Source organism: Anas acuta, chromosome 18 (genome assembly GCF_963932015.1).
Source record: "Anas acuta chromosome 18, bAnaAcu1.1, whole genome shotgun sequence".
NCBI lineage: Eukaryota > Metazoa > Chordata > Aves > Anseriformes > Anatidae > Anas > Anas acuta.
Genome location: NC_088996.1, coordinates 5891213 through 6033499, shown reverse-complemented (window position 1 = coordinate 6033499; position 142287 = coordinate 5891213). Strand labels below are relative to the sequence as shown.

At 46.0% G+C, this 142287-nt stretch overlaps 3 protein-coding genes across 9 annotated transcripts in view; 2 read left to right on the top strand and 1 right to left on the bottom strand.

The window, feature by feature from the left end:
• Nucleotides 1-58619: 58619 nt before the first annotated feature.
• UTS2R (urotensin 2 receptor) lies at nucleotides 58620-60171 on the bottom strand. Its single transcript, XM_068654758.1, has one exon. The coding sequence runs from the start codon at nucleotides 60169-60171 to the stop codon at nucleotides 59023-59025; it is 1149 nt and encodes a 382-aa protein (XP_068510859.1). The 3' UTR covers nucleotides 58620-59022.
• A 13130-nt stretch (nucleotides 60172-73301) lies between these two features.
• On the top strand, nucleotides 73302-133147 carry LOC137841644 (uncharacterized). Of its 7 annotated transcripts, XM_068654756.1 has the most exons (9): nucleotides 73302-73438; nucleotides 92353-92581; nucleotides 126414-126564; nucleotides 127325-127636; nucleotides 128421-128570; nucleotides 129046-129165; nucleotides 129941-129973; nucleotides 130509-130538; nucleotides 131112-133147. In XM_068654756.1, the coding sequence occupies exons 3-9, from the start codon at nucleotides 126501-126503 to the stop codon at nucleotides 131228-131230; spliced, it is 828 nt and encodes a 275-aa protein (XP_068510857.1). In that variant the 5' UTR covers nucleotides 73302-73438; nucleotides 92353-92581; nucleotides 126414-126500; the 3' UTR covers nucleotides 131231-133147. The 7 variants fall into 7 exon arrangements, with proteins under 7 accessions (XP_068510857.1, XP_068510858.1, XP_068510852.1 ...); XM_068654757.1 differs by lacking the exon at nucleotides 92353-92581 and having other exon boundaries at nucleotides 73322-73438; XM_068654751.1 differs by lacking the exons at nucleotides 73302-73438; nucleotides 92353-92581 and adding an exon at nucleotides 107234-107498.
• Nucleotides 133148-139722: 6575 nt separating this feature from the next.
• The window catches only part of LOC137841650 (uncharacterized), an 8635-nt gene continuing 6070 nt past the window's right edge, over nucleotides 139723-142287 (top strand). The window contains exon 1 of the mRNA XM_068654765.1: nucleotides 139723-139858. The gene's annotated coding sequence lies outside the window, so the exon portion shown is untranslated. The remainder of the gene's footprint in view (nucleotides 139859-142287) is intronic.

Below are 142287 nucleotides of genomic sequence, written 5' to 3'. Positions count from 1 at the left end.
TCTCTGGCAGGAAGGGTTGTCTTATTCTAAAAACCACTATGAGAAACCACAGCTCATAAAGTCAGTACAGGCATCTTTGTGGGGAAAAAAAATAAAAAATTAACCTGGATTCAAATCCAACTTCCTAGCAAAAGGCAGTTTTGCTCAAATATGTGAGCAGCTTTGCTCTCATTGAGATAGATAAAGTTGCCTATATTGAGCCTGTGTCTAACTGGGCAGGACTCACTGTTTTTGAATTAAGTTGTGATTAAATAAGGCCAGTGGCATTTGGACTGTGTAATGCTCCTTGCTCTGACTGTAAGCTTTTCAGGGTGTAGCTCTATCATTGACTGGCATCTTCTGCTTTTTTTTCTTTCAGATAAAGAATTATTTTTTTTCCCTATGAAACCATGAGAAGGCAAATGCTGCTTCTCAGCACTCATGTGGATATCTAAACCTCACTATAAACAAAACACAGAATTAGGATTTTTGTCTTGTTTTGCTGCTTCTCATCCTGGCTCCTATTTCTAACTTGCAAATTCTCGACTTGCCCCAGTGGCCAGTCCACATATCCCTTGGTAGAATGTGCTGTGTCTTTCTTTTTTGAAGTTCCTATAATTAGGTTGGCTGAGACCAACCTCTTTAAGTCCTTTCTTGAGACATAGTGCATTTTGGGAAAACATGGAATAATTTCAGCTTGCAAAGCATACAGTATCGTTCTTTACTGACAGGTTGTGATGGAGGGACAAAATCTTTCTTCAGGCTCGTGGTTTCAATAGGAGGGGAAGTAATTGAAGTGCAGCAGAAATGACAATTAATGGCTGTTTAATAACTGAAAGGTAGGGCTTGATTTATGCCTTTGTGTTATGAGAAGTAATGAGGAATATATCAGCATGAAGGTTGCCTGAGGCATGGAAGGCTTTGCTCCTGGGTGGGCAATGGGAGCATTCAGCTGTGTACAATTGCTGTTGGGAAAATCCACAGGACAAATGCAACAATTTCACGTGCCATTTCCCAATTTTTATGCTTTTCTTGTTTTTGACTTATTAAGGTTTTCTACAGAATGTGAAAATTGCTGTTTATTTTTTTCCAGTTGCAGCTGGCAAATCACTTGTTTGAAGCTGGACTGTGTTGCAAAGTGTTTGCTTACTTAAGTGGTTTATTATTTTTTTAATGAATTTCTATGATCCTTATATTTCAGTCACCCTGGCTTGGTGCTGTGTCCATGTTGTTCTAGGACATCCCTGCTTGTCCCTGCAACTGCTTTTCAGGTTTGATCTTGAAAGTTCTTGTGACCTTCAAGGTATTGCTCAAGAGATCGGTCCTGAAACTTTGAGGGATTTGGACTCCTTTTGATTTATGGCATCTGCTCTTATGGGCCAGGATGACTCTTTACCAAAAGACTTAGAAAGGAAAAAGAGAGGAGTCTAACAATACCCAGTTTTCAGCTTAATAGATGTACAGGCTCTTTAGATGTCTGCAGTCTCATTCTGAAGTTTCAGAGGCACTAACACTGATTGGATCAGGCAGGGTGGAAGCACAATATTCAGATGTTTCTGGGATTTGCACATGGAGAGCTTTGTGCCTGAAGCATCCTTGGCCACCAGCAGCATAGGCTATTGCAATCTTTTTCCCATCCCACCGTGAAACTCAAGACTAGAGGACTGCTATGAAGAAGCGTGTCTTGCTTTGTGCACTGGGAGGTCACATGCCTTCATTTTTGTGGCAATTTCCCAGCTCCCAGTGGGCACCATGAGAGCAGACAGGAGGGGTGGCATTTCCCAAGCGCATCCTTGCTTGTGGCAACTGCTGCTCCCCACTCGTGGTTGGTTAGGACTGTTTGTCCTTCCTTCTTTTCCTGCAATCCAGAAAGATATCAGTGCAAGTCAGCTCCTCTTTGATGGTACTTTCAGTGCCATAAACTCTTTTGAAGGCCGCAAAATTGTGGTTGTTCCCCAGAGTCTTTCTCAAATGATCTGAAGTCTGGAAGTGATGCCACTGTGCCGCCGTGGTGTCAGATGGCCTCAGCTGTTCTATCTTAAATATCTGCTTTACCACACCTTCCAGGAATGCATTTGGTTCACTGCATCTTTCAGATAAATGTTTCTTATTGCATCTCTTGTCTCCATTTCTAAGTGATAAGGAGACCTATTTTTTAACTTATGAGATCATGTAACATGAATTTGTTGGAGGGTAATTTCACTAATTCTCGTTGTGTACACTGACAGCACAATTATCATCTCACTTGACAGCTGTTCCCTTGAATTTTAAACATCCAAAACACATCCCAAGTTCACTGGAGGAAACCAGCGGTGTTACAGTCTGTGGTAGAGAAGCAGTTAGATTTTAGAGAGGAGAAAGTGTATTTCTGCAGTCCCAGAGAAGGCATATAAAGTGCATAAATGCCAGATATCTGATGAGACAAGATTTGGGAAATATCAGTTTTAAGAATGATAATTTAAACCAGGGAATTTCCTGAGGCAGAAGTTATGATCAAACACAAGGAGATAAAATAGAAAAATAAGGAATGTTAATTTAGTAAAACTTTGGCAGCCTTTGACCAAATTTTCTATAGAATGAATGGGGAAGAGGCAGCTTCCTGTGATGTTTCCTTTGACATTCTCTTGCAGTGTGAGCCAATTCTGCTGTGTGTTGTTCACTTCAAGTGTTGTGTGGGAAAAGGAGCTAAGGCATAATCAGGTGCTACTGGGGATCGTGGTGATGTTTCCAGTGACACTGATACACACTGGACTTGGTCTCCTAGAGTAAATCTTTCAAAAACAGCAATGAGAATGCGAACCCCAATTTTGATGGCCCAAACTCAAATGTGGTGTCTTGAAGGTATCAGAATTAGGCTGTGTCTATTTGTTGGTTGGGGCTGAAACTCTGATACAAGGCAGATGACAAAGGGTGAGACTTCAGTGTTTCCAGAATTATTTCTGTCATCCATCACTTCTTTTCTCCTCTTTCTTGCTAGGATTCTGCTTATTTTCTTCAACTGAGAAGGGGAGGGGTTGGGGGGAACAGTCAAAACTTCCAGAAGGAGCCAGATGTACAAATCTCATAAAGTATTACTTATTAGGGGTTGGATAGTATGCATACAGAAGCAGAAGTCTGAATCTCTGATAGGTATTGTGAGTCAAGCTGTTTAAACAGACGGTTTGAGTATTTGATGTATAAAAAATACTGAGAATTGGTAAATAGGTATGGAAATCTCGGCTACTTATGATGAATTGCATTTCACTTTAACTTTTTCTTTCTGAGGGCTGGGTTGCCCACAGGGTGTTGCATCAGGGTTTTGGAGGAGAAAAGCTTGGGACCTCTTCACTGCTTGATGTATTCCCCCAACCACAATGGACCAGACGATCTTCTGGTGCCTGTAGCGTGTTCTGTATTAACTGGTGAAATGGTAAACCGGGAATGAACTTTAAGATAATTTCATTTAACACAGTGCTGAGTTCCTCTTCTGTAAACTGAAGAAGTTAAAAACCCAGTTGCCTTGGAGACAACGCAGCTATTACCTGGCAGGGAAATGAAGGGGCCATATAGGATTTGTGTGAAAAGCACACTTGAGTTTGTTCTGCACCTTTTCAGGGAGCTCATCTAGCTTCTGCTATAGTTCTGTTCTAGGAACAGTGGTTCTCTGTGTCCTTTTTGCATCAGAAATAGGGAAATATTTGTCAATAGATGGATTTCCTTTTCTATTTATATTTGACTAGAAACTGAGATTAGAAAACTTGGTTTTATGGTACTGTTTTAGTAGAAGAGATGGTCTAAGATGGTCAAGCATGATGCCTTTTTAATAGCACCAGTTACGGATGGGTGCTTAGGACAGAGTTTGCCTTGATGCAGAGCACCTGTACTTCAAACTTCAGTGACCATGAACAGAGTGGGTGGGATCCTGCAGTCCTCTCCTGGAGGTGTTCAGCAGCTGCAGTAATTAATGTCTGTATAGCAGAGATCCTGGTTATCCTCTGTGTCACTGCATGGATCATTCTGTAGTATTACATACTTGGCCTTTTTGTGCATTCTGTTGAGCACTTCTGTAGCAAGTGCTGCTGGACAGCTCAAGTATTCAAGAACAAGGCAGGATTAATTCACTTAATCTTGCTAACCAGCGTTCAACAAATTTGGCAAGTTTCCTCTCATTATGTGAAATTAATCTAATTTGTTCTTTACTCCTATTGCCAAGAAATGAGGTTTTGTCCTGATCAGCCCTTTTGATGGCCAGTTGCTTACTGGATTTTCCCCCTTTCTGCTCTTAAATCTTTGCCCTGGCTTCACCTTTTGTTCCCCAGTACCTCTGCAAAAGTTTCCCAAGTCTTCTCTGGTGGATGTCTGTCTTCATCTCCATTTCCCATCTGCTCTGATTCCTCCTAGCAGTATCTGTTGCTCCAAGTGTGGTGCTGCTTCCACAGCATTAGACAAGAGTAGTTTACTGATGAATGCACACTGACTGATACCTTTCCCTTTAGAACACATTTTTTTTTTTTGTAATATTATTAACTACGGTGATTGTTCAGGCTTGTTTGCCATTGTGTATGTTGTACTTACTGTGCTTTCAGTCTGTGCAATCAGCAGGACATGGAGGGGATGCTTTGGCACCTTCGCTTAGTGATTAGTATTTGTATAGCACTTTGAAAGCTTAAAATGCTATAAGAGGGATAAGTAATATTACTAATAACAACATGCTCTGCTACACAGAATGGAGCTCCTGTGTATTCACGGTGATAATCCACAATCTCCTCTTTTCTAAATGCTGTTGTCTGTGTGATCTGCCTCTAGCTTATCTTCCTCACACCTGTCAGAGTGCTTTTCAAACAGCTTTTCGTCCTCCTCTGATTAAAGGCACAGAGTGGGTGGGTGGGGGGGAAGATTCTGCTCAACACAATTCAGTCCTCTGGTTTCAGTGGCCATGTCCAGATGTGGTCATTAGACCATGTCAGGGGACTTTTGTCTAATGAGTTTTTCACTAATCTGTCTGATTATGTATTGTTGGCTGAAGACCTGCCATTTATTAAAGCCCATTTGGTTTTCCTCAGCATGTGAGGTTTCATATTACTGGAGGAGTGCTCTCCTGAATCCAGGTAATGTTTCATCTTAGTTCTTTTTGAATTCATTTATTCTTGTCACTCCTTGGAAGATGAGCTTTGTGGTAGAGGGAGAGATCAACACAGGCACAGAGAACATCAGCCATTAAGAAAACAAAAGCCTCTGAAGATGAAATGCAAAGCTTCCTCCCTCCTTTTTCCAGTTCAGAAAGCGGGGTGAATTTTGTGTTTGCTCCTCAGCGCATTACTGCTGGGTCTTAGTGTAGGTAGGGTTGTAAAATTCCCATAGGAACTTGTGTGCTTGGGATTGCCTGGGCTGACTTGGTCAGACCTTTCTGGCCAGGATGCTCCACGTTTTAGCTTGTTATTTTTGTCCTGGTAAAGCTTTTCTGGTAGTTTCTAATGCCTGAGCCCCAAGCCCTGGAGCTTCAGCGCTGAGGACATCTTTCTGCCAAGCACCCTGAGCTGCCTCAGGGTTGCAAGAGCTCTTAAACCTTCTGCATGTGCTTGGGGGATCTAATTTTGTGGGTGCTGTGCCACAGACACCTGCAGGGTGAGGTGGGAGGTTATTTTCAGAAGACGACAAGACCCATGTTTGGCACTGCTTTTAATCTCCTCATAAGGTGGTGACACCAGCTTTATTGCGCTCTTCTCCAAATTTCATTATAACTGCTTTTGAAACCGTTGATTTGGGTGACAGCAGCGAGGCTGTGGCAATTCCACTTCTTCCAGGTTAAGTAATATACTGCACAGTGTGACCCCCTTTTGCACTCAGATGCTTGAATTTTGAGGGGGTTAAGGCAGGATATCCAGAAGAGAGAAGTCCTGATGGAATCAGTGGAATCGTGCACTTGTTAAATGACTGTTCTCCTTTGGCAGGACCCCTTCCAGTGCACAAATAGATGTGTGCTCAGTAGCACACTGGCATTGTCAGACTTCAAAAAGCATGCTTTAAAACTAAGCAGAGCAAGTGGCTTTGTTCATTGCGGGCTGATTGATCTTGGATGTTTTCGCAGGACCTGCTCAGGTTTCCAATGCCGGTAGCAAAATTTTGGTGTACTGGTAACCTTTGCTGCTTTACCAGGAGACGAAAAAGATGATAGTATCTTTTATTTTTTTTAAAGGGAGACATAAAGCCAATAATCTAGATAATGTGATGTATTTATGGAGCTTTTGACCATGAATTAGAAGAAGGGCTAATTCAGGGACAGCTGTGCTTCTGAGGAGCTGTTGAAGGGAAGTTTTCTTGCTGAGCTTTTAAGTGTGCTCTCTGGGGATAACAGGAGCAGAGGAGCTGAAGATGGAAAACAGTGAGCAGTGGCTGAATCCCTGGAGAAAATGTAAGTGCTCTCAAGCAATGCTTTGGAAGCTGGTCCCACTCCCCTGTGTGACCAGAACAGGATTAGAAGTTGGGACGCAAGACTTGAAAGTGTACTTCAGTTTTGTGGGCTTTTAAAAATGATAGCTGGGGCATTTGAACTGTGGAGGTGTCTATCACAACAAGTTTGACGGTGTTGTCAGCTCGTGTTGTGGGAGGACTGGCACCACAGTATTTAATGTGCCCATCAGCAAGAAGGTGCAGAAGAGCTGGACTGGGCTGCATTTTTTCTTCTGCCTGGAAGAGCTTGTGAGTTACTACAGCCTTGGAGTTCTTCAGGTGGGTTTGTGGGACTGTGCAAGTGAACTGCCCAGTTCTGTGCCCCTCATTTTGATGTGCTGGGGTGCAATCCCCTTGCTGAGGTACCTGCTGTGAACAGTCTGAAATGCAGAAAGCCAGCCTGAAATACATGGGTCTTTTTAGAATACTGTCCCCATTTTGACTCAATTCTTTAAGAACTTCCAAGTATCAGTATAGTAGAGAAATCTCACAGAAATGTGGAAGAAGGTACGTGGAGTGTGATGAAGGGGAGAATCAGGCTTTCTGAGGAAACTCATTATCTATTTTTAGAACATGCGATAACCAAAATCAAATTATTGAACCCTTACCAATAAAAAAATCAACAATATTGGGCAGAGGCTTCTCTTTCAATTACCTGCAGCATGTTCAGAGACTTGAGTGTAAATAGCAATTCAAAGCTGCCTACTGCATAGAGGCTTTAATTAACTCTAATGATAATTGCAGAGCATGCGTTGCCATTTTGGGCAACAATTACCCAGCTTATGTGGGAAATCTTGTGTGGGTGGAAAGTGGTGGGGGGATGGGACTTGAATATTTTTTCTCATTGCTAACTGGGACTTTTAGATAGAGGAATATGCTTTCAGCCCTGAGAACTGAAAAATGCCTGACCCTTGCTGCATGTGTTCTTCTGGCCTTGCAAACTCAGGAGAAATGGAGCCTGGTTTAGTAATCATTTTTATTGTGAAAAAGCAGGACTGGTCTCTTCATTTACCTTTCAACATTTCAAGGATCCTTCTGAATGGGAACAGAAAGACAGCTTTTCTCTGCTAAAAGAATAATTGCTTTGAAAATCCAGAGGGTGAGGATGGGTATGTGCTGCTGTAGGAAACCCAGGTCTTTGCAAATGAGCTCATCTTGATAAGGGTGGCACCTGTGGGATTGGGCTCCAGGCTTTCTTCAGCTGTCTTGGAAATCCTGCCCTAAATGTAGCTGTTTCTGAGAGCACAGCCTCCTTCTGTGGATAGTGTTGTACAGACCTGTCTGTAAATCTTGGAAGTTTTCTTGCATGTAAGTGAGGATGTGTCTTTAGTGAACAAACATAATTCAGCTATAAACAAAAACTCAATTTTAGTAGCTTTTCTTAAATGTACCTTTCTTCTAATACTCCATCAGAATTAAAATTAATGAAGACTTGGGGCTCCAGTTCTAGGGCAAGAAGAACATACCACAACTCCTTGGGGTTCCTGTTATTGCCCATTGTTGTAGGAAAGCTGTTTCAAGTTGTCTTCTTGGAAGCATTACTTTTTTAAAAGTGAACAACTTATTTTTATTTCAAGAAGCTAAACCTAGTGGAAAAACTTGCTCAATGTTCATTTTTTTGGTCACTGTTTGATGGACTTCAAGAATGCTCTTATTTCTGTAATACAAGGACTGAAAGGATCTCTAAATGTTGCATTTCACATCTATGTTGTTACCTAAGCATAAAAAAGTGGATGAAAAGCTGTTTTTTTTTTTTATTTTTGACTAGAAGAGTTTGAAAAAGAACCGGTGCTGCAAAGGCACAAAAGAAGCTCCCCTACAAAGACTGGTGTGAATGGGAAACTGTGTATATCAACACTTTGAAAACTCAAGTAATAGCCTTATTTCAGAAGTCAAAATGGCACTATGAAGATGACTTTTTTTTTTCTGCTTCCTGATCTTAAAGCATATCAGATGGGCAAGCTTCCTTCTAGAGTATAAAAATACAATTAATGCTTTGCTCCAAAGTTTGTATTAATTGCACATTGACCCTAAGCTGTAGTTATTGCTTGGAAAGGATGAAAAAGAAATAAAGATAATCTTTACAGAATGTATTAGAGGTACCATGCCTGGTGTTTGCTAAAAACCTGCTTAACCTGAAAAGACCATGAAGTGATTTAATAAAGCTTTCTATATCTAAGCTCTGCTCTGGTCTTAGGTGAAATAAGCTTGACGCAAACTGAGGGTAAGATTACTTGTTTAATTCATACCTCCCTTATTAGCTTAGATTTATTTCCTTGGCCTCACCTCTCTTGCAGAGGTGACTTCTAGTTCAGCTGGCAGTATCTACCACTTGCTTTGATGCCTTTTTAGGACTTCCTGATGGGTCATGGCTAATAACTTTGGTGTGAGGTGGGGCAGAACCAATAGAGAGAACTCTGAACCAATTACTATGCTACTGTAGTAATAGTCATGTTTGATGTTTTGAGTTCAAAGGGAGATAAAGGACCATTTCGGATGCAGATTACAGTTGCTGGGTGTCATTGCAAATATATTTCTTGGTGACTATTTCATGCTGAGGCTCCCTGGAGCGTTTGAGCTGATAAAAGGTTGCCAAGCTCTGTTTTGCATCAACTCTAATCGTGCACTGATTCTACAATAAAAGGGCTGGAAATGATTCTGAAATCATTATACTACCACAGGAGATATGCTTGCTGAGGATGTGCGTGTGCTTGTGTTCATTGCCTGATTGAGGGGGTGGGACAAACACACAACCATTTAAACCTACGCTTTATACATGCCCATTTATGAATTCCTCAGCCGTGCTCATTTTCCTGGAATTTTATAAACTGTTCTTGACTCTTACCGTGACTTAAAACCATATCTAGTCACAAAGAAGGTCAAACCTAGAAGTTGAAAGTGGCTTTAAGTTCTGCTAGCAATGCTGATGGAGAGCAGTGTTTTAAATTGTGTGCCTCAAAGTAACACGGCAATGCAGGCGTTTCCCAAGGTTATAATATATGTGGGAACTTTGCAATTATTCTTAGCTATTGTGTGGTAATCATGACTGTGACACTGCTGTGCTACAGCTATTTTTTCCTCTTTTCTGTTCTGCTAGGAAAAGACCATTAATTAAAGCTTCAACACTACAGCAACCCGCCACTCTGGTCTCAAAAGTTGTGCTTTCTTTTCTTTTGTTCATCTCCTGGAACTTATTTATTTTCAAGACTGGAGCTAATCAAAGGTGAAAAATATACAGACTCCAGCAACAGCGTGAAGCTTGTAAATCCCCAAAGAATAGTTTTTCAAGAAAAATACCTGTTCATGTGTCCCATTGACTTTTAGAGGTAAAACATTTTAACTACAGTACTTTTTGCACCATAAAATGACTGGGTGAGAGTGGGTAGTCTTGTGTGTGTCAGTGGAACTGTTACAGTAATTGTTTTTGTCATGTGGAGCCTGGGAAATGATGCATCCAAAATGATCTTTGGAATCACCTTGCAATGGGAAGGATATGACTTCTTAGGACATAAGAAAACAAAGGAAAGATTTAGGTCACAGGAAAACAAAGAACCTAGGTTTTTCCTGGTTTGCAGGTCTGAGGTGCTGGTCTTGACAGAAAATATGTCAAAATGATGTGTTGAGTTAAGCAGCAAATAATAAAGGGAAAAATAGAACAGTTGTATTTCTGGTCTTAAAGCAGTTGATTCTTTTTTTCTCTGCTGTGTGATAATCTCACTATCTCTATTGCTTATCAGAACAGAATTTCATAATGTAACATGCAGAGAATGTGGTTTCCATCATAGTGCTGCAGGTGTTTTCTATTTTATCTGTTTAGCAGTTTTATCTGCTCTTGCAAACAAACAGGTTCAGAGCTGATCACTGAGCGTGGGTAACCTTAGGGCACTGCAGAACTATCTAGTGCTACACTGGTTGCTTGTGCTACGAGCAGCCCTAAGTTTAACCTCGGATCCTGATCTCAAGTCTATCTTCAGGTATGTATTAGCAGTGCTCTCACCTGGTCCTAGTGTGAGGCTGATCACCATCAGACTAGAAAACCTTGAAGTGTTTTCCAGTCACCTGTTCTCCTGTTAGGGCTGTAATCAAGCTGAGATTCAAGCCCATTTCTCTTAGTTTCTGTCCAGATCTGCATATGTTTAATAACACTTTAATAACACTTCTTTGGGTCTAACAGATTCTGCCATCACTTTTTTTAAACCTTCTCTGCTAAGACTCTGCCTGAAGGATTTCAGGGTTGCTACTATTGCAGTCCATATCCCAGTTCCTTCTGTGTTTTTTTTTTTTTTTTTTCCCCTCGTCTCTGAGTGGAGAAGCTTTTGCATCCTTGTTTGACTTCTCTGGTTTCATGTCCTTCCCCAGATCTGAATCACCACAGTCTTGTGCATGTGCTTCAGTATCATCTGTATCCACTAGTATGCAGGAGTCTCATGCAGAGACAATTTCTTTGCCATGCCTGGTGAGTAGGCATTTGACTTGGAGGTATAATAGTGGTGGCAGGAGGATTTTCTCTGCTAGTCCAATTTTCTGACTAGGCTTGTGCAACCACTGCTCTCCAATGATCCTCATGATGATGTGGCAGTTTTCCTTAATAATAGTGATCCTATTCTGAAAGGTGACTTAAAACGTATATTTCATTTCCTGCTGCTCAGCACTTTTTGTGCATGTAGTAATTCCTCTTTGGTTGATGAGAACCTGTCTTTACAATTTACAAGATGTCATAGTTAATTTGCCTCTTTGCCCTTGTACTAGGAAAAGCAGTTGGGTAGCAGAGCGATAAAGGTTCCTGAACAGGATCCCATGCTTGTCATAGAAAAATATATATACTGAAATGAATGAAGGGTAACAGACTGGATGGGAGTTGATCTGAGTGCCTTTACTGGTAGCTGTTAATGAGCACAGGGGAGGATGTTGTCAGATCTCTATATAAATAACTCGTCCTGTCACTTCTTTTGCTGATCAAGAAGTATGGGGACAAAGCTGGAGGTGACTTTGGTACTTCAGACGATTTTATTAAGATATGTGGAAAGAGGAACCTGAAGTCTGCAGTGAGCTGAGCAAGGCTGGATTATGGGCTGTCCTGCTGCTCTGAATCTGCTAGACAGCCCTTGCTCACAGCTCTGCTGTGCAGCATTTCCCAACCTGTTCTTGCTCGCAGGTCTTTCATGGTGTTAACCTGGTGCTTCTGTTAGAGCCTGGTAAGCAGCTTAGCCAAATCATATAACTCAGACTGGCTGTTGACTTTGCTTGCCTAAACTGCTTGTGGTGCACAACAGACTTCCAAGTGTAACCTATTGATTGCATTCACAATATGTGGCTTCTGAGAAGTCTTACATCACTGCTCTGCAAGAAGGCTGTATGCTGCTAATTATTCTGACTTAAGGGTAAAGTGAACTTTTAAGTTTGTAATTGCTTTGTAGCTAGAACTTTTATTGGTTTCTCACAGGTCATTTTGTTGCTGGCAACTTCTCTGATCAGGAACCAAATCACAAGATTTAATAGCATCCAATTTTAAAGATACAGGGGCATTGTCAAAAACACTGGAGCAAATGCTGCAGCCATCGGTAAGAGAAATAAGTCATGCAAACTCCAAATATGTACAGGTACAGTATCCTGTAACAGCTGTAATGAATACAATTTTGGGGTCTGCAAATAAACAGATAAGACCTAGAAATGAGGAAGAATGTCTTTTTTGGCACTTGGAAAGAGAAGGCAAAACCTTCCCAGCTCTGTTGTGAAGAGAGACTCATCCTCATTTAGAGACTCCATCTGCAGATGTTCCAGATATGCAAAACATGTTCCTCTTTGATAGTTGTCTGCTTGAAGCTTGGACCAATGGAGCTGAAATGTTCCTGTACTGCAACATACAGATGTCTCAATAACTTCATCGATGTATGGGAGCAATTCAGCAGCGTGTTACCATTGCAAAATGCAATTGCACAGTTGTGCTGCCATTGACCTCCAGCCAAGTTCTTGGGAATTTTAAATAAGATGCAGCTGAGCTACCCAGCATACACTGATACAGAAATAACAGTAGTACAGAGCTTCTGGTTCAGAGGGAGAAATACAGAATTTTGTTTCCCTTTAAAGACTGCAGCTGCACTTATTTGTAAGACATTACCAGTGCTTGTTGAAGCACTCATGTTTTGCACAGCTCTGCAGCTCCTTGGCCGATGACTTATGGGGCTCGAGAAACCAAAAAGATGCCCTTTCCTGCTGAATACTGTCTGATGTAATTTCTAAAAGAACTACACTTTCATACGAAAAGCACTTTCATACCATTTTAACTAGCATTAATTTTATGATTATATGTGTGAAAGCCACATCTCCAGTCCCTAATTAGGATTTAGATTCCCATTAGTCAGACTGATCTAATGACAATGAGGCATCTGATAATGACATGAGACATTGGAAAGGCAGCATTTCTTATCAAATAGCTCATTTGTTTTCCAAATGGTCAGCAAGCACTAATGAGCAAGTCCTCCCCAGGCTTCCTTTTAGGAAAATAACTCTGGGTAAAGAGCTGGGTGTTATTAGGCCATTTGTTTCCATCAGCAGCAGAACTACCAGGCTGGCATTACACCTGCAGTTGTATGTGGTGCTCAACACCTGAGACTTCTGGAGTGGTAGCTGGAGAGAAGCTTTACGTGGAAATCTTTGACATTAAAAGCATAAAGAAGCAAGAAGCCCATCACTGTTAACAGCTTATATGTCCTGGAGACAGCGTCCTTAAAGAAAGAAAGTGTTTGGGCTTTTGGATAAGGACTTGGTGGAGCTGCAGAAGGTGAGGTGCTGAGCTGAGGCTCTTCAGTGAGGGGAGGAGAGCACGCACTGAGGCATTTACTTCTCATTGCCTTAGTCAGAAAGTGCCCAGTCCTACAGGGAAGCATTGGGGAAATGTATTTGTGAGGAATGAAGTGCGTTGCTAGCCTCTGTCAAGTGTAATCTGTAGCAGGCAATTAACAGTGAGCTTGCTCACTCAGTGCCAGAAGAGGATGGGTATGGGTGAGGGCTGCCAATTCTCGTGCTTGTTATTCTCCCAGGGAAAGAGGGTGAGCTGAGCCTGGTTCCAATGTCCACACTGGTCACACCTCTTTCTGGCAGGGTAATTTTATTTTTCCCTTTTGCTGTGAATATTCTTAAGTAATACTATGCAGATGGAGGGGGGAGAGCTTGTTTTCCCAGGGAGCTGCTGATGTCCTTCTGCCAAACATCTGTTGCGGTGCCTTCATAAGCTGCTGCATCTTCTTGCACCTGCCAAATCTGAGCTGGTGTCTGAAGACCACTTCATTGCAACTGGGGGGATGAATGGCAGCCCTGGCAAGGTGAGAAATCAGGTCAGTGCTGCCCCTGGAGACAAGGCAGGCAGAGCCAGAGCAGGTGCTAGAGAGCAGCGAAAGAGAAATTGGGTACTTTTTGTCCAGGACTGAGCAACTGTGTGGCAATCCATGAAAACAGCAATCCCAACAAAAGGGTACAATTGCCCCAAGGGTCTGGAGGCCATGAACTCTAAGCTGTGGATAAAATTTAATCTCTCCTGAGATGTAGGAAATTGAGAATTGGCTTCAGCATTCCTTCACTGGAGGAATAGTTCAGAGCTATTCAAGAGCTTTGAAAACTCATACAGAACTAGACTGAACTCTGAAAGATATCAGTTTGAGCACATTTTGGTTAGAAAACCAGCAAACCACAAAAGATGATGCAAGCTCCCTTTAGTAGCAATGGTAATAATGTGCTGTAGTGTCCTATGGCCCCTTTTGAAACAGGGCCAGCCTGAGTCCTGGCTCATCCCATTCTTGTTTTGAATCCTGCAGGTTAGTCCTTTGCCCTTTAAACTAAAATCTTGTTCTACAATGAATGCATCATTTACCTGAGTAAATGCTGGCAATTGCATTTTTCTTCATCGCCGTCAATAGACATGTCTTTTCAAACAAACAGAAGCAAATTTCTTTTCTTTCTCTAATGATTCTCCAGAGGAAGTGAGCATGTAATATACATGCAAATGGACTTTATTCAGATTACTCAGTTTTAAGAGTTGTTTTTTCACCTCTTACTACTTGGTTGAGCAGCATAAACTTCATCTGCTTCCCAAGTCCTGACTCTGCTGTAGTGAGTCTCTCTGTGTGAAGTTACAGCAGGAGCACAGGGCCCTTCCAGGCATTGGAAAGCTGAGCAAATAGACTGGTTAGAAGCAGTCAGCAAGCGTCTGAGCAAAGTTCAACCCTGTGCCCCGGTTGCCTGAGGATTCCAGCTATAAAAAGTCCTGCTGTCAGCTCTAACTTCAGGAAGAGGCATATCTGCTCCCAGTGAGGTCCCTGACCTGCTTTCAGCTATATCACTCGCACCTTGCAGGCGTCCCTGACATATAAGGTGGCAGCAAATTACATGGGGACTTGGGGCATCCTTTCTTATGGAAAGTAGGTCTAGCTTTCAGGTGACTTATGATCTTTCAAAAATCAAAACATATTTCATGAAGAGTCTAGAGTTTGTTCTTTCTATGAATAATAAGGTATTGGAGGCAGTGGGAAAGAGCAATGAAGAGCACACGCTGCAAGCTGATTCTAAGACCATTGCTTAAACCTGAATGTCCATCAGTGGTCACTCAAGTGAACCGTGAAGGCCTTCATGTGAGGAGCTTTGGGTTGTTGTTAGGTGTTCACTGTCACCACCTAATGTAAAGTTCACGCACTTGCTGTTCAAAATTCAGGCTGGACAATAAACCAATGGGTATTGCTTGATGTTTGCAACAACAGGCATCAGAGAAATACTTTTGTCTTGGTGAAACTGATGCAAGTCCAGAGCAAATGCACTCACTGCAGCTGCTCCACCCATTGTATGTATTCTCCAATAATAAAAAAAAAAAAGTCTAGAATAGTGACATTTTAAAAGTAAGTTTCTTGTGGTTTATGATAAAATTACTTTTGTCTAGGAAATTGCAATCATTTGCTATGCACTTAAATCAGTCCTCTATGACTATATGTGCTCCTAGTAGACACTAATTAGATGTTAGGACACAAAATTACAAGCCAGAAATACCAGCCATGTTTTTGTCTTGCAGTGGTTACTAAACACTTAAAGAACTACGGTATGTCTGAGGCTGTATGGTATTTGTTGCACTTAGTGCACACTGGTACTTGTTAGCCACACTGAAGAGCAAAATCAGTGGGAATAAGTGGTGTTTGCCTACGGGACAGTGATTCAAATCCACCTCCAGTAAGAACTTGAGCAACTGAGATCTGGATTTGATGTCGGCCTCTGTCCCTTCCTGTGTTTTGAAAAGCTGCATCCTCAAACGTGGCCATTCACAAATACATTTCAGCCTGTTAGAATCCAGGCATTAATCACTTATTGTAGGAGTGTGCTATTTTTTTCATCTGTTTGATGGAAATGCTTTATTTCACAGCTCTCATTTATGCCTTTAATGAGGTACTATTTTTTTAATAATAGGTACTAACAGGCCCTTGATAATACAAATTAAGATCTTTAAGGTCCAATATATATAATTGTCAAATCATTTTGTTCTTGACAGTACCAGGGGGTGTGGAACAGGAACAGTATGCGCTATTTCAGTACCAAAATATTCCTCCAGAGGGAGAGAGCAGAGGCCTGGGAACACTTGTGGTCTCTGCCCTGAGCCACTGAAAGGTTTGAAATGATCTCATATCTGCCTTGGCTTTGAAATGGAGGAAGCAGAAGCCCAGCTGTGGATAGTCCTGTGCTATAGAAGATACCAATCTATAGCTAGGATGTGTGCTTTGACTAATCTTTCTGTAATGTAGCAACACCTTCTGGCTCCATGTGTCTTGTCATTCCTCTGGCAAGTTCACCCTCTTTCACACAGACAACGTGACAATAACTTCATTTAGTTACGGGTTAAAGAATCACTTTTCATTGTAGAAATTTTTTTTTTTTTTTTTTTTTTTTCCATTTGAAAGCTTACGTATAACGGAGTTGTCACCGATGGCCTGCTACTTTGTTAGCTCAGTATGAATCATTCCAGCAGTGCCTTCCCCATGCCATATGGTCCTAATGCCCTGGCTTTGATAACGTGCCTGCAAACAGCAGGTACCACTGGTTGTAAACTGAGAGATCTGTGAATCTTTCCTTCCCCCAGCTGGACACATGCTGATTTGATTCATTAAATGGCTTTTGCAGAGTGTTTTTTGAACTGCAGAACGGCTCAAATGGGAGTTGTGGGTACCATCTGTGGTAAGAGATGACCATTTTTTTGTCTTTTTTTTTTTTTTTTTCATTTGAGTTAGAGCTCCTCCTAATTCTTTGCTTAGAAATAATGGGGGATTGCAGTAGCCATTCAGGCTATACAGAAACGTAATTTTTCTGGGTTGCCAGATGGAAGTGGTCACTCACTGGGGGACTGCCACCACTTCAGCGAGCAGTTATTTCAGAAAAAAATTGTCTCATTTATCTGCTGTAGCAGTTGAGAGTTATGAAGTGCTTCAGACAGGCTCCTACACTTCTGCTTTCTAACCTAGATTTGGTCTAGTTTTTACACAATCATCAAGGCTATCCCCCTGAGAGATGAAGATTGTATGCTACTCAGGGAACCAGCTGAACTGTAAGACTTCAAAATGCTGGAGGTTATGAGGGAAGGGAAAACATTCAACAATTGTTAATTACACTTGGCTGCTCAAAATTGCCCAAAGGTGTGCATGGAGAAAGGAAATTGATGCTGCAGATAGGCATGTAACTTTGGTATTAGAAGGGAAGTAAGTTAGAATAGAATCACTGAGGCTGGAAAAGTCTTTCAAGATCATCAAGCCCAACCATCAACCTGGAACTCTATTGAGTTCCATTGCTAAACCATGTCCCTTAGTGCCGTATTCATGTTTCTCTTAAATACCTTTAGGGATGGAGACTTCCACTTTCCTGGGCAGCCCATTACAATGTTTGACCACCCTCTCAATGAAGAAACTCTTCCTAATATCCAATGTAAACCTCCCTTGATGCAACTTGAGACTGTAAGATATGGTAGAATTCAATCAGTTGCTAAAATATGGTGAATTTCTGGCATGTATCTAGAGCCAGTGCACAGTGATTAGCGCATCAGACTGAGACAAATGTGCATTGGAAGGTGACCTCATGTTGAGAATGGAGTTTTACTGGTCTCTTTCTTCTTTAAAGAAAGAACATAGCGATGCCAGGCTGTATGTAAGCTACTGTTAGTTAGCCAAGTAAAGTGTAGGTGTTAACATCATTTAGTGTCCTTTCTATCCAAACATCAGAGGACTGCTTTTGCCTTATAATGGCTGTGGCTGAGCTACAGCACTTTGTTTCCTTCTTAGTCATTTATGGTGCTCATCCATTAAACTTACTACAGTGAAATTAAAGAACTGTGTCTATAAGTCTTTTAATTAAAAAAGAAGTCAGGAAGTGCATTAATGAGCTTATCATAATGGTTGCTTTTATAATGCAGACAAAACACTGTTTAATATTAATCAGAGAGGAAAGAAATTGAAGGCCAAATGTCAACAGCTTCGATTGAGCAAATAAGAAATTTTTTAAGAAAGCCCATGTGAGCTCCAGAACCCACAAGCCTGCAGGGGAAGGCTGGAAAGGATATGTTTTGTCACAGGGTGGCACCTTGTAAAGTGATTTGCCTCCGTGTCTACAGATAAGGAAGAAAATCCATGAAATTTACTGTTTCTTTGGCTTACGTGGGGAAAATCACTGCTCACAGAGGAAGTCTGGCTTCTGGGTTTCAAGGGGTGCCTGAAGTCAGTATTTAAAAGTAGATGGATGTGTAGGCTAGGCTTTCATCGTACTTTTTTTTTTTTTGTTTGTTTGTTTGACTAAAGCAGGAAGAAAAGGTAGACTTTTCTTTCTGGTCACTCAAATACTTTCTAGTTTTTTTAAGGGTCATGAGATTAGAAAGGCATTTGATAATGTTGCTGACAACTTTTATGCCTCATTGAAATGTGGAGTGTGATATAGGAAATGACAGTTGTGCGTGACATTGCTTTCTCCTGTGTGGAAAAACTGCAGCTAGTTGTCAGTGATGCTGCTAGAAATTCCTTCCTCATGGAAGGAATTGTCTGTTAGGAAGGGACCCAGATAGCTGGAAGAGGAGGCAGATCTGGGAGCTATTAGAAAAAGCATCCTTAGTTGGGCAGAAATCTTGAATCTTAAAGAGATTGTAATATGCAATTGAAATTGTAAGCAAACAGAAAACAGATCTCTTCTGTGCCCCTCTACCCCCTCTGATTCTGAGAAATTCCTCCCTTTTGGCATTGCATCCTCAGTTATCCAAATAAGCACTGCTGTCTAGGTTTGGGATACCAGAGAAGCATTAACTATGTGAGCTAGACAGGATTATTGCACCTCATTGGAACTTAAGAAGGAACTTAAGAAATCACTGGCAACTGCTGCAGGAAACCTGAGCTTGCCAGGTACATGGTGTAACCACTGGTGATCTCAGTGGTTTTGATAACCTGCCTATTCCTCTTGCCTCCCTGTGCCTAAGGAGCCCAGATAATTGAGTCCTGTAAAATCTTCCACATAAGACTTAATTTTCATGGTCACATTGGTGTTCGCATATATATATATATGTAAATATAAAAGCAAATCTCTCTCTACCTGCCTTTTAGTTTTCTGTTGTTTGAACTGGTTTTGCTCTGTCGTGTTAAAGGGGTGTAGCTGATTAACTGTTACGGGCCCGGTTGGATTCAGAGTACTGAACCAGTCGGACATTCACCAAAACTGGGGGTCCGTTCGGACATTCACCAAAAACGTAATAACCACCTGGGGGTCCGCTCAGACATTCACCAAAAACGTATTAACCACCTGGGGGTCCGCTCAGACATTCACCAAAAACGTATTAACCACCTGGGGGTCCGCTCAGACATTCACCAAAAACGTATTAACCACCTGGGGGTCCGTTCAGACATTCACCAACAATGCATTAACCGTCTGGGGGTCTGGTTAGATTCAGAACACTGAACTATCACGGATAACCACCCTCACCCTAGTTGCATTAATGAGAGCTATCACAATGCAATCAAGTATGGTTTATTACAGCAACAGATAATCAGGTTCTTTTGGATTGCCGGTGATAGTGACTATCTGCAAAAGCAAGCTAGTATGCATGAAATACACAGGTGTTACAGGTGTTCTAGGTGTGGGTTCTAGGTGTGGGTTCTAGGTGTGGGTTCTAGGTGTGGGTTCTAGGTGTGGGTTCTAGGTGTGGGTTCTAGGTGTTCTAGGTGCGCAGCCTAGAAATAAACGCGTTAAAAGGATCAAAGACTCTATAGAGATTTATAAGCAAATATTCAGATCTCACCCAAAGGCGTCCCAATGGGGGGGGAAGAGAGGCTCAGCCCGTCGACTGATCCCAGGAGTCAGGAGGTCCTAAGGATGTTGTATGTCCTTGGGATGGTATCTCCCCTGACGATGGTATCTTCCCTAACATCCCCTCTCTCTTGGGCCAATTTATATTATTTTCTATCTTTTAGGTGGAGCTTGAGTGGCTCTAGTCAAGCATATCTTAGTTATGATTGGTGTAAAGTTTTCCCGTTTCCGTTTAAAGTAATAGGCTCCGAGAAATTCAGGGCGCATGCTCAGTGAGGGGTGGTCGCACCTTGGAGGCAGGTAGCTTTTGGGATGGAGGTGTGTTTTGGTATTATAATGATATTATAATGAGCAAAAAGAACACTAGGGTACAGCATTTGTCAAAACATGACAGGTCTTTGGCTTAGGGTGGCAAAAAGTGCAGCTTTGTGCACAAGAACAATCGAGGCCCCACCTGATTACAGAGCCTAGCCGTGGTGTCTCCACTCCACTCCGCGCTCCGTGGTGTTCCTTAGAGCTAGCACACCAAGTTTCCCCAGCGCGATAGCATCTAAGGTTGGGAGCCTAGGGAATGCTCAGATAATGCAGTTATGCCCTACCCTGAAAGCCTCTTCAATGCTGTACCTTTTCCTTAAAAGTGTGAATGTTAGTTTTATTTTCCTAGTTACTTCAGGCATTTACACCACATGCTCATCACCTGTTTATTACATACATAGCAGTTCAGTGCATTTATGACAATGTATAGTGCTATCTTATTTTGTGTGATACTGCTAATACATAACTGGGAGAAGTCACATAATAAGACCTTGGACTTGAACAGCAAGTGGGTGTTGCAGGAGTTTGGTCTGCACCAAAAAGCAGGGATGTGTTTTCTGTGGTGCTTAGAGCCTACAGTGCCCAGGTGTGTTAAGTTAAATTCTTGACTATTTTTACAGTTTTCTTTAAGAAAGCTTAGGCAGGACAGCCTGTGTCCAGAGGGTTGACAGGGCAGCAGCAGCATGAGTGCTGTAATTCTTCTGTATGGGCAGTGTAGGCAGAGCCCAGCCTTCTGTACAGCCTCCCGTACATTAAAGCCATGAATCAACTTCAACAGAATTAATGGAAGAAAGGGAGCTTGTTGCTGGGTTTTGGATTGGGCCTATTTCCAGAAAAGACCATTTGCATCAGACATTTCATTTGAGAGCTGGAGGTTACTGGTCTGTGACGAGCTTGATATCTCACTTCTGCCCTTTAACTCAGTTTTTATCTCCATCCTCTGCTGTGGACTCATGCCAGGTCATAACTAGTTATGTCAAAATTCAGTAAACTATTCTAAGCTGAACTGGCATTGTGTCCTGCATGCGTAGAGCTTGGCCAGTTTGGTTGAACTGACATATGCCATCTCTTTTTGTGTATACAGAACAGCACGTGAGTCCCCATGTCACGTGTGCGTGGGCTCTGCTGGCCTCTCTGGTGGAATGTGATGTTTAGCCCAGCTCCCAGCCCCTTCTCAAAATTCAGGCATCTTTAGACTTCTTTTTCTGCAGTCCTTGACTGTCATCAGCTCAATTGTCTGTCTCCAGCTTTCTTATTGTCCTTTGCATTATTTTTTTTTTCTAATTTGCTTGGTTATCTCTAAGGATGTAATAAATGAGAAGGATGAAGGTGACTTGGCATAATTATCATCTGGTAGGTTAATGGGGCCCTTCAACACACACAGTGATTATAAACATTAAGTCCAATTAGGAACATGGATAACAGTTCTGGAGAGAGCTGCATTTCTATATTTTCTGAACTGTGATGGATTTCCGCCTTTGCAGGGCTCAGTGTGTTTAGCTTCTCTGTATTTATGTATCTCCTAGGAGCAGGAAAAATACCCATAAATACTGGGCAACGTCCCCAGTACTGTAGCAAAAAGAGTACATTTTAACATCTTTGACCACTAGCCCTGGGGATTGCAATAGGATACTCCAGGAGGAGGAGGAATATATCAGACTAGCAAAGTGAAATGAAGAAAAGGGGGGGAAAAAAAAAAGAAAGTAGAGAAAATTGCAAGGCCAAAAAAAAAGCAAGGATAATAATAATGAAGGGCTCAGGAGAGGATGTGTAACAAGCAGCTAATTCATGAGTACAGGAGGATGAAACTTGCTTAGAAATCCTTTATCGGGCAGCCAAGGTCAGGTGTAGAAGGTCGGGGGGAGGTTTTAGAGAAGGCACAGTATGTGAAGAAGAAGGGTTCAGAACTGTCTCAAATACTGATGAAATGTTAGTTTATTAGTCACCTAGATTGCAGGAATTGTGTGGCATCTGAGCTGTACCAGTCTATATAGACTTACTGGGGAGGTATAAAGCAAGGAGACAGAGGAGCCACCTTGGAAGGCCACACAGTGCATGGAGGTGATGGCAGAAAGTGGTTCCAGCTGTGTGCCAGTGGTAGCAAATCAGAGTGCTTTGCTTTTGTAGTCTAGCTATTGTAACATTTAGCATCAAATATCTTAATGCAGCGTGCAGAAAATGAATTCTCAGACTGTGGAAGTCTGCAAGTAACTACTTTTTGTTTTTAGTGACTCCAGCCATAAAATCACACTGACTGCTTTGTATTGCTGGCTTACAAAGTGCTTGGATATCTATGGGTAAAAAAACAACTCATAGGAATAGATTGAAAAATCTCCTCTGGACTTTATGTGCAGCGCTTATCAAGAAATGGGCTATGAATGTAGTTACGTGCTTCAGATGGTGTAGGTCTATGGAGTCCGTCCTTTATGCAAAGGATGTACTGTGAGACCTGAAGTATAGCAGAAAGTATAAATCCAAATACCGTGTGAGCCTTTAATAGGAATGAGAAGAAGTGGGCAGGAATGTGAAATACACAGGGTCATATTCTGCTAGTTTTACACAAAGCAGATGCTGCTGACAGTAAGTGAGGTAAGGCAGAGCTGTAAGATGGCAAGTGATTTGTCTGCCAGGCATTTGTGACCAAGGAAAGTACTCTTTGCTCTGCCAGGCTGCCCATGCAGAGAACTGTGGCTCCAGTTACGTGGTTAAATACTCCCCTGCATAGCTGGCTCATATAGCTTGTGCAGCAAGGAGTGATAAAGTACTGGGAGCCATGACGAGTCTGTTTAAGGTCACGACCATAAAATTTGCTAAGCAAACTGTTAAACTTAACAGCATGTGTGAAGAGGGGTCTCAAGCTGGGCTTTAGGAGGTGAACCAACAGGCCAATGGGGCAGGGAAGATACCAAGCTGTTAAACAGTCTGCTAGAAATACACCTGCAGGGCAAGTCCTCTTGGAAAATTAAGCTTGGGCTCCCAAGAAAATGGCTGTGGGGTGGTGCCTGTGGCAGGGGCTGAGGCTGAGCCTGGCATACCTGCAGGGTTGGACCTGAGGGGAGGTGGAGGCCTCATGCCAAGGCTGCCTCTGGATTTCTTTGGGAGAGTTGACTCAATGACTTGGTGAAATGAATGAGCTTAATCCTGCATAGCAGAGGGCCTGCAGGTGTGGACAGGCTGTTGTGTTGTCTGTGACCTCCACGGAAGGTGAGCTGCCAAATGCAGCTCCATGGCAGATCAACAGTGTGAGGCTGTGCTCGTCTTGGACCACCCCAGCAGAAATACTCTGCGATATAGTTTTAAAGGTCAGAGACATACAGAGATAGAAGATCTCCCCAAGGTACAAGCTCTTAGCTTGTGTGCTAAGAAATAAATGGCACTGAAAGGCTCTGTGGCCAGTGCTCCTCTTTCTTGGAGAAGTGATTTAGGGAGCAGTCTCAAGGCAGAAACAACACAGTTAAAGCTTAGCTACAAATCAACCAAACCGACACCTGAAAAGTCACTTCAGGACAAAGGAAGAACAAGGCAAAGAGCAGAAAGCAGGAAGGGTAGAAAGCAACAGGTAGGTAAAAGGTGGGAATTCAAGAAAAATGCTAGAGAAAGATTTCTTGTAAGGCTCTGTCCCTGTGTGGGACTTCAGCTTAGCTTGCTGACTGAAACCTTGCAGCTTCAGTGCAAATGAATTTGTCTTCATCAGTCCCTCCTGTAATTAAACAATTTGAAAGAATCCTCCCCAAATCCCCAACCCTGCCTGTTGTACTGCATCTCACCCCAGTCTGCTTTCCTCCTGGACTGGTAGCTTGTCAGAAGGGTTTTGGAGTTGGCTGGCTTTGCCCTGAGCTGTCTCTGATTCATATTTAATCAGATACTGGACAAGATACTGGGTCTGAGCCCAAACCACTAATGCTCAATCAAAGGTTATGGTTCAGAGATCTCTGCTTAACTACAGCTTGCATATAGGTGGATATATTTTTCACCAGTCTCTGGACTAATTATCTTCTGTTAGTTGTCTTTGCTCTCAGTGCCCTGTACCTAACTTGTACTCCAGGAATGCAAATATGGTTTAGCTTGGCTTGAGTTCCCCTATCTCTCTGAAATGTTGTGGGTTTTGCTTTCCTTTGCATTCAGAGCATTGCTTTGCTCCTCTAATGCTGTGATTGATGCCATACTGCTGTGTCCATCTCGGCCAGGAATGGCACAAGTAGGCTAAAACTTCTCTGTAAGTTCTGGCTGTGGAGATGGAGAGCATCCTGCAACAGAGGGAAGCTCTGGGTCTGCTCAGCCTCTGCACTGCTGCAAGTGCCTGGACTATTTTTACTGGGGACAGTTATTTAAGTCAATGTCCCTGTGGGCTTCTACAAGCTAATAGTCTGAAATGAAGAGCTCTGAATGTGTCCTATTTTTGGATCCTTGTGTAGCACAGGAAAGGGATGAGACTTTTATTCCCTGGGGAAAACCTATTAAGTAATTTCAGATGTAATTCATTTTCAACCATGATAAATATTCTATGGGATTCGTGCTGTAATCACAGAGCTGAAAAGATCCTTGGGATCTAGTCCAACATTGCATTTTATCTTTGTGTACCATCTCCACATCATCTTGGAACTCTAGCTCCAGGAGCTATTTTGAGAGAGATTGTAGCTGCCAGGGCTGCGCAGCTCTGTGCCCAGCCGCTGCCCTCCTGGCACCACCAGCTCATGTCACACTGTGCTTAGTTTAACTGGAAAAGTCTAACTGGAGCTTGTGGTAAGCTGATGCTGTCCAGTCTGGAGTTTTGGTTGTGTCATGTATTATGACGGCTTTCTTTTCCCTCTCTTCGAAGTGCTGCCAGAGTAATTTTTCTTTTCTAATCCTTCATCTGGTGAATGTTAAACTTTTTTTTTTTTTTTTTCCTAGTGTGCATGACCTCCCAGGCTAGTTTGATTCCTTGGATCTCGGTGAATGTTGCATCAGGGCATGGAATAGCAACTGTGTTCACAGTAACCAAAATAAAAGTGTCACAGACTGTTAATCAAGAGAAGTCAGCTGGGGTCAGAGGAGCATTCCCAGCCACTTTGCATAAATGAGATATGAGTTTGAAATCTTGCTGCTCAACAAGATTAAATGTGCCTGTGGCCTTTTCCACCATAGGAATTCTGACATCCCTGCGTGAAAATGCCAAATGTTTTTTCTCTCGCTGTAACCTTGTGAAGCGTGGCAACCAATGTTATCGGCCAGAAAGCACTACATTTGCTTTATCCAGGCCCCAAATTCCCATGGCAGGCTGAACTTATCCCATGTAGTTTTAAGCATGCGAAACGCCTGCTTCATGTCTATCTAGTCAAGGAAGTGAGATTGGCCAAAGGACAGCCAGACAGATGGCATAGGGAAAACACTGTGGGCAATGAAACTTCTTAAGTCTGTCTTCGGGAGTCACAGTGGAAGAGCACCGCTTTGGGTGGAAGAGTGCTGATTTTTGTCAGAGGTATGTCGGTCTTGCCCAAAAGTGCTGTGTTTTCTCCTGGCAGGGAATTTCACAGCATGGTATTTAAACCATTGAACTGGGCCACGTTAGAGGTGCATTGGATGTGTCTGTAGCTCTATCCAGTGCTACTGAAGCATTGCAGATCATCACATGGTTCTGAGCAAGGCCTGTTTAAATCTTCCTTTCCCTCCTGCTCCCATTTGTCCTCCACTTTCTCAGTGTTTCCCTTGGCACTTTGACTGATTAAGCTATATCTTGTTTGACCAAGTTGTTCCTTGTCTGCTTTCTTTAGCTCCCTTCTCTTAGCCAAGTCATAAATCTGGATTTATAACTCTTATTGTTTCCAGGGAACCAGACTGCAAAACTGCAGACAAAAGGTTATGACTTCCCTAAGGGATGTGTTTGAGAGGAAGAATTGGCCTATCAAGTGGAATAGATGCAAAGTAGTAGTTGAAAATAATGGATGAATGATTTGGAAGGAAATCATCCCTGTTTTAAGTAGTCTTCAAAGGAAAGCCCTTTAACCTACACATTTTCCCTTTCAAGATCTCTGGCTGTTCTGGGATCTGATTCACGTCAGCTGTTTCATCATTTGCATAGCGTTATTTTTTGAGAGACTTCTCCTCTGCCCCTGGGTCATTTACGAACCTGAGCTACAACAAAGTGATTCCCCAGGGATTGTCCCCATGTGGGAGTGAAGTGGCCATGGAAGTGGGTCAGACTGCTGTGATCTCAAAGCTCTCAGTGTAAAGGTTTGCTAAAAGCAAAGACACAGCATGACTTTCTCGCGCGCTGTCTAACTTTTGGCTTGGTTGGGATTGGGGCTGCTAATCAGCTCCTGTTTGTGGTGTTGGTGAGGAGTGAACTTTTAGGGGGTTAGTGGGGTAGCACTGTTATTTCCAGCTGCTGTAACCTGCTCAGTGGTTATTACCCCTGTCTCACTCTGAGTTTTTCTTTCAGATGAAGGGAGTTCTGAAAGGGAAATACAGGAACCCAGCTGCATTCATAGGATATCTGCATGCTTTTTAACAAATAGCGAAGAAATCTTCCAATGTAGCTTATTGCAAGGTAATTGTGCAATGCATCTGGCTTTTCACCCGTGTGAATGCATTATTTGATAGCAAGGGTTCTGTGGACATGGAGTGTATCCTGGCTGGTCATTATGATGGAGCATGGGAGAGCATCATCTCTCCACCATGAATGCCAGTGAGTCTCAGTGCTGCAGCTCCCACCTGGGCATGCACTGGCTGCTTTCCTCCTCCTCTCTGATTGAGCATCCTTCTAGGGCAGCTGCTGTCATCATTTCAGTGTAATTGAGCAGTGCCTGAACACAATGGTGCCTCACGACTCCATTGTTATACAAATGCCGATAATAAAGGCTTTTATGCACGTTATTGGACTTGGTATCATCTGTTTGGGACAGATAAACTGTAGATCAGTGAGGCTGTCTTAGCTGAGACCATATATTGGTGAGCATGCAGTAAATCTATGATTAGCAGTGGCTGGTTCTGCTGTGGAGCTCTGTGCAGAGGCCGTTGTATCTTCCTCTGCAGGAATAGAATAGTTGGAGGAGGAGAGTGGTTAAATCTGCTTGGTGAACCCTTCAAAATCCTTGAATTTGATGCTACTTACTAAGAGGATCTCTGCTTATTGCAACCATAAAAATGTTTTTGTGCTGTCAGCAGCCGAGTGGCAGTCCTGGCAGCAATGCTAGACTGCTTAGCATTTAGGATTGCAGGGAACAATCATTGCAAACAGCCTCTGAACTAGGGTCCCAAAGGAGCAGAGAGGAGTCCCAGACCCCTCTTCTCTGGGTTTGGCCTTGAATGTTCTCCTCTGCACATGGTGGATGCGGGCTAAAGAAATCTGTCTTGCAGCTTGATGGAGATGGACTTATGTTTAGATCAAATTTCATACAATTTCACACAATTTCATAGATTCATAGAATGGCTTGAGTTGGAAGGGACCTTAGAGATCTTCTAGTCCCAACCCCTTTGCCATAGGCAGGGATGCCTCTCACTAGATCATGTTGCTGAGGGCAACCTGGCCTTGAACACCTTCAGGGATGGGGCATCCACAGCTTCTCTGGGCAATCTGGTCCAGTGAAGCATTTCCTTGAACTCCATTATTACTGGGTGATGTCTTTGTCACTTTTTCTTCAAATAAATGGGAATCACAGCCCTGAGACAGCAAGCTGGGCTCTGCTATCACTGCAGAGATCTTTCATTGCCCCTCTGCAGGAGCTGGCAGCCTGCTACCCAGAAAACTTCAAAAAGCAAAGCCCTGCAAACCCTGTTTCCATAAAACACTAGAGCTTCCGAAGTGCCGGAGACAGGAAATTGTTGTGCTTCAGTGGCGAAGCTGAAGGAGTCTCTGGGTATATGCAAAAAGCAATCAATGCAAATTTGGAAATCTAAGTTGGCATACTCTTATGGAGTTGCAAATCAAACCCATTACTGGAAGGCTGTTTATTAGCTATTGTGTTTTGGTAATTGTTATCGTCATGCATTAAAGCCTTCAGTTAATTCCACCTTTTTCCCCCTGACAAATTAAGACTACTTTGCTCCTTAAGGTCTGGTCTAGTGGCAAGCAACAGCAGCACAGAATATAGATGGAAAATGTTTTGATGTTAGGTGCAGCACTTGCATAGCTCAGAAGCTCCAGGGAGAGAGCAGTTTGTTAACTCTTCATGCCCTGCAATGGGAATGAGCACCAAGCCTGGCTCTCAGCAACTGTGTGCTGAGACCAGCTGCTCATTTCACCTCACTTTTGAGAAGGAAAAGCTTTTCTGGTATGAACTAGCAGTTTCGAATCTGTGTGGGCTGTCTCATCCTAGAGAGGAGGCTGCAAATCGGCTTGGTGCTTGCTGCATGTGGTGATCTGTGACAAGCTCTGAGGGTAGCTCTCAGGTTAAGTGTTTAGGAAATCATTGCTCTGTGTTTATAAATCATTGTGCTCTCTGTTTATGTAAGGTTTCTGGTAATGTACAACCAGTGCAATACTGTGGCTGAGGCTGGTACTAATTCAGAGTGCAAATTTGCCCCATATCCAGTAGTTTAGTGACTTTATATTTGCACATCCATGGAAACAATCACTTTTGCCTGTAAATTGACTTGCTTTTCTTCAATGTCGTGAGTCATGAGTCATTCACAAGCAGTTTACAATCTGTCAATACCTGTATGAAGTATTTCACAAAGTAACTTCTGGTTTGTAAACTGAGGCAAGCAGTGCAGCAGCTCATAAGCAATGCTGGAATTTGGATCCCTGTTGGTTGGTACAGGTTGGCAAAGCAGAGCTGCAGCCTGCTCTTTGTGCAGTTTGGAGTGCAACCAGTTCAAACTTCTCACAGCAAAAAGTTTTCTAGAGTAGATTCCAAATGACTGTCAAAAGATCCTTAGCTGATGTGAATGAAAACAAAAAGCCCATCTCTCTCCCCACCAAAAATTTTTCAATAGTTTTTTTTTTTTTTTCCTAGTGAAGAAATAAAACGTTTTGCTGCTTAGAGCAGTCACATCTCCAAAAATTGCATGTGTTTTTTGGCAAGTGCTATCTGAATCTGATAATCCTGGCAATCTGTTGCATTGAGATTCTCTGTTTCAGAGGATGGCATTTTCAGAATTGCTGTTGAGATCCCAGCTGAAGGAAGTAGCAGCCTCATCATTTTGCTGCCCAATAAAACATCAATGAAAGGAGGAAAACAGCTGGCAGACTGAGCTGAAATCTACTTACAGCCAGGCTCCTGAGCCCATCCTCCTTGAAGCATCCCTCCCTAAGAAGTGTTTTGAAATAGGAGTGATTTTGAAGGGTTTTAGCTGTGAACTAGAAGCATGATCTTTGGATCTAACTAGTGAACTCTTTCATGGTGACTTTGCCCTAATTGAAATCAACACCTGTGTGAAGACCGGCTGTGCCAGCTGCAGAGTTTTAACTGGAGCTGTAGGACCAGAACATCAGCTGAGTTTGCATGCTCAGCAGCCTTTGCTACAAAAAGCTTTCACTGTCTTCTCTGTAGCATGAAGATCATTCAGGTCCAGGGCAGGAGAATGGGACAGTGTCTCAATGCAGAAAGCTGGTGTGTGTTTATTTCTGGCTGGTGAGCCATTTATCTGTGTGGCTCTTCTCTTCACAGCCATGTGCTAACAACAGTGTCTGCTCTGCTGAGAGCTGGGGTGAGATTCATCCCATCTAATCCAGCAATGTAAAGCTACATTCTTATGGGAATGGACAGCTGGGGCCCCTGTGGAACCAGCAAGGACAGGTTGAGCTGGATGCTCATTTTGAGGTGGCAGAAACGATGCTACCAATGATAGCTTAAAGATGAGTTCATTGTGATGGAGCTGCTGGATGTATTAGTTGCCAAGACCACTAGGCATCAGCACTGAGACCTCTGCTCTGCCATGCCCAGTGAATACTGCTCTAGTGACCAAGTGATGTGCATGTGCTTGCTGTTTTCACTCTTGATTTCACTGCAGACCGTGCAGAGGGTTGAGGCCCTGGGTTCGTATTTGGGATGAGTGCTGGACCCAGTGCTGAACAGCAGTGTCAGGCTCTCCTCCAAAGGCTCTCCCCTGCTCTCACTGGTATTGCAGACTCGAGTGCTCACTGGCTTGCGGTTCACTCTCCTGGTCACTGTCCAGTGCTGTCTGCAACCCAGTAATGAAAATAAACTGCCTAAGATCCCCCATTGAATTGCATAAACATTTGTGGTGACGGAGAGCTTTTGTGGGGTAGTGTAGGTCTGTGATGGGCAAGATTTCAGCCTCCACTTACAATAATCCAAAACCTGATATTAGCTGGAGAAGAAACTATTGCTAATGCAACTCTCTAGGCAAATTCTGTGCTTACGAACCTCCTGCCTGCTGTATCCCACTGATCTGACTATGGATGCTCAAACTCAGCATCAGTAGAAATCCTGACTCTGTTCACTGTGTATGCTTGTGGCTGCTGTGTGGCTGTTTATCTCCCCGTGTCTGTTACTGAGGCTTAAGAACTTGGTTTGTTTAGTCCCAGAGTCTGCCCTTGACCGTGATGATGTCAAGGATTTTTCTGCGGCTTGTAAAATTGCCCATTCATATAAATGCAGCCGAATGGTTCCCATGGTGACAGGGCGCTCAGCTTGCTCCATGCTGGGGAAAAAAGGATTTGCATTTATGAATAAATATGATGCCCTGTTGGAGAGTCTAGGCTGGGAGAGGGGGAACCACTGCCATAGCAGATGGTGGAGGGGCCAGTGTCTGGGTGAGGAGGGGCTCCTGGAGGTTGGAAAAGATTTGGACTTTGCATGCTCTCACTGCGAGACTCACCAAGGTGTCTCAGGTCTTACCATCACCGCAGTGTTAATGGGTTATCTATTGGAAGAGGCTGGTCTCCTGTGTGGAGGACTCAGGAGCCTAGGAGCCTGAGTTGAAGCTGTTCGGTTACCTAGCCGTGCACTAGGGCACTGTGAGGTCTGCAGCTGGAGAAGGACAGGCTGTCCTAGTGTGTGTGTGGGGGGGGAGGTGGTGAGGAGCCCATGCTGTGAGTGGGAATTATTTTTGATAGTTTTTTGCTTAAGCTTTGCACTGGAGAGAATTAAAGTAGCTGTGCATCCTGTCGGGAGGGCTTCTTTGCCTGTTAGAGGATAGCCTGTGTTGGAGGTCATAGAGGCACTGAAATTCAGGTGTCTGCATCCATGCAGCAGCTCATGGTGTTGGAACTCTTCAGGTGCCCTTGCCACAAAGGCTGTGAGCAGAATTTTGTCAAATTGTTTTTGCCTGGTAACCTGAATGAATCACAAAGCAGCCACTAAAGATGAGATCATCCTTGTTTTAATTTTTACTTTTTGTCAAACTGAGCATTAGTGTGTCCCAGCGCTGGCAGACCTAGCCTAGGTAAGGCTGGCAGCTGGGAGCCGTGTTGGTGAGGAGCTCAGCAGTGGAAAGCTTAATTTACAGCTTAGCTGTGGTTTTCAGTCCCCCTAGCATTAGCTGAATCAGAGAGTTGTGAATATAAATTCCAAGGCAGTTATAAACATACAGGACTAAACCTATTCCTCTGTCTCTGGGGTGTTCAAGGAGACACATCAGGGATGGGTTTTCCTTTTCTAGCTTATTTGTGCTTTTGTAGAGGATGGACCTGAAATTGCTTGGGAGCTGTCAAATTGACAGGAATTCCTGTACCTTTTCACTGTCATTTTGTGTGCTTTCATCTCCCCAGCAGATAATGCCCTCCTGAAGTTCTCAGTTATTCCAGGACCCCCTGTCCTGTGTGCCAGAGCTGTAACCCCATCCTTCTGGGGCTATAGCTGCCGTGGGAAAATGTCTTGAGTATTGGTCACTGGCTACAGGGCCATATTTTATGGCAACTTGTTAGGTCATCTTCTTCCTCATATTAACTGCTCTCACCTTCCTTCTCCAACTCACTCCTGTTTTCTTCATTTTAACCTTTTTCGTTTTCTCTCTCAACTCAGTGCTGCTTTACCCCATGGCTCTGTTTCTGCCTCAGTGACTGCCCTGTTGCTGCTGTGTCTGGGTCTGCCTGTGTCCAGCCTGTGGTGCTCGATAGCCTCTGAGACAAATTCATTATCCCTAGTCCTTGTTCTCTCCCTGGACATACGCAGAGGGAGAGCTTTCTGGCTTTACCAATTCCAGGGCGTGCTAAGCTAGGAGAAGAGTGAAAACAGAGCTGAGGAATGCAGCACACACTGGTACACTTACCTAGTGTCTGTGCTAAAATGGGGGAGATAATTGCATGCCATTGCTGCTTGCTGCTTTTCATTAAATCTGATTTTTTTTCAAGGGAGATGCTTGCTTAGGCAGGAAAGGTGTGCAGAGGAGAGCGCTGTGGTAGGTTCAAGCAGCAGAGGTCAGCAGAGGGATCCTCTGCCTGCTGCTTCCCTCCTTTTGGGTTCTGGAGAAATTCCAGGTGTGACAGACATGAAAATGCAGTGTTGGGAGGGCTTCCATCGGCTGCTGGTGTGTCCAGGCTGCTGGAAGCAATCTGCTGATGCTTTGTCTGCCCTAACCCCCACCCCTGTGGTGCTCCGTGTGTTTGTGCTGGTTGACTTCAGCTGGCAGCTCAGGCTGGGATTGATTTACCAGGAGGAGGGAAAGGCTTTTGTGGAGCCAGAGTGACCCTATCCTTGACCCTGTTGGAGCTGGTGCAGTGCCCGCATGCCACGGATGCTGTGCAAGTATGGAGAGCGAGGATCATTTCGGGAAAATGGGGTTTTATTTTCCATCTCTGCTCAACACAGGAATTACAGTAACATGAGTCCTTCCGAGTGACAGCATAGCCCTCTGATGCGCTCATGGGCTGGGTACCAAGTTCCTGCTCTGGCACTGTGAAACGGCCGCAAATAGCGGGCGAGGGCACGAGCTGTTCCTTCGTTTCTTCCTCTGTATCACGAATTTCGTGGAGGTCAGCATGGTGGTACCAGCCCCACTCCCGCGCTCTCAGCCTCCGTCATCGCCACCGGCTGCGTGCGGTGCTGAGGCTCCCCGGAGCATCCTGGTGGTGCTGACTCACCGGCGGTGTTTGGAGCTGGATCCTGCTCTTTGCTTTTGACTCATCTTTCAGCTGAGAGCGCAGCCGTACTCCTTTCCAGTTGTTCATACGCCTTTCCGCTTATTCGTGGTTAGAGAAGGACAGGCCCTGTTGCACGCTGAGCACTGGTGGGGCAATGTTATCACAGCTGGTGATGTGTGGCTGTGCCGTGGTGTCACACACAATGGCGAAGGGTTTGCTTTGGTGTACAAGTGGTGCCTTGCAGACCAGCTGAATGTCACCGCTCTGTGATGTTCATGCTCCAGGTCTGCTTAGGTCTCCACTGCATTCCTCGGTGCCATGTGGCTGTGCCCTGACCCTAACACCACCTCGCTTGCAGGCCTTCCATGCCCTAAGATCTGTTCGGCACCAGTTTGAGCAGAGGTCTGGGCAGCAGTTAGCTATAAGCTAGCACCATGAAGCCAGCTCCCTGCTGAACATACAGCTTTACATTCACCTTCTTTGCCTTTGAGACATAACTCTGAATTTTTACATCGCTCGTATCCTTTTCAGGATGGCTATTTTGTAGAGAGTTTGGTAAAATGGCTCCACAAATCATGACCGCTATTAACTGAATGCTGTTTTCCTTTAGTGGCAGCACGTCTGTTTCAGGAATGGCACGCAAAACCTTATAATTTCACTTGAAAAGCTGTCATAAAACAGTCTGTCTCACCCTGACATCCTGAAGACCACAGACCGCTTAACATTTGATGCGTTTTGGCACCCTGACTAGTTTGTGGCCACTTCTTGGTGTGTTATTTAAGATGCATTTTGGCAACCTGACTAATGTGTGGCTGTTTTTCTGTGTTATTTGAACTTTCATGAAAATGTGTGATCTATTACCAGCAAGGCCCAGCGGCAGACCAATGGCACAATTTATTATCTTCTAGAACTAGAAAACAGCCTCTCTCTGTAAGGGTTTTATGTATCACTCACTATCTGTAACTCTTCTATCTGACAAATAGTTAAATAAAACTTTTTATTTTGTTTTAAATCTTCTGGGTTTCAGGCCCTGGAGGATGGTTTAATGGTTAAAGCTGGATAGCTGTAAGACCTACAGGTCTGTTACTCAAAAGAGGTATCTTTTAAGTTTTAGGGTATATTTCAGGATTCTCTGTAATAGAGGCACATACATTTGTCAGCAGAGAACTACTTAGCTACCTCAATTATTTTTTTTTTTTTAAGATAATAAGTATATCAGAAGGCACTTAAGATCCTGTAGGGTTAACTAAACATCCTGTTACTACACACAGAAAATAACAGTTTGCATCTACGCAGAGGCTTTGAGTCATTTTATCAATGGTTGTTGCAGCAATCTGCTCTTAGTAGCATTAAAAAAAAAAAAAAGCCACAGTGAAATTTCTTATCTGGTTTTCAAAACTGGGGGCCAGATTTCCAAAGGAAAATGCCTTTGTGCTTGCTGAACAGGGCAAAGGCAGGCGAGATGCAGCCCTGTGAGGGATGCTGCGTGGCAGGCCAGGGCGTGGGGAATGGTAGTTTTGTTCCGATTTGGCCTATTTTGCCCTGCTGTGCTGGTGAAGTGCTTTCCTGACTGTAGGAATGTTTCTGTTGAGCAATACAGAGCTGCCACTGGGATGAATAATTCATAGAGTAATCAGTCATGGCAGAAAGTTTCAACACTCAATCAGGTATCTTTGCTTTTTTCCCCTCTTAATTCAGGATATTGCTGACCTAATTTATCTAGGGGATGATCTTAGCTGATCTGGATAGACAGGGATTAATTTAACATTAGAAACTGCGGGGAATGATGTGATAATGAAATATTAAACCCTTTACCTCGATGCTGCCTCTCTCCCCAGGCGGCAGGGCGGTACCGTGTTTGGTGTCCCCACCAGCCCTATGGCCCTGGGTCGCACACGTGGCTCTGTACATCGAGTGTTGGACCGTGTTTTGGGGCTTTGGATCCTATTTCAGCTTTGCCACTGCCCTGTTGAGTGAATTTGGAAAAGTTGCTTTGCTTTCCTGTGCTGTCGTCACTGACTGTTGTAGGTTGCTTTGGCTGGTGGAAAACACAATGGCAAAGGATTGCTCCATGAGGGAGCGAGGTTGTGCTCCAGGGATGGAGATGTCTTCAGTGCTGGAAGCATAATGGGACTCTCGTTTTAGAAAATAAGGATGGTGGAATTGTTATTCTTTGTGCCACTGTTGGTGGTTTTGGGTCTTAAGGTTTCCCTTGGCAGGCCGGAACATGGCAAAGCACAGCCTGCTTTCTGAGCAGGAGCAAAGCTTAGAGCAGTGCCCATGAAGAAGGGGAACCCTGTCCCACAGCAGCCCAGGAGCCCCACTTTCTGATTACTTTCTGCATTTTCTTCAGTGTTTCTTTCACTGTGCGCTGTATGACTGACAACTTTGATATCAGTCATGTTTAATTTAACCCCTAAATTGGCTCTGAATAAAACCACCTTCCATAAGATGCCAAGGAAGAAAACACGTGTGACTTCTGATGCTCCAAACAGGCTCCTGAGGCCATGGAGGCATCTACAAGCACCAGCAGTGAGGGCAGCAAGGTGTGAGCATGGCACAGGCCCCTTGGCTTTCTGCAGCGACATCAAACTTTGCCCTTGTTTGTGGCTGGCTCTTGGCCTGGCTACTGTGTGCTGTTTACTTTAAATATTTTTTATTTTGAAGAAATTATACGAAGCGGGACTGCTGAAAATGCTTAATTTGTAATTTCATCCTAATACAACAGGGCTGGGATAAAATCTCATAGCTGCTAGCAAGATGCTAGCTAAGTATGCTGGTTATATTTTGATCTCAGATGTTAGTGCTTTTACTGGCTGAATATATTGGTTTACTCTTGGGGTTTCTCCACATGACTTTCAGCCAATATTGATACTGTCTCCAACCACCGCTGCTATATGCTCTTACTCTTTACTTTATCTGAAGGAACTGTGTGTTTTTGTGCCTACTGCAGGTCTGTCCTGGCATATCCTCTTACCTCCTGTGATGGTTCGGGACTCTGCACTGTTTGTAGGAACAGTTTCCATGCCACATCCACCCAAAGCAAAGGGATTTGTGCGTGTCCTGCAGGTCATACAGTCCTCCTCAAAGCCCACAGTGGGTAGCACTGAGTTAATCGACTGACAGTGTTTTTGCAGGCTGGCACAAGGGTTTTTTCCAGCCCTAGCAGCCACCGTGTGCTTTCCATCCACGCGTTCTCTGAGAAACACTCAGCAGTTTCCCCTTAACTCTTCATGTGTCCTGAAGTGCAAGAAAAGGCCCACAAGGGAGCAAGTTAAGATTTTATGTAGAGAGGTAAAAGCATGAAGAACTTGAGGTTTTCACTATAAATTTGGAAACAAACAAATACAGTCAATCCTAGATATTTTTTCCCAGTTACTTTTGTATGTCCTGGCATTGTGGGCTGGAAGGGGGTTTGCATGCTGCTTACCCTTTGAGTAGTGCTTGGAAATTGATTTTTTTTTTTTTTTTTTTTTTTTTTTTTTTTAGTGTGTTATCTCAGGGTAAGGAGAACAGAGTTCACCTTTCCTGCCTGTATTGTCTTTTAAATCACTTCTGCCCTGCTTTGGCTGAGATGGCTTCATAAGCATTCCTGGGCTCGTATGAGAATAACAGTAAATTTTTTGCATTATACAGCAGGGGAAAAAAAAAAAAGAGGTTAATTATAAATGCCTTCTGGGAAGCTTATGTGGTGCATTAATTACACTCCATGGAGAGTGCACAGGATTTTTGGTGCACTGTAAGCACTGCTAACAAGGTGCTCTATCTGGGTATGCCTGTAAGAGCAAACACAGCGGTCCCAAAGCTCATGCTAGGACCTCGTGTGTTACCATCTCCTGGATCAGGCTGGAACTGGGGAAAAAGCTGGGGTGGTGTGTAGTGAAGGGTTTGCCTTGGTTGGGTGCGTGAGGGTTTGAGAATGAGTGTTCTGACTGCCTCGGGGAAATTGTGAAAGGGAAGAGGAGCCCACGGTGGGCTGACAAGCCTGGTTAGCTCCCCGGCCAGCCTTGTTAGCCTGCCTTGGGCAGATGGCTGAGGGAGAGCATCTGTTGGGCTGGGGGATTTGACCTGGAGAGCAGAGATAGGAGACAGGGTTGTGAAATGCAGGGACGGGATGTTCATCCCCACAAAACTTGGGGATGGGCCTGAGCTGTGCACGTTACCAGGACTTCTTCCTGGAACTACAATCACACGTGAAGTTATTTTTACAATGGGTACAGTGTACAAAGGGTCACAGGACATTATATCCACCCTTGCCAAACCAGACTTGGTCTAATTATAGCAGTCATTGCACTCCTTCTGAAATCACCACCACCACAGAGGAATTCCTCACCCCAGCCTAACCTCAGCAGACCTTTACTTGCAAAATTAAGTGGAAAGCGAAACTTAAGTGTCAGGTGAAGCCTCTTGTCTCACCACAGTACCTACTGTACCCTTATCGAGTTACCAAGCCCCAAGAGAGTGCTGCAATGTCTGGCTGCCCTGGCAGGGCTATTTGCATGAAAGGCTCAGACAGAAGATCTCCAGTGGGGCAGGTTGGGCTGCCCTGGGTCAGCAAGGTCCTGCCTGCAGAGGGAGACTGTCCGTCTGTCTGGAGCAGTCCCCCAGCGTGGGGAGACAAGGGACAGTCCCAGCCTGTCCTGGCTGGGGGCCCTGCCCACATGGGCAGTGCTGAGGAATTATGGCCCCAAGTCCTGTTCTCCTCTATGGGGTGGGCTGTTGCACAGGGACATGGTGAGCAATGAGCTGGTGGGATAACCTCCTGAGCCACCTGTTGGTCTAGTGAATTTGTTTGAGAGTCCTTTTCCAGATAAATCCAAGAACTGATGGGAGAGGAAATTTGACTCATACCACCTCATCTTCACGTCACAGGAGGAGGATAAATAAGTGTGAGAAGATTCCTTGAGCTTTCATTTAAAGTGATTTTGACTGTTTCATTGAGCTAACATCCCACACTGATGCACTTCTACGCTATGTATCTGAGTCATGTCATGGTAGTTAATCAAAACTACCTCTATTACTACTGCTGTTCCCCTGATCAGGCTGATAAAATCTAAGAGAAGCCATATGGCTGCTTAGTTTGCAACGCAGAATGCTACTGAGCTCAGCTTTTACGACCTGTGCTTTATTTTAATGCTTCTTGCTGCTCAGTGCAACTTAGCTGGCAGTTGTACAGGTACACCCCACATCGTAAGAATTTAATGTCAATAAGCTTATGGAAAAACGGACTGGCTGGCTTCCTGATGGGGAGGGATGAAGAGTCTGCTCAACCATGAGCTGAGCAGGTTCTGTAGTCTGTCCACCCTGCATGCTTCTCCATGAGAAGCTTGTGCCTGTCCTGGGTGACAGAGCCAGATGGACTCTGGTACCTCTGCAAATTGCTGTGGGTGGCCTAGGTCCTACTTAGGTTTAAGTCGCATTGTAGATCAGCAGTCCTCACTGTCCTAAAACTTTCTGAAACTAATTGAAAACTTTCTCTCTTGGTTTCTACTGATGCTGTTACAGGCACTTCTGTTCCTACACCCTAGTCCCGTGCCCTTTTACATTGCAGTTCGCAACTGAGGGTTGTCCAAATGTAAGCGGAGTCAGGGGCAGAGAAACTTTGTGCTCAAGAACACTGCTACATTTTGTAATTCCTCCTCCTTATTTAGAAGGTTTGGGGATAGGTTCAGAGCTACAGCCACTTCAATGGTCTTGTTGCAGAAGCTGAGAGCTTCTGAAGCTCAGGTCTATCCACAACTTAATATATGACTTCAACACTCATGCAAGTATTGTAGATCAGGTTACGGAGCTGGTTTTGGTATTCTGGGACTTTGTTTTAATGTGGGCCGATAAAGGTTAATTCTAGAAGCATCCTGGTTTTGGTAGCTGCTATGTTTTGGAGCAACCATAGCCTAGACAAGATGCTGCAAAGTCCAAATGAGGGTGTCCCTGTGTGTGCCAGGCAGTTCTTGTAGGTGTTCCTCAACTTTGTGGAGGATACCTACTGTGTTAGTGGCATCCTTTATCACCAAACTTTGGCTACCAACTATACCTGTCACTGTTGATTTTATTTTGATTTTTTCGAGCTTTAGGCAACAGAGCCGTGTGAATTGAACAATCTCCTGTATCATCTGTCCTAGAAACTTCATGCATTTTCTGTTTCTTTTTATCTTTGTTATAGATCTATGTATGGATCAGGGCAATTATTTATTAAGGGATCAAGCTGCTATTGCAGTTTTCTTCAAAAAGCTGTGAGCAACATCCTGTGATCTTCTGGTCAGCCATAAACTTTCCAGCTGAAATCCCCATTTTGTTATATCATTGAGGTCCCTTTTAGTGGGTTACAAACTCCAGCTCAGCTGGAGGCAATTATTATCTGATATGTATCCTGAGTAGAACATAATTATACTTGTCACTAAGTGGCACTGTGTAAATTACTCTTTAATTGCTACACATCAAATCAGCAGCTACCCGGTCATTTTTCTGTGAAGATGGAGTTCCAGTACTAGCTTTGTCACTCTGGTGTCTGCCTTCACCCCTTCACCCAATCTCTAGTATGTTCTTTTTAGGGCCTAAGAAGTAATTTTATGTGATGAAACCTTTTAAACGTATCTGGCATTTGTCCATTAAAGCCTTTGTTGGCCTTAAATGTGTTGGTAGAAAGTTTAATGTTAAAAACATAGGGAGCATGGTAGAAGATATGTCCTTCAAGGACCGCTGTCAAGATAATTATTGCATATCATTTGGGGCCAAAACCTCTTTTCTGGCTGGTATGCTCATAAAAGAGGGGCCATTGGCAGGGGCTGAGGAGTGTAGCCATTTGTCATGATTTAGTTCGGCTATGCTAAATTTTTTGGCCTTACTACGGTGTAGATAACCGCATTTGAACACTATTGAAGTGGATGCAGTTTTAGCCCTCTTAACCCTTGCTGGGTTCAGAGTGACCAGAGGGGAGGAAAATGCTGATCTGTAGGAGTGTTTGGATCTTGGTGTGAAGCTGTTTATCTTACACAACAACATCTGGAGGCCAGGCCTCAAACCAGACCACTTCATTTGGCTGCCTTCCTGTTTGGGGCGGATCGACACGCATCCTGCTCGTTCTTGCAGCTCAGGCTGTGGTGGACGAGCCTGTGGTCCGTGCTGCCCTCCTTCAGGCCCTCTCTGTGGCAGCAGCTCTGGGCGTTTGTTACATACAATCACCCTGCAGGCTTCCTACCTTGATGCTGGTGGATTGAGAAATGAGTTCAAGTTGCTCTGTTATAGAATGTCAGGTTGAAATCCAGACATAGAGTGGAAATCTGAGGGCGGTGTGTTACAGAAGAATCGCAGGACTTTGCCTGCTTTGTCTGAGAAGGGGGCTCTGCCTGTCCCTCTTGAAGCACGAAGCAGATGGGCCTGCTCATGTGGATGGCTGCTGGAGCAAGGTCCTTGCTTTGTGCTTCTGTCCCTCTTCCTGCTGCTGACACCAGATACCCTTGGCAAAGAGGCTGCAAAGAAAAGCCAGGGCGAGCAGCCAGCCAGCCCTGCTTTTACATTCCAAGGCTGTAATTTCTAAAGCAGTTTATGCCATCAAGCGTGGACAGACTGTTCAGAATAAAAGAAGGAACATTTCCAGTTAGAGGAAACCTCAATAGTGTGCCTATGCAAAGCCTGTCCAGTCTCCCTCCTCCAGCAGGGGCAGGGAGCAAGCCCTGCAGCTGGAGCAAAGCTGCTTGTCAAGGCAAGGAGCTGCTGCTCTGGCAGAGCATGGGCATTAAATTCAAAGTGTTATTAATTCGGTGTATGCAGCTATATTTCATAATCTACATAGAAGAGTAATTGAAAGCCAATATTTCAAATTCCTTGCTATTTGTGAGCCTATTGTTGTAGGGTTTTGATTTGGGTCCTTTCTAATGGGACTTTCTCCAAGAATTTGCCACGATTCTGAGTAACCACCATGTCAGAAGGACCCAAACAGCCTTTTTAGTTTTCTTTAACTTCTTTCTCTTATCCTGCCCTTGTCTTTGTTGCGAGGCTTCCCTGAGATGTGTGTGCTGTGTTGGGGCTGAGGGTGGACAGTGAAGTCAAGTATTTGCTGTGAACTGAGGCTGTCTTGGGGCTGACTTGGGTAGCACAGGACTCTGAGAAAATAGCCTTGAGTCTCTCTTCTTTTCATGCTTATGAGCTAACCTGTACAGCCCTAGGAGCTAGGAACTTAATAGCACGTATTATATATTTAAAGAAAGATGAAATTTTCCAACAGTGAGGGGATTTCAGGAACCAGAGCATTTTAAATAAAAATAAAATCACTCTGTATCTGACACTTATATCTGCCACTTGGTAGAAGACTCTGGGAGCTGGTGACACAGTGTCTTATAGTCCTGATGGGTCAGTGAGAAGTCTGGTTTTAAAAGTCCTTGATTTACATCTCTGTGGATTCATGATTTCTGCCCTGTGTAAGCACTAAGTAACATAGATGGACTTTGACATTTATTTTCCATATATTTGATTCATTGAAAGCTCAGTTGGGGTGGTATTTATATGATAAAATTAATGTTATGCAACACTGGGGAAATTCATGGCCATGGCTAGGACTCCTGTGATTTATAGCTGCAGACCTTTTCTATAGACGCCCTTACCCCTATGTGGAACCTCAACACACTACATTTAATACGTTCAAACCATAAAAATTATTGCAGACTAACCGCACAAATGTGCACCATTAATGAGAAGTCTTGGCAAACTCGTTGCCTTCTATAACAAGTTTCTTTTATCTGCCCTCTAGAAATAAAACCCACCTGCTGGTTGCCAGCTTCAGCTGCTTTTCCTGCACCCCAGGGTGCTGGGCTGGCGGGAGCCTCTTGTGCTGTGTCCGCCTCTTTCAAGAGTGAAGTTGCTTTTTTCTAACCTGACCAAACTCTGAAGCCAGTCACTTATTTACCGCGTGGGTATAATCATCCAGCCCTCATCCAAGGAAGACATTACATTTTTCTTCTGTTCAATAATCTGCGCTGAGAGCTCCAGGACAGCGATGAACCTCCTGGAACTGTAGGAGTTATAAATCTCTATAATTATATAAAGCAGTTTTCTCAAAGTACCCTTTGAGAAGTTCCTCACTGTCAGCAGTGACAAGTATAAATCTGTGCACTCCCTCAGACTGGTGGCTTTCAAAAAATGCCACACTTCTCCTTCACACTGCTTCCAGAGGCTTACTTAACAAGTCAGTGCTTATTTAACATGGTCTTCTGTAGTCCACAGCTGCCAAAATTCATCCTTGAGCTCTGCTGGGCTTTTGCTGGCTGGTTGCATGAGTTTGATTTTATGCAAGGTCAATTGTTTCCCTAAAAGAATACAGATATTTTCCTTCCGTGCAAGCTTTCTAAATCGGACACGGATGCAAGGAGTGTAATTGTTGTGTGATGTCTGCCAGTGAGGCTGGGTGCCATTTTTTGGGTAAATATTTGTCATATTAAATTTTGCGTTTGCTTCTGCTGTTTTCTTTTTGTGTGTGTGAGATCCTCTTTGTGGTCTAATCCCCAAATACTTCAGCTAATGCATTTTCTGGTAAGAATGCCTTCAGGGAAAAGCTAATGTGAGATATCACTCGCAGGAAGCAAACGTGTCAATTAGCAAGTGTGAAAATGTTCATCAGAAATCAAGTGTGTTTCACCTGCAAGTGAAGTTTTATCCAGTTTGAGACCAATAGCAGTCTCATCTGATACTGGTTTCCAGTTTAACCGAGCACCAAACATCAGAGCTTACATGCCGAATCCTTACCATGAAGCGCCTCGTTAGGTGAGGCATACTTCAAAGAAATACATGCTTGAAGTTAATCCAGTTGTGAAAGTTATAACTGGATTTTTTGTAAGTCATGAAGGAAAAACAAGCTGGATACAGGGTGGAAATTTTGTCTCACTCTGAGATCGCTGTGACCACCTTGCACTGGCTGATTGAAGCTATGCTAGGGTCCTTCGGTGCCACAGCTCTTCTGGGCGCAGAAAAGCCGTGTCACAGGATGGGAATTGGATTCAGGATCCAGTTAATAACATCATAGCAGATATTTTCCTGGTCTTATTGTGGCAAATGAGGGCTGTTGCCACTGTGTGGTTTCTTTGAACTTGTCACTCCTAATGCACCATTCATACATCAGTTGCCCAGAGCGTGAAGGTGACTGCTGTCTCCATCGTGGTGCCAGCGAGCTCTTCCCATATCGGTCCTTTCTTCTTCCCCATACTCATTAACTGAGGGGCAAGAAGTGTTCAGGGGCAAACACGTTATGCTTATGGTTTAATGAGTTTGTGTACTTCTGTTTCATAGTGCAAATGAATCGATTTGGGGAAGATCATGAGAGGGAACGGTGTGTCTGGTGGCTTTAGTGCTTCTGCAAGAGAAGTACAGCTCCTTTCTGCTTGTCAAGTGAGCCTGACAGCCAGCTAGCTAAACATACGTTGGGGGAACACAGATGATTACACCTTACATTTTGATCGTCTCAAAAGCTGCTTTTTCCTGTGCGTTTGATCTGTTCCAACCGGGAGTATCAAAGGAAAAGCTGTTCTTTATTAAATACTTGATAAAGGAATATAGATGCCCCTGGCTGTATGTACATGCCGTAGCTTGGTGTGTGTGTGCCTGCTGCTTGTATCACAAAGTGATGCAAGATTTTTAAGAAAGCTGTGGTGTCAGATGCACTGGCCCAGGCAGTGTTGTTGCACAATAGCATCTTTCTTCCGCTCATCAGATGCTTCAGGCTGTATCTGTTGCTGCCTCAGCTTTTCCCTTATCTGCAGTTGTTAAAGCTAAGCAGTATTTGCTTTCCAAGTATTTTAAATATATGGCATGAGGCGAAGAGGGAATTACTTCAGGATGACCAGAAATCAGGATTTGACTGGGGTAGCCACAGGGCATGGGTCCCTTTCCTCATGCCAAAGGCTTCTCCAGGATACACACGCTCGTGATTTTGGACTTGGCCACAGCGTTTCCCCCAGTTGTCCTTCAGATCATGACTGCAACAATTTTCCTGCTCCCGATGCGTGGCGCCAGAGCAGGAGATGATGCCAGGCGAGTAGGAAGCCTGGCAGGAGATGTGTGCCTGTTGAGCTCCTGTGCCAGGTCCATGCCAAATGCACGCTTGGTACAGAGCCCCTTGTTCTGCTCCTGTAGGTTTAATTTGCTGCCATTTTCTTAATGGTGGGGAAGCTGAGTGGGAAAGGCTTAGGATAGGATCTGCTTCTGTACCTAGATCCACTTTAAAGTCCCTGCACTGCCTAAATGCTTGCACTTAAGCCAGTGGACAGACTTTTGTTGTCCCCTCAAGGCTTTCAGGCAGCAGGAAAGGCAGATGACTGTGAGCAAGAGGGGCACTTTGGCTTTCATTTGTTCCTGTGACAGATTTCATTACTTTCCTATAGTGTTCCCCACTGCTGCATGCAGCCAAGCAGTGCTGGGCTCTGGAGGAGATCCCATCCCACTGCTTGCTGGATGAGTAGAGAACAGTTGTGCTCGCTGGATGGGCAGAAGGGATGGGAGAAAGTGGCTTTTCCCAGCCCAGAGGCAGAAGGTTCCTTGTTGAATGTGAATGATCAGCTTCCAAGTTATTTGTGGGATTTTAAATTCACGGTAGTTTGTGCTTTTCGTTTTCAAACATGAAGGCACTGGATTTCTTAGGAGTATACCTAAGCAGTGTGATCTATTTGCTTTTTCTCTTTTAAAGTTTGATTTTATTTTGAAAGAAATGTGAAATGATAACACGTATAATGTGTGCACACAAAATTACACTATCAGAGCAGTGAAGGAGTGAACAGAGATGTAGATGGGTGGAGAAACATCCTAGATCACTGGAAGAGACATTGCTGGTAGGAAAGCTCAAGCAACTGGGAGCACGTCTCTGAACAGCTCCTGCTTTGTCACTCAGTCACATTTCTATAAATTTACCAAATCGCATAGGACTTGATTCAAAGGCTCCCACTGGCTGAGTCTCAGTCTCCCATATGAGCAGACAGTGCTTTTAGACTACCAATGTGACACTTGTTAAAAAGGTCCCTATACCGAAAGAGGTAATGGCCAAATAACAAGCCATGTTAAATAGCTGATTTAAAAAAAAAAAGAAATAATTTCAGCATCTGGATAGAGAAGTTTTTTGAATGCCAAGTCTGTCAGCCAAATAATTAGCAGTAAATTATATGATCTTCTCTTACTACTGGGTGGTGCAGAAGCAGGATATGATTCAGATGCCTTTTGCCTGCTGTCAGCACAGGTCGAGTTTCACCTGCTGAGAATAACATGGCTAATAGACCAGGACAGCTGTGGAATAACAGGGGCAGGAGAGCTCTTACTTATCCCTCAGGATGCATCCTCCCAGCATCCCCAGCCCTGTCGGTGGTCCCACTTGATGCTGAAGGCATGTTTGTTCCCTTGGAGGTGAAGGAGCTCATTAAAACTGGCTCTTGTGGTGGAGGAAGGCAGTGCCAGCCTCTGCAGCATGCTGTCCTGCTGGCATCAGAAGGTCTGGCACTGGCTCCTGCTTTTCCTCTGGCTCAGCTGCAGCGATTGCTGCGGGCTGGGGCATGGTGCTGGAGGAAGGAGCAGGACGGAACAGCCACTGTCAGGTTTTGGGTGCCCAAGAGGAGCCTGGTGCTGTCTCCTGCAGTGTATCCCCAGGTCTGCTGGGGGGTCTGACATATAGAAGGTGAGGGTACAGCATCTCTTGGTGTTGCTTGCTTGTCCCTTTTTTTTCTTTATGTTGAGGGCAGGATAGGCCCTAGGTTTACTTGCAAGGTCAGACTTGCCCACCTCCTTGCTATCAGCAGACCATGTCCCTGCATGTGCAGCAATGCAGCAGCCTGAGCATGGCTGAGCCTCAGTAGTAAGACAAGAGGATCCCACTTGGTGCTACCCTATGAAGTCCTGCCCCTCAATTTGGGTCACCTCCCATGGAGGGGAGTTTCCAGTCCTAAGCACAATCAATAAAGAAGACTTTAAATGACTGCAAAGCAGACAGACTCCAAAACCTAGGCTCCTTTGGTCCATTCTGTCCCTGCAGTTTGGGGAGAAAGGACAGGGAGAGATGCAGAACACAGAGTTTGTTCCATTTGGGCTCTCAGAGGCCAGAATTCCTGAGTGCAAATTGCACCCAAGTGCTTTGGATGGCTGCAGCTTCTGGAAGTAAATGATACTGAGCCACTAAATTCTTTCAAATTTCTCTTCAGCATGACATCAGTGCTGGCACTAGGATGTCTGTGTTTTGTTTCCTCCACTGCTATCTGCTTTTTCACTCTGCTTTTTGCAGTCCAAAACCTGCTACTATTGCTGCTGATCGGATTAAAACAAAATGCAGTCCTGCTGGAGACTTATGGTCATTTGGGGGGAGGAAATGGAATAAACTTGACTGCTCATGGGAGATGCAAGTGCAGAACCAAGAGTCCTCTCCAGCACAGGTGTGACATGGGTGCAGATTTCTCCCCCTCTCGCTGCTGTGCCAACCCTCCTCCTCCTCACACTCTGCAGGGATTTCAGTCCATCCTCCCTCTTGGATAGAAAGAGGAATTAAAAAGGCTGTTGACTCCATAAGGAAGAAAGATGTCCGTTAGGGAGAAAGTTTAATCTACCAAAGTCTTCTGAAAAGGCCTGTAGTGAATGCCAAGGTAACGTTTCCGTAAAACTTGATGTTCCAGGATGACTGCTAGCTAAAAAATTAGTGATGCTGATACTCCATTCTTTCTGGAGTTTGGGGCGGATTCAGATTCCTTTCTTGCCTGATGTGTATCAGCTTAGTTTCTGGACATCTGTCTACCTCATTTCTTCTCATCGCTGTAGTACCGCCACTAGCCAAAGTATTTGATTTCTGTCTCTAGGTGCCAAGCATTGAAATGGTCATTTGTTTCTCCTTGGGCTTCAGAAATGATGGGACCTCGATGCTTTCCTCATCCCACGGTCTTGGGGTCTGTTCCTGCTGGCAGTGGGAGATTTTATCTCTGGTACTTCCAGCCCGATGCTGTCGGTGGCTGTCTGGGCTCAACGCAGCAGCCTCAGCTCTGTAGGAAGGTTGTCCTTAAGGTTCTTTCAGTGATTTGATTAGCTGGTGACAACTCTAGAGGCTGATCTTCATGTAAATGCAGCTGCCCAAGGAAGCATGGAACAACCCATTCCTTTTTGTGGGAGCCTTGCTTGAAAAAGCTTGGGGTTGTTTCCTAGGCTGTGAGCTTAGAGGTTGGTCTGCAGTGGTTTTAAATTGCTGTGGTGTGTCTCTGGTTCTGGATGGGCTTCCACGTCTTGAGCATGTGGCAGAGCTTTTTGCTAGACTCTCGAGGCAATCTCGTGCAGTTAAATATGATGGCTTGATGAGGGTTTGATGAGAAGAGTAAGGCAACAGCATCTAGAGAAACAAGTGAATGCATGAGCCTGCAAAGCTAAGAGCACATTTCTGAGAACGCACCAGGCATTTTTGCTTGAACTCCAGCCCTGGGGACCAGGGGGGACAAGGGAGGAGCTGGGTGTATAACCAGGCAAGCAGCTCTCCTTGCTTTCAGAGTGCTTTGAGGGGGAATGAGAAGAAAACCTTCAGAGAGATGTGAGCTGCCCCCGGCATGGCTGGGGGACAAAGCACGCGCTTCTGGTGTGCCTGTGTGAGCAGAGCAGGCACCCTGCCGGTCCTGCCAGCTGGTAATGGGCCAGTATCTAAGTAGCCTCAGATCCAGCATTGTTATCTAATAAGTAATTTAGAAGTGCTTATTTTAAGTCTCTCTCAACCATACATGCCCACTGTTTCTGTATAATAGCTTTTTTAATTTATGATTTATTGAATGCCATGGGGATAGTCACAGAAACCACTAGTAGTGGAGGGAAAAAAATTATTTTCTCCCTCTGTGTGCTGTCTCTTGCCTTTCTTGTCTCCCTCTCGTTGAAAATGGGCAGAAGTCATTCCACATTTGACCGAATTGGGGCTCTGCAAGAGGTCCCTGTGTACTGCAGAACATGGGCAGGGGCTCAAGCCAGCAGGAGGCTCAGTCCTGCGGGGGCTGATCCAAAGCCTACCGAGGTCAGCAGGATGCCCTGCACTGTCTGTGGTGCCCTTTGAATTGGTCTCATACGTATTGTACTTTAAATAACAGTGTTTTGCTCTAGGGCCCCAGTGCATTGAGCTGCAGAGCTATATCAAGGTCTTTTATTGTGGCAGGGTCCAGCAAGGTGCAATTTCCTGTGTGATAACCACATACCACACCATGCCAATTATACTGATTTCCCGTTGTTGTCAGGTACTAACGGCATTCAGACTCCACTAGTTCCAGAGGGTGCACGCTGTTCCTGCTAGATTGGGTTTCAGAACTGTCCAAGTTCCTGTAACTCCTGTGCTATCTACGAAATTATGAACCAAGCTGAGGATCCCTCATGTTCGTGCCCTGATGCAGGTCTATCCCAGTGTTAATGATCTCCTCTAGGTCTAGCCCCTATGAAAAGGCAAGTCCTTCCTGGGATGGAGAGGAGGCAAGTGGTGCACCTACAACATGGTCTGTATGAGGACATAGTTGTTGAGGTCTCCTGCTTGAGGCTGGGATGGGGTCTCACCCCCATGCCTCTGGGATGTTTAACAGACTGTGCTTCTGGACAATGTCGGATATGAGCAATCTTCACACCCATTTGCATATTCCTGTAATTGCAGGTGTAGCAAAGGGCTTGCAAATGGTGCTTTCCTCCTCCTTTGCGTGCAGAGCCTGGCCCTTGTTCTCTGAGTGTTCTGTGCTGTGTCGAGCTGGGTTTGCCTGTTATAATGGCACTCCTGGCGTATTGCTGCCGTTGAGGGTTTTTCAATGTAGTGGATGTAGGAAATCATAGAAATTCACAGAAGTACAATTTAGCTTTCTGTTATAGGAATGATGAAGGACAAATTGTTCCTCCCTGCGGGGGTTTTAGGTGCTGTTGTTGTAAGGCTTTTGTATTCCCTCTGCTGTGCAAAGCTGCTTTGGCACCTTGCAGCAGGAGATGCTTTGAGGCTGCGGGGCAGTGCTAGGCAGATATGACACGCATCTCTGTGGTTGTGGAAGTCTTAGAAAATTCCTTGGATGAACGTCTGTTTGAGTGGCCTTTGATTGTCTCATTGTGACCCCGTACCCAAAGCTTATACTTGCTCCTGCCAAGACTGAAAGGCGGCTCTGTTATCTTTGCTGCTGATCTACCAGGAATGTTAACAAAGCTGCCTTGGAGCTGCCTAGGAGGAATGCAGTGCTTTTGCTCATGTGCCTGGCCATATGTGTGCGCTGAACCCCACACACTGCCTCTGTCATGTACAAAAGGATGATGCAGTAGCTCTTCCACTCTCTTTCACAGTGATAGGACCATGTGCACGTACCCTCTGATATGCATCCTCTCTCCTATGTTGTTATTCTGCTGTCTATAGATGATTTCCAGTTCCCTCATCAGTAGTCAGCATGAGTCCCTTCCACCCTGCGCCATGCAGGCGCTGCGCAGCCCCCAGGGAGAGCTACAAATTCACAAGAAGCACATAAAAAAATAAAACGGTGTCAGAGAAGCCTCCACAAGAGTACCGCCTTAGTTGGTGCCAGAACAATCCTGTTCTGCATCCCCTGCCAAACTTCGGTCCAAAGAAACATCTGCCATTTAACTCAGCTGGGGTATATTTTTCTTTCATTTAAAAGAGCGCCCTCATAAACATCACTTCAGCTTCTGGGAGGCACGCCAAGGATAACTCGGCATTGTCCTGCTCCTGGGTGAGTGGCAGCATGCTGAGCAGTCTTCACATTTCAGCTCGCCTCCCAGAAGGGCGGGTTTTTCCCGAAGCTCACCCATTCCTGCAGCAAGGAGCTGCTAAATCAAACCTCCTGGTGCTGCAGCTGTTTTGCACTATGCTGAGTAGATGGCTTTGGGGCCTTGGGCACAGCTCTCAGGTCTCCCTGCTTGTACCCCAATGTTTCTTGCTCCGTGTCCCAACCAACTTGGCAGCTCCTCTCTCTTCTTGAGAATTATTTATTTCAGAAATAAAGGAGGCACAGAACTGGGTGTTAGTTTATGCTAAAGAGAAGGTCCAAGAAGTATACAGCAAGCTGTACTGTTGTTTCATGTGTTGATCTCAAAGGACTGCAGTAAGGAAAGTAAATATAAGCTTTTCTTTATGAACAGGAATGTGGTGGTCCTTGTTCAAGGTCCAGACCTGAGATGGGACCTCAGCTACCCTGCAGGAGAGGCAGAGGGGACGTCCCCACACACTGTCCCTCCTGTTAGGAGCTGAGCAGTTTGAGATATGTTTTCTTCTGGAGGAGTTTGCTAACCCGTAGGAGATGGATATACACAGCCCTTTCACATCCCTGCCTGGCAAACTCAGATACCCAAAGCAGAAGATGTCCTTTCCTCTGTGCACACCTCATCTCACAGCTGTGCATTTAGGATTGCTGTGGGCTGATGTTTCCAGCTCCTCCCCTGGGCAAGCGCTTTTATAAAGGTTGTTGAACCATGGCACATGCGGAGAAGCCCTGTGAGTGGCAGTTTCTCAGCCTTTCAACACTGATATTCAGGTGTAGCTTGTAGGCTTGGATTGGTTGTGGGTGGCTACAGAGGGCAGCAGAGCAGCGCTGGGCAGTGCCATGGATGCTTCGTGCTCCTGAAGCTGAAAATTCAACTTGTGTCTCCTAGAAGAAACAACTGCGTTTAACTAACACCAGGGTCATCTGACAGCAGCCTGCTTTCCTTAGCCGAGATATGCAGGGTAATAGCTAATCCAGTCGGGCAGTGGTTTTACATGTCAGTGATGGATTTCCCTGACCAGCCAGAGAAGCCCTGAATATGCCCAAGCAACTCTTCTGCATGAGCAGCTATTCAGAGAGATCCATTCATTTCACAGCAGGGCAGAAAGGTTGCTTTATTATTCATCGGGAGGAAAAAAAAGTGAAAAAAGATATTTGCTGTAATGACTGCGGAGGCATCTGTATAATCTGGCTCAGGGCAGAGCTGCTTTTGAAGACATCGGTCACATTTGTTGCCACCTAAATACCTGCATGTGCTTTGCAGGAGATGCTCAGCATCCTGGGGAGTTTAGATCCTAAATAGGAAAGAGGGACAAAGGTTGAGGGAACGTAGGGAACAACAAAGGAAGGGAAACTTTGATAAGAGAATCTTACACAGAAAAAAATGAGTGACTGTTATGGGTTTGCATGAAAATTCTGTGTGTAAGACCCTTTAACTAGAATTTACTGAAGTTCAGCCAACTGTTTGCAGCGCATCCCTGTTGTTTTTCTCTGTTCTGTGGGAATGCACTGAATTTCCTGCTGTGGGAAAGGTACAGGAACCACCTCCTGTCCCTAAGAATGGTATTTTGTTTTGCTGTGGTGGTATAGACTAAGCCTTTGCACCACCAAGGCTTGGGTTTCTTTTTTTTTCCCCGATCTGAGAAAAATTCTGAAGCAGTTATTGGTGATTCTCAGCACATCCAGTATCTTCAGAAACTCCACACCCTGTTATCAAAGGCTCTGGGCTTCTCTTTTCAGTTAAGGATTTTAATAGTATATTTCCTGTAGAATAGGAGAAACAAAATTTTAGTTTTGCAGGGGCTGAATATAGCTTCTGCATATGTTAGTTAAACTTTTTCCTTTATATTACATGGAGCTGCATGGATGGGATGGGGCTGTGAAGCCCTCTCCCAGCTGGGCATACCCCTTACATGCCAGCCCAACCTCCCAGGCAAGGGCAACCACAAAAATCAAGTACACGGGGGTCATTGTGAGCACTGACTGTCCAAAATCCTGCGTTTTGTCCTGCTGCATGGTGCTTTGGTGCCTGTTGTTTTTTCTTAGAGGTTATTTAGCTCCTAAGTCCATCCATTGATCAGGGATAAATGTGTAAATGGAAGCTCGTCTCTTGCCGTGGTGCAGAAGTGTGGCAGCATTAGGGTTTGCTTCAGGGCATGTTCTGTCTTGGCTGGCCCAAGGACAGGTCATTTTCAGACATAAGTTTCAAATCAAGAATTTTCAGACAGTAGGCAGTGAATCAAGCCCCAGCAGCTTACAAAAATGTTTTCTTCTTGAATTAGCTAAATTAAAGTGTAATCAGTCCTCCAGATAGCACTGATTAATGAGGGTTTGCTAAATGGGAACTGCTCTTACTATTTTTGGTCCATCAAAAAGGGCTGGGGACATGACAATGCTTTAATGAAGCCAGATGGCCAGAGCTGCTCTACTGAAATCCAGCCATGAAGGAGAAGGCTGGAACAGCACAGGCTGCCATGAGAGAAGGGAAGTGTACCATTTTCTGATGCTCCAAGGATTGGAAATTCCACCTTTATGTTATTTTGCATTGTCTCTAATGTGACTTGTGGGTAGACCTCACATCAAATACGGCAAGTCCTAGTAAAGGAATTTGTCGTTCACAAGATCATTTGCTATTTGCTGTCTTGATTGTTATTGATGTGGACAATTGAAGTTTATGTTTAGCAGAGTCAGAATCCAAAACATTTTTTTTTAGCATAACTTTCTATAATAGCATTGGCTCCAATGGAAATCAACTTGTTTGTGTTTTTTAGAGGCTTTAGGGGTTTTTCCCCTGGTAAGCTCGGTTTACATACAATAAGAAATTCATAACAGACTTTGTACTAACTTTAAAACCTAATTCTTCCGGAGATCCCATCGTGGGCTGTGATGTATCTCTGTCAGCTCTGGGGCTCCCTGGGTGGCCTGGCCTACAACTTTCCCTTGTCCATGGCCTGCATTTTTCAGCCAACGCCATTTGGGATCCATCTGCAGCTGCTGATTCCCGTGCAAGTTGTCTGAATATTTTGGCAACGTGCAGAACAAGGATGAAATCCACGAAACTCTTTTCCTCCCTTGCCTTCAGTGAAATTGCTTCTCTCATTTTGAAGTCAGGTCTCCAAAGCAGCTTGGCTGGAGGGATCTCGTAGTGCATCTCTGGTCCCACAGAGAGATTTTCCTGGGGGCAGCTGGGGCTTGCAGCGCCTTTCTCGCCAGTCTGGTTGCCCTTGGTACTGAGCCCTGTCCCCACTCTGGGAACAGAACTGAAATTTGCCTCCAAAGATATCACGGAGTGCTAGTGAGTCACCAGCTCACATCAACGTTTTGGATGCAGCAATTCTGTTTGTGTAATGCTTGCAGTTAATGAATTAATGGTGTTATACTCTCTTTCAAGCAATGAACTATAAACTAAACAAGTAATCAGCAGGAGGTTGGCTGGGTGCGTTTCCCTTAGCATTTCAAATAAATGCAAGCACAGGAAAAGCTGGAGCTGCACCGTTGCTATCCATTTGTGCATTGGGATCAGTAACTGAAAGCGATCAAAGCTCCTTGCAAAGGAAAGCCTGGGGAAGGGGTGATTGCTGCTTTGGTTCCCAAAGCTTGTGGGTACCTGCTGCTGCTCTGCTGCGGAAGAAACCCTCTCTGCTCATTTTTCCTTTTGTGGCACAGTGATGAAGAGTTGGGAATCCTTGTAATGTTTCATCTTCAGTTTTACAGGACTCAAATGCTCTACTGATGCTGCTACTTGGCTACTGGCGCTTGCCTTTCTTTTCCATGAGGATTAATTTATTCTGAGGTTCTGTCCATCAGTGGGTGCACCGCTTGTGCTGCCTTTGGCACATCTGCAAATCCAGGTCTGGGATGGTTTGTGGCTGGAGCTGCCACTGGTGCCAGCGAGTTAACTCTCTCCCAGGAGTTAGAGACTGGCTGTGTGACACGGGTGGTGCCTGAACCAGCCAGGCTGCTTGGTAGTCAGACCTGCTGTGATAAATCCTGCCCTGTGTTAGTGGAAGTAATTTTTCTCTATCATCGTGGCAGCTTCTTTCACTGATTTGGTATATATTTGCTGTTATTGTATTATTTGATCATATTTCTAGACAGCTTTATACCAGTCACAGCAGCTACTTGATGTGTAATTAAATCTAATGGCAGTAAAAATTCTGAATGCTTGAGTGTTTTGCTCTTTGAAACTAAATTTATGAGATTTGCACTTCCTCTTGTGGCACAAACATGAGCTCTGCTGGCAGACAGATGGATTTCCAGATGATAAACATTCAGACTGGATTTAGCAGCAAGCCTTCAGCTCGCGTATAAAATGCTAACTTTTTTTTTTGCCTGCTGGATTCCCTGCTCTCTGACTGTGGTGCTGGGGTGTCTGTTCCTGGGAACAAACAGTGCACCTCCTGCATTTACCCAGCTGCTGCAGATCAGTCCCAAAGCTGCACGGAGAGACTTGCAGAAGGTTGGCTGGTGAGGCTCTCGCACACAGTGTGTCAATGTGCTTGTCCTGCAGCATTTTGTGTCAGTGGCTGCTTGAAGTACGAGCTGAAGGAGGCGAAGTAGCTTTGGTGATAGCGTGTGACAGCCTGATGGACTGCAGAACATGAGAGGTGATAAAGTGAGGGAAATATCTCAATTGTGAATGAGAAGTGGCTGGAGTGGCTGAACCATTCTTGATCTTGGTGCCTCTCTGCACAGCTGCCGTGTTTGCTTCTTGCATTGCTGCTGAGCATGCACCTGGTGACTAATTACAGCCCCAAGGTCTCTTTGCTAACGAGTAATGAGTTAGTGGAGAGTCCACTGTTGGACGTGTACAACTAAGATTACATTTCCTCCTATGCATTTCTTTGTTAATATCAGCAATGGATTTATCTGCTGCTCACCACCCACTCAACCATGTATGATTTTTTTCTGCAACATTTGCAGTTGGCTCTCAGCTCTACTATACACTGGAAATTCTAAAATCAGCAACAAATTGCATGCTTTTATTTTACCTCCCCTTCTGCAGCCTGCCTTCAAATATACCTCTCTATTCTTGCAGTATGATGTGTTCTGTGCTGTTACACTGTTTCCTCAATTATCTTGATTCCACCACATTTCTGATATGCCCAAATCAACACCCTTAGCTGCAAACCAGGTGTAGCAGAGCAGAAGGGGGACTTACAGCTCAGGTGTTGAATTTAGAGATGCAAAAGCAATCGGAATGGTTTAGAGGTGAGACTTTCTCCAGGATGTGACAGCTCATGCAGGAAGGAGGTGGCACAGCTCCAAATGCCACCCATCACAACCTGGCCACCTGCTGAATCCATGAGGTAGAGCTGGAAAGCAATTGTAACCCAGGCAGACCTTGCACATTTTGTAGTGTAAATGACCCAAAATATGGGTGACCATTTATTGCCCAGGTGCTTGGGTGCAGGAGCAGCTGTGGAGGAGGGATTGGGCCCTGCTCTGCATGTAGGAATTGGGCAGAGGGTGGGTTCTGCGGTGCTCCCGGCCATGGGCACCCACTGTGTCCCAGCAGGGTTTGGACAGATGGATGCACAGCACCGTGAGATGTCCTCTGAGCAGTGCTACTGGAGCCCTGGGATGCTTTGTAAAAATCCTGTGGTTTGAGCAAAACAGAGAGAAGGCATCCTAAAAATCAAATGTAAGCAAACAGAGGAGTAAAACTTCATTCTGAAGTGAGAAATTGTGCTGTTTTGCCTCCTAAAGGCTAAAATGAGACAATTCAGTATTTGAGGGAAAAAAAAAAAGATTCTTCAATTTCTGGGCAAATTTGCAAATAGTTTAAATAAACAGAAACGTCATCCTTTTGTGGCAAAGGCACTGCCCAGCTGAAAACCTTGCCTGGCCCCAGCTGCGCTTTGTGCCTGTTTCAGCCACCAGAGTGGGTACTGACCCTTCCCAGCCTGCAGAAGCACAGAAAGGGCTGGCCTCTGTGTCCTGGTCCTTTTGAACAGCCTGCACTGCTCTGCTTGCAACTGGACTTTTGTTGAATCTTAAGATGTTGCTAAATGCTCACTGGCTTAAACTAGCAAAAAATAAAATTAAAAATATTTATTTATTTATGCATTATTAATATTATATATATACATATATTTATTATTATTTTTTTTGCATTTTGACTTCTAGTGTCTGGAGTCAAGCTGGTGCCATCCAGCCTGTGGAGCACTGAATGCCCTGGAGATGGTGGGATTTAAGACATCAGGTTGTTGAATTCACTCCTGTTCTCACTCAGTGGAGACGAACCAAGGAGTAAATATTAGGATGCAGGTGTAGGGGCATGGTCTGGGGTCAGCAGGCACACAGCCATGCATGCACACATTCAATTTGATATTCCTGTGATCTGTTTATACAAACCCAGTGGCAAAAATTAGCTTTCAGATCTGTGACTGATAATAGTTTTCTGCAAGGAGGAATAATTGCTTTATGGCTGTAATTAACAAGGAATTCATCTGCGTCTCGGAGGAGGCAGTTCCTCCTTTGGGTTTCACAGGCTCACCCATTTACATGCAGAGGCTGTTTGGTTTCAGGAACAGGACAGCTGTCTGATGTTTGGTGTCTGCGTGGCTGATACCCCATAAGTTAGCTGGGGACACAGAGCTGAGGCACAAGCTACTTGTGAATAGCTCAGAGCCTTGCTTTTACCTGCAGACTTGGAATAATATTCCTTATTGTTGCCTGTGCTGGATATTTGGGGGGGGGGGGGAAAAAATAATGTTTTTGCATCAGAATTGGTAATGTAAGCATGGGAAGTGCAAGGCATGTTGCTTCCTGGGATTCCACGATGTATGGGGGGGAAACAAGTACTGGGCTGATAGTCAACGGAAAAAAAGCTGTTAAAAACAGTAAGAAGGTTGCAAAAGGTAAGAAAAACAAAGGGAGGAATTAAAGGTTAATAGCACTTGTATGAAATGAGTAACAGATACCTGATAGTCTGTGAACCCGTAGCACTCCGCCAGTGAGGAACCAGGGGATAAGAGTGAGAGTTAGGAAACAGGGTGTAGAGGATGTGAAAGTTGAGATGCCTGCCATTGCAATCATGAATAAAATGTTACTTCACTGGGGTCCTTGCCTGAGCCTGTTATTGGCTAGTGAGTGTTTCACAGATGTGAATGTTTGAAGGTGGGGAGAAAAAAAAAAAAGAGAGAGAGAAAATAAAAACATAAAAGCCAGCCTGGTGTGGGAATTGAAAGGCTTGAATGAAATATCTCATCTTTCAAGGAGGATCCAGTATTGACAGAAAGTCACCTGCAGTCATTCCCTGACTTGGGGGTGCCATTATTTCTCTTGCCTTTATTGTGCTGATTTGACAAACACACTGCCAGCCCCTGTGGAGAGCACAGCGCCGGCTGCAATCGAGAGCCAGGGCTGGGTAACCTCTGGGGAGGCAGGGAGCCCTGGTCTCCTCCCTGGGCATGGCAGGACCTCCAGCATGGTCCCACTCCTGCTGTTTTTAGGGTGTTTGTTGGATGTTTTTGCAGTGGCAGGCTTGTTGCAAATGTTTTCTGTGAGACGCATTGGTTGTGGTGGGCTTGGGGAAATTAACGGAGCAGTCCTGCTGGGGACAGGGGGTTTTGGCTGACCAGCTCTGGTGACAGATCCCCTCCTGTGCCTTTTGGTCATTCTTTGGCACCGTCCTCATTGCTGTGCAAAGCCTGGATGAGCTGAGATCTTTCCAAACACCCTCCCTTTTTGACTCTGATCTTAGAAAATATAGACTCTGCTTTCCAAGAGCTCAACCCACAGTGGCTTTCCTTCGTAGTGAGGGGAGCTGCTGGTGCTGAGCTTGGCTTGAGCTATTCCTGAGCAAGAAGCAGTTAAAATTGCAATCTCAAAAAGAAAGAAAAGAGGCCAAATTTTACATTGTCTTATGATAAAAACCTAACTACATAAGTGACCATGTTAACTGCCCTGAAGAGGAATAGGTGGTTAAAAACTAAATTCAATTCCTGTATAAGCAAATTCAGCTTGCTGCACGCCGGAGGATTGCACTGCGGTTCTGAATTTGCTCCTGAGCATTAGTCTGTGACCGGCTCCATGGCTTGGTTAGAGTTGTGCTGGCACTGCATCCCTGTATCCTTGCTAATGAGGTAACAGGGCTAATGCAAGCAGAGGACTCCTGCACGGATGTTGGCAGCGCCCCAGAGAAGGGACTTTTAGACTCGCTGGAGAAGCGCCAAGCATCACGGAGGGGATATTTAGCCTAATGATGCTTTATCATCAGTGAAAGCCAGGACAGGCAAAGTGTTCTCAGTGCAGGCAGGACCACATTCGCATTTTGTAGCAGTAAAGCAAAATCATCTGTGAACAGAACAAGTGATCTTGGTAATTAGGGAACTTTTGCTTTTATAATTGAGTGTATTAGAGACTTCTGCTAGCACAGCTCACTGGAGCTCACATCTCCTCACCCCCTCTTCTCCCTCTGTCCTTTCTCCCCGGACTCAGGGATGGAGGTCTGGTCCGTCTGGCTGTGTTTGATGATGGGAGCCCTGAGAACAACAGAAGTGGAGGTTCCCGATCCTTGCTTGAAGGAGAGAAGAGGGCAGATACACTGGCAAAGGAAACTAGAGCTGGAAACAAAAGCTTTCCACTGGCAAAGGAAAGGTTTGTCAAGGACAGATGATACTCCCTCTGTTAGTGCTCATGTTTTGGGGGTCAGTGCATGAGGGGATGCTGAGTGTCCCCTGAATGTGGCACTGTCATGGGAAGCCTGTTTCGTTAGCAGGAGTCACAGTATACTGCAGCAGCTGCTCAGCTACAGACATCCATGTGAGTTGAGCATTAAGCCCAGCGCATACGTGAGAGTGTACAATAAATGTGAAGGCAACCAAAACCAGGACAAACACCCCTGGACATCCCTCATCCAAGCTGTCCAATTCTACCCCAAATTCAAGCTGGATTGCATATCACAACCATCAGCTGCTTTGTCTTTATTTCACTGTTTTCAGTTCTCATACAAGTACTAATCTAGCATTACTGCTTTAAAAAGAACAAACTACAGCCATTCACGGGATAACATAATTTTAAACTCTGTGAGACAGCTGATACTATTAAAAAACATGGACCTATAATAGGTTTTCATTATTGATAGCTACTTGAGGAGACACACACTATAAAATATAAAGATGAAAAGCGAAAGGCTATTTGCGAGCTTCAAATCAGCGGCGTTGGAGGAAATGAGAACAGACAAACGGCACAGCCTCTGGACTAAATGTGTGCACATTATGGAGCTGCTAAGGCTTTGCCTTTACAATATACACTTTAAATCAAAGCAACATTGAAGTCAATATTGATTGTTCTTCGAGATGTGTTTTACCTTCAGGCACTGCTGTTTCCCAAAGGAGCATGAGCAAGAACGTATGTCTCTGTGCAGTGCTGGCTGCTTGTGGACAGGGATCTCCCTGAAATCCTCTGAAACCGATTTCTCCTTTGGAAGTACCCACTGCTGCTGCTGAGGGTCCGCTGCCTGTTCTTCAGGTACTCCCGGTAGTTTTTGGTGAGCAGGGTGTAGAGGAAGGGGTTGATGCAGCTGTTGCTGTAGGTCAGGCAGGTTGTCAGGTAATTAATGTTCTTCATCACCTTGGGAGATAGAGGGAAGGATTCGTAATACTGGAAGAGGAGCTGCCATATCCAGAAAGGCAGGAAGCAAGCCCAGAACACCAGCACGATCGTGAAGATTAAATAGAGCACCTTTTGGTTTGGCAGCCGCTTGGTCTGCTTGAAGGATGCTGTTTGTGACACCCAGTAAATCTTAGCTAGTCGGATGTAGAGGTAGCCAATGATTACCCCTGGGCCCACAATGCTGGTGCCAAAGAGGATGGTAAGATAGACTTTGTAGGACAGCTTGCTCCAGGTGGGCAGGCAGATGCTTTTGTTGTCCCTTTGCACCAGCTGTATCATGATGAGCATTGGGAGAGTGAGCAGCAGTGATACCAGCCAGATGACAACAGCAATGGCCTTACGGTAGCTCTTGGACCTCTTCACCGTGTCAAGGGGCTTCAGCACAGCAAAGTAGCGCTCTGTGCTCATGACTGTAAGGGTGAAGATGCTGGCGTGCATGGTGAGGAAGTCCAGACTGAACAGGATGCGACAGCCAACGTCCCCAAAGTACCATTTCTGGATGAAGTAGGTCCCAACGATGAAGGGGATGGTGAGAAGGTAGAGGAGGTCTGCCAGAGCGAGGTTGATGATGTAAATATACATGGAGGCAGATGACCGCAAGTAGTGGCACATCACCAGCAAGGTGTAGACATTGCCGGTCACCCCAATCACACACATCAGGGAGAGGATGGTCCCGATGGTGCAGATGGCAATCATGTCCTCCATAGAACCAGTGGCTGGCACGCTGGCCCCGGTGGCGTTGGTGGAGGCATTGGGTCTGATTCTGAACAGGCTGCTCTCACTGGTGTCTGTCACCATGTAGGGGGTTGCAGAGAAGTGGCTCTCCAGCTCGTCGGTTAGGGACATCCTCCTGGCCTTTGAATGTCAGAGGCTTTGCTCATGCCACAGGTTTTTGGAGAGCTGTTCTTCCTGTTCTGAGAAACGCGACTGCTGGGAGCTGGTGAACCATTGCTCAGTGGGGTCTCATCCAAGGAAGATCTGCATCGTCCACTAGAGGAAAGACATCAGAAACCAACAGATTAGAATCTGGCAGAGCAACACAACCTATTGGTCAGAAGTTACCTGTCCCTGAGTATGTCTTTACTGCCTGCACGTACCAAAGGTCTGCATCGAGGCTACTCATGCAAGGCTTATGCCGTCATTACGAGAGCACAGCTCTGAGGAGTGACGTTTTTTAGTGTGCATGGAAAAGAGAGGAGAGATCATGCCAGTATTTGGAACCACTTGCTGCAATCTTTAAAGTTAGTTTGGGGTTGGGGAAGAAAAATATCCTTCCTAAATTCATAGTGCAAGTGCTGATAAGCTCTTTGCTAAGCTCTTAACGTGAAGGAGTCCAAGACCCAAAAGGGAAAACAAACTTCTTATTTACCATTTGCAGCTAAAGGGAATGTATCACAGGGAATAGATGACAAAGTCCAGCATTTCTGCAGTGCTTTCCCTGAACAGCTTTCCTTGAATGAGAGGCTCCTGCTATGTCATGACCTGCAGTTTCCAGTTGTTGAGTGATGGAGAAAAAAGGCATTTTCTGTACATAGCGCAAGCTGTAGGTTGCGCTGTGAGCTTCAGGTATGTGTAAACACGGTTCTTTTCATGTGCTCTGTCAAGTGTGAGCCCACAGATGTTTGTGTGCCCATGCAGAGAGATCTATTTCAGACAGTCCTGTCTGCGAATGTGTCTTATGCAGCGGGCTGTGAGATTGCTCTGCAGCGCTTTAGGCAGGTAGTCGCTCTTTGTACACGGGAGCTTTTGGTTAGCTCAAGCCCAGTGTTGTATAAATCATGACTGTTGCTTTGAATTTGTGCTGGCTTGGGGTGTAGGCAAAGGAATATCGAACCTGCTTCAGAAAAACACATGAAAAAGTACGTAAAACACCAGGATTTTAAGGCATAACGAGAAGCCTGTACCAACGTAAAGGTCACTGCACACAGAAATGTTTGCAGTACATATTTTACGCAGCTCAGGTTGTCTATTCATTTAGAAAATGCTGTGAGAGCAGGTGCTGGACTGCCTTGTCCTTGCAGGGCTCCACAGGCAAAGACATCCCTCTGCCTGTTCCATGGGGCAGGTTGGGTTGGTTTTACTGACTCCATTGCCATCTTCATCCTGCTTGCTCCTTGGCAGGACGGCAGCACCGTGCCCTGCTCCAGCTGTCTTTGGGTCAGAGACCCTGCCAGTGACCACAGTAGCACTAGAGGACAGGCAATGTTCATCCTCTTCATGACTTGCCCTCATTTTATCTTCTTCCCATTACCAGGTGATGGAGATTTCATGCAGAAAGTCTGCAGAAAAGAGGGCAACCTAGCACAGACAGATTTCTCCTTCCTTAATGGTTGGGATAGGGGTGCAAAAAAGGCAGAAATGCTACACGAAGCCCATCTCCCTCCCATGTCCCTCAGGTACAGACATCCGAGGGGGAGAGGTGACGCATGGTCTGGCAGTGGTCAGTTCTTTGGGAGGTTGCTTCTCTTAACTGATCTCCATCAGCTTCACTCAGCTTTTCTGCACCCTGCAAACCCAAATCTGCCTTCTCCCTGCCGTGCTGTGCGATCCCTCTTGCTTGGCTTTGGGCATGTGCAGCCAGCCCATCCACGCACCGGCTGGCTCCCTCATCGTCTGCCTCATCCATGCTCCTGTACGAGCTGTGCTGGCAGCACAAGCGTCAATGCGTGGAGGAGACGCAGATGCTCAGGGGCTCTGCCTGCTCCTCTGCCACACGGTCACCAGCAGGCTTGGTTGGAAGGGAAGATCTCTGCATGGGATGCTCCAGCTAAGCCAAGCTCTGGTGACATGCAGCTCTCGGGTACGGTTGGATTTGTGCTAGCTTGTTTTCAGGAGCAAGTTTCCGTGACCCAGGTGCTGGCTCTTTGCAGCTGCCTTACTTTGTGCTCTGGGCACTTGTAGCAGGTTTGTGTCGTGCCTGTGCTCATCAGTGCAGGTCCCTGTGTGACAGCTCCTGCTAGAGAGAGCTCCCGCACCGCGGCTGCCTGCTCAGCTCCTTCACCAAACCTGCATTTTGCTTCATTCATAAAATCACTACAGCGCTAATTCAATTCAAACACTCCAGCTATCTGCAGGCAGAGCTCAGAGCTAGGCAGGTCCTCGTTCCTAGAGGGTGAAAATTGTACAGATTGGGGAAACCTTGCATCGCTTTAAAGTTATTGGCATTGCTGCACTCAAACATGCATGCATACACACAAACACATGCAGACACACACAATAAAGAGCCTGCTCTTCCAAGCAGCCATTCAAAGTGTCTTACGGTCTAAGCAATTTTCTCAGCCATTCCTGCCTTTTCTTCTATGTTATCAGCACCGAGGGGCACCGTGCACATTCCAGTAGCAACGAACATAAAGGAATTCGTTCTGTTCAAACCTTGCTTTTATATCCAGCAGGTGAAGTTTCCTACAAGAAACAGAATAAAAATGCAGCTGGTACTTCTAAAGCTGAAACTTAAAAAATAAAAAAATAAAAAAATAGAGAATCCTCTTTCATGGGAAGACAACGCCAGCTCCCCGTGCTCCGTCGCATCTGGAAAGGCAGCAGCAGAAAGGAGCGTGCTACCTCTCTAAGTATGTTTGAAATCTGTGCGCTCTTAATACTCTCATTCTCCTCCCTTCACTCACGCCTGCTATTTCTGTTACTCGGTGACGTTAGGCATAGCGTGGCTTTGACTGCAGCCGGCAAAGAGCCTTTTTAAAGCAGCAGTATTTGGATAGCTAGGGCTGGCTGAGCCCGCTCTCCCTGCCTGGCTGTGAGCCAGCTGGGGCTGCGAGGTGTTGGTGCTGTGTTCATCTCAGGGCTGGTGATAAAAGAGCTGCCCCTCCTTATGTCACAGAGAGGGGCACAAACATCTTGTGTTGCCTGAGCAAAATCACTGTGTCTGGGCACAGTGGCTGGGCCAGGGAGGGTTAAATTCCTGCGGGAGGGTCGGCTGCCCACGGAAATGGCGAGCTCCTCCATTCGGAGATCAATTCCAAAACGAAGCCAAAGTTTATTTGGGTTGGACAGTGTATTCACAAACGAATCTGTGCGGTGGTATCATGCACGACAGCATCTGAGATATTTCAGGCTGGCAATAACAAAACGCTGTCCAGGTTGTTTGGGGGTCGGCTGCTTGCCTTTCCCTGCGGTTCTCGAGGAGGTAAAGACAGAGCAAGATCACCCAAGCTCCTCGAAAACCTCATTGTGAGGAAGGGACTGGTGCTGAGAAATGCTGAAGCTAACTTGAGATTATTTTGTTAGCATCTGAGTATTGGGTTGGTGACCTGTACACCACGGGATTGCTTTTCCTAACGGTTCCCTGCTCTAGCTCTGTGCAACGGGGGAATTGCTTCTGATGTACGGGAGGTGAGGAGCATCTCCCAGGGTCGCTGCAGCTGGGCATGGGTGTGTGGGAGATACCCACTGCAGTTTCACTTGTTTTTATTCAGGTGGCTACTAAAAGGAGGTGCCAATTCCTGGCACGGGGCTCCAGGGAGGCAGCAGCTGTCCCTGGCTCTGCACTCGGTCCCTCCTGCATTGCCCTGAGAAACTAAGAGCTGTTTCCTCCTCAATCTCGTTCTCTGGGTGCATGTGTTGTGTTGTCTCTGTTCTTGGTCTTTTATACTCCGCCTTCTGGGAACTTCCAGATGCGTCTCCTCTCCAAGGTCTTGGCTTCCTGCAGCATGAGCCCAGTTTGGGAAAGCACTCACTGTCTAAATGGTGCTTGGGCTGCCTGGGGGACAGTGGTGACACCTGGGAAGGGTCTTGATGACCAACTGCAGCTGTGCCCGCATGGGGCAGCTGGTGCTCAAAGCAGAGACCTGGGCTTTTGCATCTGGGGAGGATTCAGGTTAGGAACAAATCCTCATGGGGAGGCTTGAGTTTGCAATGAAAATACATTTCATGTTAGTGGCTCTTAGAAGGGCTGGCTGAGCCCTAAAACCCCAGCCCAAGCACCTCGGTGTAAGGGTGTTTTGCTCCAAAGATTTGCTCTAACTCTGCGCTTTGTGTGTCTCTCTTGGCAAATCTTTGGCAAAGTGTGAAGGCAATTCATGTGGCACGTTCTTCTTCCCATACAAAGCAGGGACAACCTGCTGGTGTCCTGAAATCCCTTGCCAGTCTTCGTGTAACCCAAAGGATGTGTCCCCATCTGGCCAACCCATCACTTCCCTGGACCTGTTGGTCCCAACCTGCTAGTTTCTTTTAGGTGTTCAGACCTGGAAAATGTTGTACCAGTGCGTGCTGGTTTTTCAGGAAATGTTATTGCTGTCGGGGCTGCTGTCAGAGCAAGCTGAGACCCCAAATGGTCGGAAAGCGCCTGTGGGCTGCTGGAGCCATTTGAGGAGGTGTCTGGAGAGACGCTTGAGAGCGATGTTATGGTGTCAGGTTCACAGCCCTGGCTCAGAGGGTTGTTTGTGATTGTAGTTTTGCTTCTCCTGTTTCCTTTACTTTCCTCATCTGTAAAACAGAGATCATTGCACTCACTCATCTCCCGGTGCCTCAAGTTTCAGGGTTTTTCACATTTGTCAGATGCTTTTAGAGCTATAGGCAGGAGTCCCAGCCAGCAGGATTTGTAACAGGGCTGGGAACCGTGCAGTAAATATCGGATGAAGGTAGGAGCCCTCTGAGATATGGACTAGGTCTGTTTAATTATTCAGGCAGCATCTGTAGCCACGGGGTTCAAGTTCTGCACAGGAGCCTTCTGAAGGGACTGCAGTGGCAATAGCTGTTGTTATTCTTTTAAACGCAGGCAAAAAAGACCTGTTTACATCTTCAACATAACTTACGCCAGCAGTTCGTGAGTTTGATTGTGTTTGGTTACTGGTTCAAACTTCACTGAACCAGACAAACCCCTCGTGCCCCCCCGAGCTGGGCTGTGCACCCCACCAGTCCTGTACCTGCCTCCCCCTGTCTGCACAGGGCCCGTGGACACTTTTGTTCTGCTTTTGCTGGGACAGCTTTGAGACCAGCCTCACTAGCAGCCGTGGGCTCCCTTGTGCTGCAAGCTGAGGGATTCCTGCAGGACAGCTTGCCTACAAATCACATTTTCAAAATGTAAGTGCTGCTCCCCCCGTGCAGGGAAGAGCTTGTAGAAATGCAGCCAGAAATTGATAAAAGAAACAAATCTCATAAATGTGTCTGCATTCTTGGTCTGGGTCAGGTCTAGAAACATGCAAGCCTGGATAAGACGGGATTCTCATTTGCCTGACTTGGTTTACTCATTTCTGCACGCGACCTCCACTAATGCCCATAGCAGTCAGGACGCCGTGTGTGCCTTGTCTCTGCTTCAGATGTTATCGCGGTCACACAGAAATTCGCATTAGCTTCAGAGAAACTGCCTGACTTTGGGGCAGCCCAGAGGAGACCGAGCATTTGCAGCGTTGTGCGTTGATGTGGATTAAATTGAGGTCTCGGGAGGGCTTCACATGACTCGTCTTCCTCCACTAGGGTCACAGTGGGCGGTCAGGGGCAGGCTCTTCCCATGTCATACCTCGTGTGACAGCACCCAGGTGACAAGTGCTGAGCCCAGGACCACCACCATGAGCACCACGCCGACAGCTGGAAGCAGCTCCCAAGGCAGAACACTGCTGAGGTGGTGACTCCAGCAGGACACGGTGCTCCCCAGGTCACCTCTTTAAATCCCAGACTTAAATCCCTGTTCCAGCTCTTAATGGTCTTGGCACATGTAAATGCGATGTCCAAATTCCCAACTGCTTTTCTCATTCTTCCTGTTATTTGTCCCCAACAGTAAAAGAGCCACCCAAACTTAGCCAACGCATTTGGAGACCTCACTTAACTTTTTGGTATTTTTGTTTCCTTCCTTTCTTTTTTTTTTTTTTTTTTCTTCTCCTCCTCCCCCAAGAAACTTCCGTTGTCCTTTCCGAGGCAGTATTGCTTTGTTCTTGGCTAGTCTGTATGAAAGTGAGACTCTGGAGGCTGCAATAACCAGCTTGTTTTCCCTCATCCAGGATCCCTTACAGGGACACCAGGTTTACAGATGTTCTGCTCGGGGAGGGCATTCATCTCTTGCTGAGCTCTGCCAGCCCAGGATTTCTGTGCTGCTGACAGCTTTTCCGTTGCATGGAGGTGAATTGCACAGACAGTCCAAGAGGTGGTTCTGGAAGGGGACCGAGAGGTGCCATGCCAGGCTGTTAGCTACCTCATCTGTGCTGGTTTTGGCCCAAACAGTGCCACTGCCCAGGGCAGGGAAGCAAATGAGGCATTCTGTGCTGGTGTACTGGATTTTGTGTAGGGAAAGGGCTCAAGCTCTGACTCCCTGGGATTTGTAGGTAAAAGCTGCACAAACCCCATCCCTGGATCTTTGTGCAAGCTGGTCCTGCAGGGATGGGGCCAGAGCTCCTCTAGCTTTCCTCTTGGGACTGCTGCTGAATCTCTAATGAACTGTTGCTCCTCTGTCTCCTGAATTTCACCTTGCTGTTACTGGGATCTCATCAAGCTCCCAGAAACAGCATAGATTTAGGACTCCTGTGAGGTCCGAAGCTTGCTGTAGGATGCTGGAAGCTGCCCTGAATCCATTTGGGGTGTGGTGGGGTGAAATCTTCCAGGACGATGTGGTCATGGGCTGGTCCCTGCAGTGCTGGTGTTCCCCCGAGGCTCAGGTCACTGCGTTCCTGGGAGGCTGCGGCGTGTGCTGGGGGCTTGACCAAACAGCATGGCTGGGTGAAAACCTTCCTGCTAGTGGGGAGGCAGAGCAGTGGCCACGCTGCTTGGTGGTTTGCACCTAACGCTTGTGCTGTTTACAAATTTCTAAAGTACTTATGATAATACCAAAGGACCACCTTACAAATGCAAACAAGAACTTAAATACATTGATTTGCAATAGATTTAAGCTTGACAAGTCTGCTTTGCCCAATCCATTTACCCCTCAGTGTGTTCACAAGTGCAGCCTACGGGGACAGGATCAGTGATTAGATCTAGCCCAAGTCCTGTGATTTTCATCAGCGTACCAGCAGTGCCTTACTGGAGCACAGGTTTTTGCACCCATTGTTACTCACTTGTTCTGCCTTTTTTTTTTTTTTTTTTTTTTTTTTTTTCCAAGCTCTTTGGTCCTCTGCCACCATTAGAAACTGTCACGTAACCGCCTGTGTCCCAGACCTGAGATCTGTGAAAAAGACAAAGTGCCCAGGACATACCAAGGATGGAGATAAGGTTGCATATATTTCATACCAGTAGAGGAAATTGTGATCAGCTGTAAGTGGGTTTTATATCTCACATCAGTAATTAATACGGCTGCTTGTTCGTTTGTCTCAGTCAAGCATGTCCCTGGGTGGGTGCTGATGTCTGCAGGGGGAGGGACGGATCCTGTCCGTGCCTGCCTGTGCTAAGTTGTAGGCTGATCTGAGCCTCGACCACTTCTGGGAGAGGTTTTAGCAGTGCTAAAACTGTTTTGGTAGTGTTATAGCTACTTTGGCCGTGCTTATAACTGGGTGCTGCTATAGGAAATAAGCTGGTGGCTTTGATGACAGCCGTCTGCACTACACGGCATGGTTATTTTGTCATTTGCCCAGCTGCCTCATGAAAACCTTTAAATCAAGAGCCACAGAGGTATGGGTGCTCAGGGCAGGCAGGTGCAGGTGGACAGAAGAGGTCTCGGGGTAGAACCTCTGCAGCACAAAGGGGTTTGTCCTCAGCAATATTTCACATTTCCCTCTGCACCCAGTCATTGTATTTAAGTTATTTTGAGAGTAACTGGAATAGGAGGGCACAGTGCCTTTATTCTCTTTATTTGAATGCACTCAAGATTAACAAACAAACAAACCAAAAACTGCACTAGACTTCTGGAAATCTTCCAAAGCATCATCAGAAAAGCCTTGGGGAGTTGAGCTAAGCTCAGCCAAGCCCTTTCCACAGGATAAAACTTATGCAAAAGACAAAAGTTTCTCCCCATTGTTACCCATATCTTGCACAGCACCTCCCAGTTCATGTCTGCGTGGCTGTGCTGACTGCTCCAATGCTTTGTAGTTTGGCTCAGTGTCCTCAGCCATCCCACCCTTCCCTCCAGCACTCTGTTCCCTCCTGGGGGAGTATTCCACGTTTCTCAGTCTGGTTCCTCCTTGTGGCTAGGAATTAGAGGATTCTGGAAAATCCTTGTGAGGTCAGAAAGCTTGTGGGAAAAGTCAGGCTCCCACCATTTCCAGCAGAATCTCCTGTTGCTGATCCTGAGTGTTTTCCCAGCTCTGGCTGCCTGTGGCTGGCAGCAAACGTTTCTCCTGGAGCCTTCAAAAACCTCTCACAAGACACACAAGGTGCAGCAGGAAGGGTTGTCTGGCAGCATGTAAAAATAGCAAATGTCATTGCACAGAGCCTGTGCTGCTGCGGTGGCATTTGCTGTGCTGCACACATGGGAGCAGGGCCCGAAGAACCGGGGATGGTGGCAGGTGGTAAAGGCCACCCCATGAAGCAGTGGATGGAGATGAAGACGTGCCCTGCTGAAGGTCACAGTGGTGCTGCTGCTGGGGATGGACAGCAGTGGTTCAAGTGGGCTGCAGGACAGGCTGGGCCTCCCACTGACCAGATGATTTGATAAAGGCTCACTTTTCATTGAAATCCAGCAGTGCAGCACCTGCCCAGGTATGGTGAGCCCCAGGCTGCTGGAAAGAGGAAGATCCTGAGCTAAAAGCACTGCCAGAAGTGGCAGGCATTAGTTCAAAGACACCAAAGCTCATGCTAGTTTTAGGCAGAGAGGTTTTCCCCCTGCAGGTTGCGTCCTGTGATGAGGAGCAGGCAGCATGCGTGTCTCTGTGCCAGTCAGTCAGTCCCTCACTGTGGGGACCGGTGTGTCCCCAGGACGGGGTCTGGGTGGCAGAGATGGACCCAGCAGGGCTGGGATGGCTGTGTGGCTGCTGGCCACAGAAGCCAGAAGGGCCACAGCATTTATTCCTTTGTTGTTTTTCTAGTTAGAAGGATGCAGCATTCATTTAGTCATTGGCATGTTATTCCAGAGGGAAATTCTCCTGGAAATGCTCTAATGGTGACAAAGGGGCTTAATTCCCCAGTAGAAAGCAGAAGGAAGATCCAGCAGGTGCCTGGTTTCACAGTCAGAGCATCTATTTATTGTTTCAAAATGCTTCTCTGTGCCTCGATTTGGTCCCAAGTAATGCTTTGATTAACAGAGGTAGCGAACATAGTGAGCTGGGGCCTGAGGATGGGCTTGGAGATGGGATAACTGAGGGCAGCTCCCAGCACTGATCTGGAGCTGCAAAGGTCTGCAAAGGGCATTCTGCCTGGCCACAGCCCGAGCAATGCCTTCTGCCCCTGTGGGACCCACCAGTTGTGCATAACTCGATTTATCAAGTATTTGCACCATTGTGGTGCAGCACAGCAGTGGCAGCCCACGCCTGGGGAGATGCTGCCAGTGCTGGGTGCATCCTGCCCCGGCTGTGCTGAGCTGCTCAGACAGTATCCGCCGGCACTAAGAGGATGTCCTCCTCCTCCTCAGTGCTCCTTCACTGCTCTCACCTCTCTTTACCTCTGTGTGTAGGCACAGCATCCTTCCCGGATATCCCCACCACCCATCCTTTATTTTTCCTCTGCTGATTTCCCAGCCGGAGCTGAGCCCAGCTGCTCCGTATCATGGGAAAGCTTCTGGCAGCAGGCACTGTGAAGCCACCGTGTAAAAGTCACCACAGCGCTCTGTCATAAAATGCCCTTGTGGCATCAGAACATTTAAATTGTCCTTTTGATGCACATTTGGAGGCATTGTAAAATCTTTATGTTCAAGACAGAGCGTTCCCCATGGGCTGGGGACCCGCCTCCAAAATGTGCCGCTGCCGTTTGGGGCTGTGTGTGGCTGAAGGGGTTGTTTCCTCAGGGTTTGGAACTGGTGTCAAAGCCACAGCTGTTTTATTGATGAGTCAAAGGGAGAAGCGTCCCTTGCTTCTCAGACTGTAAATGCCAGAGTATGCAAACACCTGCCTCGCTAAAAAATAAAGACTTAAAATATATATAAAAACCAAAAACCCAGATCACATCACCTCTTGGTTCCTTTCAAGGTGATGTAGGGTGCAATTTTGGGCCATGATTGAGTTTTCAGTGCTGGGAGTGGCTGTTACAGCTGCACCTGTGCTGTCTCCTGTGTTATCCCCAGGTTTTGGATCCTGCCTCGCTCTGCAGCATCCCGGCTTGTACAAACAGAGGGAAGTGCTCCATTTCACGTGTGTATTCACTGCAGCTGTGCTGAAAAACGCTCCTGTTTCGCTGTGAAGGCTGTTCCCTGAGAAAGCAGAAGGGAAGATTGCTTCCGATATGAGTGCTCGGGGCTGCAGCTGGGCTCTCTGTGTACCTTCAGGGCTCTGGGTTCTGCAGGCTGCAGCGTGGTGCCTGCCTGGGTCCCCGTTCCCTGCCCAGCTCCCAAAGCCCTGCGTTTTCTTGTTAACCCAAAATTTAGCTTTTCCCACATTGCCAACACTGTTTTCATGCCCTGTTTTGAATACAATCATTCCTTGTGCCAGCACACTGACAGTCAGGAATACAGATGGGCTTTTGGGGCTGGGGCTGGCAGGATGCGTTTAAGCGATTTCCACTTTGCAAGTCATCTGTGTCCTGCACAAATGAGAGAAATTGGGCACCTGCTGTGCAGGATGATGAATATAAGTGGTTGGTGCACAGCCCAGTGCTGTTGTGAGCCTTTACACACCCCCAACATTAATTCCAAACAAAATATTTAAGGGTCGTAGTGGCTTTCAGCTACTTTTGCCAGTCTGCATTCATAGTGCATGACTCGGTGCAATTAGGTATCCCAAAACATTTTGCAAAGAGGCTCTCAGTGACCTGTGCTGAGTCCCAGTCTTCTTGGGACATTGCCCAGGTGTTGATCCAGGACGTAGTGCTGCTGCAACACCTGGCCGTGCCTCCTTGCAGTGCAGCATTGCCCTGAATTTCTCAGTTGTGCGCAGAATTCAATGGGAGCTGACAGCATTTCACTCGACCAGAAGGGAGGGGGATCTTTGCTACCTGTGCCAGATTGGAGCTCCTGCCAGCGGTGAGAAGCAATTCCCTTTCAAACTCATTTATCTTCCACTGCTAGCCCTTCTCGTGATCTGCTCCTTGCAGCTGGCTCCGCCGTGCCCAGGGCACACAGCGCAGGGACTCACTTGACTGCTTTAATTGCCTCAAATTAATTACATCACTATGAATTATATAAGAGTAACGTTTTTAGGGAACTAAGGTCCATGTCTTGGTGATAAGAAGAAACTACTGGCGTTTCCGTCTCACCTGAGCAATTCACACTCTCCTTGGCTGAGCCTGGTCCCTCATTTTAGGGTCTTGCTTCTTCTGCATCACCATCACTGGGCTCGCTTCTCTTTTCTAAACAAGATATCCTGTACTGGTGTGGGCAATGTTTACTCTGAGCTGATTGAGTTTCAAGTTAAAATTCTCCTCCAGTTTGTCAGATTTTCATGAAAAGTAAACCTTTCCAAACTGTTTGTTGAAATACTGAAATTCTCCCAGTGGCTGGGGTTGTTGCTCTTACAAGTTCATTTGCAAATGCCAGGTCTGGGCTGCTGGCCTGTGGTGGGTGCGCTCTATGCCTGTGCTTGCCATAAGTCTTGCTCAGGCTTATGAGCTGCAGCATGCCTCGATGCGATCGTTCCTTGAACTGGACAGCTCGTTAATAATGGAGCGTCAGGCGGACGCTCAATGCCATGAAATCCGTCATGGGAAAGTGACGAATCACAGTGAAGTCCAGGAACATGATAAAGGACCTGAGTTTGACTATGAGTCAATCACTTTATCTAATAAAATGGCACGGCATCATCCCTTTGTTATCTGTGATTCAAGGAAAATCTGTCACAGCCTCTTTCCTCCAGTCTTTACAGAGTGTGGTGCAGCCTGACACTGCATCGCTCCCACATTATTTGTGCAAAACAGGCAGGGGACAATCAGCCCCCCTCCTCCCCCCAGCCATAAATGTGTGATGTAACTAATTGGCAAAAGTACAAATTAAGTGCTAAGGGGAGGGGGATATTGCACAACCTGAAACACCAAGTGAAAGGGACCTGAATCCTGAAAAACTGCTGAATAAAGCAAATTATCTCACGATCCTACAAATAGCAATCCCAAGCAAGAACTCTTTGAGCTCTCTGGGTGACAGCAGCAGGCTGTGCCCCCGATGTCCCCCTGGGCTGGGACATCTCTCAGGGCACTCCTGGAAGGAAACATCTCTTGTGGCTGACTCCTCAAGGAACAAGTCATCTGCAGATAAATGACAACAAGGAAGAGGGGTGAGAAACCTTAAAGGGGATCTTAGAAGTGCCCATCTGAATTTAACCCCCCCCCCTCCCCAGCCCACAGTAAGTCTTGGGTGAACCTTGCCTTTCTGTAATTAAGTCACTGTTTGCATTGTAGTAAACTCTTTAAACTCATTGTGTTAATTGACTAATACTTAAATGCAGATTAAGTGCTGTTAAAAATCATATAGTCTAATCTTGTGATTTATCATAGGCGTATATAATAAATCCTTAATTACTGCTACATTGCAGTTGTGTAAAATCAATTCTGTGACATGATGCCAGGTCCTTTTTGGAGGGGTAAAGGAGCTGCTAAATGCAGCAAAGAGTGCTCTTTGACATCTGCAACTGCTAATACATAACCAGAGTTACCAGGGAGGGGGCAGCTTAGAAAGAAAAGGCACAATAAACAGGAGGAAAAATTATAATAATTTTTGCACTGTACAGAAAATACTCTTTCCTGCTAGGACATGTTGTGCCCGGAGTTCTCCCTGTTCCAGGCTGCTTGTTTTACAGCTCTTTGTCTGCTTTCTCTGATCATAAATCTTGTAAATCTCATTGCTTCCATGCCTTTACACATCCTTCTCAGAAATGTTTTCTGCAAATTTTGAATCTGTGGAAAATAAATCCCTACGGAGGCTGTTAATGCAAATTGGCTGTGTTTAAGTGAGTGGCTGATGTCTGTCAGCTGTGGTGAGAGGTGGCTGTAGTGTATCTGCTCCAGCTGTAATTAGGGGCTGAACCATGAAGAAGGGGTATGTGCTTTGGTTGAGCTGTTCCAGGCTTGGGGGTGGCTGTGGGAAGCTGCTGAAGCCCTGGAGGTCCAGGAGGGCTGATAGGTGACAGGAGCTGTGAAAGAGGAGTGTGAGCTTGCTGCAACTGTAAGTTTTCTTATTCCTGAAGAGGGGTATTGCTGTTTTTTATGCTTGCATCCTGTGACAATTGGGTTGGGGGGTGGCAGAAGCCACAGAGGGAGTATTACCCTTATAGTATATGAAAACTGGGAATGATTCTTGAGCTATCTGCAAGGTATGTTGCTTTCTCCCTATGTGTGTGTGGTACCTACCCACTAGCTGCTTTTCTGTGAGTCGGGATGTCCTTGAAGGTGCAGGTTTTCTTGCTCTGTGTGTGTCTCTGGGCGGCTTGGTTACAAGGGGCAGCTTTAGGGTGCAAGGGGGAAGGTAGGAGGGCCACTGGAGTGCAGAGGAATGGAGCAGAATGGCCTCAGCAGCTTCTGAAATCTCAGCAGTGGAGCCTGATCTGTGGCAGAAGAAGGAATTTGGTGTTCGCTTGTAGCTGAGGGCACCCAGTGTCCCACTGGGGCAGTGTACCTGCCTCATCTCCCACTGAACATTCTCCAGTGGGGTGGAGAACCTCATCTTCTTTGCCTCTCAGCTGGGAAGTTCCCTGTTTCCTCACAACACTTTCTCCAGTTTTGCACAAAGAAGCATTTTATTATTATTTGTGTGTGTGTGTGTATAGTCCCTTCCTGCTTCCAGGTGACTACATGGGGACATGTGCAGCCTGTATAATCCTAAAGCACTCCAGCTCTCCTTTTCCACTGTTGAATCCTCCTTTTGCCTTCAATATTTTGTTTTTTGCAGCATTTGCACTTTCTCATTCCCTTCTTCCTGGAGTAAGATAAAGTTGACTCAGTGGCTCTTTTCTTTTATATATATAATTTAAAGTGCAGCTCTCCATCTCCTGCTGCCGTGGCTCAGGCTGATAAAGCAGATCATAATGTAGGCTTTTGTCAGGAGGGACCAAGACTTGGGATTCAAAGCTGGGCAGAAAGTTTTTTATGTCTGACATGCTGCTCGTGCCCTCAATATGACAGCAAACCCATGGAGGAGCAAACTCTGCTTCTTCCACATCTGAAGGATGCTGAGACCAGGAAGGCTCCCATGGCTTTTGCTGAGGATGGTTGTGTGGGTTTCCCATCTGATGGTCTCTAAGCAGACATTGCATAACAGCCAGTGGTGCTGCCCCTTCTCAGGCTTTGCTGCAGATCCATGGTAGGGAACCCTAAAACTTGCTCAGCTGCATTTCATTACCAAGTAGAGTGGGCCAAAGTGCTTGGTGGAAGCTCCCCTCTGGCTGCCTGAACTCAATCCCAAATCCCAGCATGATGGGGCTGGAACAGGAGATGTGCGTACGCTTGTGCCTCTTTCCCACAAGAATGTCCTATGAGAATAGCTTTGCTGAAGCCAAGAGAATGAGGAAACTTGAAAATAAACAAAAAAACAACGCGCACACAAAAACTTGCTGCTGGAGCATTTCTCAGTAGCAGTGCTGGCTGTTCCCTGAAGCTGTGATTCGCAGCTGAACAACGCTGAGCTTTCTCATCCAGAAGAGCTTTCAAGATTTTGGAACGTAGAAGGGGTAGGAGAAAAGGGGTGCTCTGCTGTTCTGACCGGAGCTACCAGCTGTCTCAAAGCTCATAGCACATACTCTAGAAATTTTCCAGCTCTCATCGGTCAGCATTTCCTGGCAAAGCTTCTCATCAGGGCATCAGACAAGTTTTGCTGTGATTTCCGCTGGCATGTGCCCACACCTGGCAGATGGAGCGTTTCTCAAATGCATCCATCTGCATTGCTTGTTCCTCTGCCACATGCCAAGTTCTACCTCACCTGTTTATCTGTCTTGCACGACATTTGCTTTGTGCCAGACTTCTTTGCATCTCTGTCACTGCTTCCTTCCTATCTGTATCCCTGCTCCATTTGTTTCATGTGAGCAAAATCCCAAATGCACTAACACGGGTGGGAGTCCAGTAACTGGGCAGCACAGGTGGCTTTTGACTCTCCAGAGCCTCCCATGTGTGCATCTTTGAAGAGCTTTCTTTACTTGTGGGCTGCTTAGAGATTTACCCTTTCCAGGAACTGCTCTTCCCAACCCTGTGCCAACCTGGCAGTCCCTGTGTCTGTGGCACCATTGGCACCAGCAAAAACCTGGGCCCTTGGCAGCCAGCGAGTAGGGCCTGGTGGCTTGTAGGAGAGCGTGGTAAAAGATGAGAGTGTGGAAGAACAGTGAAGTCACAGAGTGAGGACTGAGAGGGGAAGGTGGAAATATGGTGGATGAAACTTCAGATTGCCCCAGTTCAGAGAACTGCTTGAACGTCTAGACTTTTCTTTAAATGCTTTTAAAACCCCTCCAGATTTGAAACCTTGAAATGGGGCTGCTTGCACAGCTGAGCACATGCCGGGTGCACCCAGGTTTGGTCTGTGGGGATCTTTGAGCCCGGAGCTAGGGTTTCGTATGTGCACACCTACTGTGTGCTCCTGGTGTGAGGGCTGGGGAGGAAAAAGTGGTTGTTGGAACTAATTAGATCAGATTGTGTGTATGTCCTGGGCTCTACCTGATGGCAGGTGGAAGGGGAACTTTGTGCTGCTTGTTATAGAAATGTCCCTGCTCAGGATGGAGCTCAGGACAAATCCATGACAAGCTCTAGTTCCAAAAGCAGGACGGACACGCTCCGTCCCCATGCAGGCTTGTGTGCAGCATTGCAGTAATTTTTGGAGATAGCATGTAGCAGGGAGGGACCAGGAGGTCTTCAGGGAACAAATGAGAACACATCCTCCCTTCTTGTGGTTTGTAAAAGAAAAGAAACCTCTGGGAACAGTCTCCCAGGGTGAGGAACAGTTGCATTTGATGTGTGGAGTGATGAAATAACTTTGAAGCAGACTGGAGCCTTTCCAGGAAGAGCAGTAATGCCACGATTGCCAGGCTGCCTGCAGGGGGTAAAAATAGCTGAGCTGGGCAATGTAATGCCTTGGCAGCAACAGCTTGTGCACTAGTTCTGGAGATGTTTGAACTCTTTGACCTGTAGTTCAGTTGTGTTCCGCTTTGATGCTGTGTTGGTTTTATGTGGCAAGGTTTTGGTAGCGGGGCAGTGGGGTGGCTTCTGAGCAGAGCCCAGCAGCTGCCCCGTGTCAGATCAGAGCCAGCTCCAGACAGCTCCAAAAGGGACCTGCTGCTGGCAGGAGCCAGGGCATGAACGACGTTGGTTGTGCCTCTGTGAGAGCAGATTTAAGGAAGGGGGGGGTCAAAACCTGCTGCATAGCAGCTAGGAAACAGGAATGAGAAGCAGCCCTTCAGACCCCAAGGGCAGTGCAGCAAGAGGGCAGGAGGTGCTCCAGGCACGCAGCAGCAGTTCCCCTGTGGCCTGTGCAGAGGCCCCTGGTGGAGCAGGCTGTTCCCTTGCACCCATGAGTCCCACATGGAGCAGATCTCCACACTGCAGCCCATGGAGGAGCCCCTGGTGAAGCAGGTGGATGTGGCCTGGAGGAGGCTGTGGCCCATGGAGAGCCACTGCAGGAGCAGGCCCCAGGACGGAGCTGCAACCCATGGAGAGGAGCCCACGCAGGAGCAGGGGGTCTGGGGGGAGCTGCTGCCTGTGGGGGGACCCGTTTGCTCCTGATGGATGGACCCCATGGTATAGAGCCATGTGGGAGTAATTCTTGAAGAGCTGCTGCCTGTGGGTAGCCCCCACAGGATCAGTTTGGGAAGGATCCCGTGTTGAGCAGGAGCAGAGAGTGACCATGAAGGAGTGGTGTGCAGCTCGGGTGGGAGGATGTGGAAGAAAGTGGATGGGGAGAGGTATATTTACTTAGCTTTTAGTTTCTCGCTGCTCTAATCTATTAGTAATAGGCAATAAATTACATTAATTTCTCTGTGCTGAGTCTGTTTTGCCCATGATGGTAATTTCTGAGTGATCTCCCTGTCCTTATCTCAACCCTTGAGTCACAGAATCATCTAGGTTGGAAGAGACCTCCAAGATCACCTAGTCTAACCTCTGACCTAACGCTAACTAGTCCTCCACTAAACCATATCATTAAGCTCTAAATCTAGATGTCTTTTAAAGACCCCCAGGGATGGTGACTCAACCCTTTCCATTGTATTTTTTCTCCCTTGCCCTTTGAGGAGGGGGAGTGAGAGAGAGCGGTCAGGTGGAGTTCAGCTGCCCGGCTGGGTGCAACCACCGCAGATGCTCACTCTCATCAGCGCAGGCTCCCAGCCACAGGCAGTGTAATCTGCCCCAATTCTCCTGTGGCTGGGCAGTTCTAACATCTCCTGTAATCGTGTGCTGCTCACACTAATGAGCCCAGGTCTCAGCTGCGTGCACATGGAATAACAGCATAACCACAAACTAATTCTTTGCAGACAGCTCTGTTGAGTTACTTCTGTGTATGAAGTAACAGTCCAAAACCTGTAACTAGTAAGACTTTAACTTGGAAAAAAAAATAGGGATCTGTCCCACGGGTATTGACTTGTTAACCTGTAACTACCATGCTATTGGTGTTACCTCCTAGTCTGAAATCCTGTTTGTAGTTACACCTCAATCATGTAAGCAGAGCAGTCCCTACACATCTCATGCTCCTTTTCTTGCCACGTTCCCTACCTACAGATGATGTAAAGATGACGTGATTGCCCTCTTCATGTGGTGCTTTCCAGCTCCGAGACTTGCAGCTTGCAGTGCTCCTGCCAAGTTAATCAACTCGTGCACCTCCTCCAAAATCTCAACCATCTCCAAAGCTCCTTTAATAAAACAGATGGGAGATGTCAGAGAAAAGGCTTTTCTTCCTGAAAAATGTGATTCTGCTAATATCTTCTGTGGTAAACATTCATTGATGTTTTTTTTAAAGCTTTTCTTTCTATTGCTTTATCTGGGCAAGAAAGAGTACTTAGATTTAGCTGAGCATTATGGTTTCTATTGAAAAGAAATTTTCCATTTCAGTATTTTTTACCAAGAACTTCTTAATTTCTCATTTTCCAGTTCATGAAAAATCTCAGCAGTCTAGTTTTCTATTTCAGTTTGGAGAAGTAATTTCACATTTCTATATAGAAAATCATTGCTTCCCCCCTCAAAAAAGGAATTGAAACTAGGAAGAAGGTATGTTAGTTAGTGTCCTTGCTCTTCTGCCCAGTTTTAACTGTGTGTACAAGCATTTCCCTGATCTGAAGAAAATGAGAATCTACAAGAAAAAAAAACCACAACACACTCTTCCTTTGTGGTGGTACCAGGATGTTTTAATTTTGCTAGGAACCAGCTTCTGCCTCGTGCTTCCTAGTATGAATTGTATTTGCAAATCTAATGGTTTTCCCAGTATTAGGTCTAACCAAGAGAGTCCTCCCATAAAACTGAAGTGGTTTATCTAATAGCTTTAATCCTATTTTAAGTGTGTAGACAAAATACAGATGTTATCAAGTACCATTTTCCTCTTTTCCCTGTGCATGGAGTCTGACTGCTCGTGCTTGGAAGGCTGGAGCTGAAGTGTAGGGAGGGAGCTGAAACACCTGCAGCTGCCCCATCTGGCTCTGCTGGAGGACACTGATGGGATTAAAACAGCTGTAGCTCATGGTCAGAGCCTTTCTACAGCACTAGTAACAGCAATCCGGTTCCCTGGTCCCATGTTCAGATCTGCAGTTCTCCCTTTTCCTAATATGAATGCTCTTTCCTAGTTCCCGTAGCCAGTCTTGAGCACGGCATGAAATTCTGCAGGGTGTTGCTTGTCTCAGTAAAGCAGAAAGCCACAAGGGCCTCTATCTTGCGGACAGCTCCCCAGTTCTGGGTGCTTCTGTCCCAGTCTCTGCTCTGGGTTTTGTGATAGTGGCTTAATGTGCTCTCTGCCTGCTGCTCTGCTTTGGGCTGTGCTCTGCCCAGCTGCTTTTCCACTTTGAAGCATGGATGAGCCTGTGATCAAGCAAAGTTTTGGCTGGCTCCTATAGGAAAGTGTCTTGGCATACTCCCCATCCCAGGGAATGTGAAGAGGTTACAAAAGTCTGCCATGCAGGCTCCTACCAGCAGGGAAAGAAGGAGGAAAATAGGATTAAAACCAATTTCCTCTGTATTTCCAGTTTTTAGGCCGTTAATTCTTCCTGGACGTTGCTGTTGCTCAGAATAGCGGTCTAAGAAGAATTGTTGTCTTGGCCAAAGGTTCAAGCTCTCTGGGCTGCTCAGCTCACCCAAACGCTCCTCCTGTCTCTGGCTCTGCTTTGTGTCAACACTTTCAAAATCACAGCTGCACTGGGGAGCAGAGGCTCTTCTCCCTGGAGGTTTGCACGGCTCTGGTCATGCACACTGGGCAAGCTGCTACCAGCTCCTTCTGTGGCAGCCCTGGGGTCTTCTCATGGGCTTTTCTTGGCTGTTGCTGCAGACGATGGTACCAGAAGACAGTCCTCTGTGTGCCATGAAGTGATTTGTTGGCAGTGTGTCACCTCTGCCTTGCAGCAAGCAGTTTAGAAATCGATTTCCACAATCTTTTTATCAGTAGCTATTTAAAATGGGAGTCGGTAGTGCTTTGCATCAGTCCTGACAGCAGCACATCCTGGAGTTTCGTAGAATCACAGAATTTCTGTTTTCATCCAGTACATCGTGGTCCTCTACAAAAGCCCATGATCAGATCACAGGGATGTTAATCTCTTCTTGTCTATTCCTTCCAGATATTTTAGCTTTGGAACCATCAGTTGGGCTTGGAGGTTATGGCTCTCATGGGGATGGAAAGGGAAGAAGATGACCTGCCTCGATTTTGTGTTGCTCCCATCTTGGGTTTCTCATGCTGTGTGGGCTGGCTGGGTGCAGGCGAGGCTGCTTGGATTTCCTGCTTTCCGCTTCCATAGTTTATCCAGATGTATGGACAGGAGAGGAGGATTACCGTAAAGCCAGCCCTCGCCTCTTCAGACTGAAGAATCAGGGTGGAAAATTGGGGGCCTGTGAACCCTGAGCTGCCTCTCTGACCCCTTCTTGGGACGGGACGTGGAGGTGTTTCCTCTTCTGAAGCAAGTCCTTGAAGAGGGGGTGGCTGTCTTATTTTAAGATAATCAGGACTTTGAGTAATATACCGGGGTCCAAACTGCAGGTTGGTCTTAAATCTTTCTGGGGAAATAAGAGGAGTATATGGCTGTCCTGACTTTGAGGGAGAATGTGGAATTTGAGCTGGACAGGTGCAGGAAGGGTTAAGTGTGGCTGTTCCCTTGGTGGGGAACAGGGAGGCTTGGCTGGGGCTCATCCTGCCTGGTGGAGCAGAGGCAGGGATATGGGTGAAGACAAGGGAAGGAAAATGCTGCTTCAACTGAAGTACTGCATCAGACCACTAACATGATGAGGGGATGGTTTGGGGTGTTTCTGGGGACCCTGCCTGCCTGAGCAGCTGCTCAGAGGAGGCTGTAGGGACAAAATACGAGCTGTTCTTGGGACTGAGGTTGATTGTATTAACAAAAGCAGTGTCTGCCCTGTCCCATACTTCTGTCATGTCACGGATAACAAACTTGTCTCGATCTGTGTTGAGCAATTCCCAGCTCCCAGGCAGCTGGGGCCAGCTCAATGCAAGCAGGAGCTTGCTCAGGGGATGCGAAATCCTCAGCTCCACAGGCATCCACGGGGCTCTGATGCTTCAGTGCCTTTCCTCATTGCAGATTAGTTCAGTGATTAATTCTTGCTCCGAAGAACCAAATGGCAGCAGAGGAGAGCAGCTCTGTGGGTGCTGTGCGCTGTCACCTCTGTCATGTATCACCCTGTGCACTGCTTCCCATCCCAAAGGAGCCGGCAGCACCCAGACCTGGGACTCTCACTGTGCTGAGAAACTTCCATGGGGAAAGGAGTGAGTGCAGCCACCCTCCTATCTCTGAAACACAGAGCTTGGAAAGCTCTCCTGTCTGGAACTCGTCTCTGGCTCTGTGAATCTTGGCATGTCATACTGAGTAATTCCCCTCCTAGGCTGGGAAACCTTAATCCAGCAGGGTGGAGGAGTGCAGTAGGGGATGGAATACTTACCCCCCTTTCTTTTTTTCTTTCAGTGTGTTATCAGAACGTGCCCAGCAGCACTACTTGCTTGGGCAGCTCTTATTTTCTCATTGCTTCCAGTCAGACCTGCCTGGCATCTCAATTCCTCCATTAGCCATATTTTCTGCAGGATAAGAGGCAGCACCACAGCTACCCCCGGCTTTTGGGGGAGCTCTGTGTTGTTTCTCATCTGCTGGTTTCCCGTGACATTTCCACCCAGACAAGTGCAGCAAAATGACAGAGCTGCTGCTGGCTGATGTGTGAATTAATTCTGTTCCTCGAGCACCATCCAAGGGCTTGAGGGGGGATTTAGTTGTCCCTCTAGGCTTGCTGTCCTGGCATCCTGCCCTCCTGGTCTTGTTTCTGACATGTTCTCACCCTGTAGGTCCCACAGAACTGTAGCTCAGGCATGGCGCAGGAAAGCTGATGGGGACAATGTCCATTAACAGCTGCTCCTTGGCCACTGATGTGTACATGGCCAGTACTTGCTCAAATGGCTTCACCCAGCCCTGCTCACAGTGCTGCAAAGGTAGGTGGCTGCTCTGCAGCAGCCCTGGGGCAGCTGTGGGAAACTTTAGAGCAAACAAGGAAAAGGGACGCAGCTCTCAGCAGGAGCAGAGCTTTTCTTGAGAACACTTAATGAAATACATGTCTGTTTTCCCTCAGCTTACCCAGTCCTTATTCTTTTCTAGCTTGTGTCTCCTTGCAGCTACTATATTTGTGTCCTGCTAATTTCCTAAGTGGTACTGTAAAAATAACTAAGGCCTCATTGATTTTTCCTATTGTTATTAAACACAGTCTCGGGATTTTACTTTTAAAGAACAGAAAGTCAAGTAGAACTGGCAGAAAGGCTCGCAACAAATTTGTGTGCCATAGGAGATGGCTCCAAGTCCAGTGAAATGATCAACCTTTATCTCAGTGGACTCTTTGGTCAGGCCTGTAGCTCTATCAAATCTCTTGTTTGTTGCCTCTTTCAAGGTTATCAGATACCTTGTTCACCACCTGGTCACCTCCTCAAAGGTCAGGATTTGTACAGGTTTTTGTCCTTTGGAGGACCAGTCTCTTTAAAAGCCCTGCCAGCATGTCACAGCCAGCCTCCGTTTTGAAGTGGGTGAAGTTGAAGCAGCAGACTGCAAGCACTAAGATATTAATTTCCTCATTTCTATGCAACTGTGAGTTGGTTGTTGGCAACCTCCGAAAGTGTAATGTCAGCTGTTCTCTTGATGTCTGTGAGTGTAAGGATGCCCTGGTGCCAGCCCCAAATGACTGCTTATTTTTGCACCTGTGGGCAGGCAGCAGCATGCAGATGTCCTGTGGTAGCTCTTCCTGCTGTTTTTATCACAGCTGAATAAAGTTGTATGCGTTGAAGAAAGAGCAGAAGACCCCTGTGGGGCTGTCTGTGTTATGACTGCCCTGGGGAGCTTCTGCTGTGGGCCAAGACTTTGTCATGGTGACCTGCAAGGGATTGTAAGAAGAAATTGGAATTGGTCTCAAGCTTTGGGGTGCTTACTTATTTGTTTTTCTGTTTTTGTAATGCTTTGCAATGGCTGTTGCTGAACAAGCTTGGTGGTACATCCGTGGTGGCAGTGGGAGGAGCAGGGGTCTGCCAGGAGCTGGCCGGAGGGGCTGAGCAGGTCTTTGTGCTGGGGATGAGTGGGCTGTGGGAGAGGAGCACGGCTGTCCCTGCCTCCTGCACATCCATCAGCTGGGGGATTTCTGTGCTCACAAGCAAGGGATTTGTGTGTCACACTTAATATTGGACCTTATTGAGCTGCTTAAAGCAGCTGGGCTCTGAAGCTGAAGCTCTCAATCTCCGTTTTGGTGTGAATACAGACTGAGGGGCAGGTAAGCAGCTCCTTTCTCTTGGGCACGTTGGTTACACTAGCACTACTCTAGGTGCTGTAGCAGCATCATTAGTCCTGGACTGCAGTGTGTTCCAAGATCTCTAAACAGATAGAGGTTTGATTAATGCCTTTGCCAATCATGATTTAGTCCAGCTAGCAGCCCTACCTTGCCTGACCCCAATTTCAGTGCTTCTGATGGGAATGGCTCTGTTACTCCCCCTACCTCTCCTGCAGTCTCTTCTAATAAATAACCCAGCATCAGGGAGGGGGAAAAACAACCCACTGTCCTTTACAACTGAATTTTTCTGTGCGTGTAGGAAACTCTTGCTTATGAGGGTTTAGATCTTTCTCTCTTGCAGTGGAGGGTGATTTGTGTGGCCCCGTGCAGTGCTGAAACAAGGCCTTGAGTTCGATGTTTCCCATGCATCAGTGCCAATGTTTCTATCTGCTGAGGGAGGTTTGGCCTGACTGGTGAAAGCTTCATAACTGCTGTTGCAGAGTGAGTTGACAACAGCAAGGGAGCAACCTGTAATCCTCAGGGATTAGTTCCACACTTGGGATGCATGCACTTTGTTATTATCTACTATTTTTTTATGAAGATTTTTCTTACTGTGTCTGTTGAGGAGAGAGCGAGGAGCTGATGAGGCATGAACTTAGGAGGGATGTGTTCAGGTCCTAGTCCTAGTAATCCTTTCTGTGCATGACCCTGCACGACTCCTGTCCGAAGGGATTCACCTCCCTTAAGTTATCCGTGTATCCAGCTACAAGCCCAGCTGGAGCCAGCCCTTCAGAACCCCTCTAAGCTCGTGTGGAGCTGGAAGCTTCTGGAGAGCTGGGCCCGAGTGAGCAACATGCTTAAAAAATCCAGTCAGTATGAGGCTTGGATGTGGTAAAGTATTCCAGGGCAGTGAGATGCATGTCCACTGGGAAGAGGATCACCTGGATGGTGACTTATGCCTCGATCTAGACACAGTTGTTGTCATCTCTGCTGTCCCAAAGAGCTCCGTCCCTGGTGCTTTGCCCATTGCAACTGACTTGTGGCTGGGGATGGCTGCCTTGGCTCACAGCTGTGTTGGAGCAGCCACCTGGAAGCAGAGGGGGAGCTGTAAAGGGCTATAAAGTGCAAGATTCAAAATAAAGCAGTAACCTTCCCAGCAAGAAGAAATCTGATCTGCTCAGAGAATAATCTTCCCAGGCCTTTACCTTCCCAGGAAGCCTCAGGGTCACTTACTGATTACTCCTCCTCCCTGGCACAAATTCCTGGCTGTTGTCTGGGGCTAAAAAGGGGCATTTTGGGTACTGGATCACCTGGGCTCTTCCCCCCTGAGCTGACAAGGGTCCCTGCAGCAGCACCCAAGAAATGACCTGGGGAAGGAGGAGCAGACTTGAATGTCCCCTCTGTAGTTGTCCCTGTGATGAAAGGATTCCAAGGGCTGTAGCAAACCCAATGGGCTCTGAATCTTTCCAAGAACTGCTGAGGGGGAAAAGTCCAGCCTGTGGACTTCTTTCTTCCTGGAGTTGCTAGTTCCCCTAAAAAAGGAACTAGGTATCTGCTATGGTTCATGATTCATCTCCACGTATCAGCCATGGTGGCATCCCCTGTATGATGCCTTCTGCTCTTGGATGGCTTCTTGAGATGGATGGATCTGGAGCCACCCACCAGGGGTAGCAGTGGGCGACCTGGGGGATGCAAGAGTGACCAAATCATTTCCCAAAGAGCTGTCACTTCCCAGGAACATGTGAGAGTCCTGGGATTATTAACAACCTTAGATACACCATGGGCCTGAGATAGTTGCAGTCAAGAACAGAAAGAAGGCATACTTGACTTCCTTCTTTCTTAGAAGCTAATAAGGCTACAAATAAATCTCACCCCTCCTCAGTTTCTGCAGAGTGACAAGATCTTTCCCCTTCGTGGGGCTGTGTTCCTCAACCCAATACCCTCTTTTTTTTCCCCTTTGGTTTTTGTGGTACTGCGAAGGCACATGGCTTATGTCAGAGGGATGTCCTGTTGGAGGTGTGTTTGGCCATGCTCCTTGTGCAGCAGTTATGAGATGAGCAGGTTTGCTCCTGCTGCTGCATTAATGAAGAACTGGGCTGTGGGGATAGGTCTCACATCACTGGTGATTCAACATGTCACCGAGTCGTGGCATTAGCATTAGAGTGAATTAACACAACTAGAAGTGTGCACACCAACCACGAGAAAGGATTTCAATAGCAATATTGTGGAAAAAAAAAAAATGCTTGTTTTAGCAGGGTGGTGTGTAAGCATCACTTGCCAGGTTGGGGATGTATTTAAGAATTTCTATATGCCAATAAGAAAAGCCTGCTGGGGAATAAAGACACAAAATAATGACTAAAAGCCTTTGTAAGGCTCTAGGGTTGTCTGCTGTCAAGTACTGCATTAGTTAATGATCATGATGATTACAGGAATGAGTGAAATTTATTATTAAAACAGTTTTCATGTAGAAGTAAATCTTCATGTATTGTGGGCAATGGCTGGGAAAGATGCTTATGTTCAATATGCATCAATTGCTGAAACGTTTTTAAGGACTCAAGATGTACAGTGCTCAATGTTCCTCCTCCATTACAAGTATTTCTAAGAAGGTATGTGCAGTTTTGTCGGTACGTGACAATCCTTTGGCGGCTTCATGCCCGCGACAACTCATGCTTGAGTCATCACCTTGGCCAGCTATTTTAAGCTTTGAGAACTCAAATTTTTTTTATCGTATTTATTTTAAAATCCCAGTTTCCATATTAGGCAGGGTGATCTGCAAGAAAGTAGTCCATCCTGAGAGCACGGATGTGTTAAACTTGTAGATTTGTGACTGTGTTCTGAGAAGTTCATCCTGTTTTCTCATGTCTTCTGAATGTCCTTTCAGTTTGTTGCAATCTCTTAAAACCTTATTTTGTACTCCTGCCCCTTACAGGTATGTTGCATTGTACCAGTCATACTTCTGATAATTCACTGTGCTGTTCTTCAGCTCTTCTTTTCCTGGCTTCTGGTTTCTTTAAACATATCTTTCATCCATTTTGTAATTAAGAATAGGGGGCTGTCTTCACAGATGCAACCACTTCTTTTAAAAGCCTCAGACTTGATCCGGAGGAAACCTTTAGAAATCATGCTGTCCTTAAATAATTGCACATTCTGAACCAGACAGATGGGCAGAGCAGCTGTCACCCTCAGTCACCTTTTCATCTGCCGTGATTTTGATTTGTGTAACCCTGGGAGGGCTGTCACCTTCGTTCAGGTCCTTCATGATGTTCACGTCCCTGCTGGGGTGTTGGCTGAGCTGGCCCGTCACTTTGATCCTGGTTACAGCTCTGAAAACTTGAGGGCTGGTTTGAGCTTAGAGGTGGCATGAACAGGTATCTGACTGAGGGAAGGTGGTGTCTGTCTGTAGCGGGGGAAGTCTGTTGGAAGAAGTCTTTCCCCCTTTGATTTGGATGGAGCCAAGCTGAAGCAGACAGAAATGGGAGCAGGTTCTGGGAAGTGAGCACTGTGATCCTGCCTGCACTGCTTCTGTTTGCTGTTGTCATTACTCTTCGTTTGCTTGCCTGCTAAGGACTGAAGTTATGATTATTTTTTAAAAGTGATCTGATAAAGGCTGGTTTTCAAAATCTGTCTTCAAGGTAGTAATTATCTTGTTTCTTGCAGAAGACTTGCAGTTTAATGTCCCAAAAGTTGTAATACAAGGCAGTGATTTGAGTCTCTTGTGACTTACGTGCTCAATTTTTATCCTCATGAGTCAGTACAGATGTGGTACTGCTACACAGCGGGGAACTGCACACCCTGGCCTGCCCTGAATCCTGTGGTGGTGTAGGGTTAACGCTGCTTTCCTATCTGTTTCATTGTGTGAGATTGGCTTTATTTATTTATTTATTTATTTTTGTGGCACTGGGAGCAAACAGTAATTAGGTCTCTGGTTTCTGAGGTAGTGCAGGAAGCAGCTTTTGGTGCTTTCAGAGAGGGGAAATCACAAAATACAGAATTGTAGGGGTTGGAAGGGACCTCAAGAGATCATCGGTTCCAACCCTCCCCCCCCAAAGCAGGTCCCCTTGAGCAGGCTGCCCAGGTAGGCATCCAGACAAGCCTTGAATATCTCCAGAGAAGACTCCACAGCCTCCCTGGGCAGCCTGTCCCAGTGCTCTGTCATCCTCACCGAGTTCTTTCACACGTTGGTGCGGAACTTCCTGGGCTCCATTTTGTGGCCATTTTTGTGTTCCCCACAAACCACTGAAAAGAGGTTGGCCAAACCGCTCTGTCTCCCACACAAATGAAGGCAGTTAGTTTTGCTTGGTGGTGGGAGGAGAGACGGTGAGGTGAATGATGTATATTCTGAGTTGAGCCTCTTTGCTAAAGGACATATAAAAGAAAGAAAAGGAAAAAAACTAATGAAATTTCTAAATCAAATTGGGCATAACTGCAGTGCTGGTTTCTAGGCTGACCTCTCCTGGCTTCCTCTGCCTGCTGGTGAAGACTGTACAGCCCTTCTCACCCTTCTGCTCTGTCTGCAACACAGGCCCCAGCCTGCTGGTTGCTTCAGGTGTGTGCTTCTTGCTTTTCCCTTTTGCCGGGGAAGAACTGGGGCTGTAATGGGGGGCTGAGGTAGAAGCTGGGGTTGGGCTTGGCCTTCTGCACTGGGATCTGCTTGCTGCTGAGCATCTGTTAGCCAGATGTTGTTGGTCGCTTTTGGGTGTCAATGAGCAGCAGAGCCTTGGTCTCCCCTTATGGGTCTTGGCAGGTCCCTCCTTGTAATATTGACCTTGTCCTGCCTTGGCGTGGAAGAACAGCACGTTCTTTCACTGGCACTTGTGTGCTGTGCCCAGCAGAGCAGCTCTCTGTGGGCATGGAGGCTGCCTCCTTGGTCAGCTCTTCAGGAATGCGCTGGGACTTTGAAGTGCTGTGTTTGGGGATGGGCTGCGTGGGTTTCTCTGTTCCTTCGGGGTTCGAAGCTGTCACGGCCAGTGCCTCCATACAGAGCCAGTGGTGTGTGGTGCCATTCACCGTAAGGCTTCTTCATTTGCAAATGCTGCTTGGAAGGCCTTTGTGGTAGCTGCCCTAGGTGGATTTGGAGAAGGCAAAATCAATCTGCCAAAATCCGGTGTCCTATGAGCTGAGTTTCTTTTGGCACGTTAAATAGAAGTAGTATTGTTGACAATGGCTTGCCTTATTCCTTATGCTTTTGGGGCAGGGGGAGAGAAATCCCTGCTTGTGGCAGGGACATCTTTCTGCCCCATATTTTTTTTTCTTGAGATGAGGATTTTAAATCTCACTCTACTATAACTCCCTTTTGTAATTTAGGGACAAAAAGTTATTTCAACTCATCCAACAGCAGCGTCTGCACTGCCCAAGGCATTTGGGCTGGGTGTGAAGTTTCCTGGAGCTGCCTTGCAGGGTGGACATCTCCCTGGGGAGGGGAAAGGGAGGAAAGCTTCAACAGAGATTGTGCTGAGCTGACAAAGGATGCAGAGATGCCTTTAGCCAAGGGAGGTTGTACTGCTTCTCCAGAAGCCAAGTTGCATACTACAGTCTTGAGGATAGTCTACAGGAAGCTCATTTAATAACTATTTAACATGAATTATTCTTGTAACAAGGTCAGGAACTGCAATTATCAACAAGCGCATTATCCAGTATTTTTCTGATGAAAGGGAGCGGAGGCTGCAGTACACGCTTGGGGAGCCTGCCAAGGTCAAGAAACCACTCTGCAAGCCTCAGCCAGGGTCCTCGCCATCAGGCCTGGTTCCATGGTGAGCTGGAGATGTTCACCACGAGGTTGGCTGGAAAGGCTCGGTGGTCCTCTCTGCCAGCAGCGCTACTGCAGAAATGAGCGGCATCTTCACTGGCTGAGCCAGACAGCTGTTTTATTGAGACAAGCATTGGTTTTGTGTTACATCCCTGCTTTCAAACCATGGGCTTTCTACCTCTGACTGCCAAAATGTCAGTCTTTTGAGGGGAGTGGGGGAAACGAGCAAAATGCCTCAAGTTTTAAAGATCAAAACAACAAATACAGAATCCCATTCAGCCTGACTCAGGAACTGTTTTTCTTTAAAACCAGTAGGAAAACATTTAGAAAACACACAAGGCAACAAAACAAATGTGCAATTAAAAGCTGTTTCTCACCACTGACAGTCTACTCACCAAAAATGGGATTCTCCAGTTCAAAGCCTGGCTCTTCAGGCTGGGGAGGTGCAAAGTAAAACCAAAGCTGCCCAGAACAGAGTGACTCGTGTTTCCTCTAATGGCTGACTTTGATTTCAGCTCCTGTTTTCCCTGGAAAGCAAGCAGCGTCTTATTTCTTTTGGATATAATAGGTTTAGGGGATGCCAGAACGTTTTTCATTTCAGTTCTCTCTGACTTTAGGCATGTGAGCAGCGCTGTTGTTCGGAGGGAGAGGATCCACCACGTGCAGCTGGGGACTGAGCCCCGTGAGACTGGACAGACTTCGGCGGTGTTTTTGGCTCTCCTGTTGAGTTGCTGCCTGAGGCGGGCTTGTGCATCAGGTAGAAGTCCTGGATTAGAAATAATTAGTGAAGCTGAAGGGAGACCCAGAATATGTGAGCACTAGCGAGATAGGGATCCAAACTATCACAGGCTTGGCTTCATTTTGTCAGGCTCCTGGTGAGGTGTGGACTTGTGGCAATACTCCTGAACCAGGGTGCGTGATGCTTCACCAGGCTGAAAGCTTGCTTGGTCAAAGATGACCCTATGAAACTATTACACAAGACATGTGGCTTGCATCTTACAGCCGTGGTGTTTGAAAGTACTTCTGGGATGTTCTTTATAGTCAAAGTTGCAGTCTCTCCACCAGTTTAGTGTGTCCTGCTTGCATCTCCACAGCTCACTGGAGGGGCAGAAGGGGATAAGACAAAATCTGTGCCTAAAGGAGCTTCTTTGGTTGAACCTTTCGAAGGAAAGGCTTCTTCGACTTGTCCTTAGCAGGAAAGAGGATGTCAGAGGTGAGGCCTGTGAGCTGGGTGCTCCATCGCCCTTATTGCAGACCAGGCCCTTGGGGAGGAAGGGGATGGGGGTGTTTGGCAGAGGTAGAAGCTCCCCCCTGAGGCCGATTGACTTAGAAGTATGCTACTTTGTTACTTGTTTGTCTTAAAAAATCTGCTTCCTGTGGAAAACATCCTTATTTAGCCTCCTGAGCTGCCAGAGGAGATTTTGTGTTACTGTGAACCTCTGCGGCTGGTGGAGTGACGAAGTGAGCTGGTTCCCCTTTGGTCTTCTAATACTTGCTGCACAAGGAGTAAAGAGGAGCAAGCGTGGCTTTAGCTGGCTGGGTCTTCCATCACTGCTGAAAGCTTCTTGTTCTGACTCTTCATCATCTGCTGAATGAGATGCTTTGAGTAAACACCAGTGACACCGTGAGAAACCAGAGAAACCTGTGTTGCTAGGGTTTTCCTGTATTGACACTGGGATAAAAACAAAAGCTAAACAAAAAGTCATGTCAGGAATTCCTGAACAGCTTTTTTGCAGCCTGATTAGCCTGAGGATTGTGGATGTTGGGTTGTGCAACAGAAAGCTGTGAGAAGAAACACTGTGGTTTTAGGAGCATGTTGCAGAAAGTTTTAAGCAGATGAAGCTTAACTCTTTGTGTTGGTCACCACAATCCTGCCCATTAAAACTGATCCAGGAGTTGCACAGCAACTCTCAGCAGCATTTTGTCCCCAAAGCAGCAGTCTGGGGGGATGCTGCAGTGCATAGCTAGGATTTGGTATGCCCAGCTGGGACTGAAATGGATGGATGCACTTTTGGGATTGAGCATGTGCTAGATTTAGAATTAAATGGTAACTCAGTCTAACTCGAATCGCACATGTAATGCTTGTTTTTGCGGTTTATGGCTATTTTTTGAATTGCACTATCATGTAGGGCCCCTGGCTGCAGTGGGGATCCTGTTCAAAAGGCATCCTGTAGAGGGATGTAATGAAAAACAATCATTTGAGGTCATGTAGGACTTGATCGTTTTGATTCCTTGTGCACAGCATTTAGAGGTAGAATGGCTTAGGAAAAGCTTCTGGAGAAAGGTCAAAGCAGGCAGATGTGATGCTAAACTCCTTGAAAATGGCACAAGTATGGTCTCTAATTTAAAGACATCTGTGTAATGACATCTCTCTGCATGCCCTGTTATCTGTTTGGTGTGCTTCTTGAGCAAAACTGTGCTTTTAGAGAATGTATTGAGAGAGAATGACAAAATGAGATATTGGCTCTTGTTATGGAGTGGTCTCACTCCACTGCATGCACAGAGGTGAGGGCATGGCCAGTCTTTCTTACACATTGCAGCTGGTTCTTGAGAAACCATGAAAAAGAGTCACGAACCCATAAGAATCTTAGAAACCTCAGAAAACTAGTGAACAGTTAATAAACTCAAACCAGGAAGCAAAGCTACATTTTTTCCCCCTTTTTTTTCCCCCTAGTGAGTGAGACAGCCTTTTCATGTAAAAATGAGAACTTGTCACCTGCAAAATTCATGGCTTTTAAATCTTTAGTTTTATGAACCATGGATGCTTTTCATAAGCTGTATGAATATTTCACTTCTTCTCCTTGGCATGCTGCTATGGACACTTTCCCTGTGTGCTCCCTGGTTCACCCACCTGCAGATCCCTCCCCTTTGGATTTACACACAAAATGAGGCACCATTGCTGCTAACAGGAGCTCTCTGATTTTAAAATCTCAAATGCGATATAGCGTTCAACACGCTGCACAGGTTTTTAATTACCTCACAGTGATCAGCAGTCCAGAAAATCCCATCAAACCAATTAAAAAATGTGCACCTCGCTGAAGGTGCTGCAGGCTCCAGGAGCTGCTTTAGTGCAAAGCCCTGTTTGTGCCCCGTGCTGAGAACTTGCCCCAGCCTGGGCAGCTCCTGCCAAGGGGAGGAGAAGCCTTCAGCTTTTTGCACTGTGCTCCTCTCTTGGGCGAGGAAGAAAGGCAAAGTGCTACGGGTATCAGGTCGTAAGGATGATTGTTTGACTGGGTTTGTTTGTTAAATGTATTTGCATTTCATTTGGCTATATTAAAATCCATTTAAAGCTGATAGTGGAGGTTATGATAAGATTAGGATTAAGATAATGATGGCTAGTGGATGACAAGCTGTATGGAAAAGAGAAACCTGCTGCTTGTCACTGCCACCCTGGCACACTCATCTTTTTGTCACTCTGTTTTCCCCAGGAGACAGTAAGACAGACACCATCCTCAAGCTTCACTGCTCCAATTCACGACTGCGAGCAAAGGGAAAGCAAAGATTTGGTGTGAAACAGAGCCATGGTCGGGAACATCCACTTGTGTGGGGAGTGGCACCTGGTGTCATGTGTAATTACTCATCCTGCCTGGATAAAATGGATCATCATAAAATAAGCACTGAGCTACATGAACTCTCGCAGCTGGGGTGAAAGAGCAGGTACAGTTGTCAGCGTTTGTAACATGCATTTCCTTGTCAATTTTAGAGGTACCCTGTTAATGATTTTATCTATTTCAGTATTTTTTTTTTAACTCAAACAGTAGTTGATTTGTGTTTATTCAAGCTGCTGTTGTTGTTAGCTGCTGTTATTATTATCTACAGTAGTAATATTTCGTCTAAGAGCTCCCCTCTCTGGGCTGAGGCCTTAAACTGTGTGGGCAGTGGCTTTTCTGACTCCTGAATTAGTCCTGCAGTACAGTTTCTCAGGAAATGGTTTGACCCTGGAGCTTTGGTGTTAGTTTTCTATGTGCCCTGTGTGGGTGCCCTGTTTACCTTGTGTGATCAACTGGAATGAACTTGGCATTTAATAAAAATCATTAACTCAAGCAGGCAAAGCGTGTGGAGCTTTTTGGCACTTTGTTTTTCAAGGAACTGAGCTTTGCTTTCTAGGTAGGCAAGGTACAGAAGGAATTGTGCCCAGGAGCATGTGCACGCTCCCACACCACCCACCAGAGTGTCTTAGCCCTCTCCTCACTTCATCCCAGTGACAGCAGTCCCAGAAATGTGGTGTGGTTTTTTTGTTTGTTTGTTTTTTTTTTTTTTTTTCCTTGCTTTATACTTCTTGCCCAAGAGGAAGCTAGATGGCCCCACAATGCCAATTCCTCCACACGTACCCACAGCACCCACAGAGCTGATGTGTGTCCCCAGAAAGTGTCAGAGGATGTTGGCAGTGGTGTGTCCTGCTCCGGGTTTGTGAGCTGGTGTACTTGGTGCCAGTGGGAAGCTGTGCACACCCAGTGCCATGCGGGTGTTGTGCAGTGGGACCTGGGTGTCGTGCCTCTGCCAGGTCCTGAGCTGCCAACACCGTGTGCCCCAACAAGCCCTGGGTAAAGAAGTGCTGTGATGCAATCAAGCAACATCTCCAGATTGTGTTAGGGAAATAAAAAGCAACTGGGGAGTTGGTAACTGAGATGGGGGAGGCTGAGATGGAGTTGTACAGATGTGCCCCAGCTGCTGGGCTGTTTTCTCAGAGCAGGGGCAGGAGCACTGCAGGGTCCTTTGTTCTGGAGACCAAGCTGAGCCAAATCAGAGCATCAGAGGCCAGCTGGTGTTTAGTGCTCCCATGTTTCAAATGCCCCCTTGTAGCCTTTCAACATACTTTCCTCAGTGTATTCACCACTTGTCTACAGAAATGGACCCAGAGCAAAACATTGCTGAATAAAACAGGAAATATCAAGAAATTTATTTGCTGCTTTAAGAAATGCCAGTTCCTCCTCAGGCTTTCTGGTCATGCAACCTACCTGCTCTGTGCCACCTCGGGTGGCTTTTGGGAACATGCTGACTTCTAAAAACACCCCGGGTGGCTGCGGCAGCCAGGGGAGCGTGGCGGTGCCTTTGAGCCCTGCTCGGGAGGTGTTTGGGGACCCCTTGGCTCCCCACTTGCTGGTGGGGTCCCGGGTAGGTTCACAGCTTGGGGGGCTCGCTCTGATCCTGTTGCTGCCCTTCTGCAAAGCAGGATGGCCATCAAGTGGCTGATGCTGGGACTGGCACAGGAGCTTATCCCAAGCTGTTCCAGGTGTGAAATTTCAGCCCTGCTCTGCAGTCAGAAGCGTCAGGCTGGCAAAGGGCGCTTCTTCTCTGATCACTGGGTCAATCTGAAATTAGCTGCTGTCCACACTGTCCCCACTAAGGGTGAGAGTCTTAGGGGGAGAGTGTTTCTGTTCGGGGCAGCCTTTAATCAGAGGCTGCACATGGCATCAGGCACAGATGTATTACAGGGACCGTGGTGGGGCTGTGAGGTGGCCGGTGAGCGAAGGGGAGAGCCTGCAGGTGGCTTTGTAGCAGATACCTGCTGCCGAAGAGAAGCTCAGTATTAGAGCAATAATTACTTCAAATTAGTGTATGCATCTTCTTCAACCCTCCCCCCACACACAGCCTGGGAATGCAGCACAACACCCAAATTACAAGAGCACAAAGAGAAACTTTGCTTGGATCGTTTTGGAGCAGAAGCAGCTTTAATGGACAACTTTTGTACTTTCTTTTGTGTCGATAGGACTACTGACTCTGGCTGTGTTACGACTGGTTTCTCATTTGGGGTTCAGAGGCTGTTGTTTCTTCCTGTTGTTTTTCTTTTCAATAAGTTGTAGGAACTTCTGGATTGCAAAGATTAGAAATAACAATTGCTTAGGCTTTTGTTTCTGTATTTGTGCAGTGTTGAGCATAATGTGATTGTGTGCCAGGCCTGGTGGAACTACTCCTGTGACAGAGAACAGTTAGTTAGGAAGTTGTAAAACCTTTTTCTGATGCCTGTAAGCAAGCATCATTCCACTAACATGCTTTTCGTACTTCTGGCCCTTTTGAAACAGGAGGAGAGAAATTAATCCCTGCAAGTGTATTTCTAGAAAAGGAACGAAAAGCATCTTGTCTCCTAGCTGGTTTCATCTGTAAGTGCTTTCACATCTTACCCAGCTCTGTTTCAAAGCCTGTCCACAGAACAACCTGCAGAAAACATCGGGAGCTGCCAGAGTGCCTGGGTGGTAGCTACAAAAGCCTGGGATGAGGGAGAGTGATTCCCTGCCCTGGGAATGGGAACGGGAGGCAGAGCAAGCTCATGGAGAGGAGAGGAAGGGGCAAAGGCAGCTCTGCTTTTTCATTCTTCTCTGAATGAGATTTCGAGCAGCTGTTTTGGATTCAGCCTGTCGATGTTCCTACTTTCAGAATTCCCCCAGCACTAAGACGGAAAGTGAATCTGAGGCTGTGTTGTAACTTTATTGTCCTTTTAAAGTTATGGCCCTGGGGAAGATTGGAGAAGTCTCCCATAGTAAAGACTTTCCATCTTCTCTTATGTGAAGAAACCTGGTGAATTTTGGCCTCCCCCCTCCTTTCTATGATGCACTGATAACAATTTAGAAGGGAGCGGGTGCTGATCGCTTACAACTCTCTGCATTTGGGTTTCTCATATTTGAGTTGAAGAAAGCCTAAAACCTCAGCTCTGAATTATTTCAGCCTTTCATAGGATAAAGAGACATTGGGCTGCTAGCCAGCCTTCATTGCACACAACTGTAAGGTAAGGAAATGCCTGGTTTTCTTATGAAAGTAGAAAAAACTTGGGGAAGGTCTCATTCCTGACTTATCTAAACACACAGTTCTTGGAGCTTTTGCAGGGAAGACTTTTTCAAGATATTTTTTTTTCAAGAGTTTGGGAAGAGACAGGTACCTTCTGTGGTTCAGTCTCATTATCTGTTTAATATATCTTCCACTAGACAGACCATCAGGGAAATTTTGACTCAATTCAGGGCCAATCATTAAATCACATCCAAAGCTGGAAGGAACACACGAGGACCACGGAGTTTGCCTCCTGGCTCCACACAGAACCACCCAAAAACCACACCCTGTGCCTGAGAGTATTGCCCAAATGCTCCTTGACCTGGAGCAGGCTCAGGGCTGTGACCATGTATCTCGGCAGCCTGTCCCAGTGCCCGACCACCTCTGGGTGCAGAACCTTTCCCTAACCCCCAGCCTGACCCTCCCCTGTCCCAGCCCCATGCCGTTCCCTTGGGTCCTGGCGCTGTCCCCAGAGAGCAGAGCTCAGCACCTGCCCCTTGTGACGAAATTAGAACGCTAAAACAAATAAAAGGATTAGTGATTTTGTTTTGGCAAGAAAGCGCTGTGTGAAAATACCACAGTAATCCAAATCATACTGCTGCCTTTGCTTTCTGGATTAAAATCTGATCTATTAGTTTGCTATCTACCTGGACCTGTGCAAGTGGGCACCAGCACTATGACGTGTGGAAGCCAGTAGGGAAAGGTGGTTGCTTATTTGTGCGGGGGTTGTTTTTTGTTTTCTTTTTAACCAGGAGAGTTGACAGCCAAACCAGTCAAATGCAGTGAGAACTCCTAACCAGGTGCTCTGAAGCCTGTGAGTGGCAGGAGAGGCTCACGCAGCAGCATCCAGCCCCTGGGAGGCAGTGGGTGTGGGGCAGTATCTCAGTGCCACCACCCCAGGGTGTGTGACAGTTTCCCCATCTGTATCCTGATGCTTCTGCCCACACCTTTCCCCTGCTCCTGTGTCTCCTTCCCAAGCTGTCTCTGTTGCTCCAGGCACCCTACCCCTCGGCTCAAGTGCTGTGTGTGTGATTTTTGCTTGTTCCCTCCCTGCTGCTTCAGGTCTGTAAGCAATGACAGCAGGTGGAGTGTTTCTGGGGCACCCCAGGTGTTTTTTTGGGGGATACAGTTGGACAGAGCAGCCATGCTCTGGTGCTGCCCATCGCATCCTGCGGTGTGTCTGGGGACCAGGGTACCTGAAGGCTGCAGACAGCTGCAGGCATCCAATGGAGCACTATGAAAGGGGCGGTGTCTGTTAGTATTAACGATGCCTTTGGGTGCTAATTGTTTCTCAGAAAGGTGGTGCCTCCTCTTAGGGTGATGAATGTTGAGCCAGAGGCTATGGTGTCTGAACCAGGCTGAGCTCCAAAGGCATGAGTTGCATGTGGTTCCAACTGAGACAAATTTGCTAACTCTCAATCTATTTCCTTGCTAGCCCCAGGCACTGTAGACATTCTGATCCTCTGCAGAAGGGTGTGTGGATGAGTAAGGAGATCTGTGTGAGACAGCAGAGTACCCAGGCATGGGGTTCCAGGGGCAGAGCGTGCCCTGCAGCTCTGCCATCGCTCCCGCTGCCACTCGTGTGCTGTCTGTGGTCGTGGGGCTGTGTGGCAGCAGCCTGCATAGAGCTGTGTGTCCAGTTTGCTCCATCTTAGACTGCTTCCGTGAGAAAAGGGACTGGTGTTAGCAACTCCAATTCTTTGTGAATGCTTTTTTTTTTTTTTTTTTTCTTTCCCAAATATACGTCTTAAAAACAAGTCAGCCAGTTCAAGTTTGCCCTCTGGGCTTTTCCAGGCTTACAAGAAAACCACTAGTGAGTAATGCTTAAAATCAAAATACCGCGGGTAAGAACACAGCACTTGAACACCCGGGTACTTGGATGCAAGGAGAGCTGCAGCAAAATGTTAGGTGAAATGCCTACGTAGATCTCACAGTATTCTCTCCAGCCCCACTTTTTCACCATCTATCTACTAAATGTGCTGGTCACTCAGCAGCTTAGCATCCCTTTTCACCATGTAATGAATATATTCATAATAAATCAGGCTTGCAGTGTTATCCCAGCCTCCCTGCATCTGAGATAACTTCTGATAAGTCAGATAACTTCTGAGATAAAGCTTTTATGGTATGTGTTTGTACAGCACTTCCACCATGGGGCAGGGGTTCAGAGTTTAACACCATTGTGCTGTAGGAGTATGCAGTGTATTTAGAAAAACATTATAGGAAATGCAGATCTGAAATAGAGATGTTACTCTATATATCCTACAGCAGTGGTGGCTGTGACCATGTGTGGCTCTGCTGATGAGAGTTTATTTGTTCAACTTGGCTTTGCAAGAATTTAGGAAGAAAAAAGTTAACGAAGATCACCGCATTACTTAGCAGACCCAGAAAGTTGTCAACTTCTGAAGAAGTGTGAAGGGACCAAGCTTTGCCTCTGAAAAAGAGCTAAGAGCTAAGACCCTGTGTTGCTGGTGACTTGTGATGTGACTGCATGGTGTTAGTGGTACCTGAGTGCCAAATACATCTTCCTCCTCCTCTAGCAGCTTTGTCCTCCTGCCACCTCCCTGGGTGCAAGGCCATTTGTCTGGGCTTTGAAGCCTCTTATGAAAGCTCAAATGTGGTATAATGATCCTAAACAAACATAACACGTTTTAAAATAATTAGGCAATAACTTGAAGCAGAAAGTTCTTGAAAGATGCAACTTTACTGCATCAGGATGGGTAATTGTGGACTCTAAATGAATGGCATCTGCAGTACTGCTGGCCTCTACCCAAGGAGCTGATGTCCCCTGCAGCGTTATGGGGCAGAGAGGGAAGTTGAGAGACCTGTTAGAGACAGAGTTTCAGCAAGGAAAATACTTCAAATATGGATACATCTGAAACTCATTCTGTTCTGAGCAGCCTGTGGCTTTTCCCTCTTCTGTGCTGAGCACTTCATTTTTGCACAATGAGCTCTTCCCTTCGTTCCTCACTTGTGGGCTCCAGCCGTGCAGTTTCTGCCCTGCTCATCTGCCCCAAGCTCTGTGGCTGTCTCCTCTTTCCTATGGCAAATGTGACGCTCTTAATTCCAATGTCATTACCTCTTCCTGGCTTTCCATAAAAACAAAATCCAGCTTCCTGAAGTGACAGAGAAATGGTGGCTGATTATCGGATTTAGCAAGTCAAGTTCTTCTGTGTACATTTGCAGATACTATCACATCAACAATATTGGTTTACTCTCTCTGCTTTATCACATCAAAACATTGTTTTCCTTTCTGCTTGTATTATTTAAAAGCAAACTGGAAGAACAAGCTGTATTTATGCTGAAGTAATCGCATTAACTTTCCAGCTAAGCAAAGGCAGGTGCAGCACAAAGGCTGCCAGCAGCTCTCCAGTGTGCTCTGTCTACTTGGAGCAACTCCTGCAGCTGCTCCCTTTACCTCAGGGTTTCTGCAATGTTGCTGGGACCAGTGGTCCTCCAGCTTCTTCAAGAGGCGATGGACGATGAATCTGTTTGAACCTGGCATTGCTCGATCTCTTTTAGCTTTGTTTTCTCCCCCAACCCTACAGCGATGATGGGAACCCATCAGAAAAAAAGAAAGTGATGTTTGTTTTGCAGTGGTTGGGCCTTACAGCTGTTTGTCTTTGGCAAAACTTCATGCCTGTGGCAGTCCTAGGCCTGGTTGGCAGCAAAGGATTTATAAATCCACCAGCTTCAGCAGGGGTTGTCCCCAGGGGAGCACCGCAGCAGGGCCCTGCAGAGGAAGGTCCCCAGCGGTGCGGGGCAGGCAGCCAGGAGCCCAGTGGCTGTGACTTGGAGCTTGCTGAGCCGGGGTCTTTAATTCTTTGCAACAAAACCACTCCAGCTTGTGATCCTCAGCTCTAGATTTGTTCTCGGTGCCTGTAAAGGGATTATTTCATGATCACCTGAAGGCAGTGCATTGTGCTCCTCCGCTCCTCTGCATTCCTTGCTCGGTGGTCTCCAAGTCTTTATGAGTTCATTTACCTTTGCAAGGGGCAGGAAGAGAAAGGCTCTGTGCTATTTGTTTCACAGAATGGTGAGGAAAAAACTGTATTTGTTCCTGAGCAACGTATGAGACTATGAAGCACAGAGAAGGAAGACCTTTTGCTTTGAAGCTATTTCCTGGATTATTTTTTTCCCCGCTTAGCCTTTAAAAAAAAAAAAATCTTAGATAGTATCTGCAGACAATAATCTGAGCATGGAAGGGATAACTCAACAATCAAACCCACAGGAAAACCGGGCGTGGTCTGACACGAAAGCACATGTCCTATTTGTGAATGAAGCCTAGGGAAATGGGGACTCTGGGGCTCTGGTTCAGTTCCTGATGGAAATGTGTAAGCTGTCAGTGTTCTGCTGTAGTCTTGTGGTGTGAATTTTGATGGTTTCTGTGACTAAACAAACTTCAGGGTAGGTTAAATGAACCTTGTGTCTAGTTTGGAGGTTTCACTACTACTTTTAATTATTTCAGGAGATGCTAGACTACACTGGGAGGGCTGCGGAGACTCTAGGGCGCACTGGGAAGCCTCTGGGTGCAGTGGGGTTCCTGGGAGGCCTCACGGGCATCTGAGAGCTACTCGTGGGGCCTACCTTCTCCTGTTGTGAGCGCCATTTCATGGGAGCCTTAGGTGGAGTGGGTATTAGGTTAGGGTCTTAATTAGGGTTAGGATTTGGAGAGAGAGAAAGCGGAGAGTCCCGTTGTGAGTGGGGCCATGTGAGGGAAGTTGAGGGCTACCAAAAGGCTTCCATTGTGAGCACTGTTTCATGGGAGAATTTTGTAAGGTATGTGTTGGGTCATAATTAGGGTTAAGGTTTGGAGGGGAGAAAGTGCATGGTCTCACAAATTCTGTGGTATTAAATAACAGAATTATTTGTGTATGTTTCTGTGTGGAAAATCCAAATATAATTCCTCTTGTCTAACTTCATTGCCTCTCACCACCTTAGTCCCAAAACCTTGGGGGTGTTTCTATTCATGCTTGTTGATTGAACCTCCTCATTCACACTTTTTCTGTGTCCAGTGATCTTCTAATGAAAAAATGGAAGCAAGGTTAAAGCCCCAAGGCTGCTTATAAACTCAACTGTCTAATTTAGACAGAAATTGCGTCTTGACTTGGTGTCTATTCTGCTGCCTTGGGTTGAACCCCAACATCTAGTCCATGTATGCAACTGTCTGCAAATGCCTTGGGAGGCAGTGTACCTCTGGATTGTATCTTTTGGACAAATAGTAGTTGAGAGACTCCCTGAGCTGGAGTTTGCATTGAAGCCATGGCATTTGAGCTTCTGTTGGGCTTTTCATCCATGAATAAGTCCGATCCTTAAATGAACTAATAGTTTCTAGGTTGTCACTTTGTGCTGTAGCAAAGGGCTCTTCTTCTGGTCATTTTAATCATGTTGTTCTTGACCCTTCCTCCTGCAGCCCATGTTTCACCTCCTGCCCCAACTTCCATCTTTTTAAGTGCTGTTCTATGCTTCTGAAACATGAGCTAACATGTACGTAGATGTGGGCATGCTGTATTTCATTTTGTTCTGTTTCCTTCCTTGTGTTTTCTGATGTTATATTTCACTTTGTAGCTTGGTGCTACCTGTAGTTATATTTTTAAAATATGTGTCATAATCCCATTGTCTGTCTAGCGGATTGAGAGCTCATGGCTGTGCCAAGGGATGGTCAGACACTGTGTCAGTAGCCCACGCAACCTCTTTTCCATTCCTTTTGGAAAAACTCCTTTCCTGGTTGCACCTTCACACGTACACATTTGGATAACGGATCTCTCTTCATTCTAGAAAACAATAGGCTAGACGCAGTAATGGCTAGTTAAGGTCTGTCTCTATTTCTAGAGCAGGAAGGAAAAACCTTTAACCTGTCCTTCCTCTTGTTTCACTTGTTCAGTCCCTGCTTGGTAAGCAGTCTTGGGAAATACTGAATTGTGAGCTGCCTGAAGTCGCTCATTTGTGTGTTTTCTTTCTGAAACTTAAATCTCTTCTGTATAGGACAGTTGGAAGGGCTTTGACTAAAAGATGCTAGCAAGAATGACAGCAACAAGGAAAACGTGTGGAGAGTGAGTTGTCCTGAGGGATCTGAGCTATAGTTTGCCAGTGTCTGACTGCATTATGGAAGAAAAACATCTCTGCAGATTGAAAGATTTCAGAAAGGTGAAAGCCACTGTCACAGGATATTGTATGAGTCCTCAGAGGGCTGTAGTTATGGCAAATGGAGGAAGGAGGGGGAAAAAAGTGTGTCCTCAGTAAGAGTCAGACTTTGGTGTGAAAAGGTTGATTGAGAACATCAGGATAAATAGATCTAAGCCACTTTCTTGTTGGGCACAAAGGGAAATATGTGCTCGAACAAGGAAGCCTTTGGCTGCAATAATTGCAGTGTTGCTTTATGTAGCTGTTAATTTTGCTTGAGAGGCTAGGTCTCTCACAAGCCACTGAGCTGTTGCAGTGTGCCTCCCATGCACATGGGAAGAACTAAAGCTCTGACCTCTCGTGTGTTCTGGTCTCAGCCAGATGGTGGATCCTCATAGGTTCATCCTTGCTTTTTCTATTCTTCTTCATGATCGTTTTTGTGCCATGCCAATGGGATCTGGAGATGGCGCCTGGAGCAGGACAGGTTCCTGCAGAGCAAAGGGGTCCTGTGGGAGTTCCAGTGCCCAGCATCAGCCCTGGTCTGTGTCCTCCTCCTCTTCTGTTTGTGTACCAGAAAGGCATCCATCAGCAAGTGGTGGCTTAGTGTCCCTTGCTGGGAAAAGAAAAGCTGTCAGATGGGTCATTTTGAAGTGCATTAGCTATAACATTTTGCCTGGAGCTAATGCTTGAGTGAACGAAGGGGCGATTCACCTGGTGTTTGCTGGGGGGTGGGAAAAAGCTCATCTTACACTGAAACAGCTGCCTTGTGCAGCTTTTACACTGCTCAGCCTGAAGTAGTTTGTGCTCTTCAATGTTTCATGCTCTGACAGGTCGTGCCAATAAAAATACTGTTTAAATATTTCCTCTGAATGCTTAAAAAAACAAAACCAAAAGCAATCTGTTTGCCCGATCAACTTTTCAAATAAAATACACATCCTTAATGCAGGTCCTGCGTGTGATACTTCAGCCAGATTTCATTAGTTACATTCAAGTCATGGAGAATGAAATTCTCCTTTACTGAATTGAATGCATTCCACTTTAACTGCAGAGACTCCTACTTCATCCATGTTATGTGCAAATCCGGACTTCTCTGCTGTTTAGATGTTTCCTTTTATAGTAGTGAAGTTGGGCTTGGAAGTGCTTCCCCGTCACGGTAGATGTGTTTTCACTGGCTCGTGTGTGCACCAAGGCTTGGGAGCCTGACTAGAAACAGAAAGTGAAAATGCTTGTTTTTGTGTCCCCTTCTCCTGGTTAACCATGGCAGATGTTGTCTGGGGATTTTTCTCTGCCTCTGAGTGCAAGACTCATGACAGTGTAAACCAGCTGCTCTCAACTAGGAAATGAGCTTTACTCATTGCTTGCTTCCTTGTAAACAATGTCCTTAAGTTCTAGGCATTAAAAAAATCATAGTAGTTTCCCTGACATCGGTTCAAGAATCTTGTTTAAAAGTAGACGTTAAAGATTAACCTTTCATGGGAATAAATATCACCTGCCAAAGCTGCTGATGTGAGACATCCTCAGCCAGTGGTCTTGAAACAAGATAAGAGAAGCAGTAATCTTAGATCTTAAAAACTGCTGTTTATGTGATGCTTTCAATAGTCTTACTTTCAAGACGATGGTTAAAGGGGGATTGGATTTCCCTTGCTGGGTGGCAGACTGCATTATAGAAGCTCCCTGAGCTCTGTCTGGGGAGCAGCATCTGGCCACACAGCTCGTTACCTGGGGACCCACCTCACTTTGGATCTTCTCTGGTGTGCCCTGTCCAAGAGGCACAAGTGGCCACGGAGTGGACTCATGGCCTGCCTGGCATGTGTGGGTGTAGTTGTGAGTCTTGTAGTACTGTTTGAGTAAGCAGCAGTGCTGGTGCAGGCTGGGGGGTGACCTGCTGGTGGCAGCTCCACAAGAGCTGTGGGTTGTAAGGGATCCCAAACTGAATGTAACTGTAGTAACTCGCTTGGTTACTTCAGTGGGACCTCCGCTGGAACACGGTGTCCTGTTTCATGAGTTTATTCAAGGAAGATCTCAATATTCCAAATTATTAAGTCATGGCCTTGCTCTAGAGACAGCTCTGTTGGCACAGTTGCATCACTTATGAAACCAGGGCAATCTTTTGCTGGGATTCCCATCTTTTATCCTGATGGTACAGAGATCTGCTCTGATGCTTCAGAAACAGTGTCGGCAACAACATAGCAGTTACAAGGTCCTTTTCCACCATGAGCTCATATGTCTCCACAGCTGGAAGGGAGACCCCAACACCAGCTTTGTCATGGTCGGAGAGTGCTTGGGGTGCTTGTGGCACAGAGCACACCAGAGAGGGAAACCTGGTGCAAAAGAAGGCATGAGCCTTCTTGTGGACAGCATCTGCAAGGTAACTGTGTTGGAGAGGGAGTGTGAGTGCCCTCTGGGGTCAGAGGAGGCAGTATGGTGCCCTCCACCTGCCTGCCCAGGCTGGTGAATCAACAGCCATCAAGGGGCTTGGGTTGCTTCAGGATGGACGGCTCCTATCTTCTCAGTGAATGGTAAAGTCCTAAATACCCAAATTAGTGATTAAACAACCCTTCTAGAGAGAAAAAAAGTTAAACTTCTACAGATCTCTGGTACCGGTGCATTCTATTCAGAAGGGGCAGCAGAAAAGGCCCACTTGTGTCAGAGGTTGGCTGTGTGTATTGTTAAATGTGTCTATTTATCCTCTGGAAAGTGTATGGGGAGAGGGAGATGTTAGCTGGTTCTCCCTTACTTGAGGGAAGCAGTGGTAAGGGAAACACGGGAACTCGTTGGGTCGCTGGACTCCAGCACAATACCGGAGGTCAAGGAAGTAGCCCAAAATCCCCTGTCTTATGTTCCAGGGCTTTAGTAACTTCCTCCAAAAGCGAAATCCACATCGCATAAATCCAATTCTTATAAACAGCCAAATGAGCAGCAATAGTCAGATGTGGAGTGTGAGTCATAGGAGGAAAAACAAGGGCTCAGGGGAAACGGACAGGGTGCCGTGGCTGTTTCCTTTGCTTTGCTCTTTGAGGAGTGCTGCCAGCTCTCACATGGAGAGAGATTGATCCCTATCTATAGGCAAAGGTTTTGCATGCAACGTTTGTAACCTTTGTGTTTCTCTTATTCCCTGGGCCACATCTAGGTTTAAGCTTTTCAGAAGGCACACGGGATGAGGCACCCCGAGATGCAGAGGATTATGTTAGCAAGGTCATCGCCTTTAAGTATTCAGTTGCCTTCTGTAGTTTAGAGCAAATATACAGTTGTTGTTATTTGCATGAGTGGTATTGTTATGCAATTCTTCCATTTTAGGCTTGATGAAGAAATATCCAAAGATGTAGAATTTGCTTTTCATCAATGCAAACACAAACAAGACTGCCTGGTGCCAGAAGGTGCCTGGGTAGGTTACAAAATCCTTGTCCAGCACACAGACACAGCAAGCTGTGGCACTCCGTAGCCATCTCAGGGGTGACTTTCTCAGGCAGAAGATGCTCTATGCCCCCTCTGAGACCAAGAGGTGCTTGTGCTTTTGCAGAGGGTAGACCAGACCATGGGAAGGGGGGAGAGGGGGTTGCTCCAGGTCATGCTGTGTGTCCACTTGGGAGCTGGAGTTATTTGGTGATCTTGGCTTTTAAGCTTGCAGGCTTGTCATGTGGCATAAGTTTGCATATTGGCAGCGTATTTGTGTTTTGAACTCGTGTGTTTTCTGGGCTGCCAGCCCCCCCACCCTCTGGCAGTGGTTCCCAAGGGAATGCATTACTGCTGTTTGTTCAGGCTGAGAACAATAACCAAGACCTGCGGCCAGGGCTTGCATTGCCAGGCCTGGATCAGAGTAGAGTTGTGGTTGCACTTCTCTCCTCCCAGTCATGCTTTTCATTAACTGGGGATTTTCATAGTGGCATAAAGCAGATTTTGCTCTGCTCAAGCATTTCCCCTCACAGAAGGGAAATTGTTGTCTGCTGCTCCAGCCAGTGCCGTGCTTGGCAGGGCAGGATGCCACACTGACAAGCGGTGTTTTTAGCCAGGTGAATGAAACCTGGTGTGCTGAGGTGGGAAAGGATTGCACTGCTATTTTTGTTGGGCCTGCACACCTGGAGAAACCTTGTCTCCTATGGATACCATGTGATGTGTTTAAAAGAAAGTATAAACTCTGAAGATGGGCTATCAGTCAGCCCGTGCTGGAGGTGCTTTCAGTTATGGTTCAAAATGTGTGATGGGAGAACGAATAATGCTCCCTTCACTGCTTCTGTGTGCCATCACCATGTCAGCAGAACATATTTGTATTTAGATCTCTCTTCATGTTAGTTAGCTGGGAGTCAATGTAATTCTGGCTGTAACTCCCAGATCCACTGTGCCTGGCGCTGGCAGTGCCCCCAGTCTGCACAGACAGAATTGCCAGTGACGGCTGCATTACATGGGCTGGCTGGGGAGGCTCTGATCTGGGATATCTGCATTGAGACTTACAGGGAATTCCTCTGGGCTTTCCTGCCAGTGCTCGAGCACAACCGTGTCACTGTGCTGCAGCCACGCTGTGCTTTGCTAAGCTTTATCTACCTGTCGCAGTGCCAAGTGCCATGTCAAATAAAAGGACTTGGAAAAGCAAACACTAGGTCAAGTATTGCCAGAAGGTCAAGAGATGTGATACCTCTCCTTGACTTGGTGTTGGTGTGGCTGTACCTGGAGTGCTGTGTCCAGTTCTGGGACCCCAGAACAAGGCAGACTGGCCATACTGGAGAGAGCCCAGCAGAAGGGTGCCAGGATGCTGAAGGGACTGGAGCAGCTCTGCTGCGAGGAGGGGCAGGGACAGCTGGGGCTCCTCATTGATGGGGGATCTCATCTATGTCTGTTAATATCTGAGGGAAGGGAGCAGAGAAGACAGCCAGGCTGGGTGCCAGCTGGGTGCCAGCTGGAGAACAAGGGCTCCCTCCCAACACCAGGAATGCTCCTGTGCTGCTGGGCAGATGCTGGAGCCCTGGCACAGGCTGCCCCGAGAGGTGCTGGGTGCTTCTCCTTGGGGGTCTCCCAACACCACCTGCACATGGTACTGGGTGGCACCCTGCTCTGGGTGGCCCTGCTGGGGCAGGGCTTGGGCCAGGTGGACTCAGAGGTCCCTGCTGACCTCAACTGTTCTGTGAAGCCCCATATTTGCTGATATCCATGGTAATCCCCTGCTGGCATCCACTGCACTAATCCCGGAGTGGAGACTGGATGCTAAACCTGCAGCAAAGAGTGCTAAATAGGTTTTAATTCAGATTGGCTTAACGCTCTTATTCAGTTGTCTACCCAATCAGCCTGCTTTTCCTCACTTCTGCTAATGAGTACAAACACAAACATGCTGTATAATCATGTAGTGGCTGCTTGGGTACACAAGCTCTCCCTTCCAGAGCAGCACGTATTACATCCAGCTATGGGGCAATTGCAAAGCAAATTGAGCAACGCTGAAACTATGCCTGTATGTTTCAGAATGCAATTGGTAGGTGAAGGGAGCTGCAGCCAGCTGCCAATGTTCCTCAGCAGTGACTTTTCACAGAACTGCTCCAGTAAAACTTTTTTTTTTTTTTTTTTTTTTTTTTTTAAACCGGTTACAAGAAAAAGCAGAGTGAGACTAATTTTTTCTCTTGGCAAAAAAAGAAAGAGGGCACGTGGAAGTCATACACCCCCAAGCAAGAGCAAGGCTGGATGCAGAGACGAGCTCCATGGACTGAAGGTGGGCAGGGGGCAGCCCCCAGGCGCAGGTGCTCTCAGCCGCTCTGTGCGGTTCTGATAGCTGTGTCCTGATGTGATGCTGCTGCGGGATGGGCACAGAGCATTGTCGGTTCCACCTCTGCTGTCTGGTCTCGGGCTGTGAACTTTTGGGACTTGCAGCTCAAGGATGAGGTGCTGGGGCTGGGGTACGTACATTTGGCTGATGCGCTGGTTGGGGTGGGCAGGCTGTCTGTGAGTCTGTGCAAAGAGACAGGACAGCTCTCTCGGGAGCTGCGTGCATAAATCCTGGCAGGTTTGGTGGCTGTAGGGTGAATCTGGAAATAAGTGGTGCTGGCTTTAAAGAGCAGTGGAAAAAAATAAAGTAGAAAGGTTTGATGCAATGCATCTAGGGTTTTTCAAGAGGGTGGTGGCCTGAACTAAAGCTAACAGTAGTGGAAGAAAAACTAGGTGTAAGGGTGTAAGAACATACTGAAGAGAGATGTTAATTCAACCTTGTGCATGAGATTATACCATGGGTCTTAGCCAGGGCCAGCATGCCTGCCAGAGAAAATAGGAGTTGTTGTTTTATTTTTAATTTAGAGGAAATAACTCTAATTGAATGTTCTGAGACTGGAATGAGAGTATAACAATAAATGAATCACCCAGTGTTTGAAGTGCTTTTCTAATAGAGTAGGTGTAGCCCTGAACTGGGACTGTAAGAGCAAAATAAATTATCCATAGATGCTCCAAAACGGCAGCAGTTGTCTTGCAGCACTGTGATTTAAACTGAAGCCTGATTGTGTATGTATGATACTTGCTAAAAAAGACCCGAAGCTTCTTTCCAAGAAGCGTGCCTTATTCCCAGAGTACAACTTGTAAACACAATTAGCTGGTTCAGACCTTTTGGTTTGTGGGTCAGGTGACAGAAAGAGGAACAAAGTACACACAAACATGTCACAACTTTCTGTCCTGGGCTAAAATGGACTGTGGACTGGGAGGAGACATCACTCCCTGGCGTGTAGAGCTCGTGGCAGTGCCAAGCTGAGGCTGTCACGCGCGCCCCTGCACTGCATGAGGGTGGTGAGTGTGGAGTAATTGCCTAAAGTAATTAGGAAAATTACGTGAGACAGCACAAACTTTGGGCATAACACCTGCTCAACACAGGGTTAAATTCACAGGAATCTGTGGTGTGGAAAAAGAATGCCCCACTGCAAAAATTTCCCTTTGGCTGCCAGAGGAACAAAAATTAATCAGGGCAGGAGTATTAGTAGGCGCTGCATATACTAATATTTTAGGATTTGACATACTACATGGGCAAATGAAGAAACTCGCAGATGGGATTGTGCAGAGTTTGTTGACACATAAAAGGGATTCAGGCATAGTGAAACTGAGTCTGTTACAAACATCCATGACCTTACACCCTGCAAAAATCGCTCGTTTGGCAATATTAGTTGCCAGCAACAGCACTTAAGGGAATTGATGGGGTGGTAACGGAATTGGAAGAAAGAGGCATTATTAAAAGGACTCATTCACCTTACAATTCACCGGTGTGGCTGGTAAAGAAAATAAACAGGCAATGCTGTTCTGCAGGAGATTACAGACAGTTAACTGCTAACCCCAGACCTTTGCCTGCTGCAGTTTGAAACATGGCAGAGATAGAGAAAGCCTTCTGTGTATCTACCACTACAATCACCCCAAAGGTTTATTATAAACCAGAAGAACATCCTGCAGGATTTTACACTGGACAACCTGTGCTTGTGAAAATGCCTCATGTTGGAACAGTAGCAATGGTACTAACTAGTCCCAAATATCCCTACACATGGGAAGTCTAAAATTGTTATTTCACCCTCTTTCTAACCCTGCCGGCTGAATACAACTGAGCATATTTTGTTTCCTTTTGTAATTTCCTTCGGTTAGCATGGTTACATAGACGTTTTCTGAAACAATCTTAGCACATGTTATGGGATGCAACTGGGTTATTTGGAACAGGATTAGGTATACTAAATAGCGTTGATGCTGAAGTCCCGATGAATAGAATAACCGCTACTACGGATGACCTAAGGAAATTGGAATGACCGATAAAATCATCCTTATTGGCCTTAGGAGCAAGTCAATGGCTTCTATCAGACATTTTATCCCATTGGGAACAAACTGAAGAAAATGATCATCAGTTTATTTTAAATGCCCTCAACACATTCGAAGCCCAAGACATTTGTTTTGACAGTAAACAAAATATTTGTCGCTTTGAGATACACCTAATGAAACCCTTGAAACTGTACTTGTATACATTGGGAAAGATTGTGTTTGCATTAGAACCTGTGGTGATTCTATAGTCAGAGATACTACTATTGAAGATACCGGTAATCACTCTGTTTATGTTTGTAATTTTACCAAAATTCTAGAATGTGATTTTAGTTACTCAGCTTCTGTCACCTCTTAGCAACTTACTACATCCAATTATATTCTGCTTCCTTATCTGCCACCTACTCCTATTGGAATGAACCTTACCTTGGTGAAGAAATCGCTGTTACATGAAGACTTGAAGTAGCTGATGAAACAAGCTTGAGAAAATGGAATGAAAGACTCTGCTGTCCATCATGATATACAAGAAATACATCGAGTGACAGAAAGAGTAAAGAAAGATGATAAGGGTAAGAGCTTATGGCTCTGTGGAGCTACACAGGCAGATAGGGGAAGGAGCGGGGTCAACCACCCTGTAGGTCTCTGGCCTGTTGTAACCTTATAATGCACTGGTCAGTAACTAAAATGAACGTTGATAGTTTTTGCCCCTCCCATCCCCTCAAAAAACAGAAATAGAAAGAAAGAAATTCTGTTAGGGATTAGGGAAAGAAAGAAATGGTTAGGGATTATCCACATCACTAAACCTGTGCTCACAGGCTTTGATGTCTTCCTCCCCTTGTTCTCCCGATGCCAGCAGCAGCACATTTTACTGTAAAAGGCTCGGTTTATTGGCAAGCCACATTGCATCTTGTCATCATTAAGCAAGAAATAAAGATCAGAACAGAAACGATAATCACACGAACCTGTTAGTGAAATAGGAGCTTTGAACTTTCCCTGTCTGAGAACAGACAGGTCTGAAAGCTCTCCTTATCAGCAGTGGGGCTTTACCCCTTAACAGCTTCTGATAAGGAATGAAACGGGCAGCTGCAACTGGATGCAGCAAACAGGGCAGAAATGTGCTGTATTGGCATGGGGATGATGCTCTGGCACAGTTGCTAGCCCCCAAATCTTGCTCTTTCCGTTGAGGAAACCCATCCAAACAGTAGTAGCTGAATTGCTGGTCTCCACAGAAAGGTACGTGGTGAAGCTTTGAAGCACTGCAAGCAGTGCTTTCTAAGCAGCTATAAAGCGGAGCAGTTCAGTGGTTTTGCTCGGATCTGCTTCCTGACAATGGAGGGATGTCCATGAAAACAAAAAGAGCAGTTCCCTGGGGGAAAAATAACAGGGGAGGGAGATGCACAGACTTTGTCTTGTTTCCTAAATGCTTGGATTCCCTAAGGGAAGGATGCCCACAGCTCTTTCCCTTAGGTGCCTGCTGGTGGGTGCAGGCACCTCTCCTGCTGTGCATAAGGGTACGCGGGCACTGGTGCGTTGGAGCAGCAGCTGCCTAGGGCAAAGCAGGGCTCTTGCCTTCATGCCGTGATGCCAAAGGGAAAAGAGGAAAGTGGGTTGATGTGGCACACAGAAGCCAGAAGGCCAGAAGGATCATTAACAAGAAGGTTGTATTGGCCATGTGTCAGGAACATAAAACCCAGAGTTTCCTTTGTAGTTAAAGGAGATGTGAGGAGGACCATCAGGGAACGGCGCCTTGTGTATTTACTTAAACATGGGTTTGCTTGCTCTGCTGCTGAGCTTGGCTGTGGTTTTCTGGTGCTGCCTTTGAAAGCTCTGAAACCTCTTATCTGGAAGTAGCAGTTGGTGCTGGTAGCCACCACAAAGAGCTTTGTCCCACGGAAAGGAAGACCTTGTCAGTGGAGTTTTATCAACCAGGCTTAATACTACAAATCCTTCCTCAGAGGTTGTCTTTATTTCTCTTTTCAGTTTTGATTTCACAGTTGTTATAGGTGTGCTTCAAAGGGGTAAGCCTGAATTTCAGTAATCACCCAATAGTATTCTTAGTCCTTTGGCCAGGCAGATGAGATCAGAGCAGTGTCTGTGTCCTGCTCCAGGGACCCTAATGTTCCTTCCTTCTTCCTTTTCTTCTTTTTAGTCTGTGAAAAGCTGTGCTTTTTGATGCATCTAAAAATCTGTACTGAAGGAAAAGTAGCTCATGCATTTTGGCTCATGGTCTCAGAAATTTGATTTCTCAGTAGGCAAGAGATTTCCTGATGTCCTACCGTAGGAAAATAAGTAGCAGCTTAGCCCTAGTAGCTACAATTAATGGAGCTTTAGGCCATGGGAATGTAGTTTTATCCTTTTGGTTTTAAGCAGAGAAACTGTAACCCAGCCCCAGTTGAAACTAGAATAAAAGGGAGTAGAAATAAAACTTTTACCTAAAAGTTTCCTAATCCTAAGACAAGAGGAAAAGACAAGTCACACTTGCAAAGAATCGCCTAGAGACAGGAGACCAGCCAGGAGAAGATGAAGCCCCAGGCCCAGAAATGCAGCTGGACAACACAGATGGCGTGCACTGGGGATGTGGAGGAGGGAGGACTGTAAACTGGAAGGCTATCAGAAAATCAGGGTTGCTCCTTGGAGGCACCTAGCTTGATCTGTGGCTGTAATTTAACTCAGTAGAAGACTTCTTGTTGGCTTATTAACATTGAGAAAACCTAGACTCAAACCCTCTTATGGTGATGGGCTTGCATAATTTCCATAACACCTACTTAGCAATGGAGGAGAAAAAAAAAAAAAAAGAGGAGGAGTTAGAGGAGGAGTTACGGTCACCGTTTCGTTTTTTTCAGGGAGAAATCAAAGTGGCCATGAACCAAACCCTGCATTTTAACTTCAGTTTCTTTTCTCTAGTCCTTGGTCTCTACAATTAAAGGGAAAATTTTAATAGCTAGTTTTGATATTAAGCAGTAATAATTGTGCTAAATTCTTTCAGTTTCCTTTTACAGAACACTTTGTATTTTGTTTTAATTTATTGACTGGCTGTGGCCAAACTGGTTCACCTATAATGTTGGCTGTGAGTGTGCTTATAACACTTCAAACATCTTAGATCTGAGCTCCCTTTCTTTTCTGATCACTGAGATGCTTTTGGATATTACTTGTGCTATGTGTCTTTGGTCAAAATCTCCCTTGGTGTTTGGTGCGTGGTGTCTGTCCTGAAAACCCAACAAATTGTGTCTAGGTTAAAGGTTCACAGTTGCAGATGTGGTTCCAGTTTGGCACCATCTGGGAACTTTTGCTCCTCTGGAAAACAATCTGCCTTTTTGAAGAAGCTCAGCTGTGCATGTGCCTTTAGACACTGATGTAAACTCTGGAGTTGACACCATTCATTTCTTCCAGCAGATGAGGTCGCCTCACGTGGGAATTTTCCAAGTGCTGCTCTAAGCCAGTACAGACACGGTTCACCTCTGGAGAGCTGCTTTTTTTCAGACTTTTTCTCTCCCCAGATATGACAACGTCACTGTTTCAACCTGATTCAGCCAATGTCTGCAGCTCTACACAGACTGACAGTGAAACGAAGCAGAAATACAAGCAGTGTGTGAGCATGGTATATGTAGTGTATAGCTAGAGCCGCTTTTATGCAGGCTTCAAAATAATTCTCCTATCACTTTCCTTAAACAAAATGCCAGTCATAACAGAAGCTGCCTGGTGCTAGGGAAGGCAAAAATCACAGTTGTCATTCTGCAGTGAATCTGAATGCTACAGAAGGTATGACCAGGTCTGTGAAAAATGCGAACATTTCCCAGGCTGCCGCCAGCTTCTGCTGTTTCCTTAGGGCTTTTGGTAGAGGGGACCTTTTGCAGCTGGGTGACTGTGATTTGGCTGCTTCTCTGCATGGCTGTGTGTGTGCTGGCCTTGGCAGTGGTGGATGCTCAGCATGCCATGAAATGGCCCAGCCTGGCAAGCAAACACTGGCTTGGTCCTTGCTCCCTCATGATGTTCAAAGTTGTTTTGATTTGTGCCTTTCATCAGGTTTCAGATATTAAGTAATTTTGCTGTAGAAAGTTCAACAGTATTAAGACGAAGCAGGACACAGAGGGAAAGGGGGGGAGTCTGTGTTTCCAGAGGAGGCTCAGCAGCTGGCTACAGTGGCGTTGTACTCATCACACACTCCAGAAAGAGGCCCCTCAGCTGTCTGGCTCTTGTGCAGCACCCACTCTGCGCTGCTGACTCCTCCAGCTCCCTGCAGTGTCCTGGAGCAGGAGGCATCGCACCATTTCTGGCTTTGTTCACAGCACTTTGGTACAAATCTGGTGAAAACCCTGTGTCCTGTCAGGGCAGTCCTGGTGAACAGCAGGTTGGCTGTGAGGCAGCAATGTGCCCTCATGGCCAAGTAGGCTTATGGCATCCTGGGGCACATTTAAAAGAGTGTGACCAGCAGGCTGAGGGAGGTGATCCTTTCCCTCTGCTCTGCCCTGGTGAGGCCACATCTGGAATACTGTGTCCAGTTGTGGGCTCCTCTGTTAAAAAAGGATCTTCTAGAGAGAGTCCAAAGGAGGGCCACAAAGATGTTTAAGGGCTTGCAGCATCTCCAGTATGAGGAGAAGCTGAGAGACCTGGGTCTGATCAGCACAGGGGAGACTGAAAGGTGTGATCTGATCAATGTTTATAAATATCTGAAGTACAGGAGGCAAATGGATGGGGCCAGGCTCTTTTCAGTGTCATGCAGTGATAGGACAAGGGGCAATGGCCAAAAACTGGAACACAGAAGTTCCACACAAACACGCATAAGAAATTCATCACAGTGAGGGTCACAGAGCACTGACACAGGCTCCCAGAAAGGTTGTAAATTCTCCTTCTCTGTAGATATTCAGGACCTGCCTGGATGCTTTCCTGCTCAACCTACTGTAGCGAAATTGCTTTTAGCAGGGGGGGCTGGACTTGATGATCTCCAGAGGTCCCTCCTAACCCCTACGATTCTGTGATCCTGTGCTTGGCTGGTGTGCAGCTTCCTGGCATGGCCACCAGCCCTGGCTAGCTGGGAGCTAGCGAGGCTGCGTCTCTGTTACTGACCGTGGCCTTGACATCAAAGAAGTCAAGGATCAAAATTACTGCTATAATCTTTCTGTGAGACTTCCCCATCCACAGGATTAGAAGGAAATCTCTCTTTCTTTTTGCCCTGGTTCCATCTTCTCTGCTTCAAGGGCAGCACCTTTGGGGTACAGCTTGCCTCATGGGCTGTTTGCCCAAGGGGCTCTCATTTTCTGCCAAGCCCACAAAGTACCGATGTTGCATAAACACTGAATGATACTGCAGGTGTGAGATGCAGAATTGGAGAGTGAATTGGTGATATATAAATGTCAGGGAACTGCATTCGGTGAATTCTTACTCAGTTGTCCGTCTGGTGAAGAATCAACTGTGATATTTCTTTCTCAAAGTAGTGGACTCCTATGAGGGATGAATTCTGGCCTTTTAAGAAAATTTTAAATATATATGGAGACTTTAAAACCTAACAGCTGTCTGAACACCATGATGTGGTTCTTATGCTGACCTACAAAAGCTCTTTCTGCTAGTGGTATTTTGAGTAGTTGCATTGGTTTCTGTTGCATTGTTGTTTCTGTTTCTCCACTGCCAAGAGATACTTGTGGCTGCTGTTTTTCATTGCAACATCTCTTACACTTCTCATGAATAAAATTTACTGTGTAAAATTTTGTAAGGCAATGTTGCCAGAAAAAGTTTTTTTTCCCTTTTGTTCACAGCCTGGATGGGTGAATTACTTTAGCAGTAACGATCACTTTTATGATATTATTTAGATTGTCATAAACAATTATGGTTCTCGTTTTATATTTCAGCTGTAAATGATTACATGAGCTATCTTCCTGACGTATCAGGTTAGCAGACGATCCTATTGCATATATGAAACAGGAAGTTTTGTCAGAAAGTAAGATTTGGAAAGCAAAACACACTGGGATCAATGACATAATGATACAGTGACTATCAATGCACAGGTCTGGGATAGATCCCCGGTCTTTATTATTACCCTCTCAACTTCCCAGAACATAGAATCACAGAATCATTCAGGTTGGAAAACACCTCTAAGATCATCTAGTCAAGCCTTTAACCTAATAATGAAATAAGATATGTAAATAAACATCACATGAAAAAAGATATGTTAAAAAAGCAGGTAGAAAGTTCTCTGATGGGACAAGGAACAGAAACCCTAAATACTACTTGTAGTGTTTTACTACTTGTAGTAAACACTACTTGCCTTAGAAAAAGTCTTGCTTTTTCTGTATTCATAGTATTTTATTTTCATCTCCTGTCCATTTCTGACATTGAGTTCCTGGGTAAAGTTCTGGCCAAGGTTAATGTTAATGTTTTGGGCTGGTATTTCTGTAGTAAAGGAAAAGAATTTTGTAGTGTCGGGATGGATCAAAGAAAGCAGAAAATTGCTTGGCCATAGGAGAAGGTTCAAGGTGGAGGATTTCTGGAAGTCAAAATAAAGCCTGACTCAATAGTACAGTTTCTAGTATCACTGCTGTATACATAAGGACCCTAATGGTGGTGACACCAGTAAAGCACAATACAAATGTCTGTCCCTCACCCATTGGCTTGGTTGCCTCCATGTTGGTTGGACTTTGAGGACAAAACTGTCAGGGATTGAAAATTTTGCCTTAAGTGGAAATTGGTGCATATGCAGGAGTAGGCTGATGTTCAGCTCTTACTTTGTACTCCATGGTTTTATATATGTTTTAGCAGATTATTGTCATGTTGCAACCTTATTTGCAGATCTTGTATTGCTAACATAAGATAAGGCTTGGCAGCCCACAGAAAACCATTAATTTCTAAAGCATCTTTTTGGTATATAAAAGGAGGAGAATTTCATCACTGAGGACAGATGTTAAAATATTTTTCCTGTTTATCAGGTACTGAATTTATAGTTAAAGGTTGCAGTGCTAGCTACATCTGTAAGAGGCTGAGTGGCAGGATGGACATTATGAGAATAAGCAGTTCTCAGAGAAGTTCTTGGATACTGAAGTTCTTTGCCTGTTCCCAGATTTATAGTATAGGCAATATATGTTTTCCCTAGATTCTGTTCTATGCTTGTAGAAAATATTACCAATGGTTTGTCCTTCACGGAATCACAAAATGGCTGAGGTTGGAAGGGATCTCTGCACGTCTAGTCCCCTGTGGAGCAGGATAACCCAGAGCACCTTGTGCAGGATGGCGTCTAGGTGGGTTTTGAATATCTCCAAGGAAGGAAACTCCACAGCCTCTCTGGGCAACCTGTTCAGTGCTTTGTCACCCTCACAGTAAAGAAATGCCTTGTCATATTCAGCTGTAACCTCCTGTGCTTCAGTTTTTGCCCTTTTTTCCCTCTCATCTTCTCATTGGGCACAACTGAAAGGAGACTGGCTCCATCCTCTTGACACCCTCCCCTCAGATATTTACACACATTGATGAGGTAACTCTTCAGTCTTTTCTTTTCCAGTCTTCTCTTTTTTTCTTTAACTTCAAAGGTAACTTCTTTTCTGTGGGGAAAAAAATGCGGGGCAAAAGAAAAGTAGATTTTTGCGTTAGTTTCTCAGATTATTGATATATTTTGGACTGACAGCATGCACTGGAAGTTAAATCATAAACTATTTGAACTAGCTGTTTTCACATGAAGAGTTTGGTCCTACCAGCACTTCCCCACACCACTCAGTCATCCAGAAGAACAGAAAAATCGACCACTGGATTCCTTGGCTGTAATGTGCTCCCTTGTGCTGCTATTTGCAACTGTCACACTTAGCAGCTGGCAAAAATGGGAAGTTTAGAAATAACCATGATGTTTATGTTAAAAATAAAAAATAAACTCTTGTCCAGCAAGGAAAAGGGTTTGTTCACCCTGAGTGCCTCTCAGTAGAGCTGCTCAGGACTGCTCATTGGAGCTTCGAAAGGAATGAGCTCTGAAGTGCTCTCTGCACTGCATGGGCCAATGTGTGCCTTCAGGGAGAGTCCGTGAGGTGGTATCTGAGACAGACAGCAGGGTGCAACAGTGCACATGACTGAAAACTCATTCTTGGTGGGAAATGTAAGGGGATTCATCTCAGGCATAGGGAGTGGCAGCGTGCTTTTCCTGCCCTTGTTTTTTTCTGTCACTTGAGACCACTTGCAACCAGGAAACGGGATCAGACGGTGATGTAGCAGAGAAAAGGGGTCAGGGCAGGATTCACAGGGGCAATAAGGGCCCTTAACTCCTAATGGAGGAGCTGTATGCTGCAGTACGTGGGACTGGCCAAGCCTGTCAAAGGTGGCAGCTCGGACTTGGGCCAGCTCTACTTGTTTGTGCTGGGTTTATGTGACAAGGGCTTGGTAGCAGGGGCTGTGGGGGCGGCCTCTGTAAGTAGAGCCCAGCAGCTGCCCCATGTCAGATCAGAGCTCCAGACAGCTCCAAAAGGGACCCGCTGCTGGCCAAGGCTGAGCTAGTGCAGTGTTAGTGACAGCTCTGTGAGAGCAGATTTAAGGAAGGAGGACAAAACCTGCTGCATAGCAGCTGGGAGAGAGGAGTGAGAAGTGGCCCTTCAGACCCCGAGGGCAGTGTGGCAGGAGGTGCTCCAGGCACGCAGCAGCAGTTCCCCTGCAGCCTGTGCAGAGGCCCCTGGTGGAGCAGGCTGTCTCCTTGCACCCATGGGTCTCACATGGAGCAGATCTCCACGCTGCAGCCCATGGAGAGCTCCCGCAGGAGCAGGCCCTGGGATGAAGCTGCAGCCTGTGGAGAGGAGCCCACGCAGGAGCAGGGGGCCTGGGGGAAGCTGCCGCCCGTGGGGGACCCATGCTGGAGCAGTTTGCTCCTGACAGATGTACGCCATGTGGTATGGAGCCATATGGCCCATGTGGGAGCACTTCTTGAAGAGCTGCTGCCTGTGGGCAGCCCCTGCAGGATCAGTTTGGGCAGGACAGCATCCCGTGGGAGGGACCCCACGTGGAGCATGGGCAGAGAGAGGATGAAGGAGCAGCAGCTACAAAACATTGTGGACTGACTGCAGCCCCCGTTCCCCTGTGCCATTCAGCATGAGGAGGGAGAAGAGAGTGGACCGGGCAGAGGTGTGGTGTTTTGTTTGCTTCTAGATTCTCTCTGCTCTTATCTGTTAGTAATAAGCATAGGGAGATTAATGTAACTTATTGCTGTATCTGTTCTACCCATGACGATAATTGTTGAGTGATATCTCTGTCCTTATCTCAAAGGCTCCCCTGAGCCCTTTCTGTTCTATTTACTCCCCGTTTCCCGCTGAGGAGGGAGAGCAAGAGTGCAATGAGGTGAAGTTCAGCTCCCCAGCAAGGTAAAACCTCCACACCACTCCCACTGGTGGTAATGAGTCATGGTTGGCCTGTCTCTTGTAAACATTTCAAAGTACAATTGGTGATATACAGTCACTGAGAACTTCGCGCACAGGTTTGCATTTAGTTTCTCTATCAACTGAATTGACGTTGACAGTTGCCCTTACAGATGTATGTTTTTCTTCTGTAGAGGCACTCCGTTTTTCAGTGCTAGGTTCCAGGTTGTCTCAGGTGGCAGAGAGAGGTGCAACAGGTGAGGGGTTGTTTGAGGTGGACCGAGCAGCCCAAACGTGCCAGCAGCAGCCTGTGGGTGCTAGAATCCTCTTCTGCCAGTGGTCCTGAGGGAGCTCCAACCACCCCCATAGTGCGTGTATGCCTAGTCCCACCCCAAAGCACCCGTGCTCAAATCTGGAGCCTTTCCTGTGGGGCTGTGCCCTGGCCAGGGGCTGGGCAGGGAAGGTGCTCAGCCCCATGGCCAGGAGCAGGTTGTGCTGTCTGTGCGGGCTGTGGCAGGAGTACTGGGATTTAGAGCACAAGTCACCTCCTGCTGCTCCCAGCCTTGGCTGGATCTCACTTTCTCTGAAATATTTTTGACACAAAGTGGTTCTAAGTAAGGAAGTACAAGCTCTTCTGTGTATCCTGAGCTTAGAAAGAGCAAAACTGTGATGGTTTGATTGTTCATTGTGAAAATTGACTTGAACGGCAACCAAAACCACTTCCTCTTCTTGTCCAAGCCTGCTCATGGGAATGTTTGGGCAAAGGCACAAGAGCAACCCTCCCTGCAGCTACTTGATCCAGTCTCAGGCCATGGGGATTGAGAGAGGAGGCTGGTCTCAGGAGGAGGCTGGGGAGGATTGGTCTCTCTCTGGCTGTACCCTGGCTTTGAGATGAGGAGGCTCCACAGACTGAGGTGTCCTGAGAGGTGCCGTTTACCATTTAATACAGTGCAACTCTTTCGTCTCAGCCACGTATGTTGGCCCAGCAGTGGGCTTTGGCTGTCAATTCCTATATCAGCTCCATGGGGTTCTCCTCACATGCTGCCATGTGTCATGCCTTTTACTGGGTTCCTGAGACAAGAACTGATTTGCCCCAGGCAAGATCCCAGCCTCCCTCCAGGACAAGCTATATGACAGCAGGCTGATATTTGGTATGTGTGAAATCTCTTAGTACCAGCTGTTCTACCTGATTAAATTATAGTATGTGGTAGTATATTATAGTATATGATTTTATCAGGTCACACTCCTATGTAGCCCTGCTGAACTCTGCACTCCCTTTTCATTTCAGAAGCCACACTGAGCTCTGTCGTGCAGGCTGGAGAGGGCAGCATCCCTCCTAGAGACTGCCACAGCACCTAATTTTTGGTGGAGCTGCTTCTGGCTACCAGCTGAGCAGTAGCACAGCTACCAAGGATCCAGAGGCCCAGGCGAAAGAAAGTCTTTAATATGTGAGACTGTGACATGTAACTGGTATTTTATGTTTTTCTCAAAGAAACATTTAGGAGGAAAAGGAAGAGCCTTAGCCTTGAAGAAATAAAATAAGAAAAACCTACAAAAGAGTTAATGGCTTACTATAACAATATTGACTTACTGGAACAACTCCCTGCTAGCTCATTACCACTTATTGTTTCTAGAAAGCCGTTGGCTCATCCTACTGCCTTTGTTTCTCTGCTACAGATAGCATGAGATGCCCAGAGGTGCAGGAAAGTCTGTCCTTTTCTTTCCCTACTAGGGTTTTCTGACTGCTTCAGTGCACTCATGGTGTGGGAACCAAATGTTGAATACAGGCAGCAATTCCCAACACGGTTTCTCAGGCCACTGCAAGACCCGAAGTTCTGCCTGGAAAATTAACTTAGACCTGTTACTAGTGTTTTTTCTGTCTCCTTCCTATTGAGTCAGGAGCTGCCCATGCTGAGGGATGCACTAGCTTGGGGTTCCCAGACAAACTGACAGAAGGCACAACACTTTTCCTCCCATGCTGTCATTCACATTTGCTTGTTTCATTTCTAATTTGTGGAGTATTAATATTTTATTGATTTATTTTCATATTTACATTTTTAAAAATCTCTTGGTTTTAGTTCTCAAAATATTTATTTGAATGTTATGGATAAAGCTTCATCTTGGGTCTTTATTGGGATTCCATGTCTTTGAGCACAAGTATTTCGTCCTCTTTATACTTTTCTTCTGTCTATAATAACTTCTCAGGAGGCTGAGTTAAAACCCAAATATAAATTTGTTTGGAGCCTAGGAGGGTGGGAGAATCCTTTTCTCTCCTTTCCTGGGGTTTATTGTGGAGGACATTGTCATATTTCTGCTTATTCCTCTTTGGAATAAGCTTTTAGATAAGAAGCATGGGCATTATACTGGATTCACCATCTTTTCAATATGCAGCAAATTTATGTGCTGGAGTTACTCAAAAGTATATGCTTGTCATGTCAGAACTAGAAAGGCTTTACAGGAAATCTGACTCCAGTCTGTGCAGGCAAAGAATGTAACAGGTAAGGTATGGATGCATATCCGGTACAGAAAAGGAAAAAAAAAATGTAGATGAGAGCAATTCCGGAAAAATTTGGGTAAGGTATTTGTCCTGAACTCTGAGAGCAGGCAACAGAAAAGGAAAATAGAAAGGAAATCTTGCAGCTACAGTGATAATGCACCTCAGGGATTGGTTTTGTGCTGTATTGGTGCTGAGCCGCAGCCCACAGGGACTTTCTCTGCTTTTCCCTGAGCCTAATAACTGGAGAATGTGCTCCCAGTCCAGCTGCAGTCTGTAAGCAGCCAGCTCAGGGATACACCTGCCTGTCCCCTGTCCTCAGCCTCCTCTTCCTTGGCAATAGGGCACTCTGCTGATTCTACACAGATGTCTTCCACAACACAGACAGGAAGACAGGCAACAAATGTCTGCATCAAGCTTTAATGTGTGTGAATTTGGCAGTCTGGACTATTCGTGCATGGGACAAATATTTGTTTTGAATCTAAGCTCGCCCCTAAACAGACTGTGCTGAGAGCCGGGGCGGCAGGCTGTATTTAAGAAAATGTAGTCCTACTGGGAGAGTGTCTGCATCATCAGATGTTCTGGTATTGGGAGCTGATGCACCTCTTCGCTCCCTGATATCGCTCAAAACCCGCCTGGGTACCATCCTGCACAAGGTGCTTTAGGTGATCCTTCTTGGCTGGGGGTTGGACTGGGTGATCCTCAGAGGTCCCTGCCAACCTCGGCTGTTCTGGGATTCTCTGACATATTGAGGACAGCATTTAAAGAAATCTTCCACAAGCCCTATTAGTTGCTGCAGAGAAGATAAACACACCACATAGTATGTGGAATACTGCAGAACAGGTGCTTGAAGATTTTGTTCTATGGTCAGAGCTAACAAATAATATTTTCTCTATTAAACAGCAACTATAAAAGTGGTCAGCTACAAATGAATACCTGTGGCGTTAACCTCAAAGTGCTTTGCCAAGGCCAGTGAGCTTGTTTTACCTGAGTTGTGATGATTCCAGAAATTAGAGAGGTTTCCTTGCTGTCCCAAGGGCTGTGCAGACTTGCTGCCTGTTATGTGGCAGCAGAGCCAGGTGCAGGTCTCAGACCCACTCAGCTCATATCCCTGCTGCAGTCCGCAGAGAGGCAGCCTTCATGCCCAGCTCCTGTGCGGGGGGCACATCCCATGAGTGGGTTTTGGCAGGGGAGGCTGCGGTGCTTTCCAGCTGCAACATCCTATGCAGCAGTGTGGACGTACCTTGCTGATACTGCACCAGCTGCCCTGCCTATAGCAAAAAGTGAAAGTGAAAATGGAGTTGCCTTTAAAAGGAGGAAAAAGCCGTCAGTCTGCCTTATCTCAGGGACCCACGCTCCTGGAATCAGAGCTCGATGTCCTGGGCGAGGGAGAAGCTGCTCAGGAGCCACAGCTTCCAGCTCCAGGGCTTGCTGCAGAGGAAGAGGCATTGAAGGCTTCCTTGGACACAAATCACTTTTGAGGTACTTGTACTGTGCTTTTCTTTAGGAGGTCCTGTCTATAGTCTATAGCTGGTCTTTTTTCTTTCAAATACTTAGTGGTTCCTCTTTGTAAGGAGACGTTTAGAAAGAGCCACTAAAAGCGTGACTGTGGTGGAAGGGAAACCTTCAGTGTCTTCTCTGTAGGGGAAAACGTGCCTTACTCTGTCAGTGACCGTGGCAGACAAATAGCACCACACTTTCTTCCCTGCCTGCCAACCTCTGAGCAGCTCTGCACTGCTGTCCCATTGTTGATGCAAGTGCAAAAACATAACAGCTTCATTATTTAGTGCAATTTTATGTAGGTGGGAGTGAGTGCAGAAATTACAGAATAAATCTATTACAGTACTTTATCTCCTGTTACCCTCGAATAATTTTTCTGTCATCCAGTTAACCACTGTTTTTTTTTCCCTCTTCATTGTTTTTTTCCTTAACTTTTTTGCAAGTTTTTCTAACATCCCCTTACCGAAATTGTCATCCTGCTAAACTTGCACGTAAAGGATAATTTGCCAGGAGGGTGCAGTAGAAATCTTTGCAGCTCTCTCCTTCTCTGTTGAGAAGCTATCACCCAACCTGCTGCTGATGGTGCTGTATTTTCCTGGGGCTGCTGCTGCACCCCAAATGGACCTGTGGGGATCCAGACCCCGATGGCTCTGGGTTCAGAACTAAACATAACAGAAAAACAAAACAGAAAGGGTCAAGCAGTAAGGATATTGGTTTCAAAATAAAAGAAACGAAACTAGGGAAACGGTTAATTCTACTTGCCTTAATGTGCTGCAAACCACAAAATCTCAGCAATGTTTTCCACTGGCTGTGATGGAATAAATTTTTAATTGTGGTTTCTGAAGAAGTTTTCTCAGCTCAAGGACCGAGTCCTCCTGATTGCTTGCTGGAACTACTGGTAACAAACTGCACTTGCAGGCTTGCTCTGGAAATAGCTGTTTTGCCTCTTTCTCTGGTTTTGTTTATGTGTTTTCTTTATTGCAAAGGCTTGTTGAGAGTGGCAGTCAGGAGATCAGAAAGGTGAAATGGGTACTGTGAGCAATACTGATGTTATCTCTTATGTAAAGTCCACTCCTTTTCCCGGAAAGCACAGAGTGTAAAAAAATCTGTAGTCACTTGCGAAGTTCTTTGATTGTTGTTGTTGCTTCCTTCTGACCATTTTCTTCAAACTGAAATTTCAGTCCTTTACACAGGCTGCTTAGGGTAATGCATAAAACTTTTCTGACAATATACTGTGTTATTCCACCAAGACAGTCCTGCCTGACTGTGAGAGCCATATGCTAAAGTGCTCAGAAAGCTGCACAGGTGTGTGGCTGTGTGGAGGAGCGAGGAGGGACAGGGAAATGCCGTGTTTGCAGCTGGGGGAGAAAGGGGGCTCCCATGGGCTGGTGACTGTGTGTCAGGATCAATCGGAGGGGGAAGTGCTCCAGAAGCCTGGGGCAGCAGCCCTGCTCCCCCCAGCCCTACAGGGGGCTACAGGGACGCCCTGCAGCCCTGTGCTCATCACCCTGGTGTCCCTGCAGAAGGGGCAGCCCCACCTGAGCCCGGATGGAGGGGGAGGACAGGGAGCGTGAGGGTGCACGCCAAGGAAGTGGTGAGCTGGTTTGGCTTGTGCTGGGACAGGAAAACGCAGGTGGCTCACCAGGACATTGTGTCTCAGCTTTATCTTTGAAAGAGGACCTTTCCTTCGGGGGAAGTGATGCTGTTGCTTCATTGACTCTCTTTCTTGGCTTGATGAACACTGGAGTTGTCTATTGCATCTCTGCAAGAAGGAAAAGCAGGAGGGTTTCAGGTGGGGATTTGTTCTCCAGTAGCTCCTTTCAAAAATAAAGCCAGAACACCTCGTTAGGGCTCTCCACACAGCTGATGCTTCACTCTGCTGCTGCTGCTGGCTGGTCTGCATGTAGGGTCTGGTGTTCCCTTGTTCCAGCTCTGCAGGCAGCTTGAGCAGCTCTGAACCTGGGAATTCATATTGCCCCCAAAAGCAAAGTAAGCTGGGGTAAAACCTTGATGAAAAATGTTTTCCGTCCAAAGCAAGTGTTCTGTTTTAGATCTGAGTGTTTTGTTTTTAGCGATAATTTAACATAAATCGTAGGAGGTGGCCAAGAGGACTCTTGGAAACCTGCCAAAAGAGGATCATTAAGACAGGGCAGTGTTAGGAGGCAGGGGTTTGCAGATAGGGTTATGGGTTTTAGACATAAAGAAAAGAGAAGGAGGAGAAGGCAGGAATGTTTCCAGAGGAGGAGGAGCAAGGATGAGGCAAGGAGACTGCAGAGGGAAGGAGAAAACAGAACATAGAGATGGGAGGCTGAAAACTGGACCAGAAGTCCTGTGGTGTCCCTCACCTCGGGGCAGTAACCACCAGGTGTGCTGCAGCTGGTCTGGGGACGCTGCGTTGGGCCAGGCTTCCAGGAGGACAAGGTTGGTGACAGTCCCTGGGACCCGAGGGGACAGGGACAGCCGACTGATGCTTTGCAGAGCAGGAAACAAGCTTTAAGTGAGCATTGTGTGGAAGGGCACTGAATGATGTGGGTTTTTTGGGGGGAAAAAAGAAGATCAGAACTAGTTGCAGATGTATGGATAGATAAAGAGAGAAGACCCTGTGCTCACGCGATGCTCTGAATGGTGCTGATAGCTGCTGGGACCCGGAGAAATTCTTGCAAGATCGTGTGAGAACAGCAGCAGCACTCACAGAGAGGAGGAACTGGTCCCTCGTGTGGTGCGAAGTGGAAGCGGACGGGTGGCAGCTCCGGGACCTCCACACCATGCCCAGCATCAACTGGGCTCTGCGAGGGCATCGAGAGCTCGGGGAGCTGCATGGCGGGGCCCGGATTTTATTCCGTGGGAAATTTTGCAGCCGGTCTCCAAGATCAGCTGCGTCCCTCCTGTGCCAGCTGGAAGGGGCTCGTTTTGGGGATGGGGTTTCTCCTGTCTTGTCTGCTTCTGGGGACTGGGGATTGTGATCATTAACTTCTGCTGAGGATTTTGTGCATAAATTGGAAACTCACTCAAGGTATTTCTCGGGCAGTGACGTATCAAGAAAATTCTTTTACTGAAAAAAAAAAAAGCTCCAAAGGGCAAAGCATTTGTTGGAGCTTGCCTGGTGAGAAAAGTTAGGTTACTTCTCTGGGAGTTTTTCTCCTTTGGAAATTAAAAGTCAAGTTTTACTAAAACATACTTTACAAATTTGTTATTGTTTAATTGAAATGATCTAGGATGTTTTTCTAACTAAATCCAAGATATTAGTGGGAAAGAAATACTAAGGGTTGTTTGGTTTCATTTTTAATTTGAACAGATATTTCCCATCAGCTTTTCCAAATTAAAATGCCCTTTAACAGTAAATATTTCATATCGGGTTAAACAAAACATTCCTTTGGCACAGAACGCCAGCAAGTGATTTGTTGTATGTATTGCTGAGGGACGTGCATAGGGCCACTGAATTCCAGTTTTCTTGGCTTGAATCTTCACAGCACTTGCCCTGGATGCAGTTTTCTTTTAGACTATGGAAAGATAACAGAAAGGAGGTAATGGATGCTATTTAATGTCCAAACAGGGAGATGAGTTTGGAAAGAGCCTGGTGAGCCTGCCCCAGGATCGTGGAGCATCCAACAGCACCGGAGCTGTGCTCCCAGGTGGACAGATGGGCTCTGCCTGCTTCCCGTGGCTGAGCTTGCTGCTTCTCAGTGGCCTCGCTCTGCGGCCAGGTGAGTCTCCTGCTGGAGCTCCTTGCTTTTCACTGCGCTTCTGTAGCTAAAAACTTTTCAGCTGTTAATAGAAAGCTCAGTTGTGTCCAGTTGAAGCTAAGAGCACAGAACAACTCAGGTGAGAGAAGGAATTAAGAAGGGGAAGGTGATTCACTTCTCTAACACAACTGCCTGCCTTGGCAGGAATGACTTTTCCTTTGGTTCTGCCTGAAGCCAGGTGGGGTGAGTCCTTTCTTGAAGGACTGGCCCTTTACCAGGAGGGTCTGAAAGAGCAAAACCCCTCTGTCAGCTGTCAGAGCCCAGCCCTGGCATGCTCCAACACCGGGCTGAGTCAGTGGTGCTGCATCCAGCTGCAGGCTGACAGCTCGGCTGGCAGCGTGGCCCTGGGATCTCGTATGTGCTGGAGAGGCACCTGGTGGGATTGTGCCAAGGAGTTTTGGGAGGAGAGAAGACAAGGAGGGATGACTCGTCTGAATGTGCCTGGGCAGGGGGTGTCTTAGCTCAGGAGGGGAGATGTCTCTCAACTCACTTCCCAAGCCACCATCTTCCTGGGTCAAACCCCCATGGCAGCAGTGAGGGAGCTGTATCATATTTCTACTCCAAAAACTATTCTGGGGACTGGACTCAGTCCCTTACAAAACTTCCCCATTGGCAGACAATGCCTCCTAAGCCACAACTGGGTTTGTTCACCAGAACTCATCTCTCCAGAAATCTGGGGAGGAAACCGTTGATTAACAGTTTTCTTTGTTTTCTCCTGTAGGTATTGCTGCGCCAACAGGTGACCGTGCTGAAGAGACAAAAAGCTTTTCCTGTAACAATACACGTGTGACAGTTTATCGTTGTAAAGATTGTGACAGCAAAATTTGCCAATTATCCAATTATGAGATCTTTGATAAAATTGGAGAAACTAAAAATGGGACATTATCAAATGACATAATTCAGTTGGTGACCACTGAAACTCACATCATTATGTGCTTTCAGCAAGAAATTAAGTATCTTAATGAAGTTTATGCCATCTTCTGGCAGGAAGACTGGGGAATAGGACAATCCTGTGGCAACCTGGAGCTTGGAGGTAAATTCTGCTGGGAGTCTAGCTATGAATATATAGATAATACTTTTCTGGTCGTGAAACCGAACTGTAATATATTTGGGCAGACAGTGAGATTAATGAGAAAACTAACTTATCAAAACGAGTCTTGTTTTGTTTTGTTTTGTTTTGTTTTTATATTGTGAAACATGTTAACCTGATTTATGAAGATACCATTTATTTTCCAATGGCAGTTCTAATGATCAAGTTCTGTGTTGGTTTGCAATGTATGAATCCATCTACTTCAGTCAGTACACACTGAAATCCAGGTCTAGCCTAATGAGCCATTCTGTGTTGTTCTTCTGTACAATTCAGTAAATAATCCTGCCAGTTTTCTCACAAAACTGTCATGATGAGAAATGAAAATGCCAGTCACTACGTGTAGGACATGGCTCCAAGAGCGCAAAGTGTACAAAGCAAGTGATGTATAACGCAATTGCTCATGACCTGCTGAATGATGCCAAACCTGTCCCTGAACAACGGTGTCTATTCACCCCCTTTTTCCCCCCCAAATTTCATATACTTAATTACATATGAAAAATTTTTGCTGTCTTCATATTTGAAGACTTTGACTATTGGTTCAAAGCAGGGTTCATCAGCTTTAGTGAGAAGAAAATCTGAACACCTAGTGAACTACGGATGATTGTAGCAACCTCAACTTTGTGTGGCACACAAGGAATCTAAGTTGTTGAGCTATAAGCATTGGTTAAAGATTTTAAAATGATCCATATTTATATTCAATGCTGCTTTTATCTTTCACCTTCTGTAGAAAATGAGGTGCATCACATCACAGAGGAGGAGAAAATCTGCTGTGCAGTAGAGGCAGAAGAAATCCAACCACACGTGGCTAACCTGAACTGCTACGTTGAAAGCAAGAAAATAAGCTCAATATACAAGACCCACGATGATATAACTCTAGGTTAGTCTCTTCATGTGTTTGTCTGCCTTTAGCTTTGAGACAGTTTTGCTCAGACAGCTTGCTGTGATAGTTTTACAGGTGTTTTGGGAGGAATATTCTGTACGTTCTTATCTTGGACCCACATGTGCTGTAGCATCCAAACTCAGGGGCTTTCCCCCAGCCTATGCAGGTGCCTGGCCCTAGGCATATTGATCCATATATACCAGTCCTGGATGTAGGCATAAGTGCTGCAACTGTAGCTATCCAGCAATAGATACAGGGATGCTGAGGGGGAAGATGGTATGTGGTGGGCGTGTAACAAGATTCCAGAATTCCACTTACTAGTGAATAGTAAATGAGACATTACCTCCGGGCTAAGAGGACACTTGTCATGTGCGCACTTATTAAAGTATTCAAATAACTGCTTATGAGGAAGGCTCATTTCCTGGTATACCTGTTTGATCATTTGGATCCTGTGTTTTCTTCTGCTCTGCAGATAATCCAACAGATCCAGGCAGCAGCAAGACAATTGGCATCACTGCCACTTTCCTGATTCTTGGGGTTTGTGCAGCAGCACTGGCACTGTACTGTGTTCAAAGAACCCGAAGTGGTCAAGGTACAGTCTGACAAAGCATTATGTTTCCCATGGGTAACGTGCCTCTACAAGCAGCCCTGGGAGTGGAAAAGGAAGTGCACAGCGTTTTCTTTCTGTATCTTGTTTCCATAAAATTGTTTAGGAAGTTGCTAAGTGATATTCATTGTGAAGGGGGGAGGCTGGGACAGCACATGGCCTGGACTCCACCTCCGCATTTGGTGCTGTGACATAGTCCATGGCCAGCAGGCTTTAGTACGAAAAATAAGCACAAAATACACTTCCTCACCACCACACTAATGCAGCCAAGTGATCGCACTTGAGAGGCAGTTTTAACTTAGAGAAGAATATATTTTAAATGTTTTTATTGGTGGTGTGTTTTTGTTTGTTTGTTTGTTTGTTTTTTTGCAAAATAATATGCACAGAAAGGGGTGGGATGGGCTGTATGGACTGAATAGGGAGCATAGTGCAGTGTTCTTAAGTGCAGTAGTGTTAAAGCAGCTTTTCAGAAATTGTTGTGCTAGAGCAGAGTGCAGAACTTGGGGTGCAGCTGTGCTGTCATGTGGCAAACAAAGCGTTATCCCTGCCGAGAGGTACCCCTCTCAGGTTATTTATACATCACACTTGGTGCAGAGTTGTGGAGAAACACAAGGCCTGTGGATCTGTTTTAGACAGATAGCAGTTGCTCAGGCATCCTGGATAAATGTAAGTAGGGAAAAGCAACTGCAGGTCTATTAGTTTTAAACCTTCTAAGTAAATCTTTGCTAATGCTGGTACTTTCTTGCTCTTGTTTTCTTAGGACCTGTCGTAGTGCTCTATCAGATTTTTAAAGGTAAGCAATGACTTTTTTTTTGGGGGGGGGGTTAATTATGATAAATGGTAATATCATTTAGTTATGAGGGCAGGAGGTTGTTCAGCAAAAGGCTAGGTGTGTTTACCAGGACTAAGCCCAGTGGAAGCCCATTTCCTTACTGCATCAAGGCTGTGTTAATAGATTTTAATCCCATATAGATTTTATAGATTTAGGTCTGTAGATTTAGATCCCATATAGATTTTATAGATTTATGGGATTTTTAATCCCATAGATTTGAATCCCATACTTTCAGCCTGCAGCTGCCTCCCCTACATCCCTGGCTCCAAGGTTTATGGGACCTGAAGCTGTATTGCCAGAAGCTGAGATGTCTCCTCTCAGCTACTGAACTACCTCATCCTTCTTTAGAACCAAATGCTCCTGTTGGCTTTTCCCTGGTAGTTGGTTGTTTCCTTCTAAGAGTCTAGGAATTACATTTCCAGATCAATTTGTTTAAGGTTAACTTGCTTAGAAGTTAGTTACAGCCTAAGCTTCTTTTCTTTTGCTCCCTTTCTAGTGAATGGAGAGAGACAGCTGTCTTCAGAAGGTGATTCATCGCACTTAAAATGAGTTTTAAGATGTGACATGACTGTGAAGATGCCTGTTGCTCTCTGTTAACTATAAAGGAAGCCAATGGTACCAAGCAGAGACTGTTGAACATCTACAGTTAGTTAAAGCACAAGGCTACCTGGGAAAAACAAGAGCTATGCAAGCGCTTGTACAACTCACTAAAGACAACGTGATGGTAGTGTCACGGTGGTTATGCTGTTAAGACATATTGGTGTGATAGGCAAAAAACATTCTGCTGGTGGCTCTCCTGACGTCCTGCCCTGTGGTGTAACACTCGGTGATGCTTCAGAGCTGTCCCAGACCCCCCTGAGGCACAGGCTGATGGCTGCAGCAACCAGGGCATGGTTTCAGCAGAGAGGCTGTGAACTTGCTGGGTGAAGAAGCTGCAAACTTTCCCCTTTCAGAGCAACAGGCAGTCCGGAAGCAGATGGGGCAGGGCAGCTTCTCTGAGGACTTCACATCTCCAAACCTATCAGGCAATCTGATTTTATTTCACAATGAGATCGATCTGTGCCTTTGCCTCACAGATGTTTTTCCTTCAATTCTGCAGGTGCTATAAAACCCAATCAGGCTTGTGAAAGTGGAAGGTCACAGCCATTTGAAGCATCATCTACAAATGAGACAAACCAGGCCCTTATGCCAGCAGCATCCTTCTCAAACAAAGTCTAGCCATCACCTGAAGAAACACGTTTATTTTATACCTCACAATAGTTCTCACAAACGTACTTTCACAATTCCCATGCATTCACTGAGGACTGCAATTGCCCTAGTTATCCAACTCCAGACTTTTGCAAGCAATAAGAAAAGCTTCCAGGGGCTCTTGTCCTCTCCCGGTACTTGTCTGAGAAGCCCCAGCATCACAAGATGCATGGCTTGTTTGGCAGCACAGACTTATACCAACTGAATCCTCCCTTTTTTTTTTATGGTTGAAACTATCGGTTCTCCTAAAATTCTTTGGAGAATTGCATCTTTGCTCAGGCAGGCCGTGTTGAACCTTAATGGAGATGTTCTCTGCATATCTTCCATGTCGTAACACAGTAGCGTGGCCATAGTTTCTCATCTGTTAAGTCCCAGGCTAGTTCTAGGTTTCCCTGAGAAGGAGTTTTGTAGAGCCATGCGTAGGAAGGGACCTTAAAGACCACCCACTAGCTCAGGCTGTCCAGAGCCTCATCCAGCCCGTACAGGTGACTGGTTTGTTTTTAAGAGTGGTTTAGCCTTCTGAGCCAAAAGTCTGGTTTTGCAGCCACCTGCAGGTTGAAGGCTACTCTGCAGGCTCTGTCCTGTGCAGCCGAGACAGAAAGGCGTGCACTTCAGGGGTGCACAAACGGTAGTTCACAGGTAGCATGTCATCTTCAAGTGATTTACTGCTCATGCTTGATTTGAGTAAATCCTCAAAATTTGCATTATACCCAAACAAATATCAGGCTTTTGAGCAAAGAGCACCAGCATCCAAATTGCAAAAGCACATCCCTGAAGCGGAATGGATGCTTGTTGAATTATTTTTATGCATAGTTTAACCAATCATAAACCTATAAATTGGTAGTTTCGTCAGGAAATCTCAAAGGATGTAGGATGTAACATGACTCTATACGGATAAAAAAAAAAAAAGTAGCAAAAAAAAAATAATGCAAAAAGGTATATTAAAAAGTTATGGACATTTTCTTTTTCCCTTGACCTCAAAACTTTGGAAGGTCCTTCAAATGCAAGTAGGAAATTTCTGTGGTGTTTTGCAACAGTATGATTAGTTCAATGTTTGTTTTACCAAGGCAGCTATCATGGGTGTTGCTTTTGGTTTTGTTTTTCTGCTGTAAGTCATTTCTGCGAGAGCCTCTCAGGAAGTGCCAAGCATTCCCATTGATGCATGGAGCTGCGTGCTGGCCTTCAGGAGATTCCAGTGATGCATACCTGATTTTCCTGGACCTAGAAAAAGACTGTCTTAAAATTAAAGGCTGTTGCAGTTCTCTGAAGTGGTCTCTTAATGGGGAAAAACAAATGTGTGTATACATATTTGTGCGTGCATGTTAGGGCGGTCAAACTGGTGACTGACACTGCTCTTTTTTTGTGTACCCTCAGATTTTGAGTTTTTTGAAACAGAGACAACATGCTATTTGACAACTTATGTTGTAGTAACTCAAGAGATTCAAATTTAAGAGTGTGCAAATTTAATTTCTAATCTTTAACACCAGTTGGGGCCAGAGAGCTAGCCAAGCCTTGGGAATAGAGGTTACCTGCCCAGTTCTGCCCAGTGGCAGTTGCTCAGCTAAATCTGTCACAAGATGCAATTCACAAACTGACTTTGGGATGCACACACTTTCCTTCCCATCTTTTCTGCCTTCCTACTGCTGATTTTGCAGGCAGTGATATTCAGAGGTGTCAGTCCTAGCTGTTCTGATTTGTGCCTCCTGAGCTGCATTTTGCCTGTAATGCCAATCATCCGATGTCTTGGGAAAAGGGCTTTAATGATCCTCTTGGCTCTCAGCAAGTGCCTGATGTTGCTTTATGTGCCTGATGTTGCTTTATGTGCCTTTTTACGAATAAATATATCCACACAAATAGTTCTGAAATAAAAATCAACTGAAAATATCAGGTAGCCTGACTCGACAGATGGCATAATTTGATAGTTGCAGTTTTATTTTGATGTGCTTTGTTTTGTGTTCTTGTAGTCACCACAATGCCATGCCAACTTGAACACTGGCTATTCGCTGGTAACCCTGCATCGATCATTTTGTTCTTTGGCTTCTTCATGTCCTTTACAAAACATCACCATCATGTGAGCCCCACACTCATTACCCAGCATTATTGGGATGATCCACTTCTTGAGTATTGCAAAATCAAAGCCCAGGAGCAGGAAATCCCTCCTGCCATCTGCTTTTGTATCTAGCAGTGAGTCTTCATAGGGCTAATTGAAAGCCCATTTCACAACCCACCTGAACTCAATTTTCTTTACAAGGACTGATGACCCTTATCAGCTGTCAGGCAATCATTCCTTCAAGAAAAGCTGTTTGTTGTATCAGGGAGAGAGTAGGGTGTGAGCTATGACTGAGCTTCCCTTTTGCTGGTGGCTTGCAGCTACAGAACATCTCTAAGCGTGAAGCCACGGGAGAGGTACACACTGAACTGCTGCTCTGAAAACACACACCATCCCATTGCTTGGAGAACACAGGCTCGTCACTGGCAAAATACAGGTGAAGCCTGCAAGTTTGTGAGCAGGCTTTGTATATTAATTTAAGGTTTAGCTGAAGTAGCAGTGTATCTTTCTCCCACTTGCCCCTTACAAAGCCAACGCTTTCAATTGCAGCCTGCAGCAGGGCTGGCTGCTGAGCCTGGGGCATTGACAGTCTGTATCGACTGCAGCTGGTGCTGATGTTTCCACTAACAGCCCCCACATCTGGGGCTTGTTCTGTGGTAGTAAAGTGTGGGCGTTGCCAGTGTGAAGTCAACAACAGAATACACCTCTCTCTAAATCTCTCGCTCCCCTCTCTGTCACAGTGTCTGTGATGTGAAGACAGAAGAAGCAAGTTGCTGGGGAGGGGAAGAGAACTTCAGTTAGAAAGCAGCTGACATAGCTAGAAGATAACAGCCAGGTTTTGGCACACAATCCTTTCTTCAGTTCTTCAGCTCATCAGTTGGGCTATTAAGTGGGGATTGGGAGGAGACCTCATCATGGTCTGCATCTTCTTCATGAGGGGGAACGGAAGGGCAGGCGCCAATCTCTTCTCTCTGGTGACCAGTGAGAGGACCCGAGGGAACGGAGTCAAGCTGTGACAGGGTAGGTTCAGGTTGGATATCAGGAAAATGTTCTTGTTCTTGCCAACGCGATCAGCTCCAAGGCAGACTTGTTCTTCAGCAGAGTCGGGAATCGAGGTAGGCAGGGCTTTTTTTCTGGCATGGAGGCTACTCGAGGCAGCTGAGGGAGCTGCCAGAGCTCAGCAGCCCTGCGAGGGAGGCTGACCAGGAGTGGGTAGAGCCAGCAGCGTCCCCTCCCTGGCTGTACAAATACAGCCCCTAGGGAGCGTGGGCGACCAGGACAGGCAAACAGGGCGGGGTGTGGCAGTTTGCACAGCAGTGAGCAAAGGGAGGGCAGGGTGCCCTCCAGGGTGCCTCTTTTCCAATGGTGGTTGTAACCTGCTTGTGAAGAGACCAACCATGGTATCCACCTGGCAGAAAGCCATGGCCTGATGTGAATAGAGATAGGAGGACCAGAGAAAATGTAGGTCCACTGCTTGATTATCTTCCTTGAAGCGCACCTGGGGGACAATGCAGTCATCGGGCCCAGCCAACATGGGTTCACAAAGGGTGGGTCCTGTTTAACTAACTTGATTTCCTTTTATGATAAGATCACCTATCTAGTCGATCAAGGGAAACCAGCTGATATGATCTTTTTGGATTTCAGTAAAGATTTTGACAGTTTCCCGTAGGATCCTACTGGACAAAATGTCCAGCATACAGCTAAAGATGGGTGAGCATATGATGGGTGAGCAATTGGCTGACAGGCAGGGCTCAAAGGGTTGTGGTACTGCAGGCTGTCACTAGAGGGGTTCCCCAAGGCTCCATTTTTGGGCCAGTTCTCTTCAATGTTTTTATAAATGATTTGGATATAGGACTAGAAGGAGTTTTGATCAAATTTGCTGATGACACCAAACTTGGAGGAGTTGTTGACTCTGTTGAGGGTGGAAAGGCCTTGCAGAGAGATCTGGACAGACTGGAGAGCTGGGCAATCACCAACCACATGAAGTTCAATAAGAGCAAGTGCCGGGTCCTGCACGTGGGATGGGACAACCCTGGCTTTATGTACAGACTGGGCAATGAGATGCTGGAGAGCAGCCCCGCAGAGAGGGATCTGGGGGTTGTGGTTGACAGCAAGTTGAATATGAGCCAGCGGTGTGCCCTGGCAGCCAGGAAGGCCAACCGTATCCTGGGTTGCATTGGGAATGACATTGCAAGTTGGTCAAGGGAAGTGATTGTCCCGCTCTACTCTGCGCCGGTGCAGCCTCACCTCAAGTACTGTGTGCAGTTCTGGGCACCACAGTACGAGAAGGACATTAAACTGTTGGAGAGTGTCCAGAGAAGGGATATGAAAATAGTGAAGGACCTAGAGGGGAAGACGTATGAGGAGCGGTTGAGGTCACTTGGCCCGTTCAGCCTGGAAAAAAGGGGGCTGAGGGGAGAGCTCATCATGGCTTACAGCTTCCTCACGAGGGGGAGTGGAGGGGAAGGCGCCGATCTGTTCTCCTTAGTGGCAAATGATAGGACCCACGGAACGGTGTCAAGCTGCGATGGGAGGTTCAGGATGAATATCAGGATAACAGGCTGGAGAGTTGGGCAGAGAGGAACCTCATGAGGTTCAACAAGGGCAAGTGCAGGGTCCTGCACCTAGGGAGGAAAAACCCCAGGCACCAGTCAGGTTTGGGGCTGACCTGCTGAGGGCAGGTTCTGCAGAGAGAACAGAGAGCAGTCCTGTGGAGAGGGACCTATGTGTCATAGGGGACAACAAATTAATCATGAGCCAGCAGTGTTCCTTTGTGGCCAAGACCAATGGGATCCTAGCCTGTATCAAGAGGAGTGCGGACAGCAGGTAAAGAGAGGTGATCCTCCCGCTCTACTCAGCTCTGGTGAGGCCACACCTGGAATTTTGTTTGCAGTTCTGGGCTCCCCAGTACAAGAGAGACATAGAATTTCTAGAGAGGGTCCAGCGTAGAGCCATGAAGATGATTAAGGGACTGGAGCATCTGTCTTATGAAGAAAGATTAAGTGAGCTGGGCACGTTTAACCTAGAGAAGAGGAGCTTGAGAAGCAGTTGACTAAGTTAGTTCTGGAAACTCGTCTCACCTCAATGAAGTGCTTACCCTTGGCACTTCTCTAAATTCAAACAGTCAAGAAAAGATGTGGGAGTCTCACCATATGAAATATTAGCTGGATCGCTGTACCTGGGCAAAGGGAATGAACTACCTCAATTCAAGACAAAAGATGCTTTTCTTAAAAAACTATATACTTGGGCTGTCATTCTCTTTGTCATCTCTCAGGACCCATGGATTGTTAGCTCAGACCCCACCCTTGGAAGTCCCTATCCATCCATTCCAAGCAGGAGATTGGGTTCTGATACAGACATGGAGGGAATCGAAGCTACAACCTGGGTGGGACTGACCATTCCAAGTACTCCTGACTCCTGAGATGACAGTAAGAACAGCTGAGAAATGGTGGACTCATTACACTAATTACACCTGGGTGAGGCATAAGGTGACCCCGAGACCTGAGAGAATATAGGAGAACCTTTAAAAATAAAAATTAGGAGGGGGTGCGAATCATAGTTGTAAACTAACCTTTAATTTCTTCTTAAGAAAAAATAATGAATACCATATGTAATTGGGGAGAATACTTGGATTACATCGAATTACACAGGGTATTCTGGTTTTTATATTAGTATGCATATCATTCTTCATACTGATGGAAATTCAGGGGGCAATAATACTGACCTTGGGTGTGGAAGTCTTACCTGTGAGGTAGAGAATTATCTATACTGTACTGAATATGGTAATTGTGGGAGTGCTAATATATATAATGCACACCAAACACAGCACAGGAATCATTCAGTAACCGGATGGCCAGTCCCGAATAGCAAAGATTGGTATTAGCTATGTGATAATAGGGCCAGGAATGTGTTACCCCTAAGATGGAAGGGAGCTTGCACCCTGGAGGCAATAATTCTGAACATAACCATTACTGAGTTTATGCAAAACCAAAACCTGTCTTTATCTCAACCCTTGAGCCCTTTCCATTATATTCTCTCCCCCTTTCTCTTTGAGCAAGGGGAGTGACAGAGCAGTCAAATGGAGTTCAGTTGCCCAGCAGGGTAAAACCTCCACACCACTCCCACTGGTGGTGATGACTCCGCAAAGTGCAAGGGTTGTCCTGTTGATATCCTTGTCATTATCTTGGTAGATATTTCAAAGTACAACTGGTGCCACACAGTCACGGAGAACCTCATGTACAGGGCTGATTTTAGTTTCTCTATTAACTGAATTGACAGTTGTCCTGACAGAGGCATGTTTTTCTTCCACAGAGGCACTCTGTTTTTCAGTGGTAGGTTCCAGATTGTCTCAGGTGGCAGGGAGAGGTGCAACAGGTGAGGAGTTGTTTGAGGTGGACTGAGACACCTACTGCTGCTCCCAGGCTTTGTTGGGTCTCACGTTCTCAGAAATGTTTTTTACATGAAGTGGTTCTGAGAAAGTACAGAAGTACAAGCTCTTTTGTGTATCCCAAGCTTAGAAATGAAATAAAATAAGAAAGACCTACCAAAGAGGTAATGCAGCTGAGCTCGACCTGGCTTACTATAACAATGCTGACTTACTGGAACAACTCCCTGCTAGCTTGTTACCACTTATCATTTCTAGAGAGCTATTGGCTCATCCTACTGCCTTTGTTTCTCTGCTACAGATAGCATGAGCTGTCCAGAGGTGCAGGAAAGTCTGTCCTTTTCTATTTCTCTTCTAGTGTTTTCTGACTGCTTCAGTGCACTCGTGGCGTGGGAACCAAATGTTGAATACAGGCAGCAATTCCCAACACGGTTTCTCAGGCCACTGCAAGACCCGAAGTTCTGCCTGGAAAATTAACTTAGACCTGTTACTAGTGTTTTTTCTGTCTCCCTCCTATTGAGTCAGGAGCCACCCATGCTGAGGGATGCACTAGCTTGGGGTTCCCAGACAAACTAACAGAAGGCACAACGCTTTTCCTCCCTTGCTGCCATTCACATTTGCTTGTTTCATTTCTAATTTGTGGAGTATTAGTTATTTTGTTGATTTATTCTCACATCTCTTGTTTTATGTTTAGTTTTCAAAATATTTATTTGAATGTTATGGATAAAGCTTCATCTTGGGTCTTTATTGGGATTCCATGATTTAAATACAACGGATAGTCTTTGAGCACAAGTATTTCATCCTCTTTATACTTTTCTTCTGTCTATAATAACTTCTCAGGAGACTGAGTTAAAACCCATTTGTTTTAAATCTAAGCTCACCACTAAACTGACTGTACTGAGAGCCAGGATGGCAGGCTGTAATAAAAAACTTGCAGTCCTAGGATCTACTGGGAGAGTGTCTGCATCATCTGGTGTTCTGTTACAGGGAGCTGTAAAAAAAACATTTTCTCTGTTAAACGGCAGATGTAAAAGTGTTCAACTACAAATGAATACCTGTGGCGCTAACCTCAAAGTGCTTTTCCAAGGCCAGTGAGCCTGTTCTACCTGAGTTGCTGTTTTCGTTTAACCCGGTTGGCAGCTAGACACCACACAGCCATTTGCTCATCCTTCCCCCTCCCTCTCTGGAATGGGGGAGAGAAACGGGAAAGTGAAGCCTGTGAGTTGAGATAAAGACAGTTTATTGAGACAGGAAAATAGTAATAATAATGGTAATAGTACTACTAATAATAATGTGTATGAAACAAGTGATGCCCAATGCAATTCCTCACCACCCACTGACTGATGCTCAGCCTATCCCCGAGCAGCTATCCCCCACCCTCACCCCAGCTAGCCACCTCTATATATTGTTCAGTGTGATATCCTATGGTGTGGAATACCCCTTTGACCAGTTTGGGTCAGCTGTCCTGGGTCTGTCCCCTCCCAGCTCCTGCTGAACCTCCTGCCCGTTGGCGGGACAGAGTGAGAAGCTGAAAGTCCTTGGCTTGGTGTAAGCAGTGCTCTGCAACAATTAAAACATCAGCACGTTATCAGCTCTCTTCTCATCCTAATCCAAAACATAGCACCCTACCGGCTAATAGGAGGAAAATTAACTTTATCCTAACTGAAACCAGGACAGCTGTGATGATTTCAGGGATTAGAGAGGTTTATTTGCTGTTCCTAGGGCTGTGCAGACTTGCTGCCTGTTATGTGGTAGCAGAGCCAGGCGCAGGTCTCAGACCCACTCAGCTCACATCTTTGCAGCAGCACATGGAGAGGCAGCCTTCTTGCCCAGCTCCTGTGCAGGGGGCACATCCTGTGAGTGGGTTTTGGCAGGGGAGGCTGCGGTGCTATTCCATGATTTCCAAGACGTAGCTTGCTGATACTGCACCAGCTGCCCTGCCTATAGCAAGAAGTGAAAGTGAAAATGGAGTTGCCCTTAAAACGAGGGAAAAGCCATTGATCTGCCTTATCTCAGGAATCCACACTCCTGGAATCAGAGCTCAATGTCCTGGGCGAAGGAGAAGCTGCTCAGGAGCCACAGCTTCCAGCTCCGGGGCTTGCTGCAGAGGAAGAGGCACTTGAAGGCTTCCTTGGACACAAATCACTTTTGAGGTACTTGTACTGTGCTTTTCTTTAGGAGGTCCTGTCTATAGTCTGTAGCCGGTCTTTTTTCTTTCAAATACTTAGTGGTTCCTCTTTGTAAGGAGACGTTTAGAAAGAGCCACTAAAAGCGTGACTGTGGTGGAAGGGAAACCTTCAGTGTCTTCTCTGTAGGGGAAAACGTGCCTTACTCTGTCAGTGACCGTGGCAGACAAATAGCACCACACTTTCTTCCCTGCCTGCCAACCTCTGAGCAGCTCTGCACTGCTGTCCCATTGTTGATGCAAGTGCAAAAACATAACAGCTTCATTAATTAGTGCAATTTTATGTAGGTGGGAGCAACTGCAGAAATCACAGAATACATCTGTTACAGTATTTTCATCTCATATGACTCCCAAATAATTTTTCCAACATCCAGTTAAGCATTATTTATTTTTTCATAATGTCTTCTCATGTTTTTCTAACATCCCCTGACTGTAACGGAAGAACTTTTTAATTCTGGTTTCTAAAGAAGCTTTCTCAGCTCCAAGACCATGTCCTGCTGATTGCTTGCTGGAACTAGTGGCAGCAAACTGCACTTGTAGGCTTGCTCTGGAAATAGCTGTTTTGCCTCTTTCTCTGGTTTTGTTTATGTGTTTTCTTTATTGCAAAGGCTTGTTGAGAGTGGCAGTCAGGAGATCAAGAAGGTGAAACAGGTACTGTAAGCAATACTGATGTTATCTCTTATGTAAAGTCCACTCCTTTTCCTGGAAAGAACTTAGAGTGTAAAGAAATCCATAGTCACTTGTGAAGTTACTTGGTTTTTTTTAGTCTGTTTTGTTGTCGCTTTTTTCCTTTATTCCAACTGCATTCCTCAAACTGTTTGAAACTTAAGTCCTTTACACAGGCTGCTTAGGGTAACACACAAACCTTTTCTGAAAATATACTGTGTTATTCCACCAAGACCGTCCTGCCTGACCATATTAGCCATATACTAAATTGCTCAGAAAGCTGCAAAGCCCCCAGTTCTGTGTGGCTGCGTGGAGGAGCAAGGAGGGGCAGGGAAATGCCGTGCTTGCAGCTGGGGGAGAACGGGAACTCCCATGGGCTGGTGACTGTGACAGGATCAATCGGAGGGGGAAGTGCTCCAGAAGCCTGGGGCAGCAGCCCTGCTCCCCCCAGCCCTACAGGGGACTACGGGGACCCCCCCTACAGCTTCATCAAGGGGAAGTCATGCTTAACCAACCTGATAGCTTTTTATGAAGACATAACCAGGTGGATAGATGATGGCAAAGCAACGGATGTGGTCTATCTTGATTTCAGTAAAGCCTTTGACACCATTTCCCACAGCATCTTCGCAGCTAACCTGAGGATGTGTGATCTGAATGATTGGGTAGTGAGATGGACTGTAAACTGGCTGAAGGGAAGAAGCCAGAGGGTTGTGGTCAATGGGATGAAGTTGAGTTAGAGTCCCATATCTAGTGGAGTCCATCAAGGGTTGGTACTGGCACCAGTACTATTCAATATATTCATCAACAACTTGGATGAGGGAATGGAGTGCACTGTCAGCAAGTTTGCTGTTGACACTAAACTGGGAGGAGTGGCTGATAAAACAGAAGGCTCTGCTGCCATCCAGTGACACCAGTGAGGCTGGAGAGTTGGGCAGGGAGAAATTTACTGAAATATGAGGGCAAGAGCCTTGCATTTGGGCAAGAACAACTCCAGATACCAATATAAGTTGGAGACTCAGCTGCTGGAGAGCAGCATAGGGGAAAAGGACCTGGTGGTCCTGGGGGACAGCCGGATGACCATGTGCCAGCACTTTGCCCTTGTGGCCATGAAGGCCAATAGCATCCAGGGGAGTATCAGATGGGGTGTGGTTAGTAGGTCGAGAGGGGTTCTCCTCCCCCTCTACTCTGTGTTGGGGAGACCACATCTGGAATATTGTCTCCAGTTCTGGGCCCCTCAGTTCCAGAAGGACAGGGAACTGCTTGAGAGAGTGTAGCGCAGAGGATGAGAAGGGAGTGGACATCTCCCTGAGGAGGAAAGGCTGAGGGAGCTGGGTCACTTTAGCTTGGAGAAGAGGAGATTGAAGAGGAGATTGAGGAGAATGTTTATAAATATGTTAAGGGTGTGTGTCAGGAGGACAGAGCCAGGCTCTTCTCAGTGACACTCAAAGATAGGACAAAGGGCAATGGGTGGAAGCTGGAACATAGGAGGTTCTGCTTAAATATGAGATGAAATGTTTTCACAGTGAGGGTGACAGAGCACTGGAACAGGCTGCCCAGGGGGGTTGTGGAGTCTCCTCTGGAGAAATTCAAAACCCACCTGGACTCATTCCTGTGTGACATGATCTAGGTGTTCCTGCTTCAACAGGAGGATTAGACTAGATGATCTTTCATTATAGTTTCATTGAAATGACCTAGGATGCTTTTCTGACTAAATCCAAGATATTTATGGGAAATCTTTTTTT

Excerpts from the sequence above, each read along its gene's own strand:
- UTS2R (XM_068654758.1), bottom strand. The coding sequence starts at position 60,171 with ATGTCCCTAACCGACGAGCTGGAGAGCCACTTCTCTGCAACCCCCTAC.
- LOC137841644 (XM_068654751.1), top strand. The coding sequence starts at position 107,238 with ATGCCTGTATGTTTCAGAATGCAATTGGTAGGTGAAGGGAGCTGCAGC. Across the intron at positions 127,637-128,420 it reads TGGCAACCTGGAGCTTGGAG|AAAATGAGGTGCATCACATC; the intron begins GTAAATTCTGCT and ends CACCTTCTGTAG. Across the intron at positions 129,166-129,940 it reads AAGAACCCGAAGTGGTCAAG|GACCTGTCGTAGTGCTCTAT; the intron begins GTACAGTCTGAC and ends TTGTTTTCTTAG.